Consider the following 135,436-nt stretch of genomic DNA (forward strand, 5'->3'; position numbering starts at 1 on the left):
ACAGTATATAAACGAGAGCTCCACGTCCGAGACTTCGACCGCTTCTACATGTACTTTATTAAACAGGTGAGCACATTTACATAAAACTAATCAATGTTATATAGCTCAACATGATGAAATGTTAGAATATGATCTGTATGTTATTCTAATGTTGATCTAGCTTACTGCTAGTCTCATACAGATAAACTAACACATACATTTCAACACATTCAAATGCAGTTTAGTGTGATAGTGTAATGTTAGACCAAGTGAAACAACGCTGCGTTACCTCACAAGTTTAATTTGTCTAATAAACTGACCTGTGACTGTGAGTAGTAATTCTGCACTCGCGTGTAACGTTAGTTCGGTAGAATGAAATATCCATATTCCTTATATGATAGCTGATAGCTGTCTCTTAGCAATCCCGAACTGCTTCATATCACAGTCATGATAAAAGCATCGATGTATTCAGTCATCCATAAACATTATTAGATCCAAAGATTAGATCGGTCGGCTTGACGTTGACGACAAGATCCATAATTCTTAGCAACTGTTGCTACGCCTTTGTTATTGTAAATAGGTTAGCGACCCCTAGTGGCGAAAAATTCCATACTGTACGTTTAACTGCATTTAATTGATAATTTTTGATAATTGAACACAATTGAATGCAATGGAGTCAAAACATTAATGCCACGATTTTAATATGCATAAATAGGAATACGTGCAAATTTGTATGATAGGTAGAGTTGTTCATACGTAAATATTTTACGTTTTTGTGCTGTCAATACGTTAGTATTATACGCTTCTGTGTGTATAAAACGGAAGTAAATGTATGTACGTGTCACACATATTCTCATGAGATCACGTTGCTGCAGCATCTTAAGGAGTTTTTCCCCACTGTCGCCTCTGGCCTGCTACTGGGGATTGTAATGCACTATTGTTTTGGAATGATTTTCAATGTGAAATCTTCTAATACAAAAAAAAAGAAAAGAATTTCAATTTGATGTGGTTTGTTTATTTGCTTTTATTCTACGTTTGATTTGACTTTTACTAGATTTGTGGACCCTAACACATATAGCAACTTTTTAAAGTTGTTTTTAAAAAAATGTTATGTAAGAAATGACTGTAAATGTCTAACAGCACAACCAACTTAAATCTCTTGAGTAAATGTATTAAATTGAAAGATGCTTCAGTAATCCAATTCTCCATCATTGCATTTGAAGCATCATCTCTCACTCGGAAATGCTTTGTCTCTTTGTGATGATGCATCCAGACCAGACAGGCTATTATAGACATGTCTTCGCTGACCACAGGACCAATGTTGTCTGCTCTCCAGTGGAGCTCAGATGATGACCAATGACTCCATTGAAAGGTGTTAAGGAGAGTAGAGCTTTTAGTGCTGTTTGAATTATATTGCCAATTCAGTTTAAAGCCAGGCCAGTGCAGAAAGGGCAATATGCCAAGGCTCAACCTCAAAGCTTCATGTGATTTTTTTTATTTTTTTTTAGGTTTTCTCCCTGGACTACAGGCTTCAAAAGTCTCCTCCAGCGTTGAAGCTGATCAGCGACCAGGTAAACTGCAAATCTAATTCCAGAAATAATCTTTTATTTCCCAAGGGGCGAAGCAATCAATTGGTGTGGCACAGAAAACAGAAAAAACAAAATAAAAAAAACCACGTATGCGCGCACAGTCACACACACACACACACACACACACACACACACACACACACACACACACACACACACACACACACACACACACACACACACACACACACACACACACACACACACACACACACACACACACGAATAAGCAGTAAATTATGGAGAGGATAATAAGAATGCAGGGGAAAGATGGTGCTCATGCTGAGGGCCCCAATGCTGTGGTTCTGAGAATGACTTAATCAGTCATCTGCAGACAGCAGGAAACTCTGTGACAATGTGATTTATCTCTCCTTCCTTTCTTTCTTCACTCCTTCGCCTGTCCCCCTTTCTCCTCCATCTCTTTGCCCCCTCTCTCCCTCAATTGCACACCCCTTGTTCTGCGTCTCCTCTCCTCACCTCTACCTATCAGCTCATTTCTTTAGTGGGAATAAAAACACAAGAGAGAATGAAGAGAAGGAGATGTGAGAAGATAACCGTGAGCAAAGAGAAAACTGAAAATTGCCTTAGAAAAGAACTAATAGCTTTTTTAATATTACAAACTTAACTCATTTAAAATTTCTTTCATCTAGAGGAATCTAAAATAATAATTTAAAAATGTTTAAGGATAAGTAATCTTCTACTAAAAAAGGTAGTAAAACTGAAATGGTGCCCACTTTTAAGTATCTATACATTATTCCAGATATCAGTTTGTCATTTAAACCACATAATGACAACAAGAATAAATCAATTATTATTATTGATTGACTCATTGCAATTTGACTTTCGTTTTATGTAGTAATATGTAGCCATGGAGGATTTTTCTTACTAGCTTGCCTCTGTTACATTTTTCTTTTATTTCTTTTATAGTTTGGTTGAGGAAAAGGGCAATCCATGCCTATATAAATTGCAACATCCATATTGACATCTTTCTATTAGGTGACAGATGAATTTGCACCAAAATATTATTGATTGGTTTGATTGGATGTAAAACCTTTGATGTCAACAACATAAGATATTAATAAAATAAAATAAAAACATTTTAAAGGAATTAACTTGGGGAACATAAAGGTTTAAAATAATAATAGTTATATTAATAATGATAATGATAAAAGCCATGATGAAAAGATTAAAAATGGCATGAAAAATGGAGAGACATCTCTCTCTTTGTTTACCCTTAAACAGGAAGGAAAATTATGTTGAGATGTTTTTCGAGATAAAATCTGCTTAAAAGTGTTTCGTTTCGTTTAGCCACAGTCACAGTCAAGTAGATCATGTGTGTCATTGTTGTGTAACAAACTTGCTTCCATTACATAAAAAGCATAAACTGTTTGAGAGTTGCAGAGGATAAAAATGTATATATCTTCCACAAACAGGAGACAAACAAAATCTCTGCCGACTGAGGGTTTAGGGAAAAAAATCCTTGTAATGAGAGAAAACAGATAGATGTGAAGCAAAGCAGAGAGAATGCATGAAGAAAGACTTTAAAAAGATGAAAGAAAGCAGGAGAAGAGAGGATGAAGAATATTAGGCAGACAGCACGTGGGTGAAAGAGACAAGTGTGGAAAAAGAAGACAGGAGAAAGATACTTAGAAAAGAAAAGTAAATTTGAGGTTAGTTTAACTTTTAACTCATTTTTAATATATATTTTCATAAATATATTGCGAACGTGGTCTACTAAGTAATGAATGACCAAATCTGGAAATAAAGCAAAATAACTGAGAAAAATTAGAAATAGTCCTCAGGTGCCATGTCTGTCATTTATATCAAAACATCTTGCATTAATTCGATCTCAAACTTGTTTCATTAAAGTAAGTTATTACTCCAACACGTGCGTGACGTCATAAACCAACGTGGTTGAACAACCACTTTGCGACAATATGGTTTCGGGAAACAGTCATGACTAGCTAGTTGATTTCTTCAACGATGCATCGTACTATGGTAGTGAAGCATCGAGTTACGTCGTTGTACGGCAAACGCACCCCTAGGGCCCTATTTTAACGATCTGAAACGCAAGTGTCAAAGCGCAAAGCGCAAGTAACTTTGTGGGCGGGTCTCGGCGCTGTTGCTATTTTCCCGGCGGGATAAATGACTATTGCGCCAGGCGCAAATCTAAAATGGGTTGGTCTGAAGTAGCTTCATTATTCATAGGTGTGGTTTGGGCGTAACGTGAAATAAACCAATCAGAGCGTCATCTCACATTCCCTTTAAGAGCAAACGCGCTTTTTCCATAGCGGATTGCTATTGAAACGGCGGATTTGCCAGGCGCGCGCCAGGAGCGGTTCACAGCCAAGGAGAGCAACGCTCTCGTCACGGCCGTAAAAGAGAGAAGTTACATTGAAATGGAGAAACCCACCCAAATTAACTTCGGTTAAACAGGCGTATGATAATTTGGGTAAATGTGTAAGCTAGATGTATGCTTTTATAATAAATAGTCTATCTATCTATCTATCTATCTATCTATCTATCTATCTATCTATCTATCTATCTATCTATCTATCTATCTATCTATCTATCTATCTATCGTAATAATGTATTCAAAAATGAAAACTGCTGCTTCTGTGTAGATGAGAGAATCAAAGTGTAGGCTATGTGCGTTGTGCACACGCTACATTGATTATGGCCAAGCATGCGCCCTTAAAATAGCATATGAATAACATGCGCAACGCGCCACTGACTTTAAACTATTTTTTCCTGGTTAGTGGCGCAATTGTTTTCTAAACCTGCAAAATAGCATGAATGAACGTTTGCGCCGGAACACGCCTCCTCTTTGCGCTGAACCGCCCCCGGGAGCGCAAGTGTATTTCCTAACTTACCGACGTGCTTCTGTGGAGGGAAAAGTCCGCTTTGCGCGGGTGCAAAATAGGAATGATACATGCGTCGGTGTACAAAGTCACTTGCGCTGGGTGCAAGATAGGGCCCCTAGTCTTGAATTGTGATGTTTTATGTAGTCACCATCACTGAGAATAGTGTTCCATCTAACCTACAAACCTTCATGAGAAACTCAACTACTAGAGTAACATCACATTTCCAACGTACTTTGCTGTAGCACGTGGAAATCAAAATGTTGGAATTAAGCATTGTGATATATCTGTTAGCGTTAAATATTAAATTATTTTGAGATTTAAATGGAGTTTCTGTTATGTTGGAGATTTGAGGGATACCATTGTGCTGAAGAGTAGAGCCAGTGTACTGTGTGTGTATTTGCTAGCTAGCTATTTGTTTACTGCAAAAGAAGCTGAGCTAATGTAGTTATTATTTTAATGTTTTTACTTAATTCAGTTAGGTTTATAAATGTTGCTTATTTGGTTTAAAGCAATTAGTTTCCTTAAATGAAACAAGTTAACTTTACAGTGCACATTGTTTTTTCCTTGTACAGTGCATGTGTGATATAAAAGCAACATTATCAGCTCACATTGTATAATAAAAGTGTAATATGCAAGTATATTGTACGCAGAACCTGATTTCACCAGCATCTTTGTTGATACTGAAACAACATTCCAATCAACCAATCAGATGTGAGGGACAAGTTTACAGTTTATGTCAAGTTTAGGCTTAAAACCAGGGTTAGGTGGTTCTACTGTACATCAGTGTCATACGCTTATCATTTCCCTCTGATATTAGGGATAACTTATGGGTAGGGTTAGGTTTAGGGCTAGGGATATGGTTAGGATTAAATGTTTGAACAGGAATGTTGTTTCAGGGTCATCAAAATATGTTGACCCAGGAACGCGTCTATCGCGGAAAAATCATTGTACATGAATTGTATATACAGTATATCAACCATTTTGTTGTGGTAAATGTGAAAAATTGGCCGAACATGATTAAGTGCGGTTGGGTTTTTCTCATTTCAGTCTGTGTAATTGAATTGATTGTAAGTAAAAAAATAACAACACGCTATATTTTCAGTGTGGAGAGGAAAAGCACAAGGGCAGGAAAGTTGAGAGGGAGGGTTAGAGTGAAGGAGAAAAAGAAAGCAGGACTGATGAAAAATGAAAAGCACCTCCTGACATGTGATTTATGTAGCAGTGAAAGGCCTATCCTTGTGATTAGGCACTTTCAGCAGTAAATTGGTTCTGAGGTTTAATGATGCAGAACTGAAAGTTGGGTACGTGGCACTTTGTCAGACAGAGCTGAAAAAAGAGGAAAGCTTTAGACTGAAGGCATTCCTCTCTTTTTCCCTTTGCCTGTTTCTTATCGCTCTCGCTCGCTCTGAAAAATTGTTAAATTTGCATGATTTTGTTTGTCAGATCTAAATTGCATTAAGAAAACAATTCGTGATGCCACAAATGGATCTGAACTCAACGACATTACAGGGGAAATGACACATAAACAAAAGGAGCTAATTTGACATGGAAGGGATCAGCAGGGGGGACGGGTGCGTAACGTGCCGCAACACATTGTGTGTGTGGTGTGTGTGTGTGTGTTAGCGAATTAAGAAGAAAATGAGAGCAACAGAACCAACAAGAAACATGCATGGGAACTAATGAGAGGGAGAGAAGGGGTGAAAAGGCCAGTGTAGTGATTGTGGAATTGCTCTGGCTTCCTAATTGAATTCTGTGGATACAGCAGCACATTCCTGTCAAGCAATAACGTAAAGCTAAGCAATTACCTTTGCAACAGCAGCACACAAAGGCAGTCCTGCAGGTCTCAGAGGTACAAAGCCAGCATAGCCGTTGACACACATCAGAGCGGCATGGATATTGATTAGGCTTTCATTTCTCAAAAATGCTTGAGGTGGAAAACTTTGATCACTTTTCTTTCGCTTTTAACTAAATACTGTCAAACATGTTATTCTCAGAATTGATTCCCTGTTTCATTTGTCAGTGGAAATGTAGATTTTCAAAGCTTTACAGAGTTTTACCCACTGATCTGCCTGCAGGCTCTTATGGGAAAAAAAGTCAGCTTTTTGTGGGGAAAATATGTGTACATTGAAGGATGTAACATAAATTGACCCTTCGATTATATTCATCTGAATGAACTTTTTTTTTAAGGTATACACCAACAAATTATGCTTGCCTTGAACCACCTAATTTGAGGGTTGTTGATGTCTTAAGTACAGAAATACCATTCTTCCTATTTATGCAAAATGCTACTAAATGAATAAAAGGGTTTAAAAAAATACACATATTAATTACCAGAAAAGTAGAAAGCAAGCCTTTTGTTTTGTTGTGTGAGAGTCTTTAAGAGCCAGGACTCTGGGCTGTGTTTGTTCTGAAGCAGGTGCCCATGAAAGCAGGAGAACACAAACCTCAGCAGACCGCGGGCGTTGTTTGTTCAGGCGCTGTGCCTAATGTTCCATAAGCACGATGCAGGACACCCCCCACACACACTCCCCTCAGCAAAAATACCCACTTAAGCCATTCATTCATAGCTCTGATCACCAGGACTTCACTGATGCTCCGAGAGCCAGGCCAGGGCATGATTTACACACACCATCAACCCAGATAAAAACTCTGATTACAACATTCTCTCTCACACACACACACTCCCTCATTCAGTTTCTCTTTCATTTTGATTAGCTCCCCGGGGTCTCCATCAGACTCTAATCAGAGGCGGATGCATGCACACACACACATACACACGCACGGACCAACACTTGCTTACAGCCCTTTTCTCATACATGCCTCAATGCCTCTGTTTAGTGGATCAAACCAAATCCACCAATCAGCAGCTTATTTAGTCAGAGGTCAGATAGGATGACAATGTGATTAAAAGCTGTGGGATAAGTAATGCTGGATATCATTTTTATGGCCTGATGGCTCAGTAAGGTTTTTTAAAGCAAAATGTAATTTCATTTTGTGTTGTGACAAAACCAGTTAGGTTCTGTAAAGTTTGTAACCAAACTTGATTTGTTGAGAGGCTACTGGCAAGTGCCTTTATTGAGTAAGAGAGCTCAAGAAATGTCTTGCCTTTATTCTTACAGCATTATGAGTTTCGGGCTGAGAAACGCACCTGTCACCTTTCAACGTTTGATGAACCAGTGGTTTCAGTTAGTGTGCAGTTTGTTAGAGTCAACCCGTTGTCATTTATACGGTTTACAACCCATTGACGTTTTTTAATTCTCTTCACTACCTGAACCAAAGGCTGATACATTGGTCCTTGTTTCTGCAGGCTTATTCCCTTGACATTCAACATGTCAGAGGATCTGAAAATGTTGTAGCTGACGCACTGTCACTCCTGTGAATAATTAGAATGCATCCTTAGAATGCACTGTTTTTCTCTCTCTCTCCTGGCCGCTTTCCTAGGTCCTAAAGTATTGAGAGTTGTGGTAACTCTTATTTGTCTATTACAGGGATTCTTGACAGATCCTTGTCTTAAGGGGAGGAGTGAGTGTGAGTGTGTCTGTAATGGGGTTTTCCCCAGCGCTGGACGGATCACTCCGCCCTCCCAAATCATTACATTGGTGTCACCTGCTGCTAACTTCCCTCTTTACCTTTAAAAGAAGCAAGATGGATGGCAGATGGGAGTGGCCTACTTGATTTGTTTTTTTGTGTGTTTCTTTTTGCATGCATCACAATGCTACAGCACATTACACTCCCATGCATTCATCTAGCATTACACTACTGATGTCTGACTGCTACATTACACACTTTTATATAGTTTTCCTTTTGTTAATAAATAATTTGCTTTAAAAGTTCGGCTTTCTCGTGTGTCCCAATTTTGTTGCGTTCCTTTTGAGCCACGTGGCATAACAGTAGGCTATAAATGAACTACACCACCGTCCCACAACTTCAATGTCACCACCACAAGCTTTAGACAACTCTTTCAGTTTTCATCCAATAAAAACGCTTCCCAAAAAGTTTGAGTTAAGTTTATAAGAGCACAATTGTAAGAATAATGAGGCTGTAAAAGTGGACTGAGCTTACCTGTTCAGCGTGATGACGTTTAATGTCCTAATACAGTGGGGTAATACAGATGTATTTTATGCCGTAAAATAAAACATGAAAGTTTCTTGAGCTTGTGTTCACCACAGACCACAGACTTATGTTAACCAGCAGCCATATGTAGCCCAAAACTGGTTGCTCACTGAAGCTAAGCAGGGTTGAGGCTGGTTAGTACCTGGATGGGAGACCTCCTGGGAAATCCAGGCTTTGACACTATACTGTCAAAGAGCACCGTCCTTCGGATGAGATGTAAAACCGAGGTCCTGACTCTCTGTGGTCACAAAAAATCCCAGGATGTCTTTCGAAAGAGAAGGGGTGTAACCCCGGCATCCTGACCAAATTTGCCCAGTGGCCTCTGTCCATCATGGCATCCTAATCATCCCCATATATATATATTAATTGGCCTCATTACCCTTTCATCACAGCTGCACATTGGTGGTTGAGGAGATTCCCCCTTCTATGTAAAAGCGCTTTGAGTGCCGAGAAAGGCGCTATATAAATGTAATGAATTATTATTTATTATTTAGACCTTATTTCAGCCATTTAACCAAAATCCCATTAAAAAAAAAACATTGACTTTGTGACGATGGAACCGGAAGTACTAAAATGCTAACTTTTCCGCGGTTTGGCCTACAAAGTGATGTCATACCCGCACCACTCTATTTGCAAGTGGGACATGTCCCCACCACTTTTTGCCGGGGGTCGATATTGTCCCTACCACTTTTTAGAACATCTCGTGTACATCTTGTCACGGATGTATCTAAAACAAATGAAACATCTCCAGTTGACTAGCAGAGTCCATTTCCTTCGTTTGTTAAAAAATCAGCGAACTGTCATGGGAATGTGTTGTTTTTGAAATCATGCTGAGTATTTGTTGCCTCTGTTATCAGTGGCAGAAGGCAACTGTGCTCTCTTGGCGCTCATGCACTTTACACAAACAAGTACTTCAATCTACCGCTTAACGCCGTTGCGATGACTCTCTATTCTTTCCGGTTAACAAAAGTTCGACCACTAGACCATTAAGACACACAAGCGTTCCAGGCAAATGTATGTAGTCTATATTGTCCTATTTATTGACTGATGTGAAGAATCTCAGGACTAACAATATTTTGTATTATAGTAGGTGTAAGGACAAAACTGTCACGTTAAATGTCTTATGTCGATAAATTAAACTCAATCCACTATTGAAATCGATTTCTGGACATTGTATTCCTGTCCCATCAACTTTTAAAAACAAAGTTATGCCACTGTATCCAAGCTTTGGTCTACAAAAATACATCATCCCTGCAGCACTCTATTGCACAGATTTACACACCTTCAAATTTTAACATGAACTTTGAAACTTACTAATATTAAAGTCACAACTAGCCAAAGACTGAATTTTCTAACTTTCAGTAATTCATTTTCGATGTTCCTTATTTCGCTCCCATCACAGATGGCCCTCAATCTTATTCCTCAGTCTTTCCATCGCAAGAACAGATGAGTGGTATCTTTGAGCGAGAGGCTGTCAGAGCCTCACCGTCAGAACCGCTAATTCAATTTGATCAGTGAGAACATCACCCCACACCTTTCGACCCACTATGATCATCTGCCAGCAGGAATACTGATCATCTCCCTTCGTCGCACGCAAGAGTCTTCGTTTCATTTGAGGTATGAAGATAGTTAGACATTTTTCTAGACTCTTTCTCTTTTTTTTTTTCCTGGAAGTTTTGTAGTGTGTCATAGTTTCAGGTTGTCTGAGACTTGAGAGCAGATCTGTGAGACGCGGGTTCAAAAGCCCGTTTTCTCATGAGAGGATCTCACAGGTATGAATATGTATCAGAAAGATGGCAGACGTGCAGTTTCTTTAGTTGGCCTAAGAAAGCCTCGCTTGCATCAGCACTAACACAGCTCTGGCTCCAAGATCTCAGAGCAGAGAAAAGAAAAAAACTTCAAAAGCATATCTACAGTGATACAGCTTGTACCAGGCAATCCTAAGGAGGAAGTTTCTAGTGAGTGCTTTATTTTCTCTTATATTCGTACTCGTTTTTCCTACTTTTCCTTAGCCCCCTTTCTTGCTCGCTCTCTTTAACGCTCGCACACAGAGTAAGTCTTGCCCATTGCCTGGGTCTCTTTAATCATCAACGCTAGCACTGAATAACTAAACCGAACATCCCTAATACCGCCTGTTGTAGCCAGCTGGCTCGAACCCCAGGCTGTGGTCGTGTGCTAACTACAGAGCAGCTTTTTTCATGATGTAGTGCTCTTGCATGGTGAGAGATGGTTCGTTTTTATGCATGGCGCCTTGAGATAAGGGTCTTACTGCTTGAGTTTCCCCAAAATCTCTCTATGTAAGAGAAAGGAGAGGGGAAACATGGCCCAGAGATGAATAACTTGTGTTGTAACAAAGCTAAATCTGATGTAGGAACCTCAAATAGTTAGTGTTTTTTATATATATTTTTTATTTTTAACAATTTTAGTTTCACCAGGCACTAAATGTGCTTAAAATATTTCATTTTCATTTTTTTTATAACTCTTCTACTGCACTTTCCCAAATCTAGCTCTCAGAACTAAATATTGCAGACAGCATGTGCCAATAAACAGTGCTATCAGCATGTGCAATTTATTCTTGGTGAATTCATTCCCACCCTCAGAGCACAATTACACAAAAAAAAGTTGCTGCCTTAAATTTTTAAGTACAATCAACTTGGACGTTTAAGTCATTTCAACCTAAATTACATTAAACTGATTTAAAAAATGAGTTGTTTCACAAAAAAAAGTTTGTTTGTTGTCATAAATTATTGATCATAATTGATCAAATTTTTTACAGCGTGTAACATGTATGTCCAACTTGTAAATGTATACCCATTGCATTGTTTATCATCATATGCGTTATATTACGTTTTAAAATTCTCATAATCAGTTAAATTTTTATTGATTACATGATTACATGGTTTTCCCCAAATATAATTTTTTATCTTTTCAATTTTCCTTTAAAAAAAAAAAAGCCTATCACTTACGGTATACAGTGGGTACGGAAAGTATTCAGACCCCCTTAAATTTTTCACTCTTTGTTATATTGCAGCCATTTGCTAAAATCATTTAAGTTCATTTTTTTTCCCCTCATCTGTCTCTGAGCTCTTCAGGCAGTTCCTTTGACCTCATGATTCTCATTTGCTCTGACATGCACTGTGAGCTGTAAGGTCTTAGACAGATAGACAGGTGTGTGGCTTTCCTAATGAAGTCCAATCAGTATAATCAAACACAGCTGGACTCAAATGAAGGTGTAGAACCATCTCAAGGATGATCAGAAGAAATGGACAGCACCTGAGTTAAATATATGAGTGTCACAGCAAAGGGTCTGAATACTTAGGACCATGTGATATTTAAGTTTTTCTTTTTTAATAAATGTGCAAAAATGTCAACAATTCTGTGTTTTTCTGTCAATATGGGGTGCTGTGTGTACAATAATGAGGAAAAAAAATGATCTTAAATGATTTTAGCAAATGGCTGCAATATAACAAAGAGTGAAAAATTTAAGGGGGTCTGAATACTTTACGTACCCACTGTATATGTTCGTAAAGTCTTCTTGATTCGTGGAATTGCTCACATTTATGGAAGCTTGTTTCCGCCACTGAATAATAAATAAATAATAATAATTGCAACTTTTTATCTCACAATTCTGACTTTTTTTCTCAGAATTGCGAGATATGAAGTCAGAATTGTGAGAAATAAAGTCGCAATTCTGAGAAATAAAGTCGCAATTGCGAGATATTAAGTCGCAATTCTGAGAAATAAAGTCGCAAAAGCGAGATATAAAGTCGCAATATAAAGTGCGACTTTATTTCACGCAATTCTGACTTTATAACACGCAATTGCGACTTTATTTCACGCAATTCTGACTTTATATCTCGGAATTCTGAGAAATGAAGTCAGAATTGCGAGATGTAAACTCGCAATTGTGAGATAAAAAGTCGCAATTATCTTTTAAAATGTTTTATTTTGTGGCGGAAACAAGCTTCCATACTCATTAGCCACTAGTCAAGTGTTTATAATAACATGGAAAATTGAGAGGCAACAGCACTTGACCACTGAATTTACAGAAATCTTTTAAGGCGTGTTTTCTCAATATTGTATATATAGTCAACTGCTGATAAATACATTTTAAATATTATTTGAATGATCACTTAGTGAGTACTATATATTTGGAAGGCTTTTGTCTTACAAACACATAAAATGCACAAATGTGTGTCATTTCATTTTATCCAGTTATTTCCAAACTTTTTAGTCAGCTGAATCGCTTTTGACCTAATTTTGTTTAATAATTAAGTCAATAATTTACAACACAATCAACAACACTTTCACATATTCACGGTTCTCTGATGTCGATTAATGCAATGGTCATGCCATGCTAAACAGCTCAAATATTTAATCTTTTTTAGAATTTGTTGATTTGATTTGTTTTGTATTTTAATTTGACATTTTTACAGTTTAATTAATTATTAGATTTTCATGAACTCACTAACTTTCTGCAGTTCCTTCACAAACCACAGTTTGGAAAACCCTAACATATTGTTTAATTCCCTCATACTATATATTTTCTTTCTCTTTGTATTTTGATGTTAATATGGTATCAATAAGATATAGTCCTATTCAAATCAATATGATAAAAGTGTTTGGTCAAAGTAATCTAAAATCATGTCATTCCAAACCTGTATAACTTTTTTTCTTCTGTGGAACACAAAAGATATTTTGAAGATTGTTTCAACTGTGTTTGTCCAGTCAATGAAAGTCAATGGGGTCCAAAACAACACTGAACCACACTGACCTTCAATTCATGGAGATATTATTCTTTAAAAATTAGTTTGTTTTAGTCTATTTAGTTTCAGTGCAAGCATGTCTTCAGATCATTTAGACTTGTTTTCACAGACCTTTATGGCTTTAATGATATATAGAGCACAGCAGAGGGTCTCTTTCAGAAGGACAGAGCCACAAGAGGAGCTGCGGACTAAGTGGCCTTCTGAAAATGGCTTTATGAGTTATGATCGCTTCAGGGCAAAGCTTACACCAACCCTCAGGAATACTAATCTGGTTATTTTAATAAAATGAGTTTTGGCATTCTATCTTTTCGGTTCATTCTGGAAATAAGAACGAGAGTGGAACATAAAAAGTTAGTGTATAAAAATGCAAGAGTAAAATCAAAATGGATCAACACATGCAACTCTTGTGCAAATACTGAGGCGTTTTGCTGCTGAATTACGAGAGTATGGCTATAACGTAAGTTTTGTTAGAAGCTGACAGAGACAAAACTCTATATGTAATTGATTGTATTAATTATATGATGGGTTAAATATTTTTCACTGAATCAAATTGATATATAGCTGATAAAGTAATATCTAGATAGTTTGATTAAATAATGTTCTATATGCATTCTTATTTCATTTTGTTTTATATTTCATTTGATTTCATTTTTACATCTGACATTGTTTACATTTACATCATTTTTACTCCACATTTTCTGTGGCGGTTGGGAATTTTTCTTCCTCTTCTGTACCATTAACTTGTGGTGTACCTCAGGGGTCTATTTTGGGCCCGCTGTTGTTTTCACTGTATTTGCTCCCTTTAGGCTCGATTTTTCGAAAGCACAATATTCCATATCACTTTTATGCGGATGATACACAGGTGTATCTCCCTTTGAAAAATGGGGATAATTATTACATAAAGTCTTTGTTGAACTGTCTTGAGGGGGTAAGAGGCTGGCTGGCAGCAAATTTTTTAACAATGAATGACTCTAAAACCAAAATTGTAGTTTTTGGATCACCAGCTTCTAATATACAGATTAAAAAACAACTGGGTCCTTTAAGTGGGAATTCTCATGCTTATACCAAAAATTTGGGAGTGATTTTTGATAACAGCCTTAAATTTGAAAAAACAAATTAACTCAGTGGTGAAGAGTAGCTTTTATCATTTGAGATCTATTGCGAAATTAAAAGCATTTTTAACAGCAAAAGATTTGGAGACAGTGATTCATGCCTTTATTTCATCCAGGCTGGATTATTGTTACTCGCTGTACCTTGGGATGGCTAAGTCTTCCTTATCCCGCCTACAAATGGTACAAAACGCTGCCGCCAGGCTTCTTACTGGTACTCGAAAGAGGGAATATATTTCGCCTGTTCTTGCTTTGCTTCACTGGTTGCCGGTCGAATACCGTGTCAAGTTCAAGGTATTGTTGTACGTGTTTAAGGGGTTAAATGGCCAAGCTCCTCAATACATTACAGATCTTCTCCACCGGAAATGTTCTAGACCCTTGAGGTCCTCGAACAAGTTGATGCTCACTGTGCCACGATCTAGACTGAAATTAAAAGGTGATCGTGCCTTTTCTGTCGCTGCTCCGCGTCTGTGGAATGATTTACCAGAACACCTAAGGTTGTCTTCCACTGTTGATAGTTTTAAATCTTCACTAAAGATGTGTTTTTTCTCTTTGGCTTTTGGTTAGATGTAATTTTATGATGGGTTTACGATGTGTTTGTGTCTGTTGGTGTATTTATGTATTTTATATTGTTTGAACTTATTGTACAGCACTTTGGTCAACAGTGGCTGTTTTAAATGTGCTCCATAAATAAAAGTGCCTTGCCTTGCCTTGACCTCACAGCCATGAAAAATCTTTCATTATTCATTCATGCTAACAACCTTGAGATAAAATAGGTATAGGCCTACATTTATATTGAAAAGCATCATCATTTTGTAGAAAAAAATGCATATGAGTCAGGTAACGAGACTGGAACATAAAAGGAGGTACTGCATAAAAGTGCTGGAGTGAAATCGTACAGCTTACTCTGTATCAATTAATCATCTTTTGTGAATCTAGAAATTACTGTTGACTGCAGCATTCACTTTGTAGGAGGCAATCAAATTAAGCTTTTCAAAAGTATACAATTTCATTTAATGTTTTCCTAGCAGAGGAGAGAGAGAGAGAGAGAGAGAGAGAGAGAGAGAGAGAGAGAGAGAGAGAGAGAGAGAGAGAGAGAGAGAGAGAAGGAGGGGACGAGGACAACAGAATCAAAATGTGAGTAATTTGATCTGAAATAAAAACATTTATCACTGTCATTACTGGAGTCGGACCTTACATCAACCTCAAGAAAGTAAAAATATACATGATGTGCTCAGATTTACATTCACAACTTGAATCAATATGAAATTAGTTTTGGCCCAATAGAGCCATGGATTGCATTTGAAATGAAAAGGAAGGGACTTCAAATCAAGGAGATTGGAGCAGAAATAGAAAAAAACTATGCATGAACACACACACACACACACACGCTTATTTCACTTTTTGTCACTGGCTCAGTCAAGCACCTGAGGGATGATGAAGAGGGATCCAGAAGAAACGGTTTACGTAAAGGAAAAGAGGAATAATCAGATGAGTGCTACTCCACAGGTGGGTGAAGCCATTTAACTGGATCAAAAACAGGCTCTACTGTACCTGATCTAACTTTAAATTTGCTAGCGAAGAAGATGATTACCCACACCGAGGCTGTAGAATCTCTCCACTGTTTGGCTGTAAGGCTGAGCATTATGGGTTTTGACTGGCTTAATCAGAGCCTATGAACAGATGGGCTTTGGCTTTAATTTTGATTTTATGTTTTCATATTTATGTTTTTTGAGTTAGGTATGAATCTGTAGAGTAGCATTGTGTGGTAAGTGTTGTGGTTTCTCTCTTTTGTGAAATCACTTCTCAGAGATCTTTGATGCCAGAAATATTAGATTTCAGAATATTATTTTACAACAAAGCCGAGCATCTTCTGCGGAAGATCACTCCAGGTTTTTGCTCAGCTCAAACATATATACATGCATCCTTTTCCAAAGATGGTAACACATCCTATGTACCATGTGACTTCTCAGAATAGAATGGCAACATTCCATACCTTTCTTCAGGCTTTCAAAAGTCAAACCAGAGCCACTCACTGAGGAAATAATAGTGTACAAATATATAGCTAAATTACTTATTTTCTAAATATTAAAATCTTCAACATAAGACACCCCTTATAAAAAAATATGTATACTTCAAGTTCATTTTATACTTAAGTAAAGTACACTTAAGTGAAAGTATTACTTATTTTTAGTTTATACGAAATATACTAATAGCACACTTGAATAAACTTCTTTAGATAAATATGCATCTATAAGGAAAGATCTAAACTCTTTTCTCTGATCTGTTTATCTGAAGGAACCTATTCACAATGAATCACATTTTCCAATGCTACATGTGCGAGAGGAATGTTTAGGATGAACTGATTTACTTAAAAGAATACAATTTTCCAACTCTACATATCAGACAGAGGTCTGTTTATGACGAACCGATTCACTAAAAAGAATCAGGCTTTCCAAATATGAGAGATCATTTTTTAAGTTAAAAAAAGTATTTTAAGTTAAACAAAGAACTGCTGTTCTAAGAACACTTAATTTCTGAAAAAACTTTACAAAAAATTTGCCAAAAAATTACGTCAGGAATGATGATTCAATAACCATACGGTAAAAAAAAGTACTCCGCTATCAACTTGGATGTTTAAGTCATTCCAACTTAAATTACATTAAACTGACATTAAAAAATGAGTTGAATCTTGTATAACGTATAAAAAAAGTTAAAAATTGCTTAACTTATTTTGATGAGTTAAAGCAATGTAAATACATATGTTGTCATAACTTATTGGTCATGTCATTTTTTAAAGTGCAGTTTCACCAGGTAATAAATGTGCTGAAAAATATTTCATTTGTAATTTTTTTCATAACTCTTCTACTGCATTTTCCCAAATCTAGCTCTCAGAACTAAATATTGCAGACAGCATGTGCCAATAAACAGTGCTATCAGCATGTGCAATTCATTCTTGGTGAATTCATTCCCACCCTCAGAGCAGAATTACAATGTGAGCTATAACAGCAGAGAAAACAATTTGCTTATTACCCCTCTAAAACCTGCAGGGAGTCCACTTCATTGGTCATATCTTTCTGTCTGTCTGGGCATGATGAGGCAATGTCTAAATGTTCTTAAAATAAATAAATCAACGAATCATATAAATAGCTCAAAAATAATTCATATTAATAAGAATGTGGCTTAATGCTGCTCTGAATAGATAATATTTCTCAGTGATTGTGGTGGGTGGTGTCAGTGAGATACCATCACCGGAGGGTGCAAGCTAAGACTGGAAGAATGAGCAAGGAAGATATGTACACTGTCTGCTCCATACTGGGCATTTAGCAGCGGAGATAGTGATGTCCTACAGCTTTGATACATGCTAAACAGACTCTGAGTGGCCCCCACAGGCGATGAGCGGCAAACAGTGGCTCCCTACTTCAGTGGCATATTAAATAAGGGGCTGGCAGGGCACTAGACTATGAGGGGCATGTAGTGTTTTCTGTCTTACTGTATGCCTCATAGTTACTGTAGAAGAAAATAATAATGAGGCAAAAGTTTGGCTCCATTGGCTCCAGAAAAAGTGCAAAAAAAGTTTTACGTTATATAACTCGTCTGTGATTATAATTGGCTCCAAGGCTTAGTGATATGGAATATGGATTTTTATGGTCATATCAGAAGAACTAATATAGTGCATGTCATGGCTTACATCAAATACACCCCACTTCAATGTAAATGCGTGAAGCTTGTAACTATCTCGATTCCTCTTGTTTTTCACTATATATCTGAACAGTGCATCTAATCTTATTTTTCATGTGTCATCACACTCCCCCTGTTTATCATATTTCTTTCTTTTTAGTGTGAATTTTTTTTATTAATCAGGAAGTTTGGTTGGTTGTGAGAAAGCGGCTGAAGAGTGAGTTTATTCTGTAACATCTGCTAATTATCCCCACTCTCTAGTTCATAGTCTGTTTGATCTGCTGTCCTGTGGAGTACGAGCACGTGGCAGCAGGTCTGCCAGCAGAGAGGCTGTATTTGGGGCATGGGAGGGCAACCATTGCACACACTGCTTTCCCTTATGTCTCTCCCTAAAGCTAGCCTGGCTTACCGGATATCTGTATGGATCCTCGTCGAGATTGTCACCAAAAAATAAAATAAAAAATTCATTTGAGCCTCTCAAAATCTTTAGGATGCTGTCAACTCACATCTGATCCAGTAAGGCACAAACCAGGCTGAGTCAGAGATGCAGCAGACAAACTGTTACCATCTTCCTTCCTTCCATCCATCCTTCCTATGATCTTTTTATTTTTGTTTTTACTTTCCAGTTGCATTAGAAGCAACCAGACATGCTTGCTAGAGACATGAAGGTTGCAATTCTATGAATTCTATAGGATACTTTGTGTTTTATAATTAACTCTAGACCATCATATGGAACCTTTTGTTATCACCCTGCATTTCCAACATGAAGTGCACTCAAAAAGAGAAAACCATTCCACTCAATAAGCAATGAATATCTTATCGTATCTAGCAGGACACAAATTTGCTGTCATCATTCTGTATTTATTAAAAAACAGGCCCAACACAGTTTGAGTTAGAGTTTAGAGATATGAATCACCAATCCGTTTAGTGCCAGTGAGAGACTGCAGAGCAGAGCTCCTCCTTGCCAGAGCAGACAACTTGTACCTGAGAGAGTTAATTAGTGCAAATGCACAGTTGTGTTATTGGGCCACTGCTGGCAATGAGAAGCATCATTAACACAAAATCCCAGTCCCTCAGATCTGAGAAGTGAAGCACTGCTCATTTGAAATGAAGGTGTGTTAACATTCACTGAATTTGACATGTATTATGGCAATATATATATATATATATATATATATATATTTTTTTTTTTTTTTTGAGGTGGGTAAATACCAGTTCAGCCACAATCCTCCTCCAGGCAAAATGCCAATCGCTGCTCAGTTTTAAAAGCCTAAAGTCAAAATCTAGACCTCAAAGACACTAGTAATGACAAAGCTGTCATTTCTTGGAATTACATTTAATTTATTATTATTCCCATGACATTATCTTACAGATGAAAGTATGTTTGGCTCTACCAAAATAAGAGTGAATAAAAAGCATCTTAAACATGTATGAACAATCAAGTGCCTGTTATTTGTTATTACTTACATTTCAAAGTATGAATACATAAATACAATTCAATATTTTACACTTTAAATAGATTGGAAAAAACAACAACATTATTGCATGTCCACACTACAGCGGAGCAAGTCCAAACTCACTCTACCCTACTAACAACACAGAAAAATGTAATCAAATAAAATTGGGATGTCTTCACCCAAAGTGGTGAACACTGCTAAATCCATTAAGAGATGCAATAGCTCAAACACATGCTGTATTTCTGCACCAAATAATCATGTCAACTTGCATATTCCCGAAAAAAAAAAAATCTGAATTTTATTCTGAATCATTCTGAAGTTTCATGTACATTTTGCTTAGTCAGTTTAACTTTGCTCAAGGATATTTCCCCTAGTTCTTCATAAATAAAACCCTTTGAATAATTGCTGGGTAACTATAAAAATATGCTAATTATACTTATTACTAATTGAAAAAGGCATTAACATTCTAATTTGACTTCAGGTTATGCTTAATTTCAGCCAACTGCTGAATGGGCTCAACTGCTGATAAATCACAGTGCGGTGAGGCAGGAGAGGTTCATCTGTGTGTTAATGCGGGGGAGACGATGGCTGTATAAAGAATGGAATGGTAAACAACAAAGTAAAAAGTCTTGCTATCTTTGAGTTGACACTGCAACACAGAGATTAAACAAAAATAAATCACTACTCAACAGGTACTTTGGCTGAGAGGAGAACCTAAACATCAGAAAGTTCACAGCACAATTGGAGGGGTCTTGCAGGACATTTCATGTCAGAACTATATTCTTTCTTATTCTCATTTCCCCTCTCATTCTGACCAGAACTAGCTGGTTGGTCCAGGGTGGCGCTGAAGGTCCTGGCTGTGGAACAGAGGGTGTAGTAGGGGGTGGATCTGCAAAGTGCTGGCAGCTGCAGCAACAGCAGCAGCAGCAGCGGCAGCCATGGGCATCGGACTGAGCATTGTGGGGAGCAGAGAAGTGGGAGGCAGGGGGTGGAGAGTCAACCCAGGAACATGATGGTGAGGGTGAACTGGGTGGAAAGATGAGGCTGGGATCAGGTGCAAGGGTTGAGCTGCCAACATAGTAGCTGGCGGCACTGAAAAGAAGGCAGCAGGAATTGGATGGGCAAATTGGGCCTGAGAGAGGTTGGGATGAAGGGGTGATAGCAGGGTAACAGACGAAGAGTGAGGAGCAATAGAAGAGGGTGGAGAAGAGGGCTGGAGTATGTTGTATGGTAGACAGGCTGAAAGTGTAGTCTGGTCAGGTGGCTCTGCAGTTGGTACTGGTAAATGGCTCATGTCCACAGATACTTGCTCTTGAAGGTGCTGCTGCTGCTGCATGTGCTGCTGGGCCTGGAGCTGAAGCAATTTGTACTTCTCAATCTCATCATTGGTGAAGGTGATTGGTTGCTCAGAAAGGGGAGGGGTGGTGCATTTTGGACAGTGAATCCCTGCAATTTCTGCATTGTCTGCTTGGTCTTTGATGTTAAGTTTTCGTGACCAAATCTTGTCTGGACCCAGAACTAAAGCAGAACAGGATTCTGTTGATCTATCCTCCTTGGCAATTTCAAGACAAGCATGGGATGCGCTGTAATTTTGCCCATGTGTTTGTTGTAAGTGTTCTGAAGTCTTACTGTCAATTTGAGGTATAACTTGTTGATTTGATCGGACAGTTGAAGATGTTGGAACCTGGTTACCAATACTGGCACTTGCATCTTTATTTATCCCTATTTTTCTTGCCCCTTTCTTAATAGAGGGTAATTTACCAATTAGCGGAAGTGAGAGGGTGACATTTGCTTTCTTTACTTTATCCTTCTGGTCTGATCCAACCAACTGGTCTTTTGGCATTGGGTTAGATTTATGAGTATCATCTTCCTTCCCTACACCTGATTGTAAGGAATTAGGCTGAGCTACATTGTTACTTGTAGCTAATGGGGGTGAGTGACTCCTCTTTCTAAGAGGAGATGATTTGGTCTTGACCAATCTCTCGGATGGTCCAGAATGACTGCAATGTTTCTGACTCTGTCCAGTTGGAGATGGCCTAATATGGGAATTAGACAACCAGTCCCCATTAAGATCAGAGATGCTAATGCTACTAGAGGAACTGGAGCTACGAATGGACACTGGCTTGTTATACCACCTGTCTTCACTTCTTTCTGGACTTGACCAAGGAAATTCTTCCCTCTCCCGGTACCTCCTACCTACAGGGCTAAGTCTTTCATACCACCAATCCCTGACATCCTCTTGAGGTTCAGGACTGTCATAGACTCTATAAAACAACTGCCTGCCTGTATGTTGAGTTCTTTGCTCTCTGTGTTTATGCTCCTCAACAATTTTTTTGTGCCTTTTGATGCTGTATCTCTCATACTGATCGGGGCTGTTATAAACTGTTGAATATTTCCGTTTATTGTAGATGCAAGAGTCTGCATAATCCCAACTGTCTCCTGTATGTTCGAAATCTCTGCATGGGCTATAACTGTAGTGAGGAACAATGTAAGAGGAACTTCTAATGCAAGACCTGGGCTGACTGTGCTCCTTTCTCAAAGGGTATAGATAGTTTGATCTTGGTGAGGTGGAGCGTCTCCCCATGTGGTACACAGGCCATTCTCCATCTGAGGTCAAGTCTGACAGGCCACTCCACGACCCAGATTTGTCACTGTTGGGAGTTGAGGCAGCATCCCTTTTTGACTCATAGGTGTTGTCATACCAGCGATAATTATCCTCTCTTCCTGTCGTGTTGTGAACAGAATATGACAAAGGCCTCCGCCTTACCAAGCGCAGCTCTGACACAAGCCCCCTCATCGTTTGACATTTCTTCCTTTTACGTGCCGGGGCGGAAAGCGAGCTTACAACAATGCTTTTGAGGCTGTGCTCTGGGGTGTCACTTTCATTTGAAGTCTCATCTCTCACTGATCTTTTCCTCTTTCCCAGCTTGTGCCTCCTCTCAGTGCACGCTTGCTTGTATTGTGACGTGTCGGTTGGAGTGCATTGGAATTCAAAGTGTCCTCCAGCTTCTGTCTGCGAGCAGGTTTTGAATGCGCATCCCGCTTGCCGGATCTTGACAGCATCTAATTTATGCCTACGATTTTTCCCCTTTCTCCTGTGTTTGGGTTTCTTTGGTTTTAAAATGCCTAATTTATCTCCTGGAACATCCTGTGTTTGTGGCCTAGCTCTGTCATTCTGGCCTGTGAGCTTGTCAACAACACCAAGATCTGTCCCCTTTGTGCTTTTGTCTCTGCCCTCCTTGTGTTTTAAATAATAGCAGTGAGGGTTACAGCTGTAAGATACACGTGGCTTGTCGGAAGTGTACTGCACCAGCTCAAAAGGCCATTTTGTCACACTTCCGTCCTTGCTGACTACATTAAGGAAAGAACCTATATTTTCATCCTTGCACACTCTGTGTATTTTATACTCCTCTGTCTCTTTTTCTGATATACAGTCCTTCCCTTTCTGCATAGTACCCTGTTCGCAGCTTTTCTGTGTATGGTGGTGTGAGCCTTTGAGTATTTGGAGTTGGCCCTGGGCCATGGTACCCTGTCCATCTGTGTAAACAGTAGGGCCGGGGCACTTGAGGCATTCTCTCCCCTCTGATCCCGCATAAGCCCCCTCTGCCCTGGGCCTCTGCCCCCCATCACGCAATCTGTCCTCTGAACCAGCTGGCTTCCAGTTTGCTCCAGGACTGTGTGTGTCAGGACACCCCAGCTTCTCTGGCTGACTTGTGCTATAGTTTGCCTGAATTTCAGGGCTCTCCACATGTTTTGCTTGTGCTTCCGTTTGAGGTGTTTGAGAGTCTTCATCCACCCAGCCCAGAGTCAGTGGATCATGGGACAAATCATGGTCATCATTATTTGGGGTTCTGGGTGAGCACGAGCCAGACCAAAGGGCCTCCAGGGCGAGTCTGTGCTTGTGGCGCTGGAGCTCTTGATAGTCACTGGCCTCCTCAAGTCCATCACTAAACACAGATGCACAGGAGTCAAGCTTTAGTTGAGCTCGTCTAGAGAAACAGAATGAGACTCCTGCCCTGGGGCTCTGGTGTCCTGCAGAGGATTTTGTCGGTAAGGGGTGTTTTTCGTGGCATGGCTGCTGATGTGTGGGCATACGAGTGGAGGACAAGCCCTTCAATGAGGTGTTTGTAGAGATAGGATTTGAGTTTTGAACCAAGGATGCTGTTGGTTTTGTGTCAAACTTTCTACTGCCAGCAGTGAGGATTTGAACGGGATCCTTATCCTTGTTTTTAGACCTTAACTTTGGACCTTTCCGGTCATCACTGTTGGCAAGAATAGAAGACAGTGTTATAATAAGGCCATGCTGAAAGATCTCAAATCTCTTTAAATCTAATATATAGTGCATGTGTTAGATAAAGAATGCATTTACTGTACAACACATTATCACATTGTGATTAAGTGTTTTATGATTTACCTATCTCTTTGCTGTTTGAGTTGTGCAAGCTGGTGCAGTCGTTTCAGAGCTCTTTTCTGCTTTTTCTCATCTTTCCAGGACTTGGAGGAGACATTGCGTGCAAATTCTCTCTGCTTCAACTCTTTCAATCTCTGTAAGACAAAACAGGCAGGTGATAATGAGAGATAAGAAGTTCTGAAAACCACTTGTTTGGCTTGGATAAAGACCCTAAAGAAGGCTTATCCAAGAGGAAAAAAGAAACATCAATCCAGGTCTAACCTGGGGTGCAATTGGGGCAGAACAATCCGAAACAGCCTTACGACACATTTGATAAAATGTTTTTTTTTTAAAGATATAAAAATGTCTCTTTCTAATGCTTCTGTTAATAGAGACCGTACAGTCAATCAATTTCCCAGATAAAAAGCTCCTTGGAAAAGGTACAGACCACATCGATGGATGCCTGTCTATTTTTTTATAGAAAAAAAATCGCAACAAAGTAAACAAAATCAGCAAGTCAAGTCAAGAGACAATCACAAAACAATAAAAGTGTCAGTGGCGCCTGAATTTGTTCAGTAGACATGAACGGAATGTTGCATGATCACAGCCAAACACTTTTGACTTTACTCAGCAGGGAAATTTAAGAGAAAGCCATATTTGTTTTGACTCATGAAAGGCAATGAAAATGTAACTCACTGCATCCCCTTTCTCCCCAGTACACAGGTGACATAGGTGTTTAATTTGGTCTGGTAATAAAATACAATCACACATAAAAGTAAGGAAAAAACACACTGCTGTCTTTAATTGGTATTAGACAAAATATGGAAATGGACTATAGTGTGTCACAAACTCAAAGCACCTTAGGTTTTGCCAAAACTCTTTTATTTTTGTGATCACATGCATGCACAACCTATACCAAGATTTTGTTGGTGTTGTGAAGGGAGTGCCAAGAGGAGGACAGTTCCCCTCTGCTGCAGTGACAAGCACTGACAGGGAAAAAAAACTGTATCTGTGAGACGTTAGCAAGCTAACTCCCAACAGAGGCGGCTGACTTTACACAGCAAAACACACTAATGATGCCTGCTTCAAGGGAGCTTCACAGAAGAGAGCTTTTCAGGGTATATACACACACTAGAGGAACCACAAAAATGTCAGTGCATACTCACATAAAAACCTTCACCTTCCAAAAACAACATATGACAAATGATCAAACTCAGATTTCAATGAACAAACATGCAAATTAATTTAAGAACTGTTAATTCAGTAAATACTACTTCAATTCATAAACAGATTGCTGATATGATGTCAAACTATTAGCACATAGTTTCTCAATTCATTGTCATGAAGAGAGATTCTAAACAGAGCTGAGATTCATTTTGTGGCGGCATCACACATTTTCATACATGTACATATAAAAATACTGCAAATAAGAGAGAAAAAAGCACTTGAATGAGGTAAATAATAGACACGATTTCCCTTGTCTTCAGATTCCTGCTTATCAACACAAAGGCAGAATGTGAGTGCTGTTTCATTCTAAAAAAGCATAATAATACCACAGATCTGTTACAAAACCTACGTAGAGAGCTGCCTCGCTGCATACTGGCTACATAAGAAACTGCCTTCTAAGTGGGTTGTTATATTTAAAAACAAGACACACAGACTAGTGGAATGGAAAAAATGCAAGGTCTTGAGGTGCGTTTTAAAATTTTTAAAAGTCAAAAAAAAAAATGTAAAGCACAATGGTCAAACACGTCTATCTGGCGCAGGCTTACATGGACAAATAATGGAAAAGCAGTGTTATGGAATGCAAAAACTAAGGCAACATCTACTAGTTATGGAACTTATGAAAGCACTACAATACACTGATCCAGAGTGAAATATACACTGATACAGAGTGAAATAATTTCAATAGAATTTGAAGCTTGCATGTTGCTAAGCTAACAATGATCCTCTTTAAAAATTTAAAAATTAACAGCAATATATAATTTAATTTAAAGAAATATAATTTTAAGTATGCGCTGCACTACTTTTCAGAGAATGAAATTCATTATTTAAAATCATTTATCTCTGCCTTGCCATCTTGGATTTATTTTCCACTAAGCTTACTATTAGACATTCAAGTCTCATAGAAATATGCTAAACTCCATGTTAAAAAAACAAAAAAAAAAACATCAGGTCAGCCTCTTTTTCTAATTAAGTGCTACTCCAGAAAGCACTACTCTCTCTCTCTCTCTTTTACAGCCTGGAAACACAATGATGGTTTTGACAGAATGAGATGTTTATAGTATAAAACCATTCCATGACTGATATGATTGATAAGGCACATTAAAGTATGTCTAAATGCTCTACTCATAATTAGCTTTGGATATTCTCATATCCATAATGCCTTCGATTTTGCCCTTCAGAAGATAATTTGGACTTTCAATGAAACATCTGCCTCATGAATAATTGACAGATAAGAAAGAACAAAAGAATATTTGAACCATCCAATGGAAACTATATTTTAAACTGTCAAAAATAACTAATTTCCTCTGATCACACTGACTGGGCAAGAATCAAAAACATTTAGTATAGAGATGCAAAAGGATTCTCTGATTTTTAAAACCTAATATTTGTTGTACAGTCCTTGTTGTATTAAGTACTACAGTTTCTCCTGTGGCATGAACTGCAACTCACAAACACACACTTTAACCCTGAGTTGTGTTGAGATTAATGAGAATTGGAGGTGATTAGATGCTCTAATTGACCTCCAACCTCCAGTCCATTAAATCAATTCTGTTGTGTGCTGATGATCAAACACTGACGGATTAATCAATGTGGAAGAACAGAGGTTTGTCTGCATGTGATGTGTAAGGATAGAGCCTTTAGCATATTATTGACTTACACGTCTTTTCACTAGGATATAAAAAAGCCCATTAAGATACTTTTATAAACCTTTAGCAGTGGTAGCTATTCTGAATCGTAATTAATGAGTAATGCAGCATCTTGCATCTTCTATAGCGCCGGTCCCTTTGATATCTGCATCTCAACTACTTTGAGATTCTCCAGCTGAGATAACAGACCTCAAAAGGTTTTACATTGCTACTAAAAATCCTAATGTTAATAGACCTTAAAGGAATCCCATCAATGCGCGCAGGGTAAAGAGCCTATATCAGAGGATATAAAGGCACTATAGTGGAAACTAAGGCCGATGTGCATGGCATTTTAAAGACAATAAAATGCTGTGAACTGCACACAGCATAAGGTTTTCATTAGTTCTCTTTTTCATGGTTAAGCCCCTGTAAAAAATCTAAAACTGGACGTGTTTATTGGTGCTGGCCTGGTGGGATCCTACCAAATGAGCGATTGAACAAAGAAATAAATTTAAAAAAAAACAACAAAAAAAAAAACAACAACACCCTGTTAACCATGTTGCTCCTCCTTTACTCTCATTCTCTATGGGACAAATGAGCTTTCAAGTTGCACCACTTCTGCTCACATTATTTTAGTGCAAAATCCTGCATCTTACTCACTAACCAACCGTGATCAAGTTTTTAACTAGATGCTAAATGCACTAAAAAAAGATTTTCAATTAAGTAACTGTCATTCTTTTCAGCACAAACACACTTCATTTGAATGTAATTTGTAATATACATAATTTATATACTTTATGTAAATTAGACTTTTCGTTACCAAATGATTGTTTTACAATTTGCAATTATTTCTCTGCCACCATTTAGCATCCGTATAGCAAGTGGTAAACGGAAGTTAATTTAAAAGGGATGTTTTCTATTGATAATCACAGCAGTAATTCATGAAATGATGATCGAATGGAGACGAAAGTTATACAGACGTGCCATGAAGTCAAGCACATTTTTAGCATTTTTTGAGAGTCGTTTAAGTATCTGAATCACAGTGGTGAAGGGTTCCAGTGGAACACAGTAAAATATGACCTGCAAATTGGAGAATAGCGCAAAGAAAATGCTGTTTAGCAGATAATTCGTTGCCATTTTGGCGTTGTTTTCACGATTCCTTTAGTGAATCGGCTGCTAGAACCCTTTGTCTTTCTATTTATCTGTCTCTTCCTCACTCTTATATTAAGGAACAAATCTCCAGGCCAGGTATAGGCCTTAATATACTCTCCGGTCTAGAGTTTCTGCCAACTTCCACATTATATCACAACCTTGAGCAAACACACTCTCGTGAAAAACAGTCTCAAAAAGAGAATTGAGTCATGATCACACTTTCCCTCTTTACTTAAAAAAATTTATAAAAAATAAATAAATCTATACATGAGTATCAAACTGTATTCTATTACAAACACCATTTAATACACGCACATTACCCATAACACTAACCAGTGATTCATACACAAACGCAGGTGCAATGGTAGTGCGAAATCTGGTCTGACAGCTGACACTGACTGTGAACTCGGCCTCACTGTAGATATTAGCAGATTTGCCATTTTAGCACTGGGACAAGAGCAGGCTGTTCCCTAATTGGCTGAAACATCTCTGTCCACCTCGCAGAGCCCAGACATGGAGGTGTCACCTTGTAACATTTCACCAGGAACAGGCCTTCAAAGAGCTGGATTTCTGTCTGCTACTTTTTTTTTTCACAAATTTGAAAGTCATTGTGGTTCATCTGCTCCCTTCAGTTTGGGTCACGCAGACAGCTGTCATCTTTACAAGCTTCAGTGCCAATCATGGCTGCCTTGTTCAATCATGTAACATTAAATGCAGATCTTCCTACAAAAGGGATAGTTAAATGCATTGTTTACACTCATGGACAACAACATATTATATACTGCAGAACATCTGTGACATGATTTTAATAATCACCAAGCAGAAAACTATTGTTTACTTTTCAGCTCAGTTGAACAGGCTTTGTTGATTATATTGATTACTTTGGAAACCGATTGCCAGACAACATCGCAAATTGCTATATTAATTCAGAATTCAGTTGATGTGTGTTCACAGTGTCACAGGTATTCATATGTCAGCTGTTTTCAGTGTCTTTACATGTGGCTCATCCAACTGAAACCGGATTGATTTATTATGAATAATCCTATCTTTTGTTTTTATCCATACATTTCCAATAAATAAAAGAAAATAGTCAAATGGCATAATTTGTCAAGTATTTAATTTACTGGAATTTTGGAATTTGAAAGCACATTTTAATATGTAAACATGAATACATTTCATAACACTGAAAAATATCATCTTTAGCTAAAATCTCAAAAATGAATATCCATTCAGATTAATTTTCAGCAGCTACTCCAGTCTTCAGTGTCACATGATCATATTTATCATACAATTATTAATATAATAATATGCATATTATGCTTTTCAATTGTTATTATTATAATAATTGTTTTGATGTGGCCACCAAAAATCCATTATTACAGGATTCTAAATGGCTAATTTAGTCTGCCTGAACACTAATACACTTACAATAATACAGTAATACATTCACAAATGTATTCTTTAGCAAATCTCAAAATGAGTATCCATTTTGCTGATCCATACTGTACATTATAACATTGTAATGCTGAAATTAATTTAATTTATTCTAAGGGTGTTATTTTATTTTATTCTATTTTTATTAATTTTTTGTATACAAAATAGTATAAAATCAGCCATTTATCAATATCAGTATTAAAGGGATAGTTCACTTTGAAATTATTTTTTGGTATGTTTTAGCTTACCTCAAGGGCATCCAAGATGTAGGTGTCTTTTTTTCCGCAGTAGTTTCAATTTTTATATTTTTAGGTCAAACCGTTCTTGTCTGTCAGTCATATAATGCAGGTCTATGGTCACTGTCTCAAAGAGCATGCACAGAGTCCAAATTAAAACAATTCCCATCGTCCAAATTAAACAATTCCCCATCGTAAGTACACATTGTTGGCCTAAGACACGAAACGAGCGGTTTGTGTGAGAAAACGAACAGTATTTATATCGTTTTTACCTCTTATACGCAGCCATGTCCAAGTGATCTGATCTGACGTGTTGCGCAGACTGGTGCATAGATATATACACACTAGATGTCGCCTTGTCTACGGCAGTTCATTGGAACGAATGTCTTTAAGGCGACATCTAGTGTATATATCTATGCACCAGTCTGCGCAACACGTCAGATCAGATCACTTCGACATGGCTGTGTATAAGTGGTAAAAACGATATAAATACTGTTCGTTTTCTCACACAAACCGCTCGTTTCGTGTCTTAGGCCATCAATGTGTACTTACGAGGGGGAATTGTTTAATTTGGACGACGGGGAATTGTTTTAATTTGGACTCTGTGCATGCTCTTTGAGACAGTGACCATAGACCTGCATTATATGACTGACAGACAAGAACGGTTTGACCTAAAAATATCAAAATTGAAACTACTGCGGAAAAAAAGACACCTACATCTTGGATGCCCTTGAGGTAAGCTAAAACATACCAAAAATTAATTTCAAAGTGAACTATCCCTTTAACATCAAAATTAGTATCGGCATCTGAAAAAAGTTAATATCTTGCATTGTAAAAATAAATAAAAACTGTCTTTTTTTGTGTGCCAATTTACAAATAGCATATCAGCTACAACACTCTTTAGTCATCCTGTTTGTCGAGTTACCTGGAAACACCTGCGTATGCATACGACTGCGAGGGTGTGTGTGTGTGTGTGTGTGTGTGTGTGTGTGTGTGTGTGTGTGTGTGTGTGTGTGTGTGTGTGTGTGTGAGGTCCTTCTGCATGCTCCAGTTTCCCTAGTTAAATCTGCCGTATTGTGACAGGCCTCTCTGGACCTCCTGAGCACATGTGAGCAACATTAGTCAGCCTGCCTCCCAGTCTAAAACCTGACACAACAAACAGGTGGGATTGCCTCTCTCTCTTTTACACACGAGAAAAAGAATCAAGCGGCACTAAGAAACAGAGAGAATATTCTCTGCATAATGAAGCATTGAAACGGAATAGACTGCGCACCTGTGTCTGTGTGTGTCTGCGTATATGTGTGTGAGTTGTCTAACACCGTTCCATCTGTCTGTTCTTCCCCTCAGGTATAGCTGGTCCTCTGATGCTTTCAAAATGAGTCATATCTTCCCCTCTCCCTTTCTAACTCTGTTTCTTTTTTTAACACTGTGCTCTCTTGTACCTTTATCGGGATGTGGCAGGTGGAGATGAATAGAGCCTCAGCTGGGCTGCGGAGACCCTGGAGAGCTCCAGGCGTTTGACAAGGGCAGAAGACAATAAGAGCCTACTCATCCTGGCAGTCTACAGAGAGAGCAGCGCACCGCTTTCTCGTTCTCCCACTCATCCCATATAGTGCACTGCACTGTGAAACAGGCAGTCCCCTTCTCTGGATCTTCCTGCAGCCCACGAAACTACTTTTTTTACTTTGTCATTGAGCGGGGTCAGTTTGCTAACACTGTCCTCCTCCTCCTCCTCCTGGGGAATATGGAGAGACCAAGACCAAGAGAGACCGTGTGTAAGCCATTCTCGAAGGGCTGTCAAAAGAAAACAGAATCATTGAAAGAGAGCACTGTAAAAAGTGATCAGTTGACTTAACTTTAAAAAGTGAGGAAACTAAAATAGAAATTATTAAGTAAATAAACTTCATGCATTATTGAATAAATTATGTGGAATTGTCAAGTTCATATAATAAAAAAAAATACAAATAAAAACTGATCAACTGATCACTTTTTAGTGTGATGAACGCGTTCTTGTGTCGTTTTAAAAAGTGTAGCTGCTGTTTGCACTGCATCTTAAAATACAAAAAAAAAAAATATGCCTGTACTATTAAAATTTAGCCCAGACAGAATGCAATAACAGGTCCTGTGTGAACAGACCCTTATTCTACCTAAAGGCTGGAATACATGACTACACTACCATATTTTTGGCCTGATTTTCTAGCTTCAAACTTTGATTCCATCCAGTTGGAGGGTATCAAAAATGTTTGATATTTTGGGCTGATTTTAGAACACATTGTTTTCAATTGTCACATGTCTCCTACAGAAGCAGCAAGACTAGTGTTTCTGCGTGAGTTTGTTTTGTAATGATTTGAAAGTCTGGTAGTGTGTGATCCTCAGTGGTTTAGTGTATGATGCCCAGTTTTTCCTATGTAACTATCTACAAAGTCGGCAACTGTATGAAGCCTAGTGTTTTTAAAATCTGTTCAAGTTGTGTAGTGTATTCCAGCCTTAAGACAAACAAACTCGATTGCAGGATGGATTGTCATATCGTTATGTTCAATACATTCTACTGAAGCCACTTTAGAGATGTAATGCCTACATATATCATGTAATTGGTTAAAATCGATAGATAGCCCTAGTAATGTGATTTTATATCAAATTAAAAGATATCCACTACAGCTGAAAAGTTTGGGGTCAGTAAGATTTTTGCTCACCAAGGCTGCATTTATTTTTTATCAAAAATACAGTTAAAGCTGTAATATTGTGAAGTATTAATACAATTTAAAACAACTGTTTTCTATTTCAATTTTTTTTTAATGTAATTTACAATGTAATTGTAATTATGTTATGTAATGTAGTTTGAATGTCACATGATCCTTCAGAAATCATTCTAATATGCTGATTTGGTGCCCAAGAAACATTTATTATTATAGTGAAAATGTTGATTTACTATTTAGTATTTTTGTGAAAACAAGAAAGAACAGCATTTATTTGAAATAAAAAATTTGTAACAATGCAAACGGCTTTACTTTCACTTTTGATCAATTTAATGCATCCTTGCTGGAAAAAAAAATCGTTCAAAAAGAAAATAATCTTACTGACCCACAACTTTTGAAATGTAATATAAATATATATAAAAAAAATTATATGGCCACCACTTTTCAAAAAATCTATTATTATTACATGAATGGCTCATTTTATTATTCCTGTCTGGATAAACAAACTCCACCTTGTGATTTACAAGGTCGCAGGACAAGTTCCGCATTCAACAAGCTTTGTTGTTCCTGGAGCAACATTCCCCAACCTTTGAAATCAGTGGGCTCTGATTGCTTGGTAGGAATGTTGTTCCAGCAACAAAAAAGATTGCTGATCCAAGAAAGTGTCCTGCTTGTGTAAATCACAATGAGCATAAAGAAATCAATGTCAAAAACCCTTCTCTTGTATGTGCACTCGTAGTGCTGTTTGCTATAGTAGAAAAGATTTTACTCAGCATTCAGTGTGATTTAGTAAAGGTTACCATGCAACAAAGACAGATAGCATGCCACTTTGCCCATTAAACATTACTAATGGCTGTGCATTACCTCTGCTCTACTGTGTGGCATCAATTCAGCACGTTTTCACGTCTCCAAATCCATGGCTGCCAGATAAATAAAAAAAGCCACCTATATTACGCCACCTTCAGTACAAACACTCTCTGTTGGGAGTCTGCGCCAATCACACTCAGCCTAATCTCATCACTGCTTATTCTGTGGCCAACTGCAGTTGGTGCAGAGAGGCAGTGATAAGCCTCAGGCATTTACTTGAAAAGAAAATGAAAAACTCCCTCTCTTTCTCCCTTCTCTCAGCGTGAACCATCTCTATGGACAGTTTCGTGCCGAACGAGAGCATTTTGCTGAGAAGGACATTTAATAAAATTCCTGGAAATATGATAAAACCCCACGCATGAGAAGCACCTATCTAGCAATTTGAAACTCAAACTAAAGATTACAGACTACCAGCTGAAACAATGTCTCTTCTGCAAACCTTTTCCTGATAGCCGCGAGCGAAGGAAATATGTAATCCTCGGCCGAGATTTGGATGCTGGTGTTTCTACTTAACGTTGATTATAAACTGTCACTCTCATTCACCCCAGGAGGAAAACATCAACATGTGGATTATTCTCACCCCAATCTGCACATTCACAGGCAGATAATCCACCAAAGACACTTCCAATATCCTCTGCCGTCTGATGCACACCGTGCATGGGGCTCATGTGTTGAGTGTTAGCATTGGGCCGCAGGCAAAAAAACTGTCTGCTAAAACTCCTTTAGACCCTCTTCAGCAGCTCCTAAGATGACAGGCTGTCAGGTTAGGTGATCTGTAACATTTGTGTGTTGCGTATATGTTTGAATGCTGTAATGAGTATGTGTGTAAGGTGCCTGAGAGGATCAGGAAAGGAGACCCTTTGAAGCCTAGAGGATGCGAGTGAGAGGGAGGAGAGGAGAGGAGATTTGGAACCGGATATTGCAGAAAGGTGCAGTAAGGAGCTTTCAGAGGAAGCTTTCATCCACACAGAAGCTGTTTCTCCTGCTGTACACACATAAACACAGGCTAAAAGATGCTTTTTTTATATACAGGAGACTGGGGAGTGTTGTAACATAGTTTGTTTCAACATCTGTTACCTGGTGTTTTTGCGCTCTGTCTTAAACTTCAAATTATAGTAGTTTAGAAATGTCCAATTTTTAAACTGTGTAAATCAATGGGTTGCAACATTAATTAAAAAAAACTAAAAAAACATGGACATAAGTTTACATTTTGTTCAACATTTTAATGGTATTCAAATATATAAATCCATAAAAAATATATTTAAAATAACTATAGTAATACAGAAAAAAATAGTGTATAAACAATTCTCACTCAGAAATAGCTAGTTATTTTCACAATTACAAAGAATTTAAGTAGAAAATTGTATTTTCTTGTAAAACATAGTCAAAAAATTATTCTTGACAGTAATATATATATATATATAATATTATGTAAAATATATTTTTTATTAATTACTTCAAAAAGATAATTTTTACAGTTATATATATATATATATATATATATATATATATATATATATATATATATATATATATATATATATATATATACGGTAGCTTAAAATCATTTTTAACTTAAATTACTTCTTAAAGATAATTTTTACCGTAAAATATATACAGTATATATATGAGCAATACCGAGTAGTGCTATATCGCTGTATATCAGCACGGCTGTGATTCGGCTGTAGGCACGAGGCTGCAGGTAATCACAGCGTGCTGATATACAGCATATCGCACGGCTACGAGTGTGATATTGCGTTTATACAACAGTTCGACAACACACGTGAGTAAATAAATAAGAAACAACAACGGAGTGTCTTTTAAAACCCTCTTTTGTTTCTGCCACGGATTCAAATAAAGCAATAAGGCCCGTGATTTACAGTGAATTTAGAACTCCGCTCCGCGTGGTGCCTAACAACACCCCTTAGCTGTTCTAAATTCACTGTAAATCATGGCCTCAAGGGGCTTATTGCTTTTATAAAATGGTTACTCCATAAAAATATTAATTTTAATATTTATTTTATTCATAAAATAAACACCAGCAACAAAAAATATAACGTTATAATAACACATTCCTCCATCAAGCAATGCAGTTCCAAAGAGGTTGCCAAGCAAGCAACATGCAGAAACAAAGAATCACAAACGACAGTTGCGCAGTAATACTAATGTAATGCGGTCACAGGTGTATGTTTGTTGAGTAATTTACAATGGCTTCAAATGCGGCTCAACCAATCAGAATCAAGGACTGGAACTATCCGTTTTATAATAATATTTGTTGAACAACAATTTTTAAATCAACAATATCCATTATAAAAGACATTAGGAAATAAACACAAGCAAACAATTCAGTCAAACGTACAAGCAGCACTCTAGTACAGGATTCAAGTGAAATATAGCCTAAATATTTTATGAAACTTAATTTTCCCCTTAACCAAAATCGATTTGCTCTGGAAAAAGTAATAGATTAATAAGACCAAAGATCGGCCGTTTGATATACCCCAGATGAGTATATCTCATGTTTAACCACTGTCTACATAAGAACCAGCGGCAAATTCCCGAAGGACTGGCCGAGATGATGCTGTTCTCTGAGAGTATGAGCGCTGAATGGCCACTGATGGCCTGGAGCCCGCATCTGCAAAAGCGCCTCAACAGATCGATCGTAAAATAGGCACTAAGATTATATATTAGTCAAATATTTGAGGTCTAAATACATTCTCGCCTAAAAAAACTCTTAAAACTACATTTCGTGACACAACTACAGTAGTAGGCCTATTTATTAAAAATATGGTGGATTTGCTCGACCGCCATGACAGTCGCCGCAAGCGGAGTGATACAAACAAGTGTAATTATATTATATATATATATATATATATATATATATAAAACACTATTTATTGATTTTTATAATTCATTACATAATTTTAATGCTTGTAAATTTTAGGTGTTGCTTGTATGTACAGTACACTCTCAGAAAAGTCTGTAATAGGACCCAATGTACTGTGTTAATATAAAGGAATTTTGCATATTGACTTTCCACAGGGGTTTTATCTGTATTTTGAATTACGCATTAAGTTATGTGCGTGTTTTAGGATTAAAGGAAATGTCAGAAAACTTAACGGATAATGTCCTGTCAGAAAATTGCCAGTGCCTTTTCCGTTTTTCAACACATAATTTTTTCTTACAGGGTTAGCTAATTTTTAATTGGCTAAACTGATTGTTACGCATCACTCCCGATCTCACGGTGTGTGTGTGATGTCAATACATCTAGTAATAGAACACATTGGTTATATAAGCATTGTATTTCTAAGCAGATATAATTTTTATTAAATTTTTTTCAAAAATGGATATTGACTTGCTGGTAGATGCAGAGAGCCCCAAGCAAAGATTCTATTATTGTCTTATCGGATACTCGCAATGCGGCTTCGAGTAATGACTGGAACATCTAAAGTGGCTGTTTACATAACAGAACAGCTCTCACTACCCTCAGGCTTTTAAAAGTTCATGAAGAATCGTACAAATTCCTCCATCTGCTGCAAATGAAGTTTTGTGCAATTATTTGTCTGAGTTTATCCCCTTGTCCCTTTATAACTGGTATCCATTCATTCATTTCAGGCTGCTGACTCACCGCTTTTGGCTGAGAAAGCAGACACCACTTTTTCCTTGTACATTTATTTTTATTTTTTTTTAAACACTTTCTGAGTGTGAAGCCACACAGGAATCGTTCATGGAAGGACAAATGAACTGTTTGTGCAGCGTTAAAAATACAATCTCTTTATCTTCTCCCAGAGCTACCCCCCACCCCCACACCGCTAAATGCCCTGAGGATAGACCTTACACTCACACACTCACACACGTCCCTCAGCTATTTTTTAAACATTAAGCAGCCTGCTGCGCTTTTTATAGAAACACAGACATGACTAGGCTTGGACTCCTTCAGATCCGATTGAATCCTTCCTCAGCACCCCCTAGTGACTATGGGTTATGAAATATGGATTATCTCCAAGTTCATATCTGTAGGTCTCTATAGCCCAAAATCCACCTCAGCCATGGGAGTCTAGCAGGGGATTCCCTTCAGATTCTGCTCTTAGTCTCTAGTGGAACTGTTCAAAAAAAGTTCTCTTGACACTTCCCCCTAATATTTGCCTCTTTCTCTCTCTCTCTCTCTCGCTCGCTCTCTCTCTCTCTCTGTGATGTATGTGTCACAGGATTGCCATCATTCAGAAATCAATAGAGAACATCTTTTACAAATGTTCTTGCATATGATTTGCAAACCAGTAAGTGCATATCTTAAAACAATTTGTGCGATAAAGAAAAAGACAGGAGTATAAAAAAAAAAATATATATATATATATATATATATATATACACACACACACACTGTATATCCTGTACGTGTGTGTAACATTAAGTCTCTTTTTGTATATTTACATTATGTATATTTACTGTATATTACAAAATGCAAGTGACTACTGTAATATAGCATTACAGTATACAATATTACAGTATAGTGAACATTGTCTGATTACATACAGTACCTGTTCTGTCTACAAACGTTTGAATGATTGAGGACACGGTTGTCCTCCCAACACTCGACTGTACCTCTTGACCCGCCTCGGCCATTGTTAGGTCATGTTTGAGAACATGGTCCACAATAGTGACCCTTATTTAATCAGAAACATGTCTACAATCTTGGCCTCGTCTACCTCTTTCGCTGTTTTTCCTCTGTTCCTTTCCTTGTTGTTCTTCTATAATTGTTAGCATTTGCAACACTAGTTGTACTCTGTCTATATATGCTTGCTAAATGAAGCTTCATGAAATGCACCTCTGAGTTATTTTACAGAACTGGTTGATCATTTGTAAAATTCAAAATTCACCTCTGCAATTCATCAACCCAGGGCACATTTACCCCCCAAAAAAAATCTATAGAATAGAATCTATAGAAAATATTCTTGACAGTTTATGACAACTAATTCAACCATTTTGCATTTAATGACTTATGCAAGGAACTAATGCATGTTTTGAGGGGTAAGACTATTTAACAGATAAGCAGTATAATACATTTTGATCAACATGACATTAGAAATTGATAATGTAAGAAATAGCAGACAATTGTAAATAATTGTATGAAAGTATTAAAGGACAAGTTCGGTATTTTACACTTAAAGCCCTGTTTTCAGATCGTTTCTGATGAAATAGAACGGTTAAGATTGAAATTTGGACACATGCTGCTGGCCCGAGAATTTTCGGTTTCTGTGGTTACTTAGGGCGCTTTCACACTGGCAGTTTAGTGCGGACCGGGGCACGGTTCGCATGAAAAATCGCAAATGTGAACGCTGTCATCGGACCCGGGTGCGCACTAGAGTACCGAACCCGAGACTACCTGGAGGAGGTGGTCTGAGCTCGGTTGCTCCCGAACCGTGGCGCGGTTCGCGTTAATGTGCAAGCAACACGGTCTCGGGTGCGCGCTTGTTCAGGAAGTATAGTATCCCGCGCATGCGTATCACTGTCGCATCAGTGAAAAATCTTCTGCGAGCAGCAGAAACACGGCGTCCCCTGGATATGTGCTGAATTACACCATGTAATGAACATAAACGTAGTTGTCTCTCACTATGTTGTGCATAATAGCACCAAAAAAACAGACAAATTACAGCTATGCTCAGTCGAGTTGTATTCTCCATGCGTTTTCCGTGTGCGTTTGCGATGACGTAAGATCACTGCAAACGCACCTGGGTTCGATACAACTAATTGAGTGTGAAACCAGACCAACGCTGCGGGGGGCGCCGGGAACTAGCGCACTCGGGTTCGGACCGCAGCAAACGAACCCAGTGGAAAAACGCCCTTACAATAATAGAACTCAAACAGGTACAGATAGGCAGAAGGTTCACACACCTGATGATGATGATTGATTGATGATGATGATGATGATGGATGATGAATGACATGAAGACAGGCAGACAAGTCCAATGAACACAAACTAAACAGAACACAACTGTGACATTACTCCCCCCTCCCAGAAGGCGCGTCCTCACGCCGTAGATAGACTAACTGTGGAGGGAGGGAGGGGACTCAGGAGGAGGACGAAGAGCAGGTGAGGGCAGACAGAAGGCAGGAGGGACCAGGATAGAGCAGCCGATGCAGGTGGCCAGGGCGGAGCAGGCTGTGCAGGCGGCAACGGCGGAGACGACGGAGGGAGGAACCATGGAGGAGGCAGGGCTGATGACTCCAGGAGGCCGACTGACGGGGGCGAAGCAGGTGGGAGAGGAGACCAGGGTGGAGCCGGAGAGTCGACGAGTCCAGGCGACACAGAGGATCCGGCGGGACATGGCGGGGCCACCGGCTCTGGCGACTGAGGTGCAGGCGGGGACACAGAAGGGCACGGTGGAGACAGAGAGAACTCAGGACCAAGGAGGAACTGAAGGGAGTGAGGAGTCCAATGGAGCCCGGGGGACGAAGAGACAAGGAGTAGCCAGAGGAGTGCAGTCCAGAGGTGAGGGCAGGCCAACGAATGACCAAGGTGGATCCGGGGGGACGAGGGAGCCTGGTGGAACTGATGACCTGATGGGCCACGGTGGAGCTGAGGGAGGTAGGAGCCAAGGGGACGTTAATGGACCGTCGGGCTGAGGCAGAGTCCTGGTCGTGGAGGTTGGAGGCAAAGACCGGGGATCCACCGACCAGGCTGGAACTGTAGGCCAGCAGACCCACGGCGACGCCACCTCCCTGAAGGTGGTTAGAGGAGCTGAGGGGCTGACAGGCAGCGGTGGAAGAAGGATTGAGAGGTGGTAGATGGGAGGACCTGGGAGAGGGAGGCTGGGTGGGAATTCGGAGACAGACTCAGGTTCGGGGACAGAATATTCGGGTTTGGGAGGACTGACGTGAACAGTCTCTGGCTCGGCAGGACGAGACCCTGGTTCGGCAGGCATGACGTGAACAGGCTCAGGCTGGTCAGGCATGACGTGAAGATTCCCTGGGTCTAGCTGTGTTCCAGATCGAGGCACAACGCTCTCCAGACACCAGATGACGGTCTCCCTCCAGTCCAGTGGTGTCTGGGAGGTCAATTTGATGGTTAAATGTGGACCCGATCCAGTACAAGGTGCACAGAGCACTGGTGACTGCAAGGCTGCAAAAATCCAGGGCAAAAGTAAAAAAGGTTTGGCTCTCCTGAGCTAGGACAATCATTCTGACCCTATCGTCCATTTTGGGCAGTCCGTTCTTCTGTCAGGGTGCGGTGCAGGCAGAAGAAGATGAGAAGTCAAAAGTTCCAATGCAAAACATTTACTTACAATAATATAACTCAAACAGGTACAGCTAGGCAAAAGGTTCACACACACCAAATACAACAGAGAACAGACAATGACTGACTGAACTGAAGGAACTTAAATACTAACACAGATGAAAACTGAGTATCAGAACACAGGTGATGTAGATGATGATGATGATGATGATGATGATGATGATTAACTAAACCCAGGTGATACAGATTAACTGATAATGATGATAACACGTGACATGAAGACAGGCAGACAAGTCCAATGAAAACAAACTTAACAGAACACAACTGTGACAATCTCACAGAATCTTAGCATTTAAAATTCCTTGAACGTATTCATGTTTTATATATAGGCTCTCACCCTACAAACCCAAAAGAAAAGCAATGTAAGATTGTATAACACTTCAATGTTTTTTTTTCTCAAGCTATTAAATTGCCTTAGGATCTTTTAGACTCCTAAACACAACATGAGGGTTAACTCCATGTATTTTCTTCTCTCGTTCTTTACGCTGGCTGTAAACGCTGTCTCATGCCTCACCTCTTCCTTTCCCTCCTCTTTTTATTGAAGTGAGGACAGCTGGTTGATTTGCATAGCTCTCTAGGAAAGGTTATGTGGCTCTTAAAGATTAATTAAATCAAACCTCTCATCCATGTTTGATGCACGTCAATGCATACTGTACACAAACACACACGCGCACTAAGTGACTGGGGATTATGTGAGTTGTAAAATATACAGGATTGTTCCTCAGGACCAGGGAGCACGGCCAAGCTGTGTGTTTCTAGTGCCATATGTGAACCGGCTGGCTTGGGGTAACACCAAACTGCCTAAAACGGTCAAACTCACAACATGAAAATTTTACACCATTGACTATACACAGGCAGTTTGTCTAACTATTAGGCCACAGCTCAAATTTATAAATTAATCTATTACAATTCAGGCATAATTATGTATTACTGCGGTATCCGTCATAAAATAGCAGAATTTATTACATTTTACACAAACATGAGTAATCTCAACATTTTACACAAGAAAAAAAAAAAAAAAGTTTGGTCACAATTAATTAAACAAAAACAAGAATGCCATGCTAATTCTCTGTGACAATGTACTGATGTGAAACACTCGGCTGAAAATCTCATGATTGATTATGGAATATTACGGATGTTTGTGCTGAGCTGGCATCATTCATCTCTGACTCATTGACTTTGACTAACAGGAACAGACACATCTGCACGATGAACAAGTGTGCAGTCATCTGTGGTTTGATCGGAGTCATGTTTGCACGGAGATGAAATCCATCGCAACAACATGTGTAATTACTTTCCTCCCTCTCTCTCTGAATGCTTTTGGTATAACTGTCACTCAGCGGAGAGTTGAGAGTGAGTCACATCTCTCTTTCCCTCTTTCTGTATCTCTCTCCCTCTGTTTTGCATTGGCTTTCATGTAATTGTACATATGAAATGTTTCATTAGAGTGTAGTTTTGTCAGTTTAAAGTTTAGAGTTCTAATGATGCAGTTTTTGGCTTATGATGGTTAAGACATGTGAAGTTGTTGGATGAAGACAGTTTAATCAGTCTGTGGGCTGTTCATTGTTAGAAGCCCAGTTTGTTAGAAGCACCCAGGATGATGATGGCCAAGAATTAGCGCTGCACATACAGTGTTTTCTGCTGCTCGAAATGCCAGGGAACATGTTTAATCTCAGATGCCACACAGATGGGCACCAGACTCCAGTCTGAGATCCTGGCACCAGTCGACACATCCTCAGCTCTCTCCTCCTCCTTACTTCATCTACTCCTCCTATCAATCTACCCTGCTACTGTATTTACTTAGCAGATTTTTGGTTTCTCTGGATTGAGCTGATCTCTTCTCCCTTTTCTTTTTTGCTTAATTATTTTTAATGAAAGTGCTGACTAAATAAAGTATCAAGATGTTTTAACTTTTAATTTCTATAGACCACTTTTAGGATAATATATTTTTTCTCGGTAACAGGTAATATGTCATATGTTATAATGATGGCAGATTTGATTAACAATCAAACTTCTACATTTTTCAGTATAATGTGATTCATACAGTCTGAGACATACAGTATATACCTCTATAAAAATTACAACCATTCAAAGTTTGGGGTTGTTTACATATTTTTTCAACCCGATCTCACAGCAATTCGTACGTATTTTACGAGGTGGCAAATTCACATGAATTCGTACGAATGACCTACGCCTGACCCCGCCCCTAAACCTATACCCATCACTGGGGTTTAGACAAATCGTATGAATTCGTGCAAGTGAGGTCCTACGAATTCATACGAAACAGCCATCTCGTACTCACTCGTACGAATTGGTCGTGAGATAGCACTGATTTTTTTTTGTTTTTTTTTGAAAGAAGTATTTTATGCTCACCAAGGCTGCATTTATTTGATCAAAAATACAGTAAAAACAGTAATTGTTTTTCTTCACCTGCCTCACCTGTTTGGAATATCTTTGTTTTTGTATTTATTAAAGATCCTCTCCTCATCCCTGCACCAGCGTGACAAATTAAGTAAATTAAGTAAATCTTTATTTATCAACATTATATGCAAACAAACTAATTATAAAAACAAACAATGGTCAAGCAGTGTTTAACCAAGCATGTTTCATATATATAGACACTTTGCTCAAGGTAGTAATGGCTTTATATACCGTAGGGAAAAAGTTGAATCACTGTTCCAGATATTATTTAATTTCTCCATTTTTTCCTGCTTCTCCATTGAATGAGCTTGACAACCTGCTGTTCAAATTTACCTGTTTATGTGCGTGGTCATACGAGTTGATGTGGTTGTCAAACTCCTGATGTTTATGGTACTGCTTGTCGCATAGTTCACAATAGAAGTTAGCCTTGGAATCCCCCAGGGCTTTTGCAATGGCTTTCTCTTTCTTAGCATAGTCCTAATAGAGAGAGAGAGAGAGAGAGAGAGAGAGAAAGAGAGGGAGTTGGTTAGGCATGTAGATGCTATAATTTAATTAGACAACTACACTTGACAATCACACAGTCCTTTTAAAAGAATAATGAATTATTTAACTGATTGTTTAAATCCACAAAGAAAATAATTGTATATGAATGGTACATAAAATCATTTTGACATTTGTTTTACAGATTGTCTTAGCTTAGCTTAATTTAAACATCAAGATTAAAATTACCTGATGAAACCAAACAAATCAGCCATCACAGAATAGTTTGAATAGCCGTAATTACAAGTTTCACACCGACAACAGTTCTAAAAAGATGCTTGAATGTTAGTATAGCAGGGTAACTATGACAATGTGGTCATGGGGTTAAAATTAGTTGCAGGAGGAATTAAACAGAAATGCTGGCTGTGATAATGATTAGAACTAGAACTAACTGTTCTTAACCACTTAAAAGTAATTTTAACACAGGAGAAAGACAGTGTGAGCTTAGTTTGTACATACACTGTAAAAAAAAATTACATCCCCAAGTCAAACATTTCTAGTGACTGGTCACATCTAAATTTTTCAATTAGTCTGACGTATTATTTCTCATTGAGCCAATGTTAACAGACTATTGCAACAAGAATTACACTTGGGCCAATAAAAAAATTTAGATGTGACCAGTCACTAGAAAATTTTGACTTGGCGAGGTTAGAATTTTTTTACAGTGTATACATATATATTTTTATCCATAATTTTCTATGAATGTCACTTTCTTCTATTACTTTTTGTATCAAATATGTCCAGAAATATTTGTGAACCATTAAAAACATTAACGTCTCAATACACAACTGAATATACAACACATTCACATTTACACACACATACTGTACATCTTCAACTCTTCAGTTTCTGCAATTATTAAAGTTGTTCAGATATGTGATTGATAGATCATCATGTAACATTCACTAATAACATGCTTAGGAGTGCAAACACACATACATAGTGATTGTTTTATTTTTTTGTTGTCCAGACTTTCAAAAATCCATCTGGATAAAATCTGGATATGCAAAAAATCTGGATATTTATAGCCCTGAACATGATTTATAAGCTGTTTTACTCATCGGGACCAAACAATGTCCCCACAAGGATTTGGGATATTGCCATCTTTGTGGGGGCATTTTGTCCCCATAAAGCAGGGTTTACCAGGACCATGTACAGGCCTAAACTCTTCCTCTAGGGATGGCATCTCTTTCTCTGTTGCAAACTTCGCATGAGATTCAGCTACCTGGTAACTTCAAAGGCTCCTGCGATTAATTCAGTATCAAAAGTCTGCTTATACAGACCTCAGGGACCGACATCAACCATACAAACACACTGTGCAGACTGCTCCGGCACACAAAGACACACATAAGCAAAGTAGATCTCTCTGGAGCATCATTACCAGAGCTTTCCCATTATGAAACACAGACAGCATAGCTCAACATGGACAACAGGAAAACAAGGTGGGAAAAGGTCACTGTGTCTGATCAAGGACGCTCTTATAAAATGATAGTTCCCATGAAGCATAACGCTTGAACAATTTTATAAAGCTTGTTAACAAGTTTCTACATAGAGAAAGTTGAAGTAATTGTGACAATGATACTGATTATGTGCCTTAATTATTGGCCAGAGGGCCTCTGCATCACACGGCCCTGCAGCGTCTGAAAATTCAGCTTTGCAATTATAGAAAAATATACAGACATCGTTGGCCATTGCTGCATGTGCATAACTTTAGAAAATGTATCCTGCATTCTGTTGTGTTCCACATAGCTGTTTTAAACAAATGTGTCTTACGTAAAACCCCCTAAAAATGAGTCCAGTCGTGGTTTGGTGAACCAGCTTGCAGTTAACTAGTCATTCAGGCAACAGACCAACAAGTCGATTTTTAAAATATGTTGTTTTGTTTTACATCCCTACAAATTATATGGTCCCCAAGGGCTTTACAACTCATTTCCAAAATTCATCACCCCCACAACCCCCTTTAAAACGTAACCCTAAATTTAGTCTCACAGATGTGTGGCGGAGTGAAACGATACAGCGCGAGAGCTGGGAAGAGCCACTCTGTACATCTGTCATTTTAACACGCGCCTAACCCTGAGACTCAAAACAACAGATGTTAACTCTTAATTGCTTTTGGATGCGTTTTGCATCAGAATTAGTTACACATGTTTTGCACTTATTCACCACCCACAAAAGGCAGAACATTGGCTGAGTGATCTGGCAATCACCTGCCCTCTGCCACAAACAAGTTCAATGACATTACTTACTTTCAACAGCAAGGGTGAAAATAAATAAATAAATCAAAGTGTAAAGTTGCCTCACGGTTAATTTTGCAGTCAATATCTTAATTCTAATCCATACACCTTGATCCTGTCCCAAAAGACCTTGTGATACACCTCAGAATAGCAGAATAGTTAGCACCCAGTATGTATCAGTAGTAGTATGATGTATGTTAAAAGTGTCCATGTATGCATGCCATAACACTAAATGTGTCTGTTTTACTGTTGAATCTACTATTGCATAAGCAAGTGTTTTGTAACAGCATGCAAATAAATTGATGGAGCATTTGTAGGTTATCTTCTTAATGCTGCTGTCTGGGGAGCTACAAAACACTCTCCCTTACAAATGTAAGCAATTTAAATGTGCAATCTCAGTCATTTAGTCTCTCATTCTTTCTTATACTCTGTTTCACTCTCAATTCATTCATACCGCAGTTTGAAAAGGGAATGTGATCTATTATTTTACTTGTTTGGAAGCTAACCATGCCTTTTTCAATTGACAAACAACTGACTTTATGTTTTAAATAATTGCATTAAAGGCCAGGCAACTGGAGACACAAAGAAGTAATGTTTGTAGAATGTTGGGTTTCCATGTTTGATAGGGATATTCCATAGACATAATGAATTTTATACTGTACAAACTGTATATTCTATCCCCCGCCACTAGCAGCACAATAAAACTTTCTGCATTTTTACATTTAAAAATACAAAACTTGATTTATAAGCTGTTTCCTCATGGTGACCAAAAATATTTTGGATATTGCCATCATCGTGGGGACATTTGGTCCCCATAAGGTAGGGTTAACCAGGAACCCCAAAAACCATTATCTAATTTATTTATATATATATAATTTTTTTTTTTTTTTTTTTAGGTGCCAAAATGTATTTGCAATTTCTAAAAAAAAATTACATGTCAGTAAAGTTTTATTAAACCCAATTCCGCCTGCACATTTTTGAACCAGGCTTTATATGCACAGAACAATAATATGCAATAGTAATATAACATTGTATGATGCCACCTGTTGGATGACTGCGGCTCTCATAAGCATGTAACCCCTGCAGAGATGCTCGCGTGTGTAGATGTGTGAGACAGCCTGAGCTCATGCTGCCTCGCTCATTCTCAGAATTCTCTTTAAGCGTCTGACTCTGTGTGCCTGCTCTCAGATCTGTGAGCTTGCCCGCTTGGCTTTAAAAAACATTATTTCTACTTTCCAACTTGAAAACCTCTATAATAACATTACCTCTTCATTCATCAGTGCCCGGAGTAAACACAATTCTACAGCGGGAGGTCTCACATTACTACAAAATGTGCCTCTTTTTTGAGCATTTCCCAGAATGCCATTTACAGGTGCCAACTACATTGATCGCTAAGAGCCCATAATAAAAGTGCAATAAAAACCACTTCTGAATAAGTGAATATGGAATAGGAACACATGTGGAGAGATGTGAGGGCGGACAGAGGCGGAGCTGAAGGTCTAATTAGGGGTGTCGTGGGATGAACGGACGGAGAAGGGGAGGTTCAAAGCTTTAATGTTCAACCTTTGTAGAGGAGAAGAGAACAAGGTGACACACATCCATAAAACAACTTTAATCCTCTGTTACAGAAAGAAGCTTTTCTCTGCCTGCTCACTGACCTTAACAGCTCTCACATTCAGCACATTAAACACAGGTTGACAGCGAACAGCGCCAGGTTTCGCGGTTCACCCATTAGCCTAAAACAGGTTCGCTTTCTCTCGCTCAGACCCAAGTACAAACACCTGGACAGAAATATTACTGAGCACTTTTTAAATTTGTTCTGTTTTCCATGTCAGTTCCGTTGTAATTAAACAATAATGTCTCTCTCTCTTTTTCTCATACCTCTCCTATCTGTTTCTGGCACTGATAGCTTGTGCCGTTTGAAATGTTTCATGTTTTCAATGTGTATTAAAAAAGAGAAAAATTTCCATAAGCCATTAAGTTTTATCTTTACTCTAATGTTAAGCGTTCAGAAATAAGAGATAATCAAAAAGCGTTTTTAAAATCTTTGACAAGAAAATGTCACAACAGTTTTGCTTTTCAAAGAATATGTTGAAAAGAATTCTTCAGAGCGAGCAAAGTCCCAGTTAATGAATAACACTTTACAATATCTTTCACAAGGCCAGATTGGTTATACACAGACAGACAGGCCTACATGTCTAGAACAAGGGAAATGTCTAATGGACGTCCAGTCTGCAGCTCTCCTACTGTTAAACAGCAGGAACTCCTTTCCGATTAAACACTCTCCCCTGGTTCACAGCAATCCCCCATCGGCATCTTCTTCCAGATTTGGGCGCCCTCAGAAACATAATTCCCATTCAAACCCAGCTGAAACTAAATCTATACCACTAGCCTAACACGTCACGTGTGAAGGAAATTAAATCCCCAAGTTTTGGCTCAGTAAGATTTTCTTTATTAATTGTTTTATTCAGCAAAGACACATTAAATTGACCAATAGTGACAGTAAAGACATTCATAATGTTACAAAAAAATTATATTTCAAATAAATGTTCTTTTGAACTTTCTATTCATCAAAGAACCCTAAAATAATGTATGACATATTCCAAAACAATATTAAGCAGCACAACTGTTTTCAGTATTGATAATAATTAGAAATCAGCATTAGAATTATTTCTGAATAATGTAACATTAATTACATTGTAAAAAATAAATTCAAATTGAAAACTTACTTTTGAAATTGTAATAACATTACACAATATAACTGTATATAACAATATAACTATTTTTACAGTTTTTTTATTATTTAAAAAAATCAGCCTTGGTTAGCATAAAAACTAAAATATTAACTCAAAATGAATATACATTTTTCATACAGTACATTATGCTTAAATTCACTTTAAAATGATTTATTTTAGTTGTTAGTTTTTCATTTTGAATTAATTTAAACCAAATGTTAGAACTTTAGCATCAGCCAGATTACAGTGCGTCCTTACTTTTTTCCTTTAGTCATAACTCGACTAGGGCACAGAGTGAGATGTAGGTGGTCACTTTGTTTGATATCTTGTGCAGGGCTTCTTCTTTTTACCCTGTACTTTTGCTGCAAGATCATACTAGGGCAAAACATTCTTTGCAACTTTGAACGGGCCGGATCAAGGCTGCATCACTGGAGTTTCTATGCAAGCGTGCACGTGTCTGTAGGGAAGTGTTGTGAGATGCCTTCCAACCTGTGTGTGTGTGCGTGTGCGTGTGTGCCCGGATGCGGACTAGGAATTTCAATCATTTTCTCTCCCTCTTTCTCTGCCCGTGCAAACATCCAGAACAGAGAGAGGGGCAGTGTTCCAGAGCAGCAGACAGAGAGAGAGAGATCCCTGTGGGTCTCAAATTAAATTCCTATCATGTCAGGGCAGGAACAGGATTCAATAGTGTTTATTGGCATCTCTTGACCGGAGGGAAATTAAATTCCACTGGCTTGTTTCATCATGGACAGCAGGTTCAGGCCTCCCTCTCTTCATCTCTCACTCCCTCTCTTTCATTGGCTTTGGGTTAAGTGGTTAGGGCCCAGAATTGCCCCTAATTTCCCTGGTAATTTGCCTCTCTGTGTGTTTGTGTTTTGCAGCGTGTGTGTGTCAGCCAGCTGAATCTCCCAGACGGCAATGGCCTCTCTTGCCAAAATCATATAACATTATCATCCTCTTCAATGCATTAAACAAAAAAAACCTAGCCATTATCTCAGACCGGATCAAAGCAATAGGCACAGTGGCCGGTTCTACCTTGACTGGATTTGTTTTCTCTCATTTCTTCAAAACCTGATCTAATCTCATCCTGAAAGCTTAGACTGCGGATGAGAGGCAGATTTGTGCCGCCATCTATGACAGAGCTTTGCAAAAAGAAGACACGGAACAGCATGAGCATGAGTAAGAGGAGAGAGAAACATGTACAGTAGAGACGGTGATGAAACCAGGAAAACATAAAGAGAAATAGGCCAGAGCTGTGGTGCACTGATGTGCTCAAAAGGGAAATGAATGTGTGACTCTGGCTTACAACACACCCATATTGCACATATTTATATACTACCAATCAAAAGTTTGGATTCAGTTAGATTATTATTATTATTTTTACTTTTTTAAAGAAATTAACACTTTTATTCAGCAAGGATCAAAATCAGTATCAGTAAAGACTATGACATTGTTAGAAACTATTTCTATTTCAGACAAATGCTGTTCTTTTGAACTTTTCATTCATCAAATGTATCACAGTTTCCACAAAATAGCACAACTATTTTGATTGATAATAATAAGACATGTTTCTTGAGCACCAAATAAGCATATCAAAATGATTTCTGAAGGATCATGTGACACTGAAGACTAGAGTAACGATGCTGAAAAATCAGCTTTACAATCAGAGGAATAGGTTACATTTTAAATTGAAATAATATTCCACAATATTGCTGTTTTTACTGTATTTTTTTTTTTTTTTATCATTTAAATGCAATCTTAGTAAGCATAAGAGACTTCTACACTACATCAAATTTATTTTCTTCCCCAAACTTTTGAACAATAGTGTATATATTGTATGTCTATAAAAAGAGGCAAAATCTCTCCAAAACTACTGAAAATGTTTAAGTTTGACTTTTTTTCTACTTTAGTATAACAATTTGTTTGAAAAATTGGTAACACTTTACAATAAGGTTCATTAGTTAACTACATTAGTTAACATTAACTAATAATGAACTGCACTTATACAGCATTTGTTCATCTTTGTTAATGTTAATTTCAACATTTACTAATACTTTATTAAAATCTTGTTAACATTAGTTAATGCACTGTGAACTAACATGAACAAACAATGAACAGCTTTATTTTTATTAACTAACATTAACAAAGATGAACAAAAACAGTAATATATGTATTGCCCATTGTTAGTTCATGTTAGTTAATACATTAACTAATGTTTAATAAAGGAACCTTATTGTGAAGTGTTACCGATTTTTTTATTTTTATGCAAGTCTTAGTATTTAGTTTGTCCCCCTTTTCTGTCACAAATACCTAGAAATAGTGCCGGATCAGAAATAATTTTTATTCATCTAGCATCATAACATTTCGGTTTTAAATATTATTCCTAGATTAAAATGATATAATTTCAGTGTGGTTTCAGTCTCAAACCTTTGTACCCCACTGAACACTACAAAGACAGAAGGTGATGAGAGATGAGAATGGTGCTTACTGTGCAGTAAGTGTGTAAGTGTGATGTGTTTGCATCAAGGGTAACAAATGCTTTCCCTAATGTACACTAATGTATCAGTATCACATTGATAAATACTGTGCATAGAAATAGAGATGGGGAACAGAAGAAGCCAGAGAGCAAGAGAGAGGGACTATTTAAGTAAGATGTAGTGGAGTGGTTGGCCCACATGCCGGATCTGTGATGTACTTACTGAGTGGCTTGCAGAGGCACGACCATCTGGCCTAGTCTACAGGCAGACTGATGACAACTGCACTAACATACACCCAGATGGGCTTCACGCAGCCTGCACAGGAGCCCACTCATATACACTGCCGTTCAAAAGTTTGGGATCTGTACGTTTTTTTAATGTTTTTAAAAGAAGTCTCTGATGCTCACTAAAGCTGCATTTATTTGATTATTTTATTTAAATTTTTTTTGCAAATCAGCATATTAGAAAAATATCAGCATATTAGAATGATTTCTAAAGGATCATGTGACACTGAAGACTGCAGTAATGATGCTGAAAATTCAGCATTGCATCACAGGAATAAATTACATTTGAAAATATATTCAAATAGAAAACAGTTATTTTAAATTGTCATAATATTTCACAATATTACTGTTTAAAAAAAAAAAAAAAAAATTTAAAATCAAATAAATGCAGCCTTGGTGAGCATAAGAGACTTATTTTAAAAACATTAAAAATCTTACCAATCCCAAACTTTTGAACGGCAGTGTACAGTATATATAAATGTATGCATAAAAAATAGCATAAAGACATAAAAAAGTGATACTCACACGCAGACACATTCTGAGCCCCCCTGATGTGTCTAACTATAGCTGAGAGTGTGCATCGTCAATGTGTTTGAGGCGATTGATTGCTGAGAAAACCCCAAGATGCAGGAAATGAGGCAATTATTCACCAGCTTAATATACCTCACAGGGGTGGCACAGCATGTGTGCGTGTCTCCAAACGTGCGTGCAGCAAGCGTGCTCGAGTTTGACCTTCTCTGTTCCTGATCACATCGAAACATAATAATAACAGTGTACACAAACACACACATGCATGCACACATGCACTGATCAGATCAGCAATTTACCACGAAAGCAAACTCGTGCATTTGGCTAGAGTTCATCACAACTGGCACATGAGATGAAAGCTTCATAAGCATCAGTAAGAGAAGCCAGATGGCTTCAGCTCATTTGAGCTAATCACATGACCTGCTATACACAGTCTATCCTACAGTTTGAGGATTTCGGCAGAGACGATAACCATAGAGGTTTGTGCGTGTTCAGTTTTCTGAAAGCCTGCTGTTAGTACTGTAGTTGAAACAGTCCAGGGGACGATGAGGGTCCTTAAAAGAAGATCAAGACTGTAATGCTAAACTACACGATATACTCTGGAATATAGTATGTAGTTGTAAGTACAGCTGCAAAGAAATGAATAAGAATAACAAAGAGGAGAGAAAGATGAGGGGAAGAGGGGTCTCAAAGGGTCTCTTTATAGAGGACATTTTGTCAGAAGTTCTATTCTGTCAGTGGTCTTCAGATAAATATTCACATTCAGAAATGAGAATAAACTGTGGAAATCAATGTCAGAGTGTAAACAGTGATATTACAGACACACCCAGAATGTTTGTGTATCTCAAATACAAACTCTGACATATGTCATGATAAGTAATGTCTATTTGTCAAGCATGAACTGTCTGATAAAGATGACACGGTATCAAATGCTTGATGTTCTTTGTGGACAATAAGCATGCCCAAGATAGGAAAAGAAAAAATCTTTAGAAAAACATTTATGAACATGCCAACATGTATAAAAATTGTTTCAAAAATATGGCCATAGTTTAAAATGTAAAAAAAGAAAAAGAAAAAACATTTAAAGACAAAAAAGTGGAGTAACCTTTACAAAAAAGAATGTAAAAAGTATTTTTTAACAAAAATCATGAATTCAAAAATATCTATATTAATAGTATTTAACAAAACTAAGTCAGTTCACTTTACTTATTTACTAATTCACTATGCTTAAAGGAGTCCTGAATTGAGAACCCTTTTGACATATAAAAAGTCATAATACTATAAGAATATCCTGCAAGTTTCAGAACTGAAAACTTCCTTGTTAGTCCAAAAACAGCTTTTATTGTAACCAAGCCCAGAGAACGACTCGTTATGATAGATAGGTGAAAGACCAATTCTGCAGAATAAAATCAACGCCTACTTCATCGTTGCAAATTTGGCCCTGCCCTCTGGCGTGTTGAGATGACGAGGAGAGAAGAGCGATACAGGATCACTGGACTAAAAATAACATTACCTTCCAAAAGATCCTAATGCTAGGAATGTGGTTATGTATTTTAAAAAATGTGAATGTTTCAGTTGAGCATTTTTATTTGTATTTGGTACATTTCACTGTGGATTTTTTGGTGAATCAGTCGTAATTTCGGTGCAGGCTTTGCAAACAGACTTTTACAATATGGACTCAACCGTATTGCCACAACATGTAAGTAACTGTGTTCATTCTAATGCCTGATCTGTGACCAGTGATTTCTGATATGTAATGATTCATGTAGCTACAGTCAGATGTTTGTTGTCTGTGTGTCAATAAATCAAACAAGTGACTAAATGGTCAAGTTCACATTGTTTCTCTTTGTAGGATGAAAATAATCTGTTATTTAAATTGTGATTAAATTATATAGAAAGTGATCAAAGAACGCTCCCTTTTCAATTGCTGGAACTGTCAATCACACAGCGAAAGTTTATCAAATGACTCTCGCCAAAACTCCCGTCATAATCAATTCATCTCTTATTTACATCGTTTTTGCAGAGTTAGTTATGATGAAAACATTTGTGAGAGAGCAGAAATCGAGTTACAATGAAGAGATCACCGCATTCATGCGCTCAACATGTCTGTGATCGGCTGCAATGCTCAATGCAACCTTTCATGGCACGATCTAAATATAATGCCTTAGATCTAAACATAATGCTATAATCAACAATTTTCAGGATTTGTTAACCTTGACAGCTGTAATAGTAAAAAAGTGTTAAAAGTTTTCGATAGAGTTCTACATGTAATACTTAGCTAATCACAGTAGTGGGCGTTTACACAGAAGTCTCACAGCAGACACGCCCCTTCAAACAGAGCGTTCAAATCAGAGGGCTAAGATCAGGGTAGGAAAAATGCATTTTATTTTTAAATTATGACCATTTTTATGTAAAAATCATACTAACGTTATAAGTGCACCCCAGGAAACATTGTAAAACAATAAAACAATGCAGTTCATGACCCCTTTAATGATTTACATTCGATTCATTTTTTTGAGACACAATAATAAAAGATTATGCCAAACTCTTAATTTTTTTTTTTTCCAGTTGACATTGAGGGTCGTGTCATTGAACCTCCTACTACTAATTCCTCCAGAGCTGATTCTCGGTTTCTGCTGATGCAATGTAGCTTTCTCTGGCTGACATTCGTATTGCTTATCTTTCTCTGGGCAATAATCCTAATACCGATCCCTCTGTGCCTGGAGGTCTTATTGTTGACCTTTCCGTGGCTGATCTTCATATTGCTGATAAAAACGAATAAAGAAACAGGGCACATTTTAACAGCGAAGTGAAGCAGACACAGTAAAGCACTTTCTGTCTGCCTGAGTGCATTATGAATTAGAGTGGATCGCATTGGATCATTTATAATGTGAATTACTGTATCTGCTGCCCTGCTTATGGCTGTTTTGTAAATAAGGAGATAATCAAGCCAAGCAGTAATGACAGAAATCCGTCCATCAGACTTAATCTGGTCCAAATGATTAAGTTAGGATGCAGCTGTTAGGATCCTCCTGTTAATCATCATCAAAAAGGTTATTACTAATCTAGAATATAATCAGCTGGATCTCTTACTTTCTCTTTCATTCTCTCCTCCTTCTATAGAGCCACAATATGTGGACCTAATTAATAGGTTTTTTGATGAATTTCTTGCATCTGCTGTGTAGAAAAAGATTGAGAATTACGTAGAGAAAAGAATATGGGGCTCAGAAATGATGAATTTCGAGAAGAAAGGAAAAGATTCACTGCCTAAATGATACAATAGCAAATGCGTAACAAATGCATTTGTGTTTAATCATCCGTAGATGGCATCTGAGATATCTCTTGGTTTCTCCACTGTGAGAACTTTAAGAGCTGAGCCTTGGGCAAATGCTGCCCCAAAGGAGAGGAGCCAAATCTGGGTTAACCTTTTTAGTGCCCTCCTTTTCCTGTCAAAACAAATCACAGAGTTTAGAACCATGAATTTTTTAAAAGCGTCTATTGCTTTAGCTTTTAGTGGGCGAAAAACTATCCCATATCTTCAGAAGTGGAGCTCAAATGTTCTGCAATATACTCATTACTCTGGGCATTGAATCAATTGGAAATGTTTCTTTCAGAATATCACTGAAAACAAAGAAACAATCAATTAAACACATCAGAGGGCTCTGCTTTCTATATACACATATTACACAGACCAATTGAAAATGTTTGCAGCATACAGCGCAACAGAATGTAACCGGTTCTTACCTATGCAATTTAATTTTCATGGACTCTGTGACAAGTTACACAAGTGACATTTATCTGTGCATCACCAAAATGTCGCTCTGGGGACATTTTATCCTCATTACTGAGAATTGTGTAAAGCCTTAGTTATCCTCGGACTTGGTTTTGGAGGATTTCTGTAAATCCCCAGTTGTCTTCTGATCTCTTTGACGACTGTGGCTATGTAAGGAGCAACAACCCCTCATCCAATTCAAAGACTCCTTTAAACCATAGGAATATACATAGGTTTGGTATTTCATATATTATTGCACCATACACCGTAAAAAGTTTATAAAGTATAGATAAAAAAAAATAAAAATAAAAAAAGGCTTCATTAAAACCATGTTAACTGGTTAACTATAAAATACCTTCCCATAAACAATTTTGGTAGTGGGACCAGTGAGAAATGTTGGCAGGAAAAATTAAAATCAGAATGACTGAGAAAGCAGAAAGAGAGCTGATATACAAAGCAGATGGCTATAGGGAAATATTCAGTCCAATTTTTATTTGCATGCTGTGATGCAATATAGATGTGTGAGTGCCTTTCAAAAACCTTACACTTGTCTACCATTAACCCTTTGATGAGAAATCATTAAAAGTTCAGCTGTATGGAACATGATTATTCACTCTCTTTCAAACATCCGCCCCCTAAATCGCCGCCTGCTATGTATGAAAAATTGTATGTGTTGGACTATTTTGGTGCATTTTTTAAATAGGCTGCCGTTGAAGGATAACATAATTAAACAATCTGTTTAAGTATTTAAACAAATAATACTCATTAAGGTCAACATATAGACCGATTCTTTCTCATTAATGACAATTACATCAGTTCAGTGGATGTGCAGGCATATGAGTGCGTTTGTTCCTCTTGGCAGCCCTGTTATGTTTGAATATCAGCGTCTCTGCTCATTGTACTGTAGATGTTTGCGTGAGTGTGCCTGTGCAATGAAATCTTTCACATCTAATTACTTTGGTTGAAGTAAAATGGTAATTTGCATGCTGGAGCTGTCATATGCACTCTGACACCAAACACATTTGGCTCTTCAGTGCTTTAGCATAATACACGCATGACTGGACGAGGAATGAAACCTGACTGAGAGAAGTGTTGTACACACCTTCTCATGCCAAGCATGTGCTCAGTCTGATGCTTCCCCTTAACATTAATTTGCCATTGAGACTCTCAGCCCATATAAAACTATACTGCACAATTATCTCTGTTAGGCTACCTTTGAACTTGTCAAAGGTAGGCAGATTGAACTTGACTTGAGTCATTGTTCTTTCATATCTTTAAAGATTATTTCTTAAAATATTCCCCCAGTAGGTTTTTATTACGCTTGTTGCCAGGAGAGTCTTGCTCTTCTGTTCGTGTTTATGAGCACTGTCCTTTCAGCACCCCAGAAGACCTAGTAAAACAGATCAGAACCACGGACAGTTCCATTATTCCTAAGCACTCTTTTAAAGGGTTAGTTCACCCAAAAATGAAAATCCTGTCAGTAATTACTCATCCTCATGTTGTTCCAACCCCGTAAGACTTTCATTCATCTTCGGAACACAAATTAAGATATTTTTTATTAAATCTGAGAGCTGTCTCACTCCTCCTACGTTCTGACGTACAACCCAGAAGCGCTGCGCTGTTACACTATGAACTCACTGAGAGGCCCACACAGAAGAAAATGAATAGTTGAATAAAGTTGTTTTTTTTGTTTTGTTTTTGTGCACAAAAAGTATTCTCGTCACTTGATAAACGTATGGTTGAGTGACTGTAGTCACTTGGACTATTTTAAACATTGTCTTTACTAACTTTCTGGGCTGGCAAGTTTCAATTACATAGAAGCCTATGGAGGTGTGAGACAGCTCTCAGATTGAATCAAAAATATCTTAATTTGTGATCCGAAGAAGAATGAAAGTCTTGCGGGGTTGGAACAACATGAGGGTGAGTAATTACTGACAGAATTTTCATTTTTGGGTGAACTAACCCTTTAAGGGGCATTTGGACTGACAGAGATTTCAGTGCTGGAGCTCGTCTAATAACTGCATTGTTGTTCACAGTAGATGCTATTAGTGGTCTAGCCATAACTATTGGACGTCTGCACTCAAATGGCATGATTTCATTTAATGCATGAATTAGGCACTAAAATTACACTCAAAGTTTCAAACACTAAAAAACTTTCTGGGAGGCAAAAACTTGTGTATATAAATCACAGAGCACAATGCATTATATCAAGAAGATGAATGATTATCAATGCATGAATCAGACTCTCCCGCAATTCCCACAATTTCTGACACCATGCATAATTTTTTATTTTATTGTTCCTGTACAGGGGCAGAGATAAATCATACAGAACAAAGAAAAAGCTTAGAGTTACTACTACAACTTGACTGGAATATCTTATAGGAGGTGGATCACTGTCTATATTAGCTGCTGATTTAAAAAAAGATAGTATTTTGTCTACATAAATAAAAAATGAAATAAAAAGTCAAATAAAAAATAAAAAGATTATTACAAATTTATAATTTTATTTAGGCATCACATTTTAATGTACAGTTTGAATAATGGATACTCATTTTGAGATCTGCTAAAGATTACATTTAACATTATTAGTGTTTTAAAAGATTAACTTTAAGGGTGTGTTCACACTTGGCATGTTTGGTTCGATTAAAACGAACCCTGGTGCGATTGCTCTGTTAGTGCGGTTCATTTGAATCAATGTGAACTCTGCCATCCGAACCCTGGTGCACACCTAAAACAAACCCTGGTGCGATTTGTTCTGTTAGTGCGGTTCATTTGAATTAGTGTGAACTCTGCCATCCGAACCCTGGTGCGCACCAAACAATCGGTTCGAATGAAATATGAACACAACACGGACCAAAGACATGTAAACGAACCAAAAACAGGAAGATGAGACCCTAAAAAGGACAGAATGCTCATGAAATGCTCATGATAGAATGTTTTTTCTCGTCATAGTCGTGATGTTACCATTACAGTTCGGTACAGGCATCAGAACTGCATCTCCTCGCATCAGATCTTCATTTGTGTGTGATGGACCAAACGAACTGAAAGTGTGAACACACCCTAAGTGAGGGTTAGATGCCCAGAAAGCTGTTGCCATAGTGTTCCATTTTTACCATAATGCTGTTTAAAGATTAAACTAAGTACGATACAATTTTCAGTAATAAACCTTCTCTTACAATAGCTTTTTTGTTAATAACCCTTCGTCGATCTGACTGTCCGGAGTCGGGGATACAAAAATGTGGAATATTCATGAAAGACCTTAATGCATTTCTCATCCGGCGGACTTCTGGTGACAAATATAATGGAATTTCTCTGTCTAGATAACAGAGTAAGAGGAGATATTGGTAATTTACACAACTGACCTTGTAACAATACAAAGCGGTTTGAAAATCTGTGATGTTATACGTTAAATATTCAATATATATCTAAAATTAGCAAATCTGAAAATATTTATAACAACAAATACAAAAATGTTGCATAAATTTGAACTCCACATTGCCATTCACACCCCCATCGCATCTGTAATGATCACTCATGCTGCCCCAAATAAGCAATTTTCATTGAATAGGTATGATTTTCAATTGCTCTGCAAATTGCTGTCAGTCTGAATGCCCCTTTAGAGACTGGAGAGCAACTAGACACATGACATAACACAAAATGACCTCTTTAGACTGAGTAATAATATCACATCTATATCTATTCAGAATACTTCAGGTTGTCTCAGTTATCATGGTTTGTCAGAAGGAGTGAGCATGCTCTCAAACAGCAGCTATATGATTTAAAAATGGCTGTGCGATTAACTGATGCCATCTGACACAGAGCAGGAACCAGACAAACGAGGATAATCTGACCTGCATGTCTGATTTTAGATTAAATGTGTCCAATCAGGTCGGAGCATGCACAGACACACACACACACACACACACACACACAGGTGGTGGAGTGCGTTTTATTAGAATTCAGACCCTGTAAGAACTTTAATGATTCTTGCCCAGCGCAGTCTACTCTGGTGATGGTCTCTGCGGGAGAGAGATTTTGTACTGGGCTAAATTGCTTTTTTCCTCCATGCTCCAGTAGCCTGCTACTCTCTGCAGCGGTAATCAAGGCTCATCATCATTAGATATTATTATACACTGAGAAAACAAGGCCTGTGTGAAGCCGGGGAAAGACAATCTCCCCGCCCGGGAGTCCACTTACCCTGGGTTTTTACGGCATTCTGAATCATTGCTGCACCGATGGCACCACAGCATATTAAAACGTGTGAGCATGTTTTTGTGAAGGCGTGTACTGTATGCATGAATTCTGGGTGGTCGTGTACACTAAAGCCGCCCAAGGTCCTGAAGAAGATAATTAAGAGATAAAAGACAAATGATCAGCCAGTGCAATTGGCCTTGTGTGAACTCTTGTTTAGAGCTCAATGTAGAAATATTTGGTCCTGTATTCACCATATGGAGCAAATGAAATTAGTGAGAGCAGCATTTGTACTCTGCATGTGTGAGTTTTTAAAAAGAGAGGGTTATTTAAAGGATATGGCTTTACTTTATCAGTTGTTAGTCAGTCATCATAACAGTAATCAACATATGAAAATTAGGGATATTTATGGTCAATTAGAAAGCGACAATTATTATTTTCAAGTAAAGGCTGATAACTGATTAACCTTTGATTTTTTTTTTTTTTTGATTTTTTTTTTTGCTGCTTAATATTTTTTATACTTTTTTCAGGATTCTTTGATTACCGGTAATAGAAAGTTCAAAAGAACAGCATTTATCTGAAATATAAATATTTTGTAACATTGTATACTGTAAATGTCTTTACTGTCACTTGAATCAATTTAACGTGTCCATGTTGAATAAAAGTATTAATTTAATTTGTTTGTTTTGTTAAGATCTTACCTAAAAATGGTAGTGTATAACAATTTCCACAAAAATTATATATATATATATATATATATATGAACTCAACATTAAATTAATAAACCACATTCTGTATAATGGAGGGTCGCTTTTGAAAAGATATGTATGCACTCTATCAGTGCTATCAATGTGTACTACAGCTCATATAAATGGCCTAGAACATTGTGTGGTAACACTTTATTTTACAGTGTCCTTGTTACATATGTTACACGTACTTATAGTAAATTATGCATAAATACATGCAATTAACCCTCAACCAAATCCTAATCCTACCCTAACCCTATAGTAAGTACATGTAGTTGCTTAATATTACACAGTACTTAAATATATAATTACACTGTAACAATGACATCTTAAAATAAAGTGTAACCCATTGTCCTCAGGAGCCCATTATGCAGACGCTGTTCTTGGCTTTTTCTCTTTGAAATACCATCCATTCTCCATCAATACAATAGATGAAAGATTTTCAAATACTTTCGCTGACATACAAGGTTCATTCAAAGTCACACATGTGTTATCTTAAGTCTCTGACATTTTTACACAACAAAATGACCACTTCCAAGGTAAGAGGAGCCCAATAAATGGAGGATTCATTTTAAATAATCTGAGCTGACACTAGCTTCTCGCATTAAACCTTGAACTGCCTCTGCATGCGTGAACACTACAATTTCATTACCGGTGCAGTAGGCGGCTATCGCTCTCGGCTGCGATATTCATAACTAGTCTTCATAATGCTTCAAAATCTCAACATTTTATTTCAAAACAATCATTTTGCAGAGTTATGGTGCTTAAAATCCATTCAGACAGACGATTCTCTGAACAATATTGGAATAGTGGGGGGAAAAGATGGAAAATTCCATTCCATCCACAAACAACATAAAACACTCATGAAAGAGGTCATGGAAAGGCTGTTTTGCGGTTGTATGATGAAAAAGCTCTTTTTGTATCATTTGGTGACAGCTCTTTGTCCTCAAGTAACCCTCTCTATCAAAAAAAGTAACTGTTTATGTTTTAGAGTGTTCACTCTCAGTCAAAGGTGCATAAAGACAGATGGTTCAGGTAATTATTAAGGGCTGATAGTGATTTAAAATGGCCCGGTGCTTAAAACATGCAGTTTAAAGGCATTCTTTCAGTGCGTTGCTCTAACATCATCTTCTTAGCCCCAACAGATTGGAAGGATTTTTCTACAAGCTGTGATAATGACACATTAAGTCCCAGGGAGGGTTGTGTACATCACAATTCTTCACCGCCATTCCCTATCATCACTCAGGTTTCCCACACAACATACTCTATTTGGCACAGGGCTCGGATAGGAAATAGTTTAATTGACAAATATATAAAATGACACTGTCAACTCCCTGTGGTTGGGTCTTCCCATACCAAAACGTCTAAGCTCAGTGGTGATAACTGAAAAAAAGGCAAACTACTGTAAATTGCTTATCTAGTTTTCAGCATAATAAACCTGCCACAGAGGTCCATAGATTCATTCTGAAAATGAATAGGGATACTTGCCTTTGAAATTAGTTTGGCCCCTAAATAAATTATCTCGCATTTTTTGCAGTATTAGCAAGTGGAAAAAGGCATTTCAGTTTTGGATTTCATCACCTGCTAAATTAAATGTAATGAAGTATGCAATTTAAATGATGGAGGTCCATAGCAAAAGTGCTGAATGGCTACATTAAGACATAAAAATGCCACATTTTATAGTAGCGAGTCTGCTGTTTACTTGGATTGCTCATGTTAAGTGTGGTTGCATGGTAGAAAGAAACAGATTCATTTACATTTATGATTATAGTCTACATTTTTTCTTCTGCTATGCCATTCCGAACTGCTAAGTGCTGAGCAAAACAAATATAGAAAGGATTTATTTAGCAAGCAGAAAACAGCTGTCATCTCTAAGCAATGGCTACATCTGCATATGAATGGTTAGCTCCTCAGAACATTTGCAACCAAAGATTTTCTATGGTCGCTACAATATTTTCAGCTGGCATAAGAGAGGTTCTGCATGATCCTATGTGTCGTACGATGTGTTTTCTCTGAATGCCAGAAGACCCCTTGATTTAAAGGTAAAGTGGCATCTATCACATTTACAAATGTGTCATGCAACAATTGGCACTACTGTTCAACTGTTATTCCTGTGGGATTCAAGAAAACATCATCTTCAACAATAGCTATAATCCATGGGAGATGCATACTGTAGTGTAGTATTGTGTAATGAAGTAATGAGGGCTAAATTATATTTGTTAAAAGAAACAGAAGAAAGAAAAAAGCAGTTTTCTACAAGCAATTTTTCACTTTGCACTCGACAAAGAGATTTTTTTTCCTCCTTCAACAGCGAAGCCAAAGATTTTCACAACTTCAGTAATATACTGTCACAAGTGTTGTTGGTCGGTGATAAACTATCTCTATGTGCTGAACGCAAGTACTTGCAATTCTAGACAGTTTGTTTTAGAGCTATATTGTAGTACAAAACCATCAGTAAACTTGCTTTTAATTGCATACAATGAAAAAAAAAACACAAGAGAGGGGGAAAAAAAAACTGTTCTGTGAGCAGGGCGCTTGTGTGCACCATTTGTCAGGTTTATTATAGTCCTATAACAGGACCATTTTCTCTACTGCTCCCCATGCACAATCCATCACAGAAGAAATAAGCTAAAGAAGAGAACAGCAGAACGTATGTGAGTAGGAGTAAGCAGAGCAATGGAAGAAAGAAAAGCCAAACAACACAGACTGTGGAATTTGTTTTAGCAAACTTTCAAGCAATGTCATCATGTTACATTCCCATGGCGCAGCCTGGGGTTGCTTAAATGGCCCAAGGACACAGTTGTGATCATTTCAGAATCGCTCCTTGCAGGGTTCAAACCTACAGCTTTTTGATACCAGACAGTACAGATTTTTTACCACTAAAGGCCAATACACACTGCACCAATGTGGACAATAACCGGATTACAGTATGTCACTTCTCACACATTCACAAAACGGCAACAAGACAGCAACAGGGACTGATCTTAAAAAACCCAGCAAAGTGTCTGTTGCCTTTGGTCGGCGTCTTTTGGTTTAGTGTGAAATTGCCTTTTGCTGCACAACAACACTGTAGAATCAAGAGTTGTAAAATCATTGATGTAGATCAATGCAAGTGAATGCTATATGAGTAGGCTGGAGGAAGAGAGTCACACTTCACAGGCTTGAAGTTCAACACTCAATAGCAATAATACATGACGCCTTTCAACCACAAGTGTTCATTTAATGATATGTAATAGCCTTCTTGAGCACTGTAAAGGTGTTTTGCTGGATGGCAATGATTCATCTGCACCTCAATACTGGTTAATTAAAATGAACTGAACTGATCTGAACTAAATCACAAAGTGAGTAGTGCATTGCAACAGAAGAATGTTGACTCTGATCCATCTGTTTAGAGTGGTGTAGGGGTGTAACGGTTCTACGGTCAAGTTTCGTTATGATTCAGTATGTGCTATGTTCAGGGGAAAAAGGATCACTGTCAAATAAAAATAAAGAAAGTAAGAAATGATCAAACTACAAGCAATAGCACAACTAAATACAAAGAAACTGCTTTTAAGGTTAGTTATGTATCGAACTGTAGTTTTCAGGTACAGAAATTGAATAAAGTAATCAAATGTATAACAACATTGTATATAATCTTCACCGTATGAATTAAAGTTATTACATTATTACAGTACATTATACAGTATATATATATTTTACATTATTAAAGTTACAAAAGCTGTTCAGTCAAGAGCTGTAAGTGATTTCCTTGTGTTTTGTTTGATTAACACTAAAAACACATACATCAGGAATATTAGGCTGCTGTCACTTTAAGACATAATGCATGGATCCAAAATACTGATACTGATACACATGCATTGGTTTTCAACTGTTTACGTACACTTAAGACATAACCTACTATTTGCAAGGATACTCGCCAAGATGGGCATCTTGAAATCATTTTTGTGTGAAATTGTCTGTTCAAGCGCAGGACTTGAAAGAGAACTCTATATTTGAGCTCAGATGAGTGCACACACAAATCTTCTTACAGTGTGCGCGTGCGCAAGTTCTCTTTAGCATCTTTTTGTGCTTTAATGTTTAAATTGGACAGGCTTAAATGAGTTTAGTTCAAACACAGACAGCAACAGTTAATCACTACAGTCTTCACTACATGTCCCATCATCTTCTTCGGTTCCCACCGAAGGTTCATCACCTGGACGTTATCAATCACCATGGACACCAATGATCTTCACACCAGTCTGTCTTTGTCTCGTCATCTTCTGTGTATTTTGTTCCTGCCTGCCTTCAGTTTAGTGTCTGGTATTTGTTGGCTTATCACGTTTGGAATAAATCCTCTTGTTATTTGAATCTGATTCATCTTCATCTTCATCTTCATCTGGGAACCGAGCGTTACACAACGCAGGTCTCATCTGCGCTTGCATGCTATCAACACCCGGGTGATGTCGGCGAAAATGATGTCGGTCATATTAGAGCACACAGCACTTACACTGAACAAAGTTTAGGGGTAGCTAGAATGTGTATCAATCGAAAGAAACATATATTAGCCTAACTCTGTCTGTCTGTTTAACACGTTTTTTTCCACAAACCATATTATAGATGCGCATGCAATCGCCAGATTTGAGAAGAAACGTGGTGTCGTGGGTGGAAAACGATACGGTTCGAGAACCGTCACACCCCTAATACATATATATATATGTTGCTTATACAGTATTAGTACTTAAGTATTTTATTTTAAACTTTACTGTTTCCTTGTTCAACATCCTTCTTCAAAAAAGCATGAAATCATCCTTTTTCTTTTTAACTTCTCAGCCTTTCTATCTGAGCAGGCATACCGTTTCTGCTGTGTAATACAGTAACTGCCATAAACTATAAAAGGTTTATTAGGATTCTGTCATTATTATTAACTTGATTGAAAACTAATTTACATGAGGAGGGGGATCCCATCTACATCCGAAGGGTAATTAGACTACAATATAATGGAGTCAATACCGCAAAGTGCACAATACAGTCTGCCTATACTGCAAAAAACTGGGATAACTAGGTTAACAGTGAATTCTTAACATATTCTCTGCTGAGTTCAGAGCACACACTGAAAAAATAGGCTCAGCACCAAAACTCCACTTGTCCACACTGTGTTGTTTGCAAACATAGACTTGTGAATACTTGCTGATCTGGTACATTGTTAAAAAAATTAAATAAATAGGATGCAACCTCAATCTCACTTATTTTTTTACAATTCATCACCTCATTCACTTATGTGTGTCTGGTTTGCAGTGTGTTTTTGTTCTTTATTCCCATGTCCACACTTCATAAAGTCTTCGCTTCTTCTTGGACGTGAAAAGTCGTAGTAATTCTTCCTTAAAGTCTCATGAATTGCGATTCATAATCAATCACTTCAGTTGTTTTTTTCCCCAGCCTCTCCCAGGCTTGCTGTGCCTTTTATAATTGATGTCCTACAAGAGAAGGGTCAACCTTGGTCTCAATAATTTAAAGCTAGGGAGGAACCACGAAAGAAATAGAAAGCATGAAGGAGATGGATGGATGAGTATCGATCAGTGGAGGCCGAGAAAAGCGTGTTCCTGAGTGGGAAGGAGAGAGAGAGAGAGGAAATGAGCAAAGCCAGGTCGTGTCTGCTCTGCATTCTGGTGAATTTCATCCAGCACTGCGCAAAAAGAACCGAACCGCGAGTCTATTCCTGAGTGCTGTCTTTTGCATGATGGGAAGTCATTACTATGCAATTAATAATGTGAGTGACAGGCTCATAGTAGCAGCCCACAAAGCAGAGGACAGTACCGGCCTGAGATCAGAGCTGTGTCAAACGTTCACCAACAATCTTCCACTGACGTGTGAAATGTTTACATGGGGTGGACAGCCGTACAAGCTTATCCTGCCAAGCCATCCTTAAAAGATAAATCTGATGTAAATGATTGAATGAAGACATCAAGAAAAAGAGCAGGCATATACAGTAATAGGCAGATTCTTATGATTTAATGTCTGGCTTAAATCAGATCCAGACACACACTGCAAACCCTGATGTGCTACGTACGTTGGTAAAACAAATGTACTTATATGCAGCCATGTACACATATATAAAAAAAATGTAGTCTGTACAACATGTTTGAAAAAATTAAAATTGTTAGTAACAATGAAAGGTTTGAAGAAAACTTATTTTCTTATTGGCCACACACTTATGCTGTTCATTGAAGAGTAAATTATACCATATAATACATGAGGTAAGGACGTGTAACTAGTTGTAATTTGAAATCAAACGTTTTGGTTATACTTAGCCTTGCTTATATTGTGTTTTTGCCATATTATTGTTAAAGTGTATTGCCATATCACTTGCACAATAAGCCCAAACAAGTCACATTAATTGTCTCCTGATTAAGTAATCTTTAAAAAAAAAAACTTGTATAATCATTTTCACCTCATGTCAATTTAATTATGTTCTTGTTGCTGGTGTAACATCATTAGTACAAAGAAACTGAAATTATTATGTGAAGACAAAACCATTTTAATCACATATATGGCTTTCTAATAAACCTCTGTGACAAATAGCTTGTTCCTCTTTTGTGAGTCGCTTTGGATACAATGTACATTTGTAAGGGTTACAGTGCAAGTAAAATGGAATCACATTGCATTTAAACTAGTGACAAGGTGCCTTTGTAAGAGCTAACGCAGTCTTAAAGTTAAAAATGTGATTCATACTTATAAGAATTATGAGGATTGGTTAATTACCTTTCACCATTTATGGGGTTTTAATGAGAGTTACTGTTGTCAGAGTTTGTAAAATCACTTCAATGTCAGTCTCTGATGGCAAAAAATCATTTGTCATACTCCACTCCTGTAAGCACGACCAGATGGCGCGGTTTGTGAGGATTTAGTATGTCTGAATGATCACTCAGAAATGTAGAAACGGACAATAACGCATCAATTTACCTACAAACGTCTCTGCCTTGCTCTCTCTCCTCCAGAGTCAAAAGCGGTGGCAGGCCACCACAATCCTTTTGTTCGATTTAATTCGGCTGATTGAGAAAGGAGGCTTGGCTGGCATTTCAGACGAGTAGAGGTTTCCTCCACCACGGGAATCATTACAAGCTAATTTACCCCTCACACATGTTTTCTGCCTCCCCACCATATGCTGTTTATTTACCTTCTGAAGGAATGATAATGAATTTCCAGGGCACTTCACTGTCAATTCGTCAGCCTCTCTCTTTATCAGAACTCTCTATTGACACACTGTTGAAGGAGTTGATTACATTTGTTCATCAGCCAATAGCTTCGCCCGTGCTGGGTCAGATGATGACTCCACGTCTGACTTCCAATAATGAGAATGTGTTTATATTTTATTGCATTAACCTAGATGGGGCCCATTCACGTATTTGTCAGACTGTAAACAAACCTGTCGGTACTACAACTATGAAACTAAAAGCTACTGAGCATATGGCAGAGCATTGAATAATATTAATATTACTCTTAAAACAAAAAGGAAAATTGCCTAGGCCAACATATAAAAAAATGTGACATCGATATCCATGAAATAAACATGTTTTAGACCACCAGATATAAATACGTCTTAGACACACAATTTCAGTGGCTTTACCATGAATACAGACAAGTTACCATGATACCACCACCACCAAAAATTGTGTCTGATTTACTATAAAACACATGCTCACTGCAACAGCTTCACTAAAATGTAACACACTCGTTGCGACCTGTTTAACAGAAGCCTAAGTTAGAACAGCCTACAACCAGTGACAAAAAATAACAATACAGTGGAAAAAAAAATCACAAAATACGACCAGTTGTCTAGCCCTCTAAACATGAAAAAACATATTTCATCATACCTTTAGTCTACTCAGTAGAGCTGCTTTCTTCATAGCGCAGGAAGTTCATAGGGTTAATGTGTCGCTAAAGTGTTAGAAAACCCTTTCCTTAGCTAAAATGTTGCTATAGTAGCCTAATATTAATGCTAAAGCCTATGCACTTGGCAATTGTGATTTTTTAAAAAGAGTCTATTCTATTTCATCATTAAAATCCATTTTCACTTTCACCTCGACTGAGGGGGCAGGGTAGTCTGGTTGAGGGGGCAACTGTCACATTAAGAAGAGGATATTAAGCAAAACATTGTCAGCTTGTTAATTGCTGAAATGTGTGTTGCTGTGGAAACAGCCTTCTTTACAATTGAAATAGAATTTAGTTTGTTAAAGGGATAGTTCACCCAAAAAAAATTATTCTGTCATCATTTACTCACCCTCAAGTTGTTTCAAACCTGTATGAATTAATTTTTTCTGCTGAACACAAAAGAAGATATTTTGAAAAATGTCAGAAACCAAACAGTTGATGGACCCCATTGGATTACATAGTATTTTTTCCCCCATATATACTACTATGGAAGTCAGTGGGGCCCATCAACTGTTTGGTTACCCATATTCTTCAAAATATCTTCTTTTGTGTTCAGCAGAATTTTTTTTATAAATTCATACAGGTTTGGAACAACTTAAGGGTGCGTACATGATGACATCATTTTGTAAACCATCACTTTAAGAAATAAAGTAGCCTAGTAGTAGCCTACTGAAGTAGTGTTACTATTAGTATAAAATGTTGTTTTGCTTGTTATCTACTTTTAAAATGCTGTTTACAACTGTTGATTTTGTTGATGTGCTTTGAGGGTGCGATATTCCACATAAGTAAGATTTGAACACAAACAGCCATTAAGAGTCAACCTTCAATTCAGTAGGTAATATTGTTATTATTATTTTTAATCATGTATTTTGTTGGTTTTTTACTATAAATAATACAAAACATATTTCAATTGCGATTTTGACTTGATTTTTTAAAAACAAGATCCAATACAAAGACTCCAATCAGTGGCATAATTTTAGCTTTGAAATTGGACTGGTTTGTTGTTGTTGTTTTTGGTCACTGGCCTGGTGGTAATCTAGTTTTGATTGGTAATTGACTTATCATTATCTGTCAATGTTTGTTGGAAACACTCCACAAAATTTTTGCACAGTGTTAGCAAACTACAAAGTTATGTATAGGGCCTGTGTTAAAATCCTTCTCAATGATTCTACACCAACAATCTACTCCAGTTCCTCAAATTATTTTGCGCTTTTTGGGAATTTTGCAAACATCACAGTGTGTTTGGCCTCCTCCCTAGGCAAGCGAGGTTCAGTCAGGCACACATTAGCATGGGAGCAATGATCTAAAGCACTAGTCTGTCTTTCCCAGAGCACCTCAGGGGATCGGCTCTCAACTCACATTACCGTCACTTTACGTCAAACTCACCACATGACTTCAACCATACCACAAGCCCTCCACCAGATATACTCATGCTCCAACAATCAGACTAATGCATGGCACAACTTGCCAGTTTATAAAATTCCTGCACAGATGAATCTGATGGCTTGAGGCTAACTGGTGTGTCCATAGTTACAGGTGATCATCTTGTCAGTGCAAATGTTACTAATGACAAAAAAGAAATCAGTCACACTTCTCACTATTAACTAACTATTAACTGCGACTTTTGCCTCAATAAACTAAACTTAAGTTTAGGTACTGGATTAAGAGATGTAGATGGTCTTGCAGAATAAGGCTTTAATATGAGCTTTATAATTACTAATAAACAGCCAATCTCCTAGTAATATGCATTCTAATAAGTAACTAGTTAATAGAGAGAATTGGACCCTAAACCAAAGTTTTACCAAGTTACCAAATTCTTACGAGCAGGTAAGTATGGTAAGTATATGCCTCTGTTGTTTTGACTTGTTGAAAAACAATGTTTTGTGAACCTAGTAATCAACCAACTAGGGAAGCATGGTGATTTTTTGCCGTATTCAACTGGGGTGACTTGCCTTTGAAAATTGTGATATTCATGATAAACTGAGGGAAAGACAGACAACAAATGCTTATCTAGTGGCCCAGTAGCCCCAAACAGTATGTGAAAAACTCTTAAAACTGTATGACTGTTATTAAGTAATTGTGTATGAATGTCAACTAAATACCAAACCAATTGGCATATTTTAGACAAATAAAGTGTGTTAGGCTTTCAATTATCAAACATTAAACAATGTTCAAGATTACTAATAAAAAATAAAAATTCTGAACAAATTACACTTTCTGAATGTCAAAAATTTGTGGAACATATAATTAATGTAATAAACTACTCTTGTGGCTACTCAGCCAGGGCACCTGTCTGAACATCAGAGGATACATTCACCAAAAATGACCCTGGTTGGTAGAAAAGAAATGGCAAAAATGACTCGCAAAATTTAGTTGAGAGAAAAGGCATCAGCTTTTTGACACAAAGAACTTATATTCATTCCCATTCTGGCTTGACAGCACACTAATGTGTGGGCCTGTGAGAGTGTGTGGGATGGTGTTTTGCTGTGGGGCTCAAAGGCTTCGGGGGGTTTCAGAGCGGAGTAAAGCTCTGAGGTGATCCCCTCCGGAACTGATCGCTCCCTGCCCTGGAGCGGCTTCCCGCTGCATGTTTTGGAATGGCGGAAATATGGAAGCAGTTCGGGTGTTATTTGCAGGTCTGGGACTGTGTGAGAGGCAGGAGGGAGAAGAGTGGGAGAGGATGAGAGGAGGAAAAGAAAAGATTGGAGTCGGCCTGTTTTAGATTACTGCAGAGCAGCTGGTATAGTTCTACAGATGGATGACAGACAGGTGGGCTGATATTATGGGCAGCTTTGAAAGACAGGTGCCAGAATGTGTAGGACGGACAATTCACACAGAAAGACGAGCTAAAACATATTCTGCAAGATGGTCAAATTGTTTTTCAGTGCATGAGAAGTAAAACAAATCCTTTTTAGGTTGACTAACGTAATAGAGACTGGTGGTAAACTGATAAAGACGACAATAATTCAGCATGTTACGACATGCTGTTACTCAACAAGAACAGTGTCAAAAACAGATGTTGCCAGTCTCTTTTGGCACGCTAGCAATTACATCCAAGATCCCATTAGATTAACTTTCCCACTGTAAATTAATCAGCTCAACGATCAGAACACAGATAAATCATTACAGTGCCATCACTATCAGACGGCAAAGATCTGCATCAACACACTGAAGTGGCAGTCTTTATGCTTAATGTCACAGCAAATGGTACGAATGAGTCAGATGGAGTATATGAGGTTTGATCCCGTTCCCACACGGAGCTCCGAGGTTGTGAATGAATGTGATCCGCCTTAATTCAAACAGACACCGCTCTGATACCTCCTTGCATCTGAATATTCATGACAGCTTGTTCAGATTCACGTCCCGTGGCTGGAATAGGGTTCGTATACTCAGTAGAGAAGGAAAAAAGAAAAAGTTGCAACTGCATGTAAAACGTCATGTGATGATGCAAGCCAGGCTGTATCGAGAATGATGAAAAGACCCCAGTATCTGGTCTTCTACCCAAGAGAACGATTGCTTCCTCCCCTCACACATTCATTACAATAAATGTTTAATGTCATCAACAGAACAAATGAACTCATAAATATGCAGCGAGAGGCACGCATGGTGAAATATGGAAAATGGTGGACACTGCAGCTCGGATGTTAGAGGAAGCAAGGCTGATACTGATGGGATTACAATCATGTGTGTGGATTTGTTGGAATTATGTAGTTTGCCGTGTGTGTGAAATCAGTAACAGTGGGGTTGGTGCATAGTATGTCTGATATTAAAGAGAGTTCACCCAAAAATGTTCATCATTTATTCACACTCTCATCGCAAACCCATATGCCTTCCTTTCTTCTGTGGAACATAAAATATGTTTTTAACACTAGAAGTGCCATGGCGGTCATTTTGACCGTTTTGAATTTTATATCTGCAATAACTTTGTTGAAAAAATAAATAAAATCCTGCCGGTACCTGACTTTTCCTAAAAGTGTCTGTATTTTCATTTAAAATGTTTTTCATATAAATTGCACATAAGGCAAAAAAACAAATGAACATATTTACCTATTTCGGCCATAGACGATCATATTGACCGCACTGAATTTCGCGGTATTATTATAGGCTATACCAATACACAACAATAAAATGTGGTAAAAATACACAAAACATATTCAACAACAAATCATTTAAATGTAATAATATTCAGAACAGAACAAGAATGAAAAAATAACTATAAACAAGCCAAAATGAAATACTTTATAAGCGAAAGTGAAAGTAAGCGGCGTTAGGCTCACGTAATTCTCTAATTAGAATCAAAATGTTTCAACATTTGCGATGTATTTGGATGGTAAACTATTTTAAACTAAACTACTTTATTATAGGCTTTGTAGGGGAGACCGGGGACAGTTGCAACAGGGGACGGTTGCAACATGTCATTTTTCTCCAATCAGAAACAAGCTAGAGTGATGACACTCATACTGCACATGCACAGTTAGACCCTCCACCCACCAAGAAGACAGTAGACATATTCAACATCTGCTGATGTATTTATTGAACAAAACTTGTTTTGGAGGTATGAAAGTAAATTTTTTCATGAGATATATTTTTGTCATACTGTCCTGAAATTTTGTATGATTTAATCAAAACTTACATAGTTTGAATTGTTGTTGTGTTGACTACTAAGTGACATGGTTAGCATGTGTCAAAGTCAGCGTGTCTAGCAGGCGTATGATGTTCTGTCATGGCTGATAGGGTCGGGGACGGTTGCAACATGTTATAAATTGCATGTTTAATAAAAGTTTGTTGCATTACAAATTGTTAAATTCTTCCTGTCTGACACTGAAATATGGAGAGATTGAATAGCATCTGTAACTCCTGCACACTGAATCTATGTTCTACACATGAACAAACAAAACTCAATAACTGTTATTTGATAAATATGACTAAATAAATAAATAATAGGCTACAATAATATTATTGAAATAAATAATACTATAATATTATAGTAGGCCTAAAACAGTTAATATTTTCAGAATTCTTTGCTCATTGAGACAAAAAGCTTAAGTTAATTAATGAAATTTAAGGTATTTTTAACATGTTGCAACCGTCCCTGGGTTGTGTTGCAACCGTCCCCTGGGTCGGGGTCAGTTGCAACATCTGACTTCTTCCATTCAAATAAATACTGTGAACGATATGTCATATATAATCATCTTTAAATGGTATGGGTAATTAGCGTACAGATGCAAGTTTAATATATACAAATTTGGTTGGTCTAGTCCAAATAGTCTCTGAGTAATTGAGAGAAATGCAAAAAGTGTTGCAACTGTCCCCGGTCTCCCCTACTTCACTCACGTTCCAATATCGACGGAAAAAATCATCCGGTCCTCTACCGACGTGCAAAATGGTACGAATTGAGGCTATACTGACTATAACAGAGCAGTGGAATTTGTATATGTTAGGTTGACTATTTTATTATGGCTATAATGAACAGGCTGCAATGTCAAGACTGCAATGCTGTAATATGGTGTGTGTGTGTGTGTGTGTGTGTGTGTGTGTGTGTGTGTGTGTGTGTGTGTGTGTGTGTGTCGGCGGGCGCGAGCGCGATCGAACAGTGGAAACATGAAAACATAGGCTACTCCGTTATTTTGTTCAGGACATCTACAGATATTATTTATAAATGTATAATTAAACTTGTTTAAATGTACAGTTTGGTGTTGTTTTGTTTTTAAAATATATCCTAATACAATAAATGCATTAATCTCTCAATTGGGTATGTATCATTAAAGATATAGAGTTCGGAATCTAGCGGTCAAAATGACCGCTTGCGGCAGTTCTAGTAGTTATGGAATTCTGGCACTTCTAGTGTTAAAGCGATCACGACATGATAAATCAAATTTGCCTTGATCTTTTGACATATAAGAGGAATTTGTACCTGCAATTTTTTTTTTTTTAAATATCCTCCTCATCATAAACAAAGCATTTATTTAATCTAGCTCCAAAAAATGGCTTGTTTTGATATTGCGGGATCTGTGACATCACTACAACACACTCATTATACAGTGGAGAAAGATATATATTTTAAAAATATAACCCTATGACAACAGATTTACAAACATCTTATCATTAGAGACTATAACAGCAATCATGAACTATCAAATACGTTAAGAAAAATAAAAAAATGGATCATTATAACTTTGCAAAAGATATTTAAAAGGATCTAATAATATTTTCATTACATTTACAAGCACTACAATCTCTGAACAAATGGCACAGATCAGTTTAACAGAAAATATAAAGGCATATTTACTTTTTGTCCATTCTTTGAATTTTCGGTCTACACTCATTGGACAAACTCAATTTAATTGAGGACAGGATTTCCATCCAATAAATATGTAGCCCCAACTCATAGAAAAACAAAGAAACGTAAACATAAACTAATCTCTTCAAATGCTTTCAGATTAATAAATGCTGTCTGATAAATACTGATTAATTCTGTTAAAATTTTGCTTCAATGAAGTTTCTTTTTGTTATTAGCTTGACAGAAGTTTAGCTTATACATGTACCTTGGCAAGTTGCAATTTTAAAGGTTGCAAAATTGGCATAACAGAAAAAGTTTTTGATTCCCCTGAACAACTTTAGAGAAAAATAGAGAGTAGATGATCAGACAGCAAAATGGAATGAGAAAGAAATGCATTTAGGGAACATTGTCTCCTTCTACTCCTGCATTCTCTTATAATTGCATGGACATACACATTGCTCCACCCACACGCACTGTATGAGCAACTAAACAACTTTGCTGTCTAAATGTAGAGTCTCTTTTGATGCGAAGAACAAGAGTACAAAAGAAACTGAAAGATATTTTTCAGGAGAAGTTTTGTACCAGCTTCTTCTTTCCCTCGTCCTTTGCTAACACAAGGTACTGTATTGCATCAGTCTTGCATACAAACGTCACCTACTACACAAACATACAAATAGCGGATTTGAGAAGAAAGTTAATTTATCTAAAACCTATTACAAGCTATCAAAAAAGCCAATACATCATTAAATAATAATATCTTTGTATATCACTAATCACAGCCATCTACAGACATACACACACTTTCTAAGATAATTTCCAAATTAATATCAACATGCTGACTTGAATGTTATGTGTGATGGATTATTCTAGCTCCCATTAAGAATCCCAAGTGACTCTAAAAAAAAAATTTGTTAACTCATTCCATCAGCCAAATGGTAATACAAAAAATAAATTTCCAGAGCAAAAAAACATTGTTCCACATACTTATCAAATACAAACCTGTTACAATAAACAGGACTGTCCAATAACTCACTCTGTCTGCAAATAAAAGTGTAGCAAAAATAGCGCAAAACATATATCCTGTAAACAGAGGCACTTACACTAAAAGCAGAGCCCCTAGGAGATTGGGAAATGAGCTGTGAACAAACAGATGATACGCGCTAGTTATATAGTCCAGGACACAAGAGACTCTCTCTTATGACACAGTGTAGGCCCAGTAAACATGACTGCTCCTTTGGAACCAGCAGAGCGTGATTAGTGTCATGCAGAAAGCGTTTGATAACTAAGATCTATGACCCGCCACTGTCTAAACGCGGTCTAAAAGCTTGGATAAAGTGGCACAGATTATGGTGCACAACGTCAGCAAGTGTAACACACACACAGCAAACATAAACATGTATGTACATAATTTAACTTTATTTATTTTTAGCGCTAAAATGGTAAATAAAAGAGTAAAATGGTCTACTCTATTCATAACAATGGTTTGCTTTAACCTGACATGCTCTTGGACAGCTGGTTCTACAAGAATACACTCCCTTCATTTCCCTTTTCCTTTCATCACTCTATCAGCCTGTCCTCTAACCCCCACATGGGATATAATGCTACATTTAGACAGGTAGTATGAAGTGACCCAGATCTGTTTCCCCACCATTATTTTATTTTATAGTCTTTTTTTCTAAGGTACCTGACCTTTTCCAGAGAATTTAAACAAGAACCCATATTTTTTTATTAGTAATAATTATTTTTTTTGTATATCTTGTTCCAAGAATGAGTGTGTATTGTTGAGGTACTTTGAATGCCTCTGTTAAAGCTACACTGTTGTGAGTCTGCCAAAAAGAAGGCGAGCAGGGACACGGTTGCTTAAGCTAGCATGCTAATGCTAGATATTTTATAAAACGTATGGGCTGTATTTGAACCCTATCCAATTATTTAGTAAATAATCGTAGAATAAATAGGCAAATTGCTCTAACTTTATTTGTGGTGCAATCAATAATGAGCCTAATTTACTCATATTAAAGGACAAGTTTTGAATAAAGCAGAGTTTCCATTCCATGGGTTCAAGTGTAAACTTTTTTGATTCACATCTTTGTCTTTATTCAATTAATTTGTTTCCACATTTATGCACGTCCCACATTTATATATATGTATATTTATTGGCACCCCTGGTAAATACGATCGAAGACTGTAAAAATGGATCTGCATTGTTTATCCTTTTTGATCTTTCTTTTTTTTTTTGTGCAAAAATCTAAAATAATTGAAAGTCGGGGGAAATCACATTATGAAATATATATATATATATAGATAGATAGATAGATAGATAGATAGATAGATAGATAGATAGAGATATATATTATTGTCTCAATCAAGCTTTTTTTGTGAAATATTTAAAATGTTGAATTTACCTCAGAATCTGATCTGATTAGATCTTTAATCAGAGAGTAGAGAAACTGCACAATCTGCTCCAGCACAGTAAAGCTCAGGCACAATCAGAGGTGAAATAAAACTGAAGGAAGAAGGAAGACAGGAAAGAGAAAAGGAAAGCTAGGAGTGGAGGAGGAGCACAGAGGGTTTAATCTGTTCCACTCCATTCTGTGTTGTGTCACTCAGTTGCCACTTTGCTTCCACGGACTCATCCATCTGTGTGAAAGTGAATGTAAATGTAAAGGCTGTGGCATGTCTTCTCAGTGTGTGTGCCTAAATATTTAAGGCCCTCAGAAAAGTTGTTTGTGTACATGCCAAAGACCACTGGGGAGCTGTTCCACTCTCCTTTCAGGCTTGTCTTCTCACAGATTCAGACTCAACTAGATTTACTGAAGTCGTCAAAGCATTATTAAACAGAACACACATGCATACACATACATATATAAACATGTTTGGAGTTTGTTAGTGTGTGTGTGTGTGTGTGTGTGTGTGTGTGTGTGTGTGTGTGTGTGTGTGTGTGTGTGTGTGTGTGTGTGTGTGATATATATATATATATATATATATATATATATATATATATATATATATATATATATATATATATATATATAATTTTTATTATATATAAATTATAATTTATAATGTTAAATATTAAATTATAAATGTTAATTTACTGACCTATTGAAATATAGCATTAATTAAATGTATAGCAGAGGATTTTCCCGAATTTTAGAAAAGAACCGCCCTCTCCACTTTTTGAAAAAATGCACATGCGCAACACTCTACCTGCTCCCGAGAGGGAACGCCTATTAAACGCTAGGATCGCTAATCATAGCTTACATTAACTTTTACTAGCAGTATAGCATGCCAAACTTTATCTGTCGAGTAGAAACTTCGCGACTGAGGCATCAGTGGGAAGCCCAACCTGTGCTTTTAGCGCACGCCAGCCTGTGAAATATTCTCCCAAAAACACTGGTCTTGTTTCTTTCTTTCTTCAGAGGCCTTTCTCTTCTTGTCATACAATTCGTAGACACTTTTTCTCTTGCGACCCTCAGACATTTTGAAAAAACCCGGTGAGAACGGCGAGCTTCAATGAATGGCTGAAACCATAGCTCACCACACATATACACCTGTAAGTGCGCATGCGCAGAGAGGACGAGCATGTTCGACGGCCTTACGTAAACATATCACCAGAATGATTGACAATTAGGAGGACCAATAGTCTTGATGATCCACCCGGAAAAAGAAAATCCTCCACTATACCTTTAAAACTGATTTTGGACCAAAGGCGGGTGGATTTCAGCAGTGGCATGTAACATATTTTTTTTATATATATAATATATACATTTTTCAAGTTTAGTCTTTTAAAAAGGGATCTGAAATAATAAACTAAGTTCAATGTAGTGTTATCAAAAATATCGATACTAAAGATTTTGCGCTCACACCCAAAGTGCGTGCAAAGTAGCTAGTAACTTATACATACATATACATATTTATATATATATATATATATGTGTGTGTGTGTGTATATATATATATATATATATATATATATATATATATATATATACATTCATACATTGCTGGTACATTTTGCTTTGTGACTTCCTGAAGTTTAACCTACATAGGAGATATTGCACTTTTTATTAAAATGTTTCCGTGGTGATTTGAAGAATGGTAAATAATGAATGCAAATAATTTTTGTATAGTTACAGCATGAGGTCAAAGAGTGTTTCTACCTCCTTTTGTGTTCAGTAAGGGAACAGCTTGTCTTTTGGTCTCTTATCCTGTTTCAAGTTGGTTCAAACCAAACCTTTCATTATCCCAGAATTCACAAGCTTATTTTGCTCCTTTCATGTTCTTTTTTTTTTTTTTACAACTTCCGTCTCTTTTATAAAATGTTATGTTGAGGAACTGAATCAACAATGAGGTGAACTCCAGGAGAGCCAACTAAAATCACACTTTTGACATTATAAATGCAGATAAATACTGATCAACTGAGTTTACAAGCAGTGAGAGAGAGAGAAAGACTGTATGAATCTGAAAAAAATAGCAATATGGTCATGGTGTGGAAAAGAGAGATCACTAAGCTAAGGAAATCACCTCTTCTCTCTTCTCTGTCTGAATGAGCTGTGAAAGCCATCATTTGCCCTTCATTTCATACACTCTTTTTGTGATATGTTAGCATGTAAGTGCAATGGCACTGGGGAGACACATTAAAGGAGAGTGCACACGTGAACAACATGCTTTTGTGATGCCTGTCTAGCGGTGACAACTATAGTGCTCCCTTTTTTCCATCTCTCCCTGCAAATGAGTGGTAATGTTCTCCATTTCAGCACCCATGACTACCTTTCTCCCCTGATTTCACTCCTTTATTCCCTGACCTTTTACTGCCCCTTGATTTAGATTAGAACACACCTCTCTCCTTCATTTCAATGACCTTATCCGTGAGGTCAGGAGTCAGAGGTCAGTAATAGGACATGGTATAATTCTCTAATGGTATTCCCTGTGGCTAGGGGCAGGAATTTCTACAGGTGACTACACATGTACAGGGATCAGTGAAGATTGGCAGTTTATTGGAGCACGCATGAGTGCACACACACCTAGATCTCCACAGACTATACAGAATAAAAGCTTCATACAGCTGAGCAGACTGCTTAATGTTCCTGTTTCAAGACAAGACAAGGGGCATAAGCAAGACATATCAGCGTTAGGTTCAATCGATCTGTAATTTAACACGTTATTATCAGCGACCAACAGCATGAATAAAACAAGAAATTTGAGAATTGGGTGTCCATATATTCAAATGAGAACAAATGAAATACTCTCCCTAAAGCAGGTACTTAACGCCCACATTTTAAATCGAACTTCAAGCAGCAACCCAATACAGAACTAAAAATGTTTTGGGGGTTTATTATAAAAGTTCATTCAAATTTCCTTAAATCATTTAAATGTAACTATATTATCACATATCGAAATTGCTTATTGTACAAAAGCAAACCAAAATGTTCCTAAAATTTAAAATTTTAATATATTATTATCATGTACCCAAAAAGCTCATAGAAAAAAGAGTAAATAAAGTAAATAAAAGTGCTTAAAGTAGCCTAAATAAAAAATGTCCTTAAAATGTAAAGATTTAAATGTATTAATATGACCATGAACTGTATAAGCCCAACAACATGAAAACATATCCTTACAATTAAACATTTACATTTATTAATATTATTATCTTGTGGCCAAATTGCTTGTCATACAAAAGAAAAAAGTCCTTACAATTATTTATTTTTATTTTTATTACCATGTACCCAAACTTGCTTCCAAAAATAAACAAAACTTTCTTTAAATTAAATATTTAAATGTATTAATATTATGAACTGCATAGGCCTCACTCAGAAAGCAGCGTTTCCCAATTCACAATTTCAATCAACATTTAACCTTGTATGGGCAAGAAGTACCAAACAGACGTTCACAATATTACAACAACAAACAACGCTCACAGCTGCTGAAAGCTGATACCTACACCCCTGTGTTCTAATGGGCACGGTGTCCGAACATCTGTTACCAAACACATAATGACAATCAGAGTTTGCCTCCAAATGGCATAGACAGCTCATCAGAGGTAATTCATATCAGTGTCTCCAACTCAAACAGAAGCCATGGTGCTGACGCAGAATAACACTACAAGCTGAGACTGACAGATTGGATCTGCCAGAGCAAAACCTCACATTTACAACAGGTTCACTACTGTCCATGGCCTCCTACTGCTTTCTATAGTTTACGTTTCGTTATGGCACTTTGTACAATACAATTTTATAAGCAAGACCACTCAAATTGACAAAAAAGTTGGTGGCTCAGTCATTTAGGAATTGTTTTTGAATAACCAAACCTGATCTTGTGGTAAAATTGTGACTAGAGATGCACAAATATAATAAAATGTTGGTCGATGCAGATAAGCAGATGAGGGTTAAGTTATGGCTAAGTTAACAGCTTTGTGAAAGTAACAGACAGATATTTAAGGCATTAATAATAATAAGTAAGAGGGAACACAAAAGGAAACATTTGGCAGAATGACAGTCTCGATCGCTATTTCATTGTATAGAAAAATATGCAATGGTGAATGCTGACTGAGGCTATCAACATTACATCAAACATATCCTGTTGTGTTCCACAGGATCTTTACATTGAATGCATTGCTATTTTCAATTTATGCCTTGACTAAAATAAATAAATCAGTGCGACATTAGTGATATGCCGAAGAGAAAAAAAAACAGAGTGAGTGGGTGGATGTATGTGCAGGATGAAGGTATGAGCTTCAGAGAAAAGGGATGGAAGGATGAATGTCTTATCTTGCAGCTTCGATGCCAATTTCTCACATGACTGACAAATGCGCCGGATTCATGGCAGTGTTTGTCTTCCTCAGCCTGTCAGGAAAGCCATTCTGACCAATCGAGTGACAGCCGAAGCCTCTAATCAGAGACAAACGGCGCACGGTTGGTCCATGGACACATCTCTCACGTAGGCCCCTGTAAATTGATTGGCATGATGTCGAAATACATTATAGCACTAAAATCCTTGCTGTCCAAAACCAATCTGTCTGCTGCCATCTTTTCTGCCATAGTGTCTCCCTGGTTCTGGTTCTGATATAAACAAATGTTGAACACAAGCACAATGCACATGATCGGTTCCTTAGCTTCCCGTTATTTATCTCTGCTTTGCTCTCAATGCACATTTTTATGGCCTTGCCAAGGAACTGTCATCAGGGGTATTTGTCTGAGCCAATATAAAATAGGCAGGCCCTGTCTTACTGGATTTCCAATGGCATACCTTCAATCTTCCGACAAGAACATCGACTTGCCTCTTTCCTTGCACAACACAATGCTGCAAAGTATATGGCAAAACCAAGTCAATACTAAAAAAAAGAAAAGTAACTAAACCAGTCATTTTGTCGTACAAGTTCGGTTTGACTGATGACTGTGTGTACAGAGCTTGCATCTCGCTAGGATGTCTGTGAGGGATCAAATGCACGTCTTCACCAACTTCTTGCTTGTCATTGCCGTGATATTTAACATGAGACATAACCATGTTGACATTAATATCACGGCAATGACAAGCAAGAAGTTGGTGAAGACGTGCATTTGATCCCTCACAGACATCCTAATGTCAATGTTAAATGTAACCAATCAGGACAAGAAAGATTCAGCTCACAACTACAAAGCCACTGAAATACAGTTAGCATTCAATCAGAAGTGCAGCGATACAATATATAGTATAAATAACAAATAATTTAAAATAACATGAATACTAACAAGTGTGAGAAGTGGTGCAAAATGTTTAAAGCTGCCGTCGGCAAATTTTTTTTGATCATATTCAGTGAAATTGACACTATAATCCGACAGAACAACATAAATAAGATGGTTTTAGAAAAAAACCCGAGCTTCTAACTCCACCTGGAGCGTGTTATTTGTTTTGCAAAAATCCACCGCTCCCGGATCATCGGGTCCAATCAGCGCAGGGGGGTGTGAGATCTGACTGTCAATCACAGGTCGTGCACACGCCACAGATCCCCCCTCACTCGCGCACGTTAATATCACATGCACACGCCATGCCTGAAGGTCGCCTGGAGATTGCATGAAGCGTGATGGCGGAGAGAAAATCTACTAACAAGCTTCCAATTCCTCTGTTATTGCTATCTATGGATTGATTAGCCAGGGCAGCCTACCTCCGAGTCCATGGTGTTGATAGATGCTGAAGAGACGGCCGCGTTCACAGAAAATCAGGTACACACGTACAGTGACGCACTGACGAGCACGACCTCGATGGGAGGGTGCTCGCTGGTAGTGGGGAGGGGCATGAGAGTTGTAAACATTCAAAATTCAAAAATATATATATATATATATTTTTTTTTTTTAATTAATAAAGCAGCTGCTGTTAATGGTGTTATTAAAATTTTGTCAACCAAATTTTTTATCAAATTCAAGAACATGAAAACCACTCATTGCTCTTAAAAAATTCTGTTATTCTTTACTTAAACAATGACTTGAAATCGTGAATATATGTCCTTATAATAAATATTTGAAAACTACATGCCAGAGTTTTAATTTGTCATTAATATTCATAATAATATTTAACCTTAGAAAGAAGGAAAGTGTTCAAATAACCTTGGTTCTCTTACGAGAGGTCTCTCGTACTGCGTAAGATATCTTACGCTAGGGGAAAATCCTTTTCCGCGAGATATTGAAGCCAAAAATTATCCTTAATTTTGTAATAATGCAAAACGCGTTGCAGCAGCAATGCAGACATAGGCGAGACAGCTCGCGCGCCTATTGGCTGCTCTGCGGCAACTGCAGCAGCCTATCGAGCGAGGCCTGGCGTGACGTCAGACCCAATCAGGGCACTTCGCGCCCGCTGCGTCACGTCCCGCCGAAATGGGCGTGGTCTAGGCCTATAAATATCGCTCGCAGGCAGCTATTATCTGATTTTTCATCCTTCAAGCGAAGCACACGCATCGCTGGAGCTGGATTAGAAGCCGCGCCGTCGAGAGAGAGCACCTTCAGCGGGACGAGTCACTGAAGTCGCTGGCCGCGCCGCCTTCCTTGCCTTCCTGCTGCGCTTTCCGGCATTATATCCTTTCTCTGCTACTGTGTTTATGTATGTGTGTGTGCTCGCCGCCGCGACACACACTCCCATTGCACTAAAAGAGCTGGGCGTCTTTTTCAAGACGCCCCTTTTCCTGATCACGCAGCTCTCGCACTCGCTGACGGCGACTGCCCTCACTGCGAGTTAGGTACTGCCTATGGTGACTCTGAGGACTCACCTGGCATCCTTCTCCGAGACTGCTCCTCCGCCCCCCCCCAACCCGCAAAGCTTGCCGGTTCGCCCGCTTGCCTTGCCTGCTTGGGGGACGATACCTGTTCTCCCTCTGTTCGAGCCGCGCACACCGCGCCGCTCACAGAGGATGTCAGGAGCAGGCGGTCACGGGGCTAGCTTTCTCTCTCCCTCTGTTCAAGCCGCGCAAACTGCGCCGCTCACAAGGGAGGCTGGAAGCGGACGGTCGGGGTTAGTTTTTCTTTACGTTATAAGAAAGCTACCCTGCCTTCTGCGCCCCATTCATGCGTCACTCACCGGCGAAAGGAGAAAGATGTGTTTTTTAGTCCCTCCGAGGATGGACTGACCTTCAATTTCTCATACATATTCCCAGTTCCCTGATCATGCGACTGGAAATATCAATATTGCAGCAGGCGAGCCTGTTTTAATACAAGCGCGCCTGCAAGCATACGCCGAAGAAAGCATGTGACGCTCTTATATGCTCGTGCATCCGAAAACCTTTGCGTTCCCCCCCTGTGGCTCAATGGCGGAATCATTGGTTTTTCCCACGAGAGACCGGAGTTCGAATCCCGGTCTAGCGGCAGTTAAAATTATGCCGCCAATGCTTCGCTCTGTCAGTTCCCTGAAAAGCGACTGCAGACGTGCATTTTGCAGCCAACGAGCGCGTTGCACAACCCGCTCGCCTGCACCCAAACACCGTTTCTATGGTTTCCGTGCGTCACTGGCGAAAGGAGAAAAGAGCGTTTTCTGGTCCCCCCGCGGATGGACCGACCTCGTCTTTCTCGTACATTTCTCATTCCCCTCTGAAGTTCGGGCGACTGGAAATGTCTGTATTGCAGTGAGCAAGCCTGTTGTAATACACGCATGCCTGCAAACAAACGCCAGCACGTTGACGCTCTCTTATAATACTCGCGCTAACTGAGTTACAATGTGTCTCCCCCTGTGGCCCAGTGGCAGACTCTCAGGTTTTTGCACGCGAGAGACCCGCGTTCGATCCCCGGGTCTACCGGCAGATAAAATTATGCCGTCAATGCTCGCTCTGTCAGTTCCCTGAAAAGGCGACTGCAGATGTGTATTTTGCAGCCAACGAGCGCGTTGTACAACCCGCTCGCCTGCACCCAAACACCGTTTCTATGGTGTTCCGTGCGTCACTGGCGTAAGGAAAAAAGGGAGTTTTTCTGGTCCCGCTGCGGACGGACCAACCTCCTTTTTCCTATACATTTCCCATTCCCCTCTGGAATTCAGGCGACTGGAAATGTCAATATTGCAGTGAACAAGCCTGTTGTAATGCACGCAGGCCTGCAATAAACGCCAGCATGTTGACGCTCTCTGTTTCTATGGCAACTTCTCGCTCGTTCAGTTCCAGTAAATGTGACTGTTCCAGTGTATCCTGCAGTAAACAAGTCGGTTCTGTCACCCGCTTGCCTGCACACAAACGCCGTTTTTACGGCTACCCAGATAAATCCCATAAGTGTGAATTTTTTCTGGTGTCCCGGCCACGGCCGATGGTGCTTTATGTGTAAGAAGAATGCCCACTGCCCAGTGCCCATCTCTACACACAAGCACAGCCCGTCACACAGGGCTCGCGCACATGAATCGGCTCAGACCGATTGCGCTTCAAACATGGTGAATGTGCCCACTAACACCACGTTATGCATGTCTCACGGTTTCTGTAAAAACGAAACCAACGTGCACTCGCTTCACGCAAGCGAACGATGCTTTCGGTGTGATAAATGTGCCCGCTGTCCCGCGCCCACATCCGCACATAGACATGACAGTTCCCACGGGAACCGCCCAGCCCTCCCCCTCGCGGTTAACCACCGCAGAGGAGTCGAGCGCGGGCAATCTGCCCGCTGTCATCAGCGCGCCCCATGCCTCAAATGTCACGAGCGACACGCTTGTGTTACAGCACACCGAAGCTTCTCCATCGCTGAGCGAGCGGAGCGCGCTTCGTATTCGACCCCTAGCTATCCATGCAGACGCATGGGCAAAGCTACCCGGGGTTTCGAAGTGGGTGCTGAACATTATAGAAAGAGGCTATTCGCTGCAGTTTCGCCGACGCCCTCGCCGCTATGTGGCGCGCGTCGAGACCACGGTAAAAGCAGAAGTAGCACATCTACTTCGAGCCGAGGTGACGAAACTATTGAGCAAAGGGGCCATAGAACCTCTCTCTCAAGATCAGAGCGAGGGAGGGCTATACAGCAGATACTTCCTGGTACCGAAAAAAGACGGGGGTCTCAGACCCATACTAGATCTAAGGCAACTGAACAAAGTGCTTGTGAAGCGACAGTTCAGGATGCTCACGACCAGGCAAATCCTTGTGCAGATTCGCCAAGGAGATTGGTTTGTGTCAATAGATCTGAAAGACGCGTGTTTTCAAATACAGATAGCGTCACGTCACAGGCGATATTTGAGATTCGCCTTCGAGGGCCAGGCATATCAGTACACAGTCCTGCCGTTCGGTTTGTCCCTAGCACCCCGTACATTTACGAAGTGCATGGATGCGGCGCTCGCACCCCTCAGAATGAGAGGCATGCGAGTGCTGAACTATTTGGACGATTGGCTGATTCTAGCGCAATCTCGCGCAGTGCTCATAGAACACACGACCATTTTACTCGATCACCTCGAGGATTTGGGTCTGAGTGTCAATTGGGCGAAGAGCTCCCTGTCTCCCAGTCAGAAAATATCTTTCCTGGGCACAGAACTGGACTCACTATCCATGATAGCGCGACTATCACAACAGCGCGCGGTAGACATTCGACGCACAGCGAACTCTTTTCGCTGCGGCGCGTCTGTCCCGCTCAAGAGATTTCAGAAGATGCTAGGTCTCATGGCCTCAGCATCGTCAGTGCTCCAGCTGGGTCTGCTCCGCATGCGCCCGCTGCAGTTTTGGCTGAAAGCGTGAGTCCCACGCGAAGCGTGGGCACCCGGTTTGCTTCGCCTCAGGGTCAATCAGAAATGCGTTACAGCTCTGAAACCCTGGAAAGCGAACGACTGGTACCAATCAGGTGTAAGCCTGGGGACTTCCTCGAGGGTGAAAGTGGTGTCCACGGACGCGTCCACCTCGGGATGGGGAGCGCTGCTCGAGGGCAGACCGTTCTTCGGCCAGTGGTCAGAACGGGAGAAGCTCCTGCACATAAACTGCCTCGAAATGCTGGCAGTAGACAACGCACTGACGCGTTTTTGTCCCCAAATAAAAGGTCACCACGTCTTGGTCCGTTCGGACAACATGTCTGTGGTGTCCTACATAAATCGCCAGGGCGGCATCAGATCCGAGAAACTGTACAGGCTGGCAGAACGCCTCCTGGTATGGGCTCAGTGCAACCTGCGCTCGCTCAGAGCAGCGCACGTGCCAGGGATCATGAATATAGGACCAGACAGACTGTCCAGGAACAATGTTCCGGCAGGCGAATGGTCTCTACACCCACAGACAGTCCAACTGCTGTGGAAGAAATTCGGCAGAGCGGAAGTGGACCTGTTTGCGTCTCAAGAAAACGCTCACTGTCAAGAATTTTTCTCCAAGAGCAGGAGCGCGCTGGCCCATGTGTGGCCCCGCCGCCCGCTCTATGCTTTTCCCCCCGTCTCTCTCCTGCCTCAGGTGATAGAACGGATCAGGGAAGAAGGATGCTCAGTACTGCTGGTAGCACCGTTCTGGAAAAACCAACCTTGGTTCCCAGCCGTGATGCAGTTAGCAAGTACTGCCCCGTGGCCAGTACCAGTGAGGAGAGATCTCCTCTCACAGGCCCGCGGCTCGATCTGGCATCCTCACCCGGAACTATGGTCCCTTCATGTCTGGGCCATCAACGGGTACATGTTGGACTCCCTAAAGGAGTATTAAGCACGATCACGCAGGCTAGAGCTCCGTCTACAAGACGACTCTATTCTTCGAAATGGTCAGTGTTTTCGGGCTGGTGCACAGCCCGTGGTGTGTCACCCACAAACTGTGATGTGACGGAGGTGTTTTCCTTCCTACAAGAGCTGTTGGATGGGGGCAGGGCCCCCTCCACGCTCAAAGTTTATGTGGCGGCTATAGCAGCGTTCTCAGAAACAACGCTTGGTCAGTCAATAGGAAGGAACGATTTAGTCATCCGCTTCCTTAGAGGAGCTAAGAGACTGAATCCTCCCAGACCTCCCTCAGTCCCCGTATGGGACCTTTCTACGGTTCTGGAAGCCATGAAAGGTGCGCCATTTGAGCCTTTACAGTCAATCGATTTGAAACACCTGTCTTTCAAAACGGTGTTTTTGCTGGCTCTCGCTTCAGTGAAGCGCATAGGGGATCTGCACGCGCTCTCTGTGAGCGCGGCGTGCATGGAGTTTGGGCCCAATGACTCAAAAGTTATACTCAAACCTAAGCACGGTTATGTTCCAAAATCCCTCAACACACCGTTTAGGGCGCAGATTATCTCTCTGTCAGCCCTACCGGTCCCTGATGAGGAAAGAGACGCGAGCCTCCTTTGCCCAGTCAGGGCATTACGAGCTTATGTGTCTCGCTCGTCTGTTTTCAGACAGACGGAACAGCTCTTTGTTTCGTTTAGCGGACGTTCTAAGGGACTAGCCGCGTCGAAACAGAGCCTATCCAGATGGATAGTTGATGCTATAGCGCTGGCATACGCCTCCAAGGGCATGCAGTGCCCTTTGGGTGTCAGAGCGCATTCCACGAGAGGCATGGCCTCTTCGTGGGCCTGGTCAAGTGGGATTGCCTTGCAAGATATTTGTATGGCGGCAGGCTGGGCCTCCCCGTCTACATTTATAAGGTTTTATAACCTAGAGGTTCCCGCCCTGCAGGCCAGGCTGCTGTCGGTCTAAACTACCAGTATTATCTGACCTGATGCGTTCAGCTCAGAATGCTGCGTTTACTGAGCACAGCTCAATTTTCGACAGTTTAAAGCTGGGCAAACTGTGTAAGACCCACATTTTTTCCCATCAGTTCAGGCCGTACCCCGCCCTGTCTGTATGATGAAATTTGCGTCCCTTCGACGCTACTTTATGTGGAAAAGTGAGGCTGCACCCCTCCTTCTTCCCGGACTCTCTGTGAGTTCACTGAGTGATTGTGCACTATATGTACCCCGGGCTTTCGCCCTTGGGTCTTTGGTGTCAGATCTCAGCATGCACGGCGTTTTACACTGGGTCCCCTAGCGTAAGATATCTTACGCAGTACGAGAGACCTCTCGTAAGAGAACATACTCGGTTACTAACGTAACCTCGGTTCTCTCTAGAAGAGGGAACGAGTACTGCGTATCTTGCCGTGCATGCACACGCTCTGGTTGCTTCGATGATGAAAAACCAGATAATAGCTGCCTGCGAGCGATATTTATAGGCCTAGACCACGCCCATTTCGGCGGGACGTGACGCAGCGGGCGCGAAGTGCCCTGATTGGGTCTGACGTCACGCCAGGCCTCGCTCGATAGGCTGCTGCAGTTGCCGCAGAGCAGCCAATAGGCGCGCGAGCTGTCTCGCCTATGTCTGCATTGCTGCTGCAACGCGTTTTGCATTATTACAAAATTAAGGATAATTTTTGGCTTCAATATCTCGCGGAAAAGGATTTTCCCCTAGCGTAAGATATCTTACGCAGTACTCGTTCCCTCTTCTAGAGAGAACCGAGGTTACGTTAGTAACCGAGTACGTTTTTGTAGCAAAATAACAAAAATAACTGTGAAATTTCACTGGTATTGAATCGCCTATTCGCAACTGATATTTTGTTATCATGACAACTGCACTGCAAAGTTTTCAAAAAGCACAATGAACTCGACTGACAAACTCTTTTAAATGTAAAACTTCATCTTGAAATGAAACCATTCTTGAACATTAACAGACAGTGAAGGTTTAATTCTAATGACATGAATTGGTAGTTTCTATGAATGTGATATCCTCTTGAAGGACAATGCTGTAGAGCCCTGAAGCAAAGCACTAAACCTTGAGTTGCTTTCAACACATCAAACCTTAATGACCTTTCTATCCTGAATCACTCTCACTCAACAGTCAAACATTTCTGAATAATGATCGCCGCCCATGGCAACTTTTTATTATTGATAGCTCATCTGGAACTTACAGTACATTCTTAAAAGAAAAGGTTCTATATAGAGTTCTGTCAGACGTTTCATATACAGAACCTTTTAGGGGTTCCCATCATGGGATCATTTTATGGTTTTTGTTTCCAATAATTAATTTTGTTTTACATTTTTTATTAAATGTTATGAATTAAATAGCTCGTAAACATACTTTATGACTATAGAAAAAAAACAATAACCTGTTAAACATGAAAGTATAATGCAATCATTACTGTAAGACATTTCTAGAACCTTTATGGCATAAAGGTTCTTTAAAACTGAGTCAAGAACCCTAAGATTCTATATAGAGTGTTAAGTCTTGTTAAATATTGTTAAATATTACATTTAAAAATAATTGTATGAATATTTTAATTTATATAAATGAATATTTTAATATATTTTAACATGTAATTTATTCCTGTGATGGCAACACTGAATTCCAGTCCACATGATCCTTCAGAAATAATTCAAAGATGATGATTTGACGCTCAATAAACATTATTCAATGTTGAAAACAGTTTAATATTCATTATTTTTGTAGAAACTGTGCAAAAAAAAAAGCAGAATTTTTTGTTGAATAGAAAGTTCAAGAGAACAGCGTGAAAATATAATTTATTTGTAATAATGTCAAAGTTGTTACTGTCACTTTTAATCAATTAAATGTAAATAAAATAAAAAAATCTTACTGTCTTCTGTCTCTCCAGTCTCTACATGTGAGAAAATAAGGGCCATTGCCTGTATAGATTGCATTTCTCATCTTTTTTAGCCATGAAATTCCTCCCTTGTCACCTCACACACCTATTAAAACCACGAAGAATTGCACTCACGCATAGCTATGTGAACATACACACACGTTTTTAGCGCTGTATACTCACGAGAGTTACATTTTAAACTGTTTTGTGTCACTTCCAGTCATTCGTTTTTCGATAAGTGAATGTTTGGAAATGGTGGGGCTTAGAGCTGTTGGTCTGATGCAGAGAATTAGATAAAAAAAACAGGATAAAAAACAGCAGTGGTGAGGCCGGTGAAATTGCAGGTTTAGTGAGGTCAGGAGAGCTGTGAACGAGGCATGACGCAGAGCAGGGTCTCCTGTGTACTGATAATGCGCTCGTACACCTCAGACTCGTCCTCAAGCTTTTAGACATTCATCTGGGGCTTCAGAGCGCTCTGCCTGCTAATGCATCAAAGGTGTCAATTCCTCCTCTGAGCTCCAAGGAAACATCACAAATGTATTAAAGAGAGAGAGAGAGAGAGAGAGAGAGAGAGAGAGAGAGAGAGTGATAGATAGATAAGAAGAGCGTATGAGAGAGAGACAGAGAAAGAGAAAGAACATCAAGAGTTGGCATAATGCCGGGCACTTAAATCTTCCCACACTAACAACAAATACAAACTGATATAGACTGACAACCATGTGTTCACACACACACACACACACACACACACACACACACACACACACACACACACACACACACACACACACACACACACACACACACACACACACACACACACACACACACACTTCCTTATTTATGTGGTTGGTTGAGGAGCATCTTATACTCACAGCATAATTAATCATTCTTTAGCGGTTCTATGTAGCATGCTAGTTTCCAGCAAAGTACAGTGTTCTCAACTACACTCTAAAAACTGGGTTATTTTTCTCTACCAAACGCTGGCTTGAGCCTACTCTTTTTGGGGGTTATTTTTCCAGTGTTGGTAGATTTTGTGTTACCCAGCTGCTGGGTTATAGTGGATGGGTCAATCTCACTGACAACTGAAACAGTGCACCCTTTTCCCCATCCTGGGACGTAACAACCCAGCAGCGGTTTTACTATAACCCAGCTGTTTAGTTACAGAGCACAGGCTTTTTACATCATCTTCAAGAAAGCAATTCTCAGCATGACTTAATTTGCATTTCTTCTGTGAAATACAGGTACGTTTAATCTATAAAACAAATATATAAAGTCATTATTGTGCTGTAAGTAACTTTATTTTATGCAACAACAAACAGGGACGAGATGTCTGTCAGCTAAACATGTGTTGCATTTAGCGTTATTTGATTTTATTCATAAAGATACTGAATCAAATTGCTTTTAATGTTAAAATATTTCCCCAGAACTACACTGTTTATTTATGGGCAAGTTATAAGGAGTCAATCAAGGCATATTTCTGCTATCATTAAAACCGAGGTCTGAGGTTCGCCACCCCACACCAAATACCAGCCCAGCTCCAGCATGAGAACCAGCACAATTATGGAAGAAAACAGATAAAAGATGCTACAATAGTTGGTACATTTTTGTTGAAGGAGTTTAAATGTATGTTTGTTAAACTAGTTTAGTATTGTATACATGTTTAAACACAATGGTTGTGTAGTGTATTTTACAAAATCTACACTAGCATTCTTATAAAAGCATTCTTATACTAGTACTAGCTAGTACTGTACTTGCATTCTTATAAAAATTAAGTAGCCTAATATATAAATCAACTTATGCTGGGTAACATAAGTATGGTGGTGCATTGCTGCCACATACATATTATTTTTTCCACTCAATTTTGTTGTAATAACGAGATGTTATGCCGTTTAAACGAAATATATTTTCTTGTAATAACAAGCAGCTATGTCGTTAAAACGAAATGTTATAGAGAGATATTATATAGTAAAACTATATATTTTACATAGGCCTTTATCACTTGGCTTCGTAGTGCCAATTTGTAGTGCCTGCATTAATGGACGGTTGCCAATTTTGAAAAATAAATAAATAAACTAACTTGGTTGAACTTGACAATAAACATCAGTATTTCAAACTTCGCCATACACAATACCCTACCATGTGTGTAATCTTCTATTTTAATGCGCAACATTATGTGACTGAGGCGATTACCAGCGCTGCCTATCGCCACAGTCATGAGATCAATCTGCACACTGCTTGAGTTACTCCCAAAGGAATAACTGGAATTCACTCTTCTAATTTTATTGTTTTTATTTTAGCAGCATGTTTATTATGATTAATCTCCAATCTGTCTACAATATAATGCTATCCAATTGCACTCAGACCCGGAGGATTTAACTCGTTTAAGATGATTAAACCAGTTATTTTTGAATAATCGACTCTGGGCTGGAAATATTTCTTTATATGAACAACTTCAGTTTGATTTAACACTTGATGATTGTATCGGAAAGTAAAGTAAGTGCATGAAAGCAATATAAGCATTCTAATTGTAATTTGTACAGTCTTTACTCACAATTAATGTTTTATGGAATATATAACCTTGGCTAATTCTAATGCTGCGCAATGTGATGTTGTTTGTATTCCATTCTTGCATTTCTTTAATGAAGAATATGGTCAGACTCTCATGTATTGAGGCCACAGGCTTGTGCACGGAATAACATGACAGAATTTTTCTCATCATACCCGACTAATGATTATAAACTGTGGTTGATGTGTTTTGATGAAGTATCTGTGATGAACTGTACATTAATAAATCACAACAATCCTGTGCTATGGGTACTGCCATTGATACAGGCTATACAGCAGAAGTTATTTTACTATGTTATTTGAAGCTTCCACTTTTCAAACGCGGACTGTGTTAAAGGCCTATTACCCATGTTTTCACATCACGTACAATACATATCATTTGAACAATCTAATATCTCATTATAATGGAAAAGCACATGGTTTTATGACATATCTTGTTATTATGAGAAAATATATTGTTTCAATGACAGATCTCATTATAGCAAGAAACTGTCATTTTAACGTGAAAAAATATGTACACTAAAAATGCTGGGTTATTTTTTAAACCCGAATGCTGGGTTCAGCTTGTTAATATATTTTAACATTTGAATTTTTTTTTTTACCCAGCTGCTGTGTCATTTTTACTGTCAATACAAATTATGAACTCCCCTCACATACCTACCCAGCGCTGGGTAAATGTAACCTAGTGTTGGGTAGTCTGTGCCAAACCGGTTAAAACTGGATACATTTGTCAACTGTCATTTTGTGTTATTATGCTATTTAATTTTTATTATTTAAAATGAAAAACATTCAATATCAGGTTGACTGACCCGGCACTGTGAAAAAAACAACCCAGCATATGGGTTAATGTATAACCCAATAAGTTGGGTCAAAATAACTCAGCATGTGTTCTGTCCAATATTTACTCAGCGCTGGATTGCCAATTAACCCAGAAATGGTTGTTTTTAATTTTAGTTTTAACGACATAGCATCAAATTATAAAGAGAAAATATATATTTTAAATTACATAACATCTCGTTATTACGAGAAAATATATTGTTTAAACGACATAACATATTGTTATTACGACATAATTGAGTGGAAAAATAATATGTATATGAAGCAATGCACCACCGTACGTAAGCAACCCAACTTGCTGGGTAAGCAAGTTTAGTCCTACATTTATACAATGTCTGTTATAATAATTAAAAAAAGAGTGCTGCATACAAGTGCTAGCAAACAGTAGCTGTTTTCAGGCACTCAGTTAATGACACTTCTGCATCTTGAACACAAGTTGTTTTGGATAAATGCGTCTGACAAATGCATAAATATGAATATGATACTGCAAAAACACAAATACTTCTATTATACACACATTCAAATCTGTAACATAACACCACAACTCAAATTTGCCAAATTTTTCAAAGGCAAACTGGAACTTTTTGGTTAGATTGCTCATTAAGTTGAGTTCACCGTTGCTTTCGGACGGACTACGTTGTTACCTCCATTTACACAAGAGCAAGAGAAGCTAATCTACAGCTAAAAAAAATCATTAAAAAAATCACTTATTCTCCCATGACCCTATCTGCATCCCATGTGGAATTGGTAATAATTGGAACATTAAACAGCATAACATCTCTTTACCATCCACTAACAACATGAATTACAAATATTACGCTTAAATAGCCAAAGCTAAATTCATGCATGGACATATCCACACACACACACACACACACACACACACACACACACACACACACACACACACACACACACACACACACACACACACACACACACACAAGCGTGATGATTAGTGATTCTATTCCATCATCAGCGCTTTTATGCTTGTCAGCGTCATAAACTGCCTCACCAGCGTTTTCGTGTCTGAAATTCCCCTTCATAAACTCACCTGACTGACAGACATTTTTATGAGACCGTGTCTGAGGATTCTGTATCTCTCTGATTAAAATAAGAAATAACTAAATCAGTTTACCCTTGCCTTGAGATCATTATTATACCAAGCGGGTCTTTATAGAACCGTATAACACAGGGGTCCGCCTGATTAAAACACCCAACAGCAGAGAATCAGCTGTAAATATAATGTCATCCATATATAGATAATAGGCCTATGCAGGATGTGATCAACAGTAATCAAAGTATTTATAAGAGGGGCCTCAGGCCATGCAACTTTGTTGCACCGTCACATTATTTGTTCGGCTGTTCACTTTAAATTGGTGTCTTGACACTGTCACCTTCATTTTCCTCTTTCAAAGTGACTATATGGCAGCTCTTAAATTTTTAAAACAAGACCAATGAATACAAACCAAATTAGAATCTACCGGCTGCCCTTGCAGGGAATGAATGTTCACAGTGGAGGAATAAAAGATTAGTGAATGCTGGAAAGGCATGACTATGCCAACACACAGTAAAAAAAAAAGAAGAAGAAAAGAATGTTTAGAAAAACAAGACCGATGTACTGGTTTAAAAATAAAGTATGAAAATAGGAAAATGGCTTCTATCACTCATTATGAAAGTTTTGGCAGTCAACTACTAAGGTTAAATTCAGTTCCAATCATTATAATTACTCAGCTGAGTCAAGAATTCAGCACACAAAAATATATTTGCTGAGCAGTGGTCATGCTGAATCTAATCAGCATGTGCCGAGAGGACAGGAACGTGGCAAAACACTTTACATATTTACTCACTCAGCAAAGCCAAATGAACAGCAATCAGAGAGTCCTTCATTTAAAATGAATCTTAAGTTTAAATAACTTTATAGAAGACATCTTTAAAAAAACACTAATAATTTAATAACAGTAGCATCTGAATATGTTTCCATTTGTTTCGCAATAGACAACTCCCATTAGCTTTATTTTTATTTTTATGTATGATATGACAGCATAATGCAAGTCTGCTTTGCTTTGCTTATGTCATTTTTATTTTATTTAGACCAAACAGTACAGAATTTTAAATTACCCTTTTATTGCTATTCCAAATAAATTACAATACTGTTCCACCTTCTTTGTATCCTTTTCAAATATGTAGAAACAAATATGTGTTGCTATTTGCGGCCACATTATAGTAAACTTAAATAGTTAATTTGAAGAACTTTTAGAGGGCCAAATAGAATTTTTTTATGCAACCAGTCATTTTTTAGAGACATCAGTATTTTAACAGTGCATACACATCCAAACACACACAGATTCCACTGAATTTTAAAGCAATTTGCAAGCTTGACAGGCATATGGAGTGCCTTGCAGTAGAAACTGTGACAAACACTACTGTAAAGAAGTTATCTGACAGCAATGCAGGACAGATAATTCAAATTACAGCCTCAATATGTGACTGTGACACCGGTGCTGATGATATCAAATTAGCACTGCCCCGGGTTCTTATCTCGTGCTGATTTGAATCAATGACTGCCATAAAACTGCTTATAATGTGACATAACATATAATCATTCTATGCGAATATTTTGACATACAGAATGCCTGAATGTGTCAGAGCAGGTGGTTTTTACCGTCGTCCTGGTTATTATGCGGCCACAGATGAATGTGGGAGGTGGGTGATAGGTAGTCACATCATCATGATGTGACTTTACAATACAAATTATATCGTATTACTGACACCTGCCCTGATGAGTCAGAGCGATATTGTCATATGAGCTGTTTTGGAAAATGCCACGTTTTCGGTGCAGAGTGCAGCCACATTACTGACACAATCTTCCTCGCAGAGAACATCAGCATGGAATCCACACAGAGGGCTGATGAGTAAACAAACCCACAGCTCTGAATACAAACACCTCCACATATGCGCACGCACACACACATAGGTAATCTTAAGGGGAATGGGAGCGTGTAATCTATGGTAATGACAGCCACCCACCCTGTGTGATGGAGTGTTCCCAGGCCTGACGAACAGAGCTTCTCATCAGTCAGGATGCTCAGGCATTACTAATGGATGTGAGGGGGCAGAGAGTCACACCAGAATGATTATAAGTGCAATACTTTAGAGTGATGTGCGAACAGAAATCTTCCTCCTCATTTGTATAGGGATCAATGATAGATGAGATGAAAACACTCATAAATTCCAGTCTGAAGAAGAAAAAAAAGTGATTAACTTGTAATAAAGTTCTGATGCACTTTAAAGAACAACATGATGTAACTGGAGCTAAAAATACACTAATTAAGTTGGGGCACAAAATAAATGAAAGGAATACGTGTGTGTGTGTGTGTGTGTGTGTGTGTGTGTGTGTGTGTGTGTGTGTGTGTGTGTGTGTGTGTGTGTGTGTATACATTCTAAAAACAATGGGTTTTGCTCATGAAAGCAGCACACATTTATTTAAACTCTCATATTAAAGGGTAGTTCACTTTGAAATTAAATACCCGCGGGCGGGTATAGATATATACAATAGATGTCGCCTTGGCTACGGTTTCGCAGTAGCCAAGGCGACATCTAGTGTATATATCTATACCCGCCCGCGCTCTCAGATCACTTGGACGTGGCTGAGTTCAAGAGGTAAAAACGATATAAAAACTGTTCATTTTCTCACACAAACCGCTCGTTTCGTGTCTTAGGCCATCAATGTGTACTTACGATGGGGAATTGTTTAATTTGGACGACGGGGAATTGTTTAATTTGGACTCTGTGCATGCTCTTTGAGATAATGACCATAGACCTGCATTATATGACTGACAGACAAGAACGGTTTGACCTAAAAATATCAAAATTGAAACTACTGCGGAAAAAAAGACACCAAGGATGCCCTTGAGGTAAGCTAAAACATACCAAAATTTAATTTCAAAGTGAACTATCCCTTTAACACTGCACAAGTGCACAAGCAGAAGCGTAGGTGCAAGTAGAGCTTTAGCGCTCAGCCCATTTTTGCCACGCATCATGAACTAAACTCAGCAGAAAATGTCCAAAATGCACTATAAATATTTTTACCAGCACAAACTTTTACAACAGTGTTGTCACAATATACTGGAATTTCTAAGCTCGATAAAATACCTTGAAAAATATATTAAATCACATTTTTGATACCATGAGGGAAAAATGCCACAATATTGAGAACATCAAATATAAACACTAAAGTTAATTTTCTTTTGAACAAAAAGTATTTTCTTATTAACTGAAACTCTGCTGTCTGAGATTCCATAGGCCTGATAGCTCTTAGTGGGATTTCATAATAATAATAATAACATCTTCGCTTGCGAGAGTTAAACCCTCCAGCTTGTATTTTTGGAAGAAAACTGCAGGGAGAATTATGTGATAAAAAGGGATGCAGCAATATTACAATTATGGCCAGTACAGATATTAAAATATTAAATTTTAATTTTAAATGCTGCAAGAGAATTTACAGCATTATAATGTACATAATTAAAATGATAGAGCTTTGAGATTTACTAAATATCAACAGATCTAAAAAATAAAAAACAGAGGAAAGAATAACGTGAACAATTACATACCTATACAATATTGGTACCACTAAATTAATTTTAAAAAATCTGATAATCTATAAGGTGCCAATATCCCTAAAAACACTTTCTGTTGTGTTTAATGCACAAAAACAGCACATTCTATTCAGTAAATCTGACTGAATCTACACACAAACCTAAACCTACACTTTGGCATCTGGATATGTTTCCACGTAGATCAATTATTACCATTTGAGTGTAAATGTGATCCCCCTCATCATTTAAATTAGATTATAGGATTATTACAACAGTTCACAATAGGCAACTCTTTTTTATGATATGATAGCCGTAACGTAATCTGCTGTTACAGTTACACTGCTTTGCTTATATAATGAATGAAAACATAGAATGGATGTGTGTAAACACATTGTAAAAAACATGCTTATGTAAATTGTTGCGTTCAATTCAATAGGACAATTCACGCAGAATGGATTTACGCAGAAATTCATTCTGCCTGTGTTTCATAAATAAGGCCAGATGTGTGAGGGAGAGAATTATTCCAAACTGAAAGTCTAGATGACGGCTGAGTTTTTTCTTGCCAGGTTATTTATCTTAATGAGAAAGTGGTGCATTTGAGAACAGCGCAGAGACTTATCAGATGACTGAAATGCTGAGGCACTGATGCATTATAGGTAGTTTCACCAAAAATGCTGCTTTATGCTTTTTCAGGCTGAATACCCACTGCTGCAATCGCGAGTGAATATACTGTATTGGTGCATGTTTGTATGTCTCAGAGTTAAAGTCAGGGCTGGGAGTGGATTTCACTGTTTTTCCGGAAATTGAGTGATTTTGCCGAAGGCAGTGTGTGTACGGGGAAGTTGGACTCCTCCTTAAAACTAGATTAAAGTCGCATCTCTTCAGCCAGGCATTCATATAATCCTACAGTTCAAACTACAATCCGGCCTCTAGCTCATAAATGCCAGAGGAGAACTGGCCCCCGACTGAGCCTGGGTTCTCCCAAAGTTTTTTTTTTTCTCCATTAGGTCACCTGATGGAGTTTTAGGACACCATTAGGTCACTTGATGAAGTTTTTCGGTTCCTTGCCACTGTTGCCTTTGGCTTGCTCAGTTGGGGATATTTTGGGGATATTTAATTTAATTTTATCAATCAATAAATTCCTCTTGAAACAAACTTTGTTGTATTATTTTAATTTAATACTGTGAAGCTGCTTTGATACAATCTGTATTGTGAAAAGCGCTATACAAATAAACTTGACTTGACTTGACTTGACTCTTGCTTGGTCTTAAAAAACTTAAAAACAGAGAGAAAGCAGCTGGTCTACACACACACACACACACTCAAATCACACACATTTGGTTGTAATGACTGTGTTTGGGTTTATCTGTGTGAGCCTGATGAGTGTATTGTGAATAACTGAATAGCTCATCAGAGGGAGAAAATGTGCGCAACGACACACACATCCACATGAAGAGATCCAATCAACACGGGCACAGACAGAAAAGGGTGAAACTCGCGTTCATTAGACTGAAGAGTGCTCAAAGATTCTCCAACTTGCTTAAATGCTCGGACTCGCCCACTCACACACACACACACACACACACACACACACACACACACCAAAAGAGATGTATACACGCATGTAAGTGTATATCTGATTTAATATTTATGCCTTGCCTTAAGCACTGTTCTCTCTAAATTAAGTTAATCAATTAAAACATAACTCTCAAAGGTTTTCTAAACATGAATAATTAAAAGAATTTAAATCATATCGATTAAACATACATAAAAATAGCAGCTACATTAAGAGAGGCATGCTTTACATAAGTGGACTGGAGTCACGGGGGAAATTGACCAAGAGAGAATCGTGCCCACTGAGAGAGCAGTTTATCTACGTTGTTACAAATCAGGCGACAATGCAAACACATCCACAAATCAGTGCTGAACGCCATTTGCATGGTGCACTTCACCATTGCTACTGTAGGTTGTGGAGAATGTACAGCATGCGTTTCAGGCATCTTACTGTTTAAAATGCCGAAAGTGTGTTCACTACACTGCACGTCTGGATACGTGCCCAGTTATAATGCTCTTTCTCATTATTTTTTTTCATCATTTTATAAATAACTCCTGCCATGATCAATAGAAAATGTAAACAAACATCTTTCTTGAACCTTTTTCTGTTTACCATCTGCTTTCCATGGGTAGTAATTGCGCAATGTTAATTGTGCCAGGCAAATAGCCCAGAGTTTGTGAATAAGAACTAATCTGGACAGAACGGAAGCATGTTTGAGGAAAGCATGACAATGTATGAAATAATAGTTTTTTAATCAAAAACAATTATTTTTAAATCGATCTGTCTACTGAACATTTAAACAAAAAAGGTTTGCATGTGTTTATATTATTTCATACATAACATAAATTACATAATAAACATGAAAATATAATATAATAAATATAATATAATAAAAATACACATACTGTAAATATAATTTCCCAATTTTACGGTAAATATGATTATTTGCCATTAAAAGTGGCAAACAGTCAAATAGTCATGGCTTAGTGCTTCAGTCTATACTGGACCTGTAGATGTGAAAAGGGCTAAATGGGAGCTGTATGGTAAAATATTTTGTACACAGATATTATCAAAGCAGCGAGTCTGGCGGATTGTCAAGAGCTGGCTTCTGGCCACATAAGAATTCTTTTGCCTCATTATTTTGGTTATTCATGCTGTTCAGATCAAAGAACCCCCCCACACACACGCAAACAAACAAACAAACAAACAAACAAACAAACACATAAACCTACCTATTCACTTTCACACTTATGCATAAGACGTTTGCACAAACAGGATGTCACCTAAATCCATTCAAGCTGTAAACAAGAGAAAATATATTGCCCCAAAGCCCAAATGCCATTCAGAAACAAACTTCGTCTGGACCCTGAGCATTTCTGTGGAGTGCAGAAGACAGCGACTCTTCCGACCTTCTTACTTCAAGCATGTACCGTGTCAACAGACACACAAATGCATGCACATGTCAAAACAAAACATACACGCTTTCCTGCTTGCTTCTTGATTCCATTCAGAGGAGGGTTTCCACAGGTGTGCGCATCCTAAACATACCACTGTTTATTCTCATGGTCAGACGCTGCCACTTTCTGTTTGCCCTTGTCGACTGACCTCAGTCCAAAAACATAGAATGTAAATAAATAATTAAACTGACTTAGAAATGAGGACAGAACTGAATATATAAAACACACAGACAAAAACAGACATGCAAAGAGAGAATATCACACCCTCCAGGATCCTGCTGTCACCGTAACCTTGACCCCATGAGTTTGACTATGCCCGAAGCAGTGCATTGTGGTCTAGTGGATGCCTCCAAGTCAGCATGGATAAAAACTGTGAGTCATTCTCTTATCGCTGCAAACTGCTAATGTATTATACTGCCTAATGAAAGCTGGAGGGAATCAGCAACATGTAATAAAACAACACCATAATTAAACGACTAATGAGGATACAAATATATTAGATATATGAATATTGGCCCAATTTAGGAACTGTTGCTAGTTGAATTAGCTCACACTTGCTGCAAAGTGAGTTAGCTTTGTCCATCTGGGTCTTGCAAACTACTAAAAACAAAAACACTTGGACAAGGTTTATTTCGATCTATTTTGAACATGATGCACATATTAATTACATTTACAAACTCTGTATTGTATATTTAACAAGTAATCTTTTTGATGCCAAGACTTCCAAATATGACAAGTTCCTTGCAAGTGAGCCCCTTTCTAAAATATATTAAGGCAGGTATAATTAAAAAGCAGTGATTAAAACACACACATGTTGTGTGAGAAAAAATATTAAGTGTGATATAACCCAGGAGCACTGGAACAAAAACATGCCCGTGGAGACATTTCTTCAAAATGATATATTACAAAGCTGAGAAAAATATGTTCTAAAAATGTTTTGCTAGCGTTCCCATTAAAGTAACACTTTATAATAACTTTCATTAATAAATCATTAACAAACATTATATAATGCTTAACAGATCATCAGTTCATTTATATTCACAAAGAAATATGAGATAATGTGCTTGTTAATGTTTACTAAGAATGATATGCTTACAAATGTCTTTACATTTTCTATTCATATGATCATGCACTTCTTCAAATCTACAAAAGACTTTTACAGATGTTATACAATTATTAAAAGCTTTTTTGTTAATATACATTTGAATGCTAACACGTCATTAAACTTCAATTCTAATATATTACCTAATGCACTTTTTCACGTTTACAAATGTACAATTGCAAAAAGTTGTTTGGTAGTTATGAGTGATCCAGACAGTAAATTGAACAATATGGACCCACTTTATATTCGGCGCACAGTCACATAGAGCCGAAGCACAACCAAAACAATGTTCTTCCACAAAATGAATGCAGTTTTGTTTTTAACAGTTAGAGGGCCAACAGATACATAGTGTACCTTTAATTAATATCTTAAATGAACATGTTAATTTTGAAAGCCATAAAAATACATTTTGTAAAATTAATACTCCATGTTTTTGGTGGTTTTAACATTTAATTATATCTTGTATTTTAAATAATTGCACTTAATTGCCTCTACAAATTTCTACAAATCAATATCCCAAAACACATATTAAAAACATTAAAAAAAATACTTTCTTTACTTTTACTTTTATTTACAGTTTATAGATCATATGCTTCTACTATGTTTTGTACAGTTCACTTCACTCACAAGGTAATAATAAAAAAATAAAAACAATTGTCAGACACCCATGTAGGGACGTCATTACACACGTTTACTATCACAGTTCATAATTACAGATGTTACTGGAAGCTACAGCAGCCAGTTGTGAGTCTGGTGTGTTTGGGAGGGGGAGGGGGAGGGTAAGGGGGGATTTAAAGAGGGGTTAATAAGAGGCCAAAGAAATTAATTACCTGTGTTTACCTTTGTATATTTTAATAGAATTCTTTCTTCATCATGCTGTTCAGACAGGATTGTGATTAAGGGCATGTCTCACACACACACACACACACACACACACACACACACACACACACACACACACACACACACACACACACGCACACACACACATACACACACACACACACATACACACACACACACACACACACACACACACACACAATAAGCTTTGAGATGAGAAAAATGAGATAGAAATGGAATCAGAGTGCTAAGTGTGTTGAGCGGCAAACAGGACAGCTGTATAAAACCTGCAATCGTGCATTCAATCTCTGCAGCAGATCATAAATCCAAGTTATGATGAATGAAGGAGCTTAATAACACAGTGTGAAGTGGGTAATGAGGAGCACTTCTAATCATATAGTTTATAATCAACAAACAGGCTGCACACATTGAAGCTACTGCCGAAACTTGTGTCAATGCAGTTCATCTGAGGGCAACCCTGTTCACTTATGCAATTAACACAAACAGGAGATTTCCTAAGAGACTGTTTGAGTGCGTTTTGATTAGATTAATAGAGACTCTCATTTAGCAGCATAACATCAGGAGAGTTTGCTTACTCTTTTCCGGTCACATTTTTCTTTATGGGCAGGGGTGGGGAAGACAATCCAACGCTCTGGGCAAAATAGGAATATGCCGCCCCCTACGTTCAAATTATTAAGATAAAAAATGCCAATGTATCACATGTTGACCTTATGTTGACTTTACAGACAGGTGTAATGAATTAGTTGACTCACAATTTAAAAGAGGACCTTTTTTGCTTTGGCTGCTGCGAAGATTACTCTTGTTATCCAATTTGCGACAGATTTGGTCCTCAAATGAAATTCAGGCAAATCCATTCAAACGATTTAGTGTTTACATGAATAATAAATAAAGTGATCGGGTTAATGTGCACGTCACAAGCTTCAAATCGGAATAAATTTTTTTTTTTTACTTGCTCACACTGCATGAATACAGATCCATGTATTCGCCCTGAACCGTACTGTACGATCCACACTCCAATCCAGAAGGGGGGCGTGCACGACAATGCAACACTGTTTGCTACCAGTAAAAAGCTCAGAAGAAGAAGAGGCGATCAATCGGTATGTTTACATCTCTCAACCAGTGTTTCAACTGCGGAAAGATATCAATAAAACAGCTTGATAATAACATCTCCCTTAGAATTACATTTGCCTCAGGCATTTAGTGTCTACAGCAGGTTAGTTCGCTAGAGAAATTAACTCTAGAGAGAAGCATTTCATATATGTGACCCTGGATCACAAAACCAGTCTTAAGTAGCACGGGTATATTTGTGGCAATAGCCAACAAAACATTGTATGGGTAAAAATTATCGATTTTTCTTTTATGCCAAAAATCATCAGGATATTAAGTAAAGATCATGATCCATGAAGATATTTAGTAAATTTCCCACCTTAAATATATAAAAAAATTATTTTTTGTGAGTGGATGCAGCACAATCGCCTATAGAAATGGACAACTTTAAAGGCGATTTTCTCAAAATTTCGATTTTTCTGCACCCTCAGTTTCCAGATTTTCAAATAGTTGTATCTTGGCCAAATATTGTCATATCCTAACAAACCTAATATCAATGGAAAGATTATGTATTCAGCTTTCAGATGAAGTATAAATCTCAATTTAAAAAAAAAATACACATAAGACTGATTTTGTGGTCCAGGGTCACATATATTCATTATATTTACTTAACCTGTTAGTAATGTCTTGATTAAATAATGTATACAGTATGCTTAAATAAATTTGTCATTAAAAAAAGTTATGACAACCATAATTATTATATTTAATGCAAAATTTGCCTTTTGTGCAATTTACAGTGCATGTATTTTGTTATTTGAATGTTATTATTAGGCTATATCTAAAAATAAATAATAACTGAATTTAATAATTTGAGCTCTTTTGTTAATTGTAACCTTTAATATTATAGTTATATGTAATTAAGGGCTCACTATATAGTTTACAACATTAGCTAAGATAGATTTTTTTTTAATTAATAGAATTTAAACACATCAATATTTGTAAAAAAAAAATTTAAAAATATATAGTTTAATAAAAAAAGAAAAAAGAAGCAAATTTGTGTTTAGTTTACTCCCTCCTGCTGTACCAAACCAGTACCGAACTGTGAATTCAATGTACGTTCCGACCATCATGTTTGTGTACCGTTACACCCCTAATATATATATATATATATATATATATATATATATATATATATATATATATAGGCCTATATATATACAGATTTGGTAATCTATATATATACAGATTTGGTATATATATATATATATATATTTTTTTTTTTTTTTTATATATATTTTTTTTTTTTTTACACACTAGTTAAAACATTTGGGGTTGGTAATATTTTATATGTTTTGCATTTTTGTACTGTCACTATGAAAATATTAAACTGGTTACCAGCCAAATGGCAAGCAATTCCATTTTATTTACTTGTAAAAAACGATTTTAGAATTATATTTAATTTTGTATAGACTTCCGCCATTGAATTTCCAAGCACATTTAGTCAGGATGCTTAATGGATAACAGAGCAGAGATATGGTAATTGATGAAGTAGTTAAACTGATGATTAGTGAGACTGTAAGATTTTGTGGTGCTTGCTGTGACAATGCAATTACTGTTCCCTACATGTACTAATAATCACTGAAATATCTACTGAGGAAAAAGGGTTTCCTCAGAAACGTGTGCGATCTTAAAAACAGCTGCTGTGAAGTGTCCAGGGAGACAAAACGGTTTTGCTGGAGCAGGGAATGTTTGGGATTGGCCCAATAAATTGAAGTGTAGTTTATTTTGGTGTCTGCAAGAAGGAAGGAAATGCATGAATATTTCTGCTATTAAGCAGCACTAGCTCTTATTCTACTGTTTTATAGGAGGTGAAAAACACAGAGAATGAGCCTCCCTCCACTCTCAAAATGTCAGAGGAATATTATTTTGTTTCCGCTGTATTAAATTTAGCCCATTACAGCCTTATCAGCTGAATAAAATTAGCTTGCTTGTTGTACCATCACTGTATTCCTCAGCTTCTCACTTTTCTTTCTTCATCGCCCACTAAAATACACACACAGAAAGAGAGAGAGAGAGAGACTCTCTCTGGAGAAATCTTCTAGTTCATCGAGTACATCAGCAACTGTATTGACAGTGACAGGTAGCATAACTCGTATGAAGACCTCTCTTTAAGTTTGTTTATTGCAGGTTACTGTGTGGCTAAATGTCAGTACACCCTGCCTGAAAAATCTCCAGGCTTTAATTAGTACTCTCAACAGATGGCTTCTCCTCCTCAGCTTTGTACTCAAAATTAGAGCTCCACACAACATCTTCATGCATACAGTCACAACAACACGCATTGTGATTCACAATACAGTATTTTATCTTCACACGCAAATCAAGAATAAAAATACATAGATTTGGAAGAAAAAGAGTAAGTTGAGATGTAAGCATACTAGGGATACACAATATATTGGTACCATATACATTACCACTCTTAGAAAAAGTTTCAGTGTGGTTCAATATAGAACCCTAGGGTTATTGACTCAATTTTTAAGGATCTATTTATGCCAAAAAAAGGTTCCATACAATGAGAAATGTCTTAAATGATTACATAATACCATCATGTTCAATGGTTATTTAAATTTTTTCTAGTGATAAAGTATGTTTGAAAGTTGTTTAATACATCAAATGTAATTAAAATGTAATTAAAAACAAATTAAAACTAAACTTCCATAATGAAAACCCTTAAAAGGTGTTGTACATATATGAAGCGCCTGAAAGAACCGTTTAAATTTCTATACTGTATAGAACCTTTTCTTCTAAGAATGGCAATATTCAGGATGTTTTAAATAAATTGGAATCAGTTAATATTGGATATTTAATTCTGCATTCTCATTTCTGCATTAGATTACTTAAATGTAAAAAAATGTTATCTAACGCTCACATAGGGCCCTATTTTAACGATCTGAGCGCATGGTCTAAAGCGCAGGGCGCAAGTTCACTTAGGGCGTGTACGTACGAATCCACTCTTGCTAGTTTAACGAGGGGAAAAATGGTCGACGCGTCAGGCGCATGGTCTAAAAGGGTTGTCCCTATTCTCTTAATGAGTAATGGGTGTGTTTTAGGGATTAACGTGCATTAAACCAATCAAAGTCTCATCTCCCATTCCCTTTAAATGCCAGTTGCGCTCGCGCCATGGCAGATTCGCTATAAACATGACGGAATTTGATAGTGGAAAGACCGAACGCGTCTCCAGAGCGCAAATGGAACTGCTCGTGCGCGAGGTAAAAGTACATTGTAATCCTTTTAATTGAAATATTTGGCATGTTTGTGTGCTGCTGTGTGTCCCTGTTTGTTTAATAAGCAGAATGTACGCGCGTTGTGGACTTGCCTATAGGCGCACATTACTAACGCGCTCTTTAAATAACAAAAATAAATAAATAAATAAATATTGCCTATTGATTTTAGGGGCCCTATTTTAACGATCTGAAACGCAAGTATCAAACGCGAAACGCAAGTAACTTTGTGTGCGGATCTCGGGCGCTGTTGCAAATTGTATGCGCGTTGTGCACACGCTACATTATGGCCAAGCATGCGCCCTTAAAATAGCATCTGAATAATGTGCCACTGACTTTAGACTAGGTTTTTCCTGGTCTGTGGCGGAATTGTTTTCTGGAACTGCAAAATAGCACCAGGGAACGTTTGCGCCAGAGTACACCACCTCTTTTTGTTGAACCGCCCCTAGGAGCGCAAGTTCATTCCCTAATTTACCCACGTGCATCTGTCGAGGGAAAAGTCCGCTATGCATCGGGTGCAAAATAGGAATGATACATGTGTCGGTGTACAAGATAGGGCCCTAGACCAGGTTCCAGTTGGTCAATGGTGCAGTCTATTTCAGTTGCCTCAAAATAGCAACGTGCCAACAATGCGCCTGAACACACCTCGTTTTCAGACCAGCACACCCATGGGCGCGCACAGATGGGCGCAAATGCATTTGCTATTTAAACAATGTGGCGCAGGACGTAAAAATGGTAACTGCGTCGGACTGAAACTAGCAAAAAAAACTTGCATCGAGCTTGGCGCTGCATTGCGCCAGGTAGATATGGCCCTTAATGTTAATCTTTAAAAACACTAATAATAATTCATAACGCTGTTAAATGTGATCTAAAGTAAATCTCTAAATTAATATACATTTTTCATACTGTCTTGTTGTGATGCCTAAATTCACCAGTAACATTTAAAACAACTGATTTTTTAAAATATATTTATTTAGATGAAATAGCGTAGAATTTTTATATATTGTATACCAGTCGGCCATGACCTGGATATTTTTTGGTGGCACAATATATTGCCCATTGTGTTTACATAAAAATTTATGTCATCAACATTTTGGCTTTAATCCGAATGAAAGTGGAGAGCCAATTAACGTAAATGAGCCAGTAGTTCAGTAAGCGCTGTCTGCAGCTTTGTCAGCACACACTACAACAATTCTGAAGTGGTTATGCTGTTATGTTTACCTTGTTCAGAGGGGTCAGTGCACTGCATTCTGTTGGTTGAAAACTCATTCCTGTTGGTTACGGTTATTATGGCCCACACAAAGTTTGTTATTTCAGGTTTTACCATCTTTCTGGCCACATTTGGTCCCCACAATGGTCCTTACAGAGCTGACACATAGAGTCCAGCTCCAGCCTCTGAAGGACTCCTTCTCTCATTCTTACCCAATCGTTAGATACAACAAAAAATGTAGTCTATCAAAAGAATTGCACAACCTCCACCTTCACCTCTGACAATGTTATCCCCATGACAACAAACCCACTGAAGCAACTCACTGTTAAAATGACTGCAGTACCCGGCATCCCAACTTCACTTACACCAAGAAAATCTTTTTACTCAACACAAGAGCACACAGCCTCAATCATATCAGCACAAGAAAAGTAAAAATGTGGGATTTGTCTCATAAACATACACTATCATTCAAATGTTTGTGGCTGCTGGTTGATTTGAATGTTTTTGAAACAAGGGACCCTATTTTAACGATCTGAAATGCAAGTATCAAACGCGAAACGCAAGTAACTTTGTGGACGGATCTTGGGCGCTGTTGCTATTTTACCGGCGGGATAAATTACTCTTGCGCCCGTCGCAAATCTAAAATGGGTTGGTCTGAAGTAGCGTCATTATTCATAGGTGTGGTTTGGGCGTAACGTGAAATAAACCAATCAGAGCGACATCTCACATTCCCTTTAAGAGCAGGCGCGCTTGTTCCATGGCGGGTTGCTATTATAACGGCGGATTTGCCAGGCGCGCGCCAGGAGCGGTTCACAGCCGAGGATACCGACGTTCTCGTCAGGGCCGTAAAAGACAGAGAAGTGACATTGGGGATGTGGGAAACCCACCCAAATTAGCTTTGGTTAAACAGGCGTATAATAATTTGGATAAATGTGTGAGCTAGATTTATGCCTATTTTTTCACATCTTCATGAACACAACAATGATTTCCCTCGTGTGTTAATATTTTTCCTTGTAATAATGTATGATTTGCAAAAATGAAAACTGCTGCTTCTGTGTAGATGAGAGAATCAAAGTTTATGCACGTTGTGCACACGCTACATTATGCCCAAGCATGCGCCCTTAAAATAGCATATGAATAACATGCGCAATGTGCCACTGACTTTAGACTAGGTTTTTCCTGGTCAGTGGCGGAATTGTTTTCTAAACCTGCAAAATAGCACCAGGGAACGTTAGCGCCGGAACACGCCTCGTCTTTTCGCTTCACCGCTCCCGGGAGCGCAAGTTCATTCCCTAATTTACCGACGTGCGTCTGTCGAGGGAAAAGTCCGCTGTGTGTCGGGTGCAAAATAGGAATGATAAATGCATCAGTGTACAAAGTCAATTGCGCTGGGTGCAAGATAGGGCCCAAGGTCTTTTAGTCAAAAAGTAAAAGTTTATTTATAAAGCACTTTTTTAAAAACAGCAAGTGTTTATCAAAGTGCTGTACACTACACACATATCCCATATCAATGATACAAACAGTCAACAGCACAGAATAAAACAATAAGACAGCTCTCACATAACATCAAATGCCAAACTATAAAATAAGTTTTTAAGCTAGTTTTAAAAATAGCAAGTGTTTGAGCCTGTCTAATGAACAGGGGCAACCTATTCCAGAGCATGGGAGCCGCCACTGCAAATGCTCTGTCACCCCTGCTCTTCAACTTTACCCGTGGGACAACTAAAAGCGAATGATCAGCAGATCTAAGTGCTCTTAGTGGAGCATACAGCTTGATCAGGTCAGAAAGATATTTAGGTGCAAAACGAAAGTTTTTCAAAGTCTTTTAAAGACAGGAAAGATTTCACCTTGGTTAGTTGTCTCAATTGAAAAAAAAACTAGTTACTACCGAGTTAATCTGTTAGTCCAGTTTAAAATCACAATCAAAATAACACCTACATTTTTTACATAGGGCTTCACAAGTGGAATCAATTCACCAAGGTCCAAATGTATGGATTCATAAGTGCCTCCCGGCGTAAACAACATAACTTCTGTTTTATTTTCATTAAAGCTAAGGAAATTTAGTGCCATTCAGGCCTTAATTTCCTCAAGACACTGCAATAGAGGCGTTAAATTGCAAGTATCTTTTCGTTTCAAAGGCAGATAAATGTGCGTATCGTCTGCATAACGATGAAAAGAAATTCCAAATTTCCTAAAAATATGTCCTAAGGGATATACAGGGAGAACAAAATAGGCCCCAAAATGGAGCCCTGGGGGACCCCACACGTGAAAGAAGCCGTTGAGGAGGTAAAGTCTCTGAGACGAACTGATAAAGTTCTTTCGGACAAATAGGATCTAAACCATGCCAACACAGTAACCTTAATACCAGCACATTGTTCTAAGCATGTAATCAAGATCTTATGGTCTACAGTATCGAATCTAGCCAAAAGGTCTAGTAAAATTAAAAAAGCACAGTTCCCTGAGTCAGTAGTAAGTAACAAGTCATTGAAAACCTTCAACAGTGCAGTTTCTGTACTACAGGTATGTAAGGATTTAAAACCAGACTGAAACACTTCATGAATTCCATGTAGATCTAGAAATGAATTCAATTGTCCAAATACGACCTTCTCCAATAGTTTGGACAGAAACGGAAGTTTCGAGATAGGTCTAAAATTAGCAAAGACAGATGAATCCAGATTAGATTTCTTGATTACTGGTTCCACTGCTATCTTATGCGATGGCAAAGCTCAAAAGTTGGCAAAGCTCTTATGCGATGGCAAAGCTGAATTTTCAGCATCATTACTCTAGTCTTTAGTGTCACATGTTCCTTCAGAAATCATTCTAATATGCTGATTTGGTGCTGAGATGGATCAGTGGATTGAAATGATAACTTTTAATGATTTTCTTGTTTATCAGCATTGCATTCATTCCTCAAATAAAGCTTATCATAAACCATTGTTCTTAGAAAAGATTGTTCTTAGAAAGATGGAGAGGGAACAAGGCACCTTAGAGACGGATGTAAACGTGTTCCTCCCCCCCCTCCCTCTTTCTCTCCTCTAGACCCATTTAGAAACACTTACAGGCCATTAACAATCATTTCCTCTGATTAGAATGGCTTTTGAGTGCCTGGACAAATTGCTTTCAAACATGTTACAAAATCCTCAGGCCATTTAGACTGAGTTTGCCGGTACCCAGCAAGACCCATTCTGTCATTCTCGCCAACCTTGTTAAAACAGTGTTAGGCTGAGATACTTTGAGCTGCGTCAGCCTCAAGCACTCTCTCCCTCTCTCTCTTTCTCATTCTATCTTCCACCTCACCTTTCTTTTAATTCATTGCATAATTACAGTAAGTGAGGGCCATTAATGAACATCCAATTCTGCCTACGGTTTGAAAACAATGTGGATTCTTGTCTATTGTTACTTCCTCCCACGCTATGTCAGGATTTTTTTCGGATTAAAAGCAGAAAGACTGGAGGCACAGGAGACCGCTGCTATGTGCCGCTGTGTGCCTGCAAATGTAGGATGACCCGTTTGATTAATTAGACTCTCATAAAGCTTTTAATCAGTTAATCGGGCAAATTAGCATTGCAGAAATGACCCACAAATGTGTTTAAGTGAAAAGGGTCCATCATTGTGTGTTAAGTAAAGTCTGTGCACTGTGTATTTTTCTGCACAGTAAGCCGAAAGGAGAGAGTGATTCATTAGCCTTCCTGTGTGATTAGAGTTCCCCGGCCGTGTTAACGTCAGGACAAGCCAACACAAAGAGTTTCAGACAGGCAAACTCAGAGGACGGCTGTGGCCAGGCCTGGGGCTGAATATTAAACGCCGCCTGCTACACTCCATTAGCACAGCAACAGCGCTAACGCTCCTCAAAAAGAGCTGAGCTAAGTACAGCAGTAGCCACTCATTACCACAACAGCCGGAATCATTAGTAAGCCATTTACATTGACAGACAGTGAGAAAAATAACAAATAAAGTATCAAATGAACCTTTAAACTTTCAAAATAACATATTATTAAGCCAAATAATAGCAATAGCTGTAACATAACATAAATACTGTAGCACTAAACCACATAATCACATGCCAAATGAGATATCAAAGCTTCCAGACTGAGTAGCCTATATTTGGGATGTGTTGATTTGCTTGTGCATTGAGAAGTAATCGTTAAAAATAAACATACTGATTGGCTTCAGCAATTTGGCTTCCATTGTATCATCCAGGTAATTGCTGCACATTGGTTGTGGTTGAGAAGATTCCCCCCTTTACATAGGCGCTTTGAGTACTGAGAAAATCGCTATAATGTAACTATTTATTATTATTATAACTGACATTTTTGGTCCCCATGTGGAAAACAGCTTATAAGTGACGTTTTTTGAAAAGTATAAATGCAGAAAGTTTTCTTTGATGGGTAGGTTTAGGGGTATGGTTAGTGTAAGTGGATAGAATATACAGTTTGTACAGTATAAAAATCATTATGTCTATGGAAAGTCCCCATAAAACATAAAAACCCAACGTGTGTGTGTGTGTGTGTGTGTGTGTGTGTGTGTGTGTGTGTGTGTGTGTGTGTGTGTGTGTGTGTGTGTGTGTGTGTGTGTGTGTGTGTGTGTGTATTTAACAGCCTCAACTCAGACACATTTAAACAAGAAACTACTACAGTACGCTCATTAGTGTGTGTTTAAAGTGTGCACTTGGACAACTGCCTCTCCACATGACAGCCCTACGAGGCCAAAAGAAACTTATGAGCACCTGCTAGTTTTTGTTAATTAATTTGTTTTATTTGGTACAGTGTCAAAATGCAAGTTGTGGCATCACAGATAACAGTTTCTTTGGCAGCTCTTAACTAGAAAGCACAGAGTGGAATTATATAAGTCGACTGGCAGCGGTTCAAAAGAATTCAAAATCTAATATGCAAGTAGCAGGAATAGTAAACTCAATAATCCATAACTAAAGCCTATAGCAATAAAATATCCTTGTTAACTTAGAAAGCATTAGGTAGCCGGTGGTTTTCAAAACAGCCTGACATTTCCTGACCATAAGGCTCATGAGTCATTAAAGTCATCTGACTAGATAGGTAAAACATGAAATGATGAAATAAATAACATTTTAAGATATATTTAAAAAGAAAAGTTATTTTAAATTGTAATAATATTCCACAATATTTCCGAATATTATGCATACAATAAATAAATACAAATAAATGCATAAAATGCAATCATAGAGACTTAATTTAAAGACTTTGAACCAACCTAAAGCAAATAACAGAAAATTATACCTCTTCAATAATTGTTCATTCTTCGTTATGAAGAAAAAGCTTAACTAATAGCAAAAATCCAAATGAATTGTATACAAATCTAAAAACATGCTCATCATAGAAGACAATGTTTGTGTGAATTTGTTCATTTTGAATAAATAGATAGCCTCACTTATAGCTCCCAAACCAACCATATTCAAAGCACACAAATCCATGAATAAATGCCACTTTATCTCAGCTGCAGCCAAAGCAAACCGACAAGCCCCTTACCTAACGCAATAGCTGCAATGTTTTAGAACTAATTAAACTCACTGCCTTCACATAAATTGTGCATTTGTGTCTCACTCATGCAGGCAGAGCTATCAACATATGCCTCTTCAGTAGTATGCATGTTTTAAAAATGTGGTGGGAGTTGGCAGTTTGGAATGCAAACTGGGTCTCTGTTGCAGCTCGACATCAAACATCCACACCACGTCATGGGCAATGGAGTGAGAGGGAATAACCCAGATACTGAGCGAGTTCAGCTTAAGATCTGCTTGGAGCCTCTCCACATAAAGTGGAGATGGAGCCCCATAAGACGAGCTTGATGGTACTGGGTGAACCACAGTGCATACGAACAGGTGTTGACTGCTGTAGCGGAAAGCTGATCCACATAAGTACTCTGGGACATCTCACTGAGACTGAGACATTCCAGTTCAATGAGTTAAACAGGAGACTCAATGATGGGGAACATTTCGGTAAGGTTTAGTTTTGTTCTTAAGGCTACACCACAGGAAACAAGGGAAGTTTCAGCTGTTTTGCTGTTCTAAAGAGCAGAATCTGTAGAATCTCTCATTTATGACAATATATGCTGGTCTGGAGAGGAGAGAAATTGGATTTAAAAAATGATCAAGGAATATATAAAAATTATATTCATACAAACAATGACTATGCGTGAATACTTCTCTTAGGATGAGCATGTTTTAATTTCTGAATTAAATTCATTTTAATATTTTTTGAGGCATAAAGTAAAAAATTTCAGGATGATACAGGTTATTAGGGAAAGGTTAGTTATAAATGTTAAGTGGTGACTGAGACTCCCCAAAAAACTGATGTTTATGAATGTTTAAAAATTATATTTCCGAATGAATAATTAGTGAATTTCTTTATTTATATTTTTTAAGTAAAAATAATTTCAAAACATTTCAAAAATACATACTTGATGGTTACACCTCATGACATTTTTATAAGAAACTTTTCTTTGAAAATGGTAGGCCTATAAAAGTTTTTTGGAAACATATGAAGCCACAATAAAGACAAAGAGTAAATGTCTAAGAACCTGGCACATCGGGTTTTAAATAGATTTGGAGGGTTGGAGCTAAACTCTGCAGGACACTGGCCCTCCAGGACAACCTGCCAACTTTGCACCAGTGAGGTGCCCTCTAGTGCTGGGATAGAGAACAACTGGAGCATGACATGCTTGTTTTGAGTGTGTGCTGGTGTACAGTATATATAGGTGATTATTATAATTACCACCAGTGTTTCTTCCTTTATAACAGACAGCACTTCCTATTACTAAACCAAAGCATATATCTTTTGTTAAATGAGAGCAGTTTCCATACATATTTATGCTTATGGAAGTTGCCATAACAGCACCTAATTTTCTTACACAAAGCACCACATCAGAGAATGTCAAAATGAACATGTTAAAGGCATTAAGCAAAGCAAAAATGATTTATTGCATAGCTGACTTTGATTGTTAATCTGGATGTGATGCAAGACAATGGGCCGTCAGAGTGGCTGAGAAACTCGAGCATGTCATTCTGCAGTCTGTGTGCATGCCTGCATGTGTGTGTGTGTGTGTGTGTGTGTGTGTGTGTGTGTGTGTGTGTGTGTGTGTGTGTGTGTGTGTGTGTGTGTGTGTGTGTGTGTGTGTGTGTGTGTGTATCCTCCTCATGCTTTGAGTTAGAGTGAACATGGCACTCTGATTTAAGCTGGAGCAAATGCACCCTTCACAACAGCTGCTCTGAAATAACCCATCAAAACCATCACCACAGACCCCAGCTTCTTTCCAATCAGCCCGCACTGTCTGTCCATCCTGTGGGGCGGGCCAAAGTGGAAAACACACACACACACACACACACACACACTTCCCTTTCTCAAGGTACATCAGGTACAAGTCTCAGTTTGCGTATTTATGCCGGCCTTTGATGTGTACAAGTCTTTACAAGCATACATCATTTTCTTGACAGGAAAAAGTCTGGACCGGATGCAAAGTTTAGGCACATAACCCAGTATAGCCCAAATTAAGCGTATGAATGGAGCGGGAATAATACTGGCTGAGAGGGAAATGGCAGGTGAAACTCTGCTCTCATGTCTTGTTTCTATCTGCTCCATTATTGCTTTAAGCACTAAACATGTCCTTATATATCCTTAATTTACCTAATTATATAACCGCTAATTAGCTGCATGCTCTATTTGAAGCAACAAACAACAAAAGGACATTTTAAAGTCATTCAAACTCTATACAACTATAATATCACATGTGGAAGAGGTCCACGAAGCCCTGCAACGAATTCCACATAGCCTACTTACGTATGATCGGGAATTCGGGATTCACCAGCAGTTCGGGATAAAGTACAACTTCAAATATGACAGACATCTCAGGAAACAGTTTTATCTGCTTTACGATGTATTAGGCCATCAATGGATTTCAGTTGCTGCAGCTTGTAAGCACCCACAGCAGAGTTAACCTAGCACCAGAATAGTGCTTGAGGTCAAAGTTTAACATACAGCTCAATTGTCTGAGCCCAACAGTGGAAGACTTGCCATCAAGCGTCAGGGGTCTGCGTTCAAACCACAAATTGGCTAAAGCCACCAATGCCTCGTAGACTCACAAGCCTGACATTTGAGATATGCAGTGATGCTTAACACATTACATACATAAAATGTATCATCCCTGCAACATAAAACAAAATGCTTATAGGATTTTGCATTCGAATGCAGTTTACAAGTGAAGGTCATGTTGATGGCATGAGTTTCATAGATCATCAAATCCTCACCTGTGCAATAATATATTTCATTCAAAGGTGTTCCCACTTATATGGCCAACAATAAAGTATAGCCTATGTCCAGATTTTACTTTCACTTGTGTTTTATAAACATACTTTTTTAAAGAGATCTGGAAACTAAAACACAAAAACAATCCAAACGAACAGAACATGCTAAATGAGTGGCTAATAGCGAATCGTGGTGATATCGTTAATAAACAATAACGACTATTTTACCGGTGATTCGCCTTCGCTTTTGCATAGCGGACCCCGGAAAACTCCTTTGATGCTCCGGTAGTGTCCATTGCTTAGGTGCGTGGAGCTGATCACAAGGTAGTAGCACGCCATCCGGTCCAGCGTCACCCATGAGCGGGCTCCAGGGACGGCCAGGCGAGCAAGTTACTTTGGAGAAGATCTCGCAGGGTTACACCGAGTGGAAGTAGACAGAGGACGGTCTGCGAGCGCCGGTCCGATCGCTTCAGTCAGTCCTGGACGTCGTTACGAGGACACGCCGATAAAAATACGAATCTGCAAATCGGAAACACTGTCCCACACTTCTGTCACATCCTCTGTCTGTTTTCCTCTACAAGAAGAGACAGGCACCTGCTCTCCAGCCCAGACGGATGTTACTGGATTTTGCTCTGGAGTTGCCAGGATTGTTCAGTCCCACAGACTCAAACGTTTAGCATTGTTTATATCCAATACAACAAGAAACACTTCAGCTGAGGTCATGTCCTCTCAAACACCCTCCAAAAAGTCACGCCTGTAGAGTGATGTAAAAAATAAACATTCTAGTGCTAATTCAGTAATGTGGTACTTTTAAATCTGAGTAATGTTTCGCGTGATTTCAATTGACCGGTCAACTCTCTCACGGATTTGCTCTGCTGGATGTCCGATCGCATATGCTTTTTCCCCTGTGCCGAAACGAACCGCGCTTAGCTGAGTCCAACTGAGTGTAAAGCAGAGGTTCCCTCTGTTTCTCTCTCTATCTCTCGCGCGCGGCGACTCTCTCTCTCTCTCTCTCTCTCTCTCTCTCTCTCTCTCTCTCTCTCTCTCTCTCTCTCTCTCTCGATTAAGGAGGGATTTGAGGGAGAGTAATAAAGCTTTCAACTGAACGTGGGCAGTTGTTGGCGCTGCCATGCAATCAGTGCTTTAAGAAAACACCTTCATGTGCATGTAAACCCTTTACTATCTACCCATCCATCAGTATACTCATCTACCCATCCATCTATCTATCTATCTATCTATCTATCTATCTATCTATCTATCTATCTATCTATCTATCTATCTATCTATCTATCTATCTATCTATCTATCTATCTATCTATCTATCTGTCTGTCTATCTATCTATCTATCTATCTATCTATCTATCTATCTATCTATCATTAACGTATAGAAACTGTACACTGATTAGGCTGTGAATGGCTACAAGAATTACAGTTTTTCCCAAATCACTTTGGCTCAATTCTCGAATGAGACTTACCTTGTGTACAAGGTGTCTTTAACTATGTACTAACATTTAAATAAATCATTTGATACAAACATTTTGACCAGTGTGGCTCACACAATGAAAAAAAAAACACTTTTTATTTTGGTGGCATTGGGCAATTTACTGAAACATTAACTAGGTTTTGAAGCATGAATTTAATGTTTTGGGTGAGTAATTACATTTTGCAGACAATAGAGTTCTGATGTTCAAGCAAACAGTTGTGACAGTTGAACTTACAGTTTAGAGAATGTTAATACTGTTTTGAAAAATGTGCAAAAGCAATTGAGAAAAACAATTGCAATTGAGCAATAGTTGTGGTAGTCAGCTCAGTGACAAGTCATTTCTTGTTCATTGCAAACATCAGCTATGCAAGCTACAGAAACTATTTAAAGTGCACCTATTATGCTATTTTAAAGGTCCTTAATTTTGTCTTGGAGTTCTCCTACAGCAGGTTTACATGCATCAAAGGTCAAAAAAACACTTTAATTTTCTCATAATATACTGTACATTGCACATCACCTATTTTTTCAAAGACTCTAAACAACTCGTCCGAAGCGCTCCAAAGATTCAGTCTCTTTAAATCCCTCCTTTCCGCGAACCTACTCTGTTCTGATTGGTCAAATGGCCCAGTCTGTTACGATGAAACTAAACGCCCATCACCAAAACTGAACTTCAGCTCCGGGGCCTTCCTAAAGCTCAGCGATTGTACACACTGTAAAGTAACGATGGCGTCGAATTTGCCATGTCAATTAGAACGCGAGTCCAATGATGAAACACTGGGAGAACTAGTTATTCAACGTTGTTCAGTGTTCACGAGCAGCCAATGAAGACCGTATGTAGGCATTATGCAAATTTGTTAAATTGTTACGTGTGAATGTTATGGAAGTGAGACTGGAATAACTGACGACTCATTTTGGCAGTTCAGAATCGATTCTTTCTTTTGGGAGAGAATAACTTTATTTGTCATGCACTTTGATCTTTGAAACTTACATTCACAAACAACTATATTACAATATCTGATTATCTGAAAAGCACAATAGGGGCCCTTTTTGATTAATAATCAAATGTTCATGTTACTCACTAATTAGTTGGGTAATGTTGGGTAATCTAATTTATTTTAGTGTGTCTAGCTGTTAAATTTAGCCTTTGCTCAACACATGGGATAAAATCTGCACAGGCAAATGGCATATTATTACCTCAATTGTATTAAATAACAACAACAACCTTTATTTATAAAGCATATTTAACACAATACAAATTGATCCAAAGTTCTGTACATAGTGCATAGCAGGACTACACTATAAAATAGATTAATTGTTTTTACAGTGTATTTGCCCGAAGAGATAACCATAGCAACAGTACACCACTCAATCATTATCAGAAGAAACAGATAAAACAGTATCATTTTCACTTTATCACTTCAAATTTTCATAAAATATATTATAAAATTGTCAGGGTTTCGTTTAAAAATTGTAATGACAGGCTAGTTATGCTAAAAAGACCATTTAAGGTGACCTTCAACAGAGAGCATGCTGAAAAATTCTTATTAAATTCCATTTATATTCCATTTAAAAATGTCAGTCCTCCTGAAAGTCATTGTATAAACTGCACACTGCCTGATCAGACCCTTAAAAAATGACTTTTTTTGGTGTAACCTAATGCATCCGCAAGGATGATTCAGTCATAAAAAAATAGGCCTAGTATTTTTGGCTCGAATAAAACATTTCAATTACCGGTATGACGTTACCACAGGAAGCACATTTTTAGGTTACTTGACAACAAACTTGCCAACTGCACTACAATAAACTGCCATTTAAAATGAATACTCTCTTGGATTTGCTACAGTAGAAAATTAAAGTAATTTAAAACCATTGGAAAAAGTAATAAGAAGTGTAATGTTGGCCGCAGGGAGAGCTGACTGGTACTGTCCACTGACTGTGGTGCTGAAATCAGAGAATCTCCTCAGGATGAGAGAAACCCTGAAACGATTCATTATACTTAGGGGTAATGAAAGCTATACCTTTTTTTGGCCGGAGGTCTGGAATATAGATGCAAGTCAGCAAGTCTTGACTTCAATAGACTATACTGTGCCATCAGGCAAGGATAATTGCTCATTACGTTCCCTTAAAAATGGTTGAATCGATCATAATGAGCTTTTGTGGAGGTGATGTTTTTTAGCACGCAGACTCAAGACTCTCATTCAACAATACTTGGAATACCCCCCAAAAAAGCACATTTTGCATTGGCTTAGTTAAACAAGGTTTTATCGTATTTGAATAAGGTTTACATCTACCAGATATCACTTGTTTGTATTTGCACAGGAAGCATTTATTTTTCTTGCAGATTACGTTCTAAATTACATGCTTACCATCTGTTGATCACAACAGTCTTATTTGTGAACTTCACAAGTCATTGTGGATAAGAGCATCTGCTAAACACTTAAAATGTAAATGCAACACTATTCATTTCTCTCTTGCTCACTCTCTCTCCAATAAAACGAAATTTTGTGCAAGTATACGACACAAATGTGTTATCATTGCGCACAGGAGTCGCTGAAGTTGCTGTGTAGTTCAGCAGCACTCTGAACTGCTGATGTGCCATTATCTTCAGGGTGAAAATTCTTTTGTGTATATTTCAAAAAGAAGAAATACCAAATACCAATTTCTCATCATGAAAAGATGCCCATGCAATCATTACAAAGCAAAGACTTGTCTGTCATTTAAAAGAAAAAAAGGCTCTTTGAATTGTATTCAGGAGTTACTGGATATCTAATCTTTCTAAGTTTTGCCCCCAGCTGGGGTTTTCGTCTCTTATTCTTTAATTCTCATCCAACCCCTTCACTCTAGCTGCTCTCTTTTTCCTGTCACTTTTTCATATATCCTGATGGAATTATGAAATATTAAACAGACTTTTTTGGTCCATATTCCTGTATTTCTTCAGTTGCTTTGTGTGTTTCTCACTGCGACGCAAAAAGGAGACTGGCATGTCATGACACAAACGCAATGAAACATGCACATACACACACACATAAATAAAGTGTGAATTCTAGGGGTCACAAACAGTATATTTGGATTCAAACATACTGAAGCAATGACTGGAACTTTCTCAGCCAGTGGAGACTGAGAGAAAAATGAAATATTCAGCAATCTAAATGTAAATGTAAGAGAAATTTATTGTTGGGTTTTCTGCACAATTACAGAATGCTAAATTTATTGGCTGTTCCTGCTGATATGAGACAGAAAGAGAGCTAACTTGAGTAAGGGCAAGAGACGAGCCGCAACGAAAGCATGACATGAATCTGTTGACATAATATATTTTGGTAACTTTATATAATGTGAATACATGCCAAATCCATAATGTACAGAAGAGGCCAGAGTCCACACATCCAATTACTTTAGAACACATTCTGTTGATCTATTTCTATAAATCAGTGGTTCTCAACTGGTGGGTCATACAGGGACCTCCTTCCACCTTCATTACCCTGTTGTGTTGGTCACCGCTTGTGGTTCAATGGGTCCTAAAGAAAACCCAGTTGAGATCCACTGCACTAAATTACATTACAGCCAAGCTCTCAAAACTTCATTTCACATTCACATACAAGTTGGAACTTAAAGGAATAGTTCAGCCAAAGATGAAAATGTTGTAATTTACTCATCCATATTGCATTTCAAGCTAATATTTTCTTCTGTGGAAACACAAAACTTCATGTCAGGAAGAAGCAAGAGTCATATGCACTGCTTTTGCAGTTCTGTTGCAGTAGCTTGGCAATATCACCATCCAATTTGGTTGTATGGAAAAGAACATCATCATTTTTGTTTCACAGAAGAAAGACATGAGCACATAACGACATGTTTTGTTTCCCAGATGTTATATTACTAAATATTGAATGTGTAACAAAAAAAGTTTATTGTAAAAAATTTTTTAAGTTAACAAAATTAAATGTTAATAATTTAATGAACTGCATATATGAACAATATGCAAACTATATAACATATTGGAATATTAACTTTTTAGTTTTACATTACACTTTGTTTTCCAAATGTCTCTTGTATTTTGATGCTCTCAGCAGCCTATAAATTACCACACAAAGACCATTGTGTTCAGCACAAATCATGTTGGGAAGTCTTTTCCCATCTCTTCTAATCGATCAGCCTATTTATTTTATAATCCTAAATATGCACAATTACTGTCAGGAATCAGTAAGGCTCATTCACATCCACAACAAAAAGATCACACTCACCCACCTGCACCTGTCATCAATCCCAGCAATCACTGAGCACTACAAAGGAACACACCTCACCTCCAGTCCCTGTCGAACCTTGAACTAGGAAAGACCCACTAACCTGTTCTCTGTGCATTTCAGACTATTGTTCCCGTACTGTTCCAGTCTGTTTCCACAGTACATCCTTGTGATACTTACTGTTTTCCTCATCCTGAGATCCCACATTTGTGTTTCATGCCACACTCAAGCCTGCCATTATCTGCAAGAGAAAAGACGATCGTTCATCAATGTTATTCTCACAGTACCTGTTTGTGCATCTGAATTTACATGCTGTCCAACGAAAGCTTCATTAAAAGTTATTCTGAATCCTTCTAACCTTGTTATCCGAGTGTACATCCTGACAATTACATGGTTAGTTGCATTTTATTATTTGCATATAGCATTGTTTTTCCTGCTGTCTGTTACCCTATCAAAACAATCCCTCGACCCACCAGAATCCCTACTGCACATAATATTAAGTTGGTGAATGATTCTGTGCCCCTCCTTAAACGAGTCTCATTATATTGAATTCAGCTATGCAAACACCAAGAGAGACATACTGAACTACCATCCATCAGAAGCTAAAAACAGAACACTACAGACCTCCCAAAATCAGACCACATGCACACATACTCAAAGACACACAACCATTAAATACAGACACACACAAAAACAGGAGAGAAAAGTGAAGCTGCAGATGAAAGGCTAGGATTCCAGTGGTTGAATTTCATTCCGGCTGGCTTTATGTGCCCTGACTCCGACTGGGAATTTCATTACAGAAAACCACTCCTGTGTGAGAGACAACCCCAGGTTATACATCCAATAAGGTGAGTGTGTGGATGTGAGAATTTGTGCATGTGTGTGTTTATTGCAGTTCCAGTGACACTCAGTAAAAATACATAAAGTGAAGGTCAGAAGACAGCAGACCCCTCACACGCCTGTGCAAAGGCAGTTTTCTAGTGTATAGTATGAAGCGGCACACACATTCATACACTCTAAAAACTGCTGGGTTGTGTTAACCCAATTTTGGGTCAAATATGGTCTCACCCAACGTTGGGTTAAAAAATGCAATTTAAAAATGGACAAATTGCATTTTGGACAAAATCAAAAATGGACAAAAATGCAATTTAAAAATGGACAAATTGCATTGGTTACATTAAAACTGTAAACCAACGGCTGGGTTTGTCCATTTTTAAATTTAATTTTTAACCCAACGTTGGGTGAGACCATATTTGACCCAAAATTGGGTTAACACAACCCAGCAGTTTTTAGAGTGTACTTTCAATTTGGCCTTTCTGAAATTGCAAAGAGTACAAGAAAACATATTTTGAATATTTCCTACACTTACTGATGTTTAAAGGAATAGTTTGAAATGAAAATCTGTCATTTGCTCACACGGAACTAAATTCAAAACCTGTATGGCTTACTTTCTTGAGAGAACCACAAAATAAGATACAATATTTATAACAGTACCATATCAGTTGTTGACATATTAGAGATTATTTCATAAGTATTGTTTATACATGCTAAGTTCTTCAATTTGTACATTTAGTTTACCTTTGTATCATCTAACGCACCCTTAAAGATCTTTAAAAACAGCAATAACTTAAAGGAACACTCCACCGTTTTTTGAAATAGGGCTTATTCACTTTCTTTCCTACATTTAGATAGGTGGGCAAATGCATTTTTGTCTCAGTGCATGCATTGTTTTAGTTTGACAGGGTCGGCGCTAGCTTAGCTTAGCACAATGAATGGAATCCTTTGTTGCCAGCTAGCATGTCCTGAGTAAAAGTGATAAAAAAAAAAAAAAAACCCACCTAATTACTTCTTGTGGCCTGCGTATTCACAACAAGTACAAATAGCGATGCAGATTAACACTAGGCGATTTCCTAGGCAGATATTGACTTATATATTAAGGACTATATTAGGGGGAAGCACAGGCGAAGCACTGCTACTTGGGCGTGATATCTCTGCGCCCAAGTAGCAGTGCTTCACCTGTGCTTCCCCCTAATATAGTCCCAAGTCAATATCTGCATAGGAAATCGTCTAGTGTTAATCTGCATCGCTATTTGTACTTGTTGTGAATACGCAGGCCACAAGAAGTAATTAGGTGGGGTTTTTTAATTTTTTATATCACTTTTACTCAGGACATGCTAGCTGGCAACAAAGGATTCCATTCATTATGCTAAGCTAAGCTAGCGCCGACCCTGTCAAACTAAAACAATGCATGCACTGAGACAAAAATGCATTTGCCCACCTATCTAAATGTAGGAAAGAAGGTGAATAAGCCCTATTTCAAAAAACGGTGGAGTGTTCCTTTAACACTGTTAAATGTAATATTTTAGCAAATGTCAAAATGAATATCCATTTTTCATACCGCACATTGTGTAGTGTTGTGATGATGCCTAAATGCATTCACTTGTAGCATTTCTATGATCTAATTTAGTATTTGGTGTTTTATTTTTAATTTATTAAAACAAAAACCAAAAAAAGTATTGTCCATAAATTCAATGTAATGCATCCCCTACCAAATCTGCTCTTTTCTATACACTGAAAGTAAATGACTACATCAACCAAAAATTTCATTTAATAACTACTTAAATTTCAGTCAGTTTATCATATGGCTTCAGAACACATTGAATATAAAATAACTGTTGTATAAACTACATTTATAATGCTATAAAGTCTGACAGCCCTGGATCCCCATCCACATTCATAGTATTATAAAGTGAAAACTCTTTTCGTTTGTGTTACAGAAAAAAAAGTCATACAGGTTTGGTAAAATATCAGAGTGAATGGATTTATTTATGGGTGACCTATCCATTTTAGATGGAAGGAAAAGTGACACTCTTCTTTCTCCCCTTTCCTCTTTTACACCGTGGCAAACACAATCACTCGCACAAACAACAGCATATCAGTGGCAATGGTATGACCTTCACTTAACGGGTCGAAGAAGGACCAAATTGACAGGTTATACAAACACACATCATTTTATACATCACAAACACATGTGTGCACAGCCCAGGCGTAGCCTACACATAAAAATTAAATCATGGCACAAAAACAGTGATAATGTGCTAATTTAGAGATGTGCCATTTTAATTGGTTCTATAAAAAGACAAATATGCAGTCCCATTTTCACATACACACACACACACACACACACACACACACACACACACACACCAGAAGAACAGCAGAGGATCGTCTAATCAAGTCTGGCAGGCGTGCTGTATGCATGAGGGCTGAGTAAGCAGAATATAGTCCTCCTTCCACATCTTAGTACCTCTGAAATAAAGTATTGCACACACATATTAAATCAATGGCTATGTTTGCATTATCCCCCTGTGCTCTTCTGACCTATTGCTCTGAAACAGCCCATATTATCCAGCCAGAGGAAGTTTCTCATCCCATGTCAATTCCCCACAGAGCGGAACCCTGCATATGAACAATTTTGGACTTTATCCAGAGGAGCATATTGCCTCATCCTGAAAATATATTATTTATCTGCTGAGAGGAAAAATACCAGGTTAGGTTATGATTCTCCGTGATTAATGGCAGTTTTTGGCTATTCCCTTAAACCTCTGCATTCAACACAAACCACTGCTGTGAAAGATAAGTGGATAATTATGACCGAGACCTGTTTTAACTGATAAATGGCTAAATGGCTATATTAAATAAACAATAAATAAACAATAATGTATTTTAAAATTACATTTTGTCTATATAAATTAAAAATAAGGCACTAAACATAATATTATAATGTACAGTATAAAAATTGGATATTCACTTTGTGATTTGCTAAATATTATTACAATTAACAGTGTTAGTGTTTTATAGATTAACTTTAAGTGAAGGCTAAATTACAGCTAAAGTACTGTACTCCAAATGTAAACATAGGGGAAATGAGCATGCACAATTATATATCCAACATAAAGTTTATATAAACAGTTATCATTATATTACCACAATTATACTGTGCATCCATAAATATTTCTCTTTTTCAAAAACATTGTTTAAGGGTTACAATTAAAGTAAGCTTCCAAGTAAATAATTTTTGAATGTATGACACATGCCAAACATCATATTCTTATGTAACAATGTCCAATCCCTTACAAAAAATAAGTATACTTCAAGTTAATTTGATTAAGTATGCTTAAGTAAATGTCTAAGTATACTTTATGTAGTAATTATACTAATATCAATGTACTAGAAGTATGCTTGTAGGTGTACTAATCTACTTATATTTATTAATCTAGTTTACGATTTATATATTATTTTTGCACTTTAAGTATACTATGTTCCTATTTAGGTAAAACAAATTGTTATAGGCCTACTTGAAATATAACTTTAATTGTACTTTTACTTTTTCCGTTTTAAAAGCGTTTTATTCTAGCTTCAAATCCTTTTTTATCAACACTTAAATGTGTGTAAGTTTCATTTTAAAAAAAGCAACATTTTAAACAAAAAGCTGATAAAATCGCATTTTTTCAGACCGATGATCAAAACTGATTTTGAAAAAAAATCAGATACTCAGAATTAGGAACATGTCTGTTTTCTTTATAAATCAATATTTTAAAACAATGTAAGTTTATAAGACAGTGTGTATGTGGGGAAAAAAAGTATTTTATAGGCTATTCAATCTAAAGAGTAAACACAACTACAAGCCAAGTATACTTAAAAGTAAAGAAGTAAAGAAAAGGCCAAATATATTTAGACTTTTCTGTCAGTATAAGTCAGGTATCCTTAAGTGCAATTTAAAATAAATATCTGAGAAGTACATCATGTAAGTAAATAAAAGTAGACATCCCTTTTCGCAAGGGATGGCAAGAAGAGGACACACCAACCAAAAATCACCTCTGTTATCATCTGTTTGCCTTTTTTGAAATAACTGATTACATTAGTGCATAGAATTATTTTCTGTGGTGCAGCATTACAGAAACCCTTCTGCAAACTAGCATGATAAAGCTTAAAGGGATAGTTCACCCAAAAATTTTAATTACCCCATGATTTACTCACCCTCAAGTCATCCTAGGTGTATATGACATTCTTCTTTCAGGCGAAAACAGTCGGAGTTATATTAAAAAATGTTCTGGCTCTTTCAAGCTTTATTATGGCAGTGAATGGCCGTTTCTGTTTTGAAGTCCATCAAAGTGCATCTATCCATCATAAAAGTGCTCCACACGGCCCTGGGGGGTTAATAAAGGCCCTCTGAAGCGAATCGATGCGTTTGTGTAAGAAAAATATCCATATTTAAAACTATATTGACAAAAATAACTAGCTTCCGGCAGACGGCCGTATCCATTGATTTAAGGCAAAAGAGTAACCTTTGACCTGATGCAAAACAAAACACCAGTCACGAATTAGAAGTCTAAAACGATCATTTTTAAAGAGAAAAGTCGGAGGAGCTTGAGTTTGTTGCCCAGCCCTGTTTGTTTGAACCGTGAGAGGCGTCAAAGCTTACGCTACTCCTACATATTACGTCATACATCGTCAAGTGTTACTCTTTTTGGCGTAAGTCGACTTGCGTAGGCCGTCTGCCGGAAGCTAATTATTTTAGTCGATAAAGTTTTAAATATGGATATTTTTCTTACACGAACGCATCGCTTCACTTCAGAAGGCCTTTGTTAACCCCCCAGGGCCGTGTGGAACACTTTTATCATGAATGGATGCACTTTATGGACTTCAAAACAGAAACGGCCTTTCACTGCCATTATAAAGCTTGGAAGAGCCAGGACATTTTTAATATAACTCTGATTGTATTTGTCTGAAAGAAGAATGTAATATACACTTAGGATGGCTTGTAAAAGTAGAAAAGGGCTCTGAAAATGTGCATCTTTGTAAAAGCAGATCCCAACTCATTCAAACCCTCTCAGCAAACCAATCACCTTTTGACTGGCTAAAAGGCGATTTTTTTTTATTCTTCTCTGCAGAGAGAGGTTTAATTTTGGGGTGTTTTCTAAGAATACTAAAAGCACTAGAATGACAAGGCCAACTACTTGACAGCTTAAAATCATGCAGAGAAATAGCCTACATAGATGTGATAAAGGTAGGAACAAGTTCAAAGAATCTCATTTTTAATCTTATATTATTAATCACCTAACAGCCAGGGGTATTGCAGAGTCAGACCGAAGCATAAATTCCCCATTCAAAGCACATTTATCTTTCAATTACTCCAGGAGTGAGTATGAATTTGCAACAGTACATAATAACACTGCAGGTCAGACTCAAGCTCACTCTCACTCCTTCAATTTAAACTGGGAATGAACATGGCAACTTCCATTCCACTGTTTATTATTAGGCTAATATAAAGTTGTTCTTAGTCTTCCGGGACCGAATGTGTAGCTACAAAGAGAATGTGATTATGTGCGTTGCTGTCATGTTTAGGCACTTTCACTTGGCTCATCAGAGTGTGCATTGAATATGAAGCAAATCACTAATGAATTGCTGCCAAAGATTATTACAAGGTTTATTAGTATCTAGAGCGTCGCCCTAATGTAGTTTTGCTGGAAACATATAAGAGTTTGTGCTGGTTTACAGGAATGAGGCAACGATGGCGCGAAAGACTGTCTGTCAATTAAACAAATTAGGTGTAAAAGCGAGCAAAATGAAAGCAAAAGTTATAGTCGATCTGAATTAAAGCTCATTTATAGCGAAGAGGGACTCGATTATCTTTTAATCTTTCCTAATCTCTTCTTGGCCACGTTTTCTCAGAGTTCTCTGAATAAATTGGTGCAGCTATACTATTACACCCACTGCCACCAGAGATAATGAGCTCAAATGATTGCTGGAATTCAAGTCTAATCAGATGTCTTTTTGAGGGGAGTCTGAAGTGAAGTCTCCAGGCATTTATCATGATTTACACATTTTGATATTACGAATAATTATTGCTTTAATTAATATTGCAATGACTACTTAGACCCATAAATAGATGTTTAAACAAAAAAAAAGCTACTGATTCATTTTGGCTCTGAACTTGCTTTTAACTTACAATTATAATGAAGCAGAATCCCTGATGTTTGTACAATAATCATTACAATCATTATAATTTAAAAAAGGCTGGTTTGAGAGTGCCTTGAGCCCTTCAATTATTACTCTAACCTAGTCATTTTCATTCTTAGAAATTAAGGTCTTTAAATACCACATAGAACTTTTTATTCTCTAAAAAAGATTTGGTGCTTTAAAGAACACAGAAACCAAAATACATATCTAAAGAACCTATAATCAAGAATGTTTAAGTCTCCAAAGAACAATACAAAAGGGTAAAAAAAAGTTTGAAAAAAGTTGATGTCCGTAGCAGGGCTGCATTTATTTGATAAAAAAACACAAAAAAAAAACAGTAATATTAAGAAATGTGACTGCAATTTAAATGAACTATTTTCTATAAATATAATTTATTTCTGTGATGGCAAAGCTGAATTTCCAGCTGCCATTACTCTATTATTCAGTGTCACATGATTTTTCAGAAATCATTCTAATATGTTGATTTGGTGCTCAAACACATTTCTTAGTATTACCAATGTTGAAATGGTTGTGCTGCTTAATATGTTGGTGAAAACTAAAATAGGATTCTTTGATGAACAGAAAGTTCAGATGAACAGCATTTATTTGAAATATAATTATTTTTGTTACAATGTAAAAGTCTTTCAATGTGCTGTCACTTTGTGCCGAACCTGTTTCTGTGATGGACTAAATAACTTATGTGGATCGGGAAAGAGAGAAAGAGGTAAGAAAAATAGAAGACTTTAACAACATGAACACAAAGAAAAAAAAATTCAGCTAAAGACATTATGAAAAAGAATTATGAAACAAGCCATTCTAAACGATTTTGTTCAGTAATCGTATCAGCTATGGATAGGAGACATTAAATGGAAGGGCTGTTGTGTGCAGAACATTTTTAACAAAGGGGGAAGATGAAACGGCTTAGCTCAACACCAGCAACTTTCACAGAACGCCACAAAACAAAATGTACTGCGAGTGATTTCAATAACAAAAGACATAGATGATCGGCTAAGACTTAAACTGAGGGAGTATGTGTGTGAGTAAATCAATGTTCGTGTGCGAGGCGGTCTTAACGAGAGACATCCTTCCAGAGCCAGGCAAGAGACAAAGCTGATTTCTCATACACTGATTCACACACACTCAAATCTCTCTGGCACATCTCTAGCTCAGCTTCCTGGCACAAAACTGCAGCGTGCTTGTGTAGATTTCATTGACATTGCGTTATCTCTCTTCTTACTTTGACATTATGGATGAAACATTTAGTTTGTGTGTGCCAAATGAACATGGCGGTTGGTGTGTGCTATGCATGTGTTCTGGAGGTTATAGGAAGGCTGTAAAGATTTATTAATATTAGTAGAAGAGCAATGAGGCCTAATGTGACAGGAGGCGATAGGAAATGAAAGTAAATGTCAGACCTTGTTCGCACTAACCCATAATACACTATTCTCGTCCAAAGTGACAGACTCATCTATAATGCACAGCAGATTTAACAGTTTCCCTTTCACGCACACACACATACAGTACTCATTGTTCATTCACACTCTATTTTCTATCAAAGGAACTTTTAAGATGAATTTCGGACCACGGCTCAAATCAAACTAACACTATGATGATTTCTTTTGCACTCTTTTTCTCTCTGTGTCAGTGAAATCAGCAATAAGAGTTGGAAAGAGTGTCTGAGAGAGATAAAGAAGGTTATACAAAAGAAATACTAGGTGAGAGAAAAAGAAAAAGAAGGCATGTCAAATAGAACAAGTAAATGTGTGTTATTATTTATTCAAGTAGTTTCAAACTTGTTTGAATTTCTCCTGCGGAAGATGTTTTTGTGGGTTAATATTCCAGCCACTCTTTTCCATAATAAAAGTGAATAATGACTGGAATCTCCAAAATGACAAAAAGTAATATAAGAGTCACTGACATCCTCCCCTCACCTCTGGTGAGCTGTTAACAGTTGAAAACATACATGTATTGGTGCTTTAAAACCCAGAAACCAAAACACTAAGAACCGAACATCAGGAACTTTTTAAATCTCCAGAGAATCTAATATCTATCTATTATATCTCTCTCAAGATATAGATCAGTCAGATTTGTGAACGAATCATGGACACCAGTTTTGTGAACTGATCAAACAATTCATCAAAAATACCTTAACATCCCCAGCCTTTATTCACTTTCTTTAGTTTATACGCACAAGAAAAACCAAAATTTAAAATGTTATGTTACACAGAAGAAAAAGTCATAAAGACTTGGAACGTCATCAAACAAAATGTTCATTTTAGGGTGAACTGTCTCTTTAAATGTCTCCCTATACCTGTATTCACACTATCATGTGCTAAAAATCAAAACATATCCATTTCATGGCGATTTGTAACAGCCTAATCCAGATTTATCCTCTTCCAAAATTAGGTGTATTTGCTCCATCTTTCTTTATGTGTTGGGTGCAACGTATTACCATATCAGTACTGGAGGCGGAAAAAACATTCTGCACCAAGAAATGAGTATATTTTCTACCATGAATTGCTCACCTAACAAAGAGGGCCAAGTAGGCAAATCCCCTCAGGGCTGCCATCATGATTATGAGAATTCTGGGACTCAAGAGAGATTGAAGTGGAAGCATTTCAGCTGTCCATTAGGAATTTTCCATCTGGACACAAACCCAGCACAGCTGCAAAGTATAAGCCTGCAGAGTAGCAAGCAGGGGGTAGATGAGGTGAATTTAGAGGGGATGCTGTGATTAATTGTATTTTTGAATGACAAGAAAGAGAGGTAACATGAACAAGGATACAATGTGTCTTGCTAACAAATGCCACTATTAATCACTGCTATTCTGTTATTTATATGAGGTTATTTGAAGGAGCTGTCAAGGACATGTTCAGTAGGTGACTACTTCTTTAACTACATACATTTTAATTCAGAAAAAAACTAATTCTAAAATAGTGTTTCATGCTAGAGTCCCTCAAGAATGGACAGAACATCAAATCAGTTTACCTATTTCACACTTAACAATTATGAACTTGTGAAACCATTAAATAATAGCGCAAATAATGAACTAAACTGGCTACTTTCCATTCTAGTTATGAGAAACAGATACTTCTGGATTTGAAAAAGAGGAAGGGCTTTGATTTAACAATTAAAAGGGCTCATTAACCAACACAAACGTAGAAGACATGTCAACCACATTGTGATACTTGCATAAGGCCGATATATTGTCAGGCTTTCATTATTTTATAATGCACAACAAATAACATGTCAAGTACAAATGGATTAAGTTATGTAGAGATAGTAAAAGCTAGTGTGCACAGAACATGCTTAAAGGGTTAGTTCACTCAAAAATGAATTAGGCTACTCACCCTCATGTCGTTCCAAACCCGTAAGACCTTTGTGCATCTTTGGAAAACAAATGAAGATATTTTTGATGAAATCCGAGAGCTTTCAGTCCCTTCATTGAGAGCAACGCAATTTACACATTCAAGGTCCAGAACGGTAGGAAAGACATCTTTCAAGTAATTCATGTGACTCCAGTGGTTTCTCCAATTTTATGACGCAAGTGCTTTGTTTGCACACACTCACACACACACAAAAGTAAAAAATAAATTAATAAAAAATGACCACTTTATTTATGAAAATATTGACCTGCAATCCAGTAGGGGGAGCACCACGCATGCATGCTTGTTGTGTTGACTCAATACCGGAAATTGGTAACACTTTACAATAAGGTTCTGTTTGTTAACATTAGTTAATTACATTAGTTGACATTATCTATCAAATACATGATGTTAATTAAAACATTTACAGATACATTATTACACTCAAAAGTTAATCTCTGGACTTGAGCAAACATTAACTAACAATTAATGAACAGTTGTATTTTTATAAACTTAACGAACATTAATAAATACCGTAACAGTTGTATGATCCTTGTTGTTAGTTATTAATGCATTATCTAACGATAACTAATGGGACCTTATTGTAAAGTGTTATGCAGAAATGATTTATATATTTTCCACAGAAAATATGTCAAAGCAATAACAAACCACACATTTTCTTCAGAAGTCTAAAAGTTAACAGCTGGCCATTCATAATCTTATACTGAAAAGCACAACAGGAAGTGGTTGATCCACCATGAAAGCAGCCTTATGTGTGTATGGTCCGTGAGAAGTTCACGTCTGCCTGACATTAATGTTAACATTTGTGCATGACATGATAATCTAATTATGTGTGATGTATTCGATAAGCATAACAAGACATCCTTGAAGATGGGCACGGTAGAATTGACCAATCAAAGCACAGACGAGAACGGTCTGTGAATGTCAAGCAGAACAGATTGCATAAAGGTAGCTCACCTAAAAACACTGAGCTGCTGTTCAAAATGTTGTGTGTGGGGTTTTTCCCCCACACAAGAACAGAAAAACCTGAAATTTTAGTTCTTAGTTCTGTTCTGAATGTCTATTATACAAGAAAACTTGTTCCAAAGTTCAATAATCCTATAATGCGTAACTTTGTATGTTAATGTATAATGCAGTTCAGATCTGCTGAATCTAACGCATGCAATATTTGCATGAGCAATTAAGCTGCCAGCTTTCTGCAAAGGTCAGTCCCAACAAGGTCACCGAGAGGGGTCACGGGGTTAAAACACTTGAAGTGTGCAATTAACCTTGTGCAGGGAGAAAGAAAGAGTGATACACACAGAGAGTGAGTGGGGGTGGGGGGGTGGGGTGTAAAAAGAGAGAAATAATTACGCTAATGGAGAGGAATTAGATCAGTAGCATTTAGTGGAGAAAGCTGAGTAATTGAATTAACCGGGTTTTGAATAATTCCTCTTGCATTCTACCTATTTGCTCATTAAATGGATTTGCCATGGATAATTTAACCTTCTTCTCCCAAATTAATCAGTGTGGTTGAAACTTCACTTCTGCTGTTGTGGTGCATCTCTTTTCCTAGAAAAAGATGAAATCTTTGGCTTATTTCATCAATTACACAATAACAGAAACAATAAAATAGAGCCAATGGTGTTATAAACTATAATTATATCTCTCTTCCTCTCCTCCGTATTTCTATCCTTCCTTTGGGTTTGTTGTATATCTTGTTGCCAAATTCAGCCCACAAACAAATGAAACATTATTGGCAGAATAAATATAGAAAGATTTTGTGATGTTGTGTTTATTTAATAGTGTGAGCTGGTAACGTATTTTAGGTGGCTGTGAGTGTAGGTTGCAGTATTTTTCAACGGCATTGGTCCATATTGGCTGGATTCCGCCACCCCCATTCTTGTCTGCTATTGTCTATCTCATACATTGTTCTATTGTTTCTTTCCTCTGCCATACACATAT

At 37.9% G+C, this 135,436-nt stretch overlaps 1 protein-coding gene across 1 annotated transcript; it reads right to left on the reverse strand.

Annotated features, from left to right (window-relative positions):
- Positions 1 to 19,430: 19,430 nt before the first annotated feature.
- znf804b (zinc finger protein 804B) lies at positions 19,431 to 118,360 on the reverse strand. Its single transcript, XM_082148749.1, has 4 exons — positions 117,591 to 118,360; positions 43,231 to 43,374; positions 23,973 to 24,103; positions 19,431 to 23,820 (listed from the first exon to the last, which is right to left on the reverse strand). The coding sequence occupies exons 1-4, from the start codon at positions 117,699 to 117,701 to the stop codon at positions 20,379 to 20,381; spliced, it is 3,828 nt and encodes a 1,275-aa protein (XP_082004875.1). The 5' UTR covers positions 117,702 to 118,360; the 3' UTR covers positions 19,431 to 20,378.
- Between the last annotated feature and the right edge of the window lie 17,076 nt (positions 118,361 to 135,436).

The sequence above is a fragment of the Leuciscus leuciscus genome (genome assembly GCF_965113295.1).
Source record: "Leuciscus leuciscus genome assembly, chromosome: 20".
NCBI classification, from domain to species: domain Eukaryota; kingdom Metazoa; phylum Chordata; class Actinopteri; order Cypriniformes; family Leuciscidae; genus Leuciscus; species Leuciscus leuciscus.

Bases quoted from the DNA above. Each gene is read 5' to 3' on its own strand.
- znf804b (XM_082148749.1), bottom strand. From the start codon at position 117,701: ATGGCGTGCTACTACCTTGTGATCAGCTCCACGCACCTAAGCAATGGA. The intron at 43,375-117,590 runs GTAAAATAGTCG...TCTCTCTATTAG, and splicing joins AAAGCGAAGGCGAATCACCG to GACTATGCTAAGAAAGAGAA. The intron at 24,104-43,230 runs GTAAATTTGAAC...TTTGTCTTACAG, and splicing joins ATGACCACGCACATAAACAG to AGATTGAAAGAGTTGAAGCA.